At 59.0% G+C, this 121,896-nt stretch overlaps 13 protein-coding genes across 22 annotated transcripts; 8 read left to right on the top strand and 5 right to left on the bottom strand.

Annotated features, from left to right (window-relative positions):
- Positions 1-1,028: 1,028 nt before the first annotated feature.
- LOC117650835 (bromodomain-containing protein DDB_G0270170-like) lies at positions 1,029-61,107 on the top strand. Of its 2 annotated transcripts, none has more exons than XM_034394437.1 (4): positions 1,029-1,306; positions 45,373-45,678; positions 54,969-55,056; positions 58,299-61,107. In XM_034394437.1, the coding sequence occupies exons 1-4, from the start codon at positions 1,219-1,221 to the stop codon at positions 58,468-58,470; spliced, it is 654 nt and encodes a 217-aa protein (XP_034250328.1). In that variant the 5' UTR covers positions 1,029-1,218; the 3' UTR covers positions 58,471-61,107. The 2 variants fall into 2 exon arrangements, with proteins under 2 accessions (XP_034250328.1, XP_034250330.1); XM_034394439.1 differs by lacking the exon at positions 1,029-1,306 and adding an exon at positions 34,103-34,127.
- A 2,243-nt stretch (positions 61,108-63,350) lies between these two features.
- Positions 63,351-64,776, top strand: LOC117650551 (endocuticle structural glycoprotein SgAbd-3-like). Its single transcript, XM_034394060.1, has 3 exons — positions 63,351-63,399; positions 63,523-63,653; positions 64,227-64,776. Exons 1-3 carry the CDS (start codon positions 63,391-63,393, stop codon positions 64,492-64,494), a joined length of 408 nt encoding a protein of 135 aa, XP_034249951.1. The 5' UTR covers positions 63,351-63,390; the 3' UTR covers positions 64,495-64,776.
- Positions 64,777-66,066: 1,290 nt separating this feature from the next.
- Positions 66,067-68,140, bottom strand: LOC117650546 (endocuticle structural glycoprotein SgAbd-3-like). Its single transcript, XM_034394053.1, has 3 exons — positions 68,110-68,140; positions 66,944-67,074; positions 66,067-66,851 (listed from the first exon to the last, which is right to left on the bottom strand). The coding sequence occupies exons 1-3, from the start codon at positions 68,116-68,118 to the stop codon at positions 66,578-66,580; spliced, it is 414 nt and encodes a 137-aa protein (XP_034249944.1). The 5' UTR covers positions 68,119-68,140; the 3' UTR covers positions 66,067-66,577.
- Positions 68,141-68,918: 778 nt separating this feature from the next.
- On the bottom strand, positions 68,919-71,515 carry LOC117650324 (glucose-fructose oxidoreductase domain-containing protein 1). The gene has a single exon (XM_034393675.1). The coding sequence runs from the start codon at positions 71,297-71,299 to the stop codon at positions 70,121-70,123; it is 1,179 nt and encodes a 392-aa protein (XP_034249566.1). The 5' UTR covers positions 71,300-71,515; the 3' UTR covers positions 68,919-70,120.
- A 67-nt stretch (positions 71,516-71,582) lies between these two features.
- Positions 71,583-74,282, top strand: LOC117650328. Of its 3 annotated transcripts, none has more exons than XM_034393687.1 (6): positions 71,583-71,601; positions 72,159-72,438; positions 72,536-72,817; positions 72,899-73,039; positions 73,132-73,244; positions 73,338-74,282. In XM_034393687.1, exons 2-6 carry the CDS (start codon positions 72,178-72,180, stop codon positions 73,351-73,353), a joined length of 813 nt encoding a protein of 270 aa, XP_034249578.1. In that variant the 5' UTR covers positions 71,583-71,601; positions 72,159-72,177; the 3' UTR covers positions 73,354-74,282. The 3 variants fall into 3 exon arrangements, with proteins under 3 accessions (XP_034249578.1, XP_034249576.1, XP_034249577.1); XM_034393685.1 differs by lacking the exon at positions 71,583-71,601 and adding an exon at positions 71,720-71,812; XM_034393686.1 differs by lacking the exon at positions 71,583-71,601 and adding an exon at positions 71,787-71,867.
- LOC117650327 lies at positions 74,115-78,384 on the bottom strand. Of its 2 annotated transcripts, XM_034393684.1 has the most exons (10): positions 78,361-78,384; positions 77,889-77,960; positions 77,664-77,803; positions 77,195-77,579; positions 76,695-77,125; positions 76,541-76,597; positions 75,459-76,444; positions 75,017-75,375; positions 74,755-74,931; positions 74,115-74,561 (listed from the first exon to the last, which is right to left on the bottom strand). In XM_034393684.1, exons 7-10 carry the CDS (start codon positions 75,800-75,802, stop codon positions 74,503-74,505), a joined length of 939 nt encoding a protein of 312 aa, XP_034249575.1. In that variant the 5' UTR covers positions 75,803-76,444; positions 76,541-76,597; positions 76,695-77,125; positions 77,195-77,579; positions 77,664-77,803; positions 77,889-77,960; positions 78,361-78,384; the 3' UTR covers positions 74,115-74,502. The 2 variants fall into 2 exon arrangements, with proteins under 2 accessions (XP_034249575.1, XP_034249574.1); XM_034393683.1 differs by having other exon boundaries at positions 77,195-77,803.
- Positions 78,385-78,450: 66 nt separating this feature from the next.
- Positions 78,451-82,839, top strand: LOC117650309 (serine/arginine repetitive matrix protein 1-like). 2 transcript variants are annotated; one of them, XM_034393636.1, is made up of 3 exons: positions 78,451-78,815; positions 79,221-79,886; positions 80,242-82,839. In XM_034393636.1, exons 2-3 carry the CDS (start codon positions 79,221-79,223, stop codon positions 82,576-82,578), a joined length of 3,003 nt encoding a protein of 1,000 aa, XP_034249527.1. In that variant the 5' UTR covers positions 78,451-78,815; the 3' UTR covers positions 82,579-82,839. The 2 variants fall into 2 exon arrangements, with proteins under 2 accessions (XP_034249527.1, XP_034249526.1); XM_034393635.1 differs by lacking the exon at positions 78,451-78,815 and adding an exon at positions 78,857-78,989.
- Positions 82,840-83,871: 1,032 nt separating this feature from the next.
- LOC117650332 (LIRP) lies at positions 83,872-85,581 on the top strand. The gene is made up of 3 exons (XM_034393693.1): positions 83,872-83,967; positions 84,647-84,830; positions 84,990-85,581. The coding sequence occupies exons 2-3, from the start codon at positions 84,647-84,649 to the stop codon at positions 85,259-85,261; spliced, it is 456 nt and encodes a 151-aa protein (XP_034249584.1). The 5' UTR covers positions 83,872-83,967; the 3' UTR covers positions 85,262-85,581.
- Positions 85,582-86,166: 585 nt separating this feature from the next.
- On the bottom strand, positions 86,167-92,630 carry LOC117650316 (liver carboxylesterase 2-like). Of its 3 annotated transcripts, XM_034393663.1 has the most exons (11): positions 90,253-90,414; positions 89,535-89,625; positions 89,391-89,468; positions 88,978-89,114; positions 88,711-88,812; positions 88,159-88,624; positions 87,581-87,729; positions 87,265-87,481; positions 86,988-87,157; positions 86,631-86,908; positions 86,167-86,550 (listed from the first exon to the last, which is right to left on the bottom strand). In XM_034393663.1, exons 3-11 carry the CDS (start codon positions 89,452-89,454, stop codon positions 86,361-86,363), a joined length of 1,773 nt encoding a protein of 590 aa, XP_034249554.1. In that variant the 5' UTR covers positions 89,455-89,468; positions 89,535-89,625; positions 90,253-90,414; the 3' UTR covers positions 86,167-86,360. The 3 variants fall into 3 exon arrangements, with proteins under 3 accessions (XP_034249554.1, XP_034249551.1, XP_034249553.1); XM_034393660.1 differs by lacking the exons at positions 89,535-89,625; positions 90,253-90,414 and adding an exon at positions 92,473-92,630; XM_034393662.1 differs by lacking the exon at positions 89,535-89,625 and having other exon boundaries at positions 90,253-90,413.
- LOC117650329 (mpv17-like protein) lies at positions 91,448-94,870 on the top strand. Of its 2 annotated transcripts, XM_034393689.1 has the most exons (5): positions 91,448-91,577; positions 93,096-93,225; positions 93,310-93,398; positions 93,489-93,601; positions 93,666-94,870. In XM_034393689.1, the coding sequence occupies exons 1-5, from the start codon at positions 91,510-91,512 to the stop codon at positions 93,902-93,904; spliced, it is 639 nt and encodes a 212-aa protein (XP_034249580.1). In that variant the 5' UTR covers positions 91,448-91,509; the 3' UTR covers positions 93,905-94,870. The 2 variants fall into 2 exon arrangements, with proteins under 2 accessions (XP_034249580.1, XP_034249579.1); XM_034393688.1 differs by lacking the exon at positions 91,448-91,577 and having other exon boundaries at positions 92,994-93,225.
- A 139-nt stretch (positions 94,871-95,009) lies between these two features.
- On the top strand, positions 95,010-100,429 carry LOC117650308. 2 transcript variants are annotated; one of them, XM_034393634.1, is made up of 15 exons: positions 95,010-95,393; positions 95,497-95,694; positions 95,789-96,670; positions 96,776-96,842; positions 96,924-97,543; positions 97,617-97,901; positions 97,993-98,146; positions 98,229-98,285; positions 98,382-98,663; positions 98,796-98,936; positions 99,005-99,137; positions 99,210-99,351; positions 99,432-99,589; positions 99,676-99,853; positions 99,922-100,429. In XM_034393634.1, exons 1-15 carry the CDS (start codon positions 95,262-95,264, stop codon positions 100,036-100,038), a joined length of 3,546 nt encoding a protein of 1,181 aa, XP_034249525.1. In that variant the 5' UTR covers positions 95,010-95,261; the 3' UTR covers positions 100,039-100,429. The 2 variants fall into 2 exon arrangements, with proteins under 2 accessions (XP_034249525.1, XP_034249524.1); XM_034393633.1 differs by having other exon boundaries at positions 98,382-98,936.
- A 540-nt stretch (positions 100,430-100,969) lies between these two features.
- Positions 100,970-104,185, top strand: LOC117651168 (sodium channel protein Nach-like). The gene is made up of 7 exons (XM_034394974.1): positions 100,970-101,367; positions 101,670-101,870; positions 101,999-102,158; positions 102,238-102,465; positions 102,555-102,991; positions 103,868-103,971; positions 104,058-104,185. The coding sequence occupies exons 1-7, from the start codon at positions 101,072-101,074 to the stop codon at positions 104,183-104,185; spliced, it is 1,554 nt and encodes a 517-aa protein (XP_034250865.1). The 5' UTR covers positions 100,970-101,071.
- A 2,387-nt stretch (positions 104,186-106,572) lies between these two features.
- Positions 106,573-109,857, bottom strand: LOC117651167 (nuclear receptor ROR-alpha B-like). Its single transcript, XM_034394973.1, has 4 exons — positions 109,738-109,857; positions 107,698-107,775; positions 107,288-107,607; positions 106,573-106,867 (listed from the first exon to the last, which is right to left on the bottom strand). Exons 1-4 carry the CDS (start codon positions 109,831-109,833, stop codon positions 106,573-106,575), a joined length of 789 nt encoding a protein of 262 aa, XP_034250864.1. The 5' UTR covers positions 109,834-109,857.
- Between the last annotated feature and the right edge of the window lie 12,039 nt (positions 109,858-121,896).

The raw sequence follows: 121,896 nt of genomic DNA, 5'->3' as shown, positions 1-121,896 counted from the left end.
CAGCGCGACGGGCACGGGGCCTGTCAGGGAGCAGAGCAGGCCGACATCCGCAGCCGCATCGGTTACCGGTGTACCGGACTACCGGCCCGCGCTCGACTTGATTGGGTTCTGCTAATCTCTCATGAGCCTGGATGAGCCGTCCGGTCTGTCTTGGCTCTTGTCCCCGCAGAGCGCCGCAGAGATTATGCCCCGCGGCATGCCTGTCCGGCCTCTCCGGCCTCTCAGTGCAGCCGTCGGCAGTGAGGCATCCAGCGGCAACCACCACTGGTTGCCACAATTCGCGCCAGAGCAACCGCAACACCGAAACCATATGGTTGCTATGTAGCAAAATCAACTCAACGCCCAAGTTTTACGCCTCGACACCTCAACGAGCATTTCCTCTCCATTTCCGTCCCGATTTTCCGGCGCAACGATTGGTTGGGCACGTCGTGCACGGCCATAGCAAACCCTCTGATTCCCTAGCCCACGCTGGAAGTGACTGAGAAGTATCCCGAGCGCGGCGAAGGTAGCACTGCGCGGGCAGTGCTCGGTAGCGCTCCGCAGCGCTCGGTCACGGAACAGACAGGGCGAGTGGATGCGAATAAATATTAACGCACAACCGGCGCCACCGCGCACATTGTATGTGCCCTGTTGAGGCAATCAAACAGCGACAAACTTTGGGCTCGGCGCGGCGGCACTGGAAAATAATAGCCCTGCGGTCGGACTCGTGAGGGCGAGTTTGCTGTGACAGCGAATCATGAAAACCGAGCGCGGGGCGCGGGGCGGGGAGTGGCAAAAAATCAGTCCTGAGACTTCAGCCAGCAGTCCGCTTCGCGCTCCAGCGTCTCGTCCCGCGTCCCGCCGCAGACGTCCAGGGCCCCCCGGGCCCTAATCTCTACCCCGCCCCGCCCCGCAACGCCCCGCCACGCCCCGCCCCGCCCGCGCGCACCCCCGGCGAGGGCGCACCCAGGTGGGCCTGGCGTGGTGGAGGGGGCGCCGCGAGAGAGGGGGTGGCGCCGCGCCGACTGAGGCAGACAGTGCCGCGCAGAGCCGCGCCAGAGGGAGACAGCCACAGGCAGCCCGCAGTCGAGCGCCGCCCCACCAAGACTACACCGGCAACCCCCGCGGACTAGACACTCCGAGGCGGCAGCACCGACCGCGGCACTGCGCCGGCATATGTCAGTCCGCTGACTGCGCGAACTACCCGGACACCCCGCGCGCTACCACCGCACCAGCACCATGTTTTGGATCTTCCGCCGCTCCAAGCTGTCGGGCGGCTTCTTCAGCTCGCTCAACGGCAACAGCGGCAGCAAGACCGGCTCGTCAGGTAACTACCACAGCAACAGGCAGCGCCTGCCAGCGCCTGCCAGCGCCAGACCGAGCAACGCATGTTGTGGTGCTGGATGTGCGGTGCATTTGGCGGCGAACGCCTGTCGCCTGCACTTCCGCAGCATGGGCCTGCACACAGTGTGCACACTCTTTGCTGTCTTTCCCGTGAAAGCTTTTGCGGACTCCGACTTCTGACATTCCCGAACTCCGATACATTCGAGTGTCTTTGGGGGTAATTTCCCCTCGAGCCTGACGTCGTGCCTGGCGAGGCTTGGCGCCTCCGATCAATCTTCCCGCTTCTTTGCCCCGCAATGCTCTTGAGACCGCCGCCGCCGGCAGAACAGCCCCATCATGGCCGCACGGCGCTTGCAGCAGCCAATGGTGCTCCGCTAGTTGAGCCAAAAGCTTCGTTTTTTCTTCGTTCTGTTTGTCGGACAGTCGGACACGCGCTGGGGTTCACCATTTCAAAGGGTGTTGCTGATTGGCTGTTATTCGATGAATGTGACGTCACGTTCGCCGAAACTCGGTGAAAGTGTCACGTTTGCTTGAATAGGATGCCACGTTCATTTGGCGGTGAATTGGCCTCAGCGACACGAGGTTGATACTTGAGTCTCGTCCGAAACGAATGCAAAAAGAACATTCAGACGGATGTGGCGCCTCTCACATTCACACGAATATGGCGTCCCGTTCATTGAAAAGCAATGGATGAAAATGGTGTGGCGTCGTGTGGCGCGCACTGATGTTCCAAAGGCTGAGCCATCCAGAACAACCAGGCTTCCATCGCCTTGCCTGCACGAGGCCTGCACCATCCCAGCGGCCCAGTGGGGAAAGGGTGGCATCCGAGCGGCGTTTCGAAGCCCTATCTCTCTCGCACCCGTGCGGACCGCCCGCCCGAGAGACTCCAGTGAGAGACGCGGGCGAGGAAGCACTGTGGCTGCTGGAGGAGAGCCACTCCGTCAGAATGGCGGAAAAATGTTGCCGCGCTGCCGCCATTATGAAGCCATGCTGGCGGCCCGGCGGGCTGGCTGCGTCGCTGCGCCGCTGCGCCTCTGCGGTCTGCAGGGTGGCTGCTGCGGCGCCGCAGATAGTTAATGCCAGCCGCAGGGCGGGCGGGGCCGGCGGGGCTGGCGGGGCTGGCAGTCAATGCCGATTTGATCACCGCGGCCGCACCGAACACGGCCATAATTAGTAGGCCAGTCCGCCCCACTCCACTTGCGCCGCTGTCCGGTCGACCCGGGCCGGGCGACCGTCCCAGGCAGCCTCGGCGTCGTGACGTCATCGCGTCACCATTAGGCCCCTGCGGCAGCATGGCGGCAGGAGCGGAGCAGGAAGAGCGCTGCCGCCGCAGATCCCTCGCTTAAACCCACCGCCGCGTCCGCGCCGCCCGCGCCGTCCGCGTGACAACAAGGCCATTACCGGTGTGGTCGGTCCAGGGTGCAGGGCGAGGCGGGGCGCGGCGGCGCGGCGGGGTGGCGGTCCGGGCGCGCGCCGCTGACAGGCTGACAAATGCAGGCCGCGCGGGCTGTCGCGGGCTGTCGTGGGCTGTCGGCGTACGGGCACCCGCCTCAGCCTCCCCACACGGGGGGCCGCGCGGCACCACGGCTCATGGGGCGCGTTGATTGTTTGGGGCGCCGCCAAAGCGGCTTGTCGGCGCTTGCCCCTTTCGCGTTCGCGCACCGCGCCGCCGTGCCCTGCCGTGAGAGGGCGCCGGCCAAAAAAGGCGGCCACGTCATCGGGCCTAAGTAACAAGCGGCGTGGTTTATCAAACGAAACGAAACGAAACGGGGTGCGCGTGCACCTACACTCTCGCACACACGCACACACTCGCATGAAGGGTGCAGTTGATATGTCAATCCAGCAGCGGTGGGACATGGGACACATTTGATGTTTGACGGCGACGTCGTGGCCGGCCGCCTGCCGTCCGCCGGGTAGGCCAGCCCGCCGAACAGGGCCGCACGACGTGATGCCTATCCGCGGCCCCGCAGGCGCTCGGCCGAGCCAGGAGCAAACCGACGAATCAAGGAGGTGCAGGGTTAACTTAACAGAACCTAGTCGGAATGAGTGGGCAGGTGATTCACTATCGGCCTCGAGGTCGGCAGCCTCCGAGGTCCGAGACTCCGGGGCCGGGGACGGTGGCGTGGCGGTGCGCCCGAGGGGACCGCGCCGTCTGCAACGTGACTCGCCAGCTTGCACGGGGTCAGGGAAGGGTCACGCGGGTCGCCGGGGTCGCACGGCCTGGCCGGAGGAGATCGCGGATTACACGAGAAATAGTACACCGGGGCAGAGCGCCGGGGCAGGGGGCCGGGGCAGGGGGCCGGGCACCGCTCGGGCACAGGCATGTTTAATTACTGTGCCGCAAAGCCGCGCCACTGGAATGCCGCCGCCCACCTGCGGGGGCTGCACGATGCACTGCGGGGCTTGGCGGGGCTTGGCGGGGCCTTGGTGGGGCCTTGGAGGGGTCGAGAGGAACAAACGAGGGATCGCCGACATCCTCTGCTTGCTTTTTCCTCTATTTCTTTTTCTTTGTCTTGCCGTTCTTTTTTGCTTTTTCGCTTTTTCCTCTTATCGACAAAATGTTTGTGAGAGGCCATCCCATTCCATGAGGCAACAAGGTCCCCGCGGGAGACACGGGGCCTACACCCGGACGCACTGGGTGGGCGGGAGCGGCGGGCCGTGACATCGCCTGCATGGCGGGGCGGGGCGTGGCGGGGCGGGGCGGGGCGTTAGGGGAGGCTGGCGACCCCGGCCGTCAGCGTGCCGTCGGCGTGCCCTCGCCGTGTGTAGCGAGGCGCGGCCCCTGCTTTCTCATCTGGCGCCGCCCGCCCCGCCCCGCCCACCCGCTTCTATATATTGGCCGGGCGGCATCAGGCCGTGCTGCCGTACCTGATCTCCCGAGCCTGGAGCCTCGCAGCACGTGGAGGGCATAACGAACGAGGGCCGTTCGGGGGAGGAGCAATCCCATCGGGGAGAAAAGAAGAAGAAAAGAACTCCGTCGAGATGGGAGGTGGTGGTGGTGGCGTTAGGTTAGATGGTGGCACTGCGTTAGCGACACTGCGTCGGCGACGGCTTCTTGCGCTTCGCAAGCCGCAGACTGGCGCACATTCCCTGCCCACTCGAGGTGAAGGCGCGGACGGGCGGCGCGGGCCGAGAGATTTCGGACAGCAGTACATAAAACTTGAGGGAGCCTCTGCGTGCCGCGTGGTCCCAATGGTGCAGGTGGCAGTGCAGAAGGAGATGAAGCGGGCGTGCCCGCCCCACCCCGCCCCGCCCCGCCCCGCCCCGCCCCGCCCCGCCCCGCCCCGCCCCGCCCCCACGCTCACGTCCGTTCCGAGGGCGTTCCGTAGTATGCCGATCGCTGCCTCAGCGAACTTGTTCACCGACGGGTCCAAGTTTTTCGTCGGCACGGTGCGGGGGCGTGGCCCGGCCCGGCGTGGCCCCAGCCAAGGCCCCGGCCCGCTTCAATGCCTGCAGTCCGCGCTGAAAGCCGAAAGGGCTGAATAGCGTCCCCGACACTGTCAAAAAAATTAAGTACAATCGACCAATTGGTTTTGGTCATTCGAACTAAAACTAATTCTTAGTCGAGTCAACTAAAATTTAGTTGAGTGTAGTCGCTGCCCACCCTGCGAGGTCCGTCAACATGCTGCGCTCGGCCAGGCAGCCTCCATCAAGTCGGTGGCGCAGTGGTTAGCGTTGTCGCACGACGTGTCAGGGTATGCGTGTTCGACACCCGCCAGAGGCTCCGATTTTTCGACTCTTTAATTAAGTGTCAGTGCCTCTGGGACGCTGACGTCACATTTAGAAGGAGGTCGTGTGGTCACGTGATTCTCTCCAACCAATAGGAGAGGAGGCAGTTCTTAGTAATCTCAAAAGGATCTCGAGGAGATCGAATCAACTAAAACTAAGAAAATCGTCATCAAGTCTCCAAATGGTGTGACGTCACCGCCGCTTACATCACAAGAGCCGACTAAAGGGAACTGACTAAATATTTTGGTCAAAATTTCGACTAAGTTTTGTTTGATTCGACTAATATTTGGTCGTTTTTATCGTCCACTCATACTCGATTGGCGTGTTCTTAATTCTACTAATTCTTAGTCGCCCTGAAAAACGACTAAATTTCTTAGTACAATCCACTAAATTTTAGTCGATTGAACTTTATTTTTTTGACAGTGGAGTCGACGTGTCAACGTGTCGGCGTGGCGCCGAGTGCCGAGGCAGCACCAGCCCGCCCGGCCCGCCTTGGAGCTCTAATTACGGCCTGCTCAGCTGGACTGCTGATTGAACGAATGTGCGACGAATTCGTTTCGATTCGTTTGCTCGTTCGAACCCAACCTAACCTAACCTAACCTGACCTAACCTAACCTCCTTCGTCCTAGGCTCGTTGCGCTGTCACTCTGGGCAGGGGTCCGTGAAAAAGGACTATCCCGTGACATATTTGTGGATCGAGCAAATCAGATTCAATTCGATAAGACTGATTAAAATGAACATTTTCATGCTGCACACGACAACGGCTTAAATTTAATTCCATAAACTTTTGGCCCACTTATTCAACGACTAATTTGACCACTTTTCGAGCGCACGTGCGCTCGTACGTCCCATGAATCCTGATAGCTTGCCCTTTAATTTTTACTTTATTTGCTGAAAAATGCCTCGAAAATGTCCGAGGCTTCGTGTGGTCGGCCGCGGTGCCTCGACCCATTGTGCGTGGCTGTATCGCGCGTTGCCCGACCGCGCGTGTCCGCTTTTGAATGCTTCGTGTTGCGCTGGCCGTGCCCCCCCCCCCCCCCCCCCCCCCACTTCCCCTCCTCCCGTCCCCAACTCGTTGCGAGGGCCTTTAATTTAACATGAGGAGCTCCCCTCACAGATGCGTGTTGTATGATCACAAACGCGTGAGTGGTAATGGATCTCTTTTTACTGTCATGATGATGTCCTCTGCGGCGCCGCTGCAACGAGCACACGACCAAACCGAAGACTAAAACCGACCCGATCGGGAAAGTCGAAGCGAGATTGTTCACAGAGCCGAACACCGTTCTTCGTCCCTTTGCGGAGCCAGCAAGTGATGTATTGCTTTGCAGCTGAAAAGCCCCCCGGACTGGATGCCTGGATGGCGGGGGTGGGCTGGGGGCGGGCAGGGGGCGGGTCGGGGGCGGGCTGGGGGGTAGCGGTCCCCGAGCGGCAGCCGTCAGTCACCGTGACATTCCTCTTGTTGCTGCCCGACTCCACTAGTCCTACTCAAGCGCCTAGTGAAACAAACCAAATAAAAGAGCCGTGAAATGAGCATTCCGCAACAAATACTAAAAATGATGACTTCCTCATCACTGCCCCTCGCAATTTTTCCTCCATCCCGATGCTCGAAGTTTCCTCTTGGTCAGTTTACTCAAATCTTGCTGGTGCATGTACCGCCTGTATGTAAAACGTAAAACGAGCTCGGGAAAAGTAAGAGTTTAGAAACACTTTTATCTTCCTTTTAAATTCTTTTGGTTTTATTCCTTTAATACATTTCTTGATAAAGCCTTGGGAAAGGGGTTTTAAATGAGGCAGCTCGGGCGGCACACTCTCGAGGCACGGCTGAGGCACGGGGCACGCTTTTGGCAGCCACGCCACGCCTCGCCTCGCCCTGGGAGGGGCTGACTGCGTCAAAGTACTGCCGGTCCAACCGCCACCGTTCCGCCGCGCAATGTGACCGTGCCACCGGGACCACCGGGCCACCGCCGAGCCACCGCGCCACCACGCGGCATGGCGCTCTCTGTGCCAGGCACCAGGCACCCCTACCTGTCTGTCTGTCTGTCTGTCTGTCTGTCTGTCTGTCTGTCTGTCTGTCTGTCTGTCTGTCTGTCTGTCTGTCTGTCTGTCTGTCTGTCTGTCTGTCTTTGTTTCCCGCCCGCCCAAAGCGAGTGCGGCCGTGCAGCACCTTATCGATTTACTTCCGCTTATCGCACGACATGTTTCGATTGGACCCAGGGGAGGGGAGGGGAGAGGGGGGGGGAGAGGAGGAGGTCGCAGGTGATGGAGGGACTCTCATTTTCCCCTCGTCCTCCGCACGTGGATGGCCTAGGAGACGAGTCGGCCGAGTTCCAGCGGATGAGGCGAACCAAATGGTTTCACGGCCTTCCAGCAGGGCAGCAAACCGTTCGCGCGGAGCGCGCTTCTCGCGGTTGCGCAGCTCTCCGCTTGTTTCTTTTTTTTGCAGTCCGGTGTAATGGGAATAGCCGCACCGAGTTCCCCTCATGCTTACCCAGCGTGGCGTGCAGTCCATAATTAAAAAGTTTGAATGCGAGGCCGCGCCTTACCTGCCCCGCCACGCCCCACCGAGCCCTACCCCGCCACATCCAACCGGCACGCCTCCTTTGTGGGCGACAAAAGGTGAGGGTGCAGCGTGTGGAGAGCTATCGGAGCGAGCATCGATGGGGCTCTCCCACCCTCCACGTTGTCCCCCCCCCCGGCCCCGCCATGCCCTGCCCCTGCGCCTCCCACGCCGGCCCCGCGGCCCGGCCGGCAGTCCGCCAGCGCCTCCGGCTATGCAGGGCTATTCGGGTTCCCTTTGGACCCCGGCAGGGCCCTGCTCCCCCGGAATGCTTTGAGCAGCAGACCTGGCCGGCCTGGGCCCTCGGCCTGGGCTCTCGGGCCGCCTCACCTCGCGGCCTCGACTCCTGTCGACGCCACGGCGCTGGAGACGGACACGCGCGCGGCCGCGACCCGAACGCCCCCAAGGCCCAGAGGGACGACCAGCCGCGGCGTGGCAGCGCGCTGGCTAAGCGAACAGACAAAGGAGAAATAATGAGTCGAAATAATGCGATCAACAACCGACTCGGCTCGATCCGGACCCGGGCCCGGGCTGCCGTCGCCCACAATGGGCGCTAGGGCGGGCCCGGGCGGGCCGCCTCCCAGCCCCGCTTTGCCCCGCTTTGCCCCGCTTTGCCCCGCTTTGCCCCGCTTTGCCCCGCTTTGCCCCGCTTTGCCCCGCTTTGCCCCGCTTTGCCCCGCTTTGCCCCGCTTTGCCGCGCGTTGCTGCTCCCAGCGGGGATCGCACAATGAGCGCAGATAAAACAGCAGCGCCGGGACACGCAGCCCAAGGCCCCAAAGGGGGACCAAGGGGGCCAAGGGAAGGGCTGGGGAGCAACAATCGGCCGCTACGTGCTGGGCTCTGGCCGCTCTGGCTCCCGCCCGCTCCCTGGGGGCACCAAGGCGCGGAGCAGGGCGGTGTTGTGGCGCGGACCGGTCTCGTCAACGGCAACCGATCTGATTGGTGGCACGGGCAATTCGCGCTTCCGCCGTGGTGACAGGCAGCCCAAGGCGCCGTGGCCCCGGCAGCGCGATACGGCCCCGGAGATTGGGCTCGGCATAATGAGGGAATTTAAATAGCGGCCTGCTCGCGTTGAAACCCCCGCGGAGCAGAAGTCTTGGCACCAAGGACACGCGCCCCTTTAGCGCAAAGCGGGTGGACACGACGCAGCCCACGGGGCAGCTGGGCCGAGCTGGGGCACTTTCTTCGCAAACGTGGGCTCGGGCTCGGCCCACGGTCTTGGTCAGTGCCTCGCCCACGGCCCCGGGCACGGCGCTGGGCGGGCAGCGTCGTGCACAGCCTCGACACAGCCTCAACACAGCCTCTGACACGGACTTAGGCAAATGAGTGAGGCTCGCGCCCCGCAACCCCCAGGGCCGCCCAGGGCCGCCCGGGGCCGCAGAGGGGCCCCACTAATAAATGAGCGGCCCGTCCATCCACACGTGTGAGGCACGGCCCTGCCGCCCTGCCGAGGCCACACTGGAAAGAAAATAATGATGCCTCCATGGCGCCTGTCCCTCTTGCCATCTGCGGGTTTTGATGAGCGCGTCTTCGTTAGGGGACGCGGTACAGTCAATTCCAGGACAGCCTGACGAGGCTGGCTCAGTTTGGCATTCGAATCGCCGCGCGCCGTGCAGACCGGTGCAGACTCGAAGACATCCTCCTTGATGCAGGAGTGGATGCGCTCCGTGCCGGACCAGGACATACTGTTGCGCCCCGAATTTTCAGGATAATACGTGAAATTTTTATCCGAATCAATCTTTTATCACATGGGCAAAAGGTCAAAGCACGATTTACAATGTACACTGTAAATGTCTTACGGCGAAAGGCTGTACCACCATATTATGGTGGAGATTTTCTCCTGAGGGGCAGGCGGCTCCGGGGGCAGACATTCCCTTTTTCGAGGGCCGGGGATTTCCAGGCACTGATTTTACAGACCGAATGTTGACATAGTTCCGTTGTGGTATTATTTCTCGCCGTGGCCACCCGGTCGGCCGCGGTGGTGTAGACAGTAAAGAAGTTTGCGGACCAAGCGGCCAAGCGCCTTGAGGCAACTCGCTGTTCCTGAACTTGGCAAGCGGACACGCGACGCGACGCCCAGGCCGAGGCCCAGGCCGAAGGGCGCTCGACCCTCGGAACGAGCCGCACCACGAGTTTCAAGCCCGTCATTCAAACGTTTCGTTTCCAACCAGAGCGACTCTTTCCCGTTCTCGCTTCCACTCTTTCACTCGTCGATCCTCTGCGTAATTCGTCTTAACTTTCATGACATTCAACAGGCGTCGTACTCCGAGGGTGATAGGAGGCAGACTCCTTTCACGGCGCCCTTGCGAACCGGCAGCACCCTGAGAAGGGCATTCCCCAATAGTATCGGCAGCGAACTATGGCCGCTCTATTCCCACTTCAACAACCGCAACCGCAGACCGCGGCACTTAAAGGGCGGCAGGGCGCCTCGGCCCCCCCACCCCCTGCCGCCGCTCCGCGCTCCGCAATGCCGCGCTCCTTGAGGTGCAAAGTTTGGCCGCTTTCGCCGCCGAGGAAGCACGGAGAAGTTGCCGGCGGTTCGACTAGAGGGTTGAAAATCGACAGGCAGGGAAGGCAGCGAAGCGCGGCAGCGCGGCGAGGGGATTTCGAATGCGCGGCGCGGCCCTGGCGCGGCCCGGCGCGGCCCTGGCGCGGCCCTGGCGCGGCCCTGGCGCGGCCCTGGCGCGGCCCTGGCGCGGCCCTGGCGCGGCCCTGGCGCGGCCCTGGCGCGGCCCTGGCGCGGCCCTGGCGCGGCCCTGGCGCGGCCCTCGGGCGCGGGCCCTGGCGCGGCCCTGGCGCGGCCCTGGCGCGGCCCTGGCGCGGCCCTGGCGCGGCCCTGGCGCGGCCCTGGCGCGGCCCTGGCGCGGCCCTGGCGCGGCCCTGGCGCGGCCCTGGCGCGGCCCTGGCGCGGCCCTGGCGCGGCCCTGGCGCGGCCCTGGCGCGGCCCTGGCGCGGCCCTGGCGCGGCCCTGGCGCGGCCCTGGCGCGGCCCTGGCGCACGGCGCATCCTGACGCAGCGAGACGCAGCCGGAAGCAGCGTTGCATCAAGTACGAACTGCAGGTGCGGCAATTACCTGGAGTGCGAACGAGACCACTCCGTAAGTTTAGGCGTGCCTCGTTGAACGCCGAGTAGCTATTACGCGCAGGCGGCGCGCGGGAGCGGATCGGGACATCTGAACTTCAAGGACGCTCGTCGTTCGCGAGATAACCGAATATCGAACTGCAAAATTCATAATAATGGGATGAGTGAGTCTCCTGCCGCGACGCAGTCGCCGTCGCGCACGGGCGGGATGGCCCCATGGCCCCGGCAAAGCCGTTCCCGGTCGTGGCAAGCCCAGGCAAGGCCGCGGCGCCCTCGACGCCGTCCTCGGGGAGGCGGCGGCGCCAGAGTTGCGCGCGCGCGAGTTGAAGCACATTTTAGAGGTGAAGGAAATTACCAAGAATTTGCATAACGCCCTTGAGCATTGGCTGCACTCTGGCGGTCCGTTTGTTTAGGCGGCCCGTTGCTATGACAACAGTGCAGCGGTCGTGCCGCCAGCCGCCGCACTCGCAATGCTAAGCAGTGTCGGTCAGGAAGGGGAGGGAAAGAGGGGGGGGGTCACGGCGCGAAGTAGGGCCCTCCTTTGCAACGCACAGACTACAGCCTGTATAATGGATCGCGTTTTGATTGAAATTGCCGAAACACTTTTCGCAGGCGGGAGTGGCGAGAGCGGCGGCGTCGGGGTGGTCGTCCCGGCTGTGTCTTGTTTTCGAAGGACTCTGCTTGAGCCAACAGAGCCAACAGATGGGGGAGCACAGCAACTCATCTCCAGGCGGATATTTACTGGGGGTGCAAACAAACGGCGCGGAGTGACAACATGTTCGTTGGAACCGGGAAAGGGGGAGCAAACTTCGTCCCACTTTTGTCTCAACAACGACTCATTCTCCGTGGAAATGATGAAGAAAGCCAGTAAAGTTCTGATGAGTAGTGTGGGAATACTTCGAAATCGAATCGAACTAAACGAGGGCACATTTTCGACAAGAAGGAAATCTTTTCCGAATCTAACTTTTTTGGACCAAAACAGCAAAAGGGGGTCTTTTTATAGTTATAAAAATATCCAATGTTCCAACAGTTGGTTCAGTTCGAAATTGAAGTCATTAGCTATATAGTCACTTTCCAACCTGCCGTGGTCCTCACTCCGGCCAAAGGCGATGGGAGTAAAGAAAAGTGCCTCTACCTCGACCACACCCTTCTGGATTTCATTCGCTTCCCATCGGTGTGCCTGGATATCCGATGGCATGAGTGGCAATCGAGACACACGAGGAGTAGTCAGCCGTTTTGGAACGAGCATGGTTTTAGGTTTCTCGTCCGTCCATTTCTCCCCCCTTTCACCCCTCCGATGATGATGACGCTGGCAAAACAATAACGGCAAGGCCTCTCTCTCTCTCTCTCTCTCTCTCTCTCTCTCTCTCTCTCCTCTCGACACACGAGGCACGGCAACGGTCCCCTCCGGCTGGAACTCCCCACCCCCCAGCCCAGCGGGTCCCCAGCGCACCCGCGGCATATTGAGTTGACTGCTGCTGCTGCTACTACTGCTTATTTGCAGATGCAGACAGGGGCAAACTTTTTAACAGACGCGTGGCGGTCCCGAGGGCTTGTGGTGGCGAGGAGGGGAGGGGAGGGGAGGGTGGAGGGGCGAGGGGAAAGTTTGGGGCGCACGACTCCCCGACGCGGAGTCCTTGGGCCGGGGGGGGGGGGGGGGGGGCAGGGCGGGGCGGGTCCTGGGAAGTCCCTCAGGCCGCGCCGCGTCCCGCCCGGCCCGTCGGTCGCGCCCCGGCCCGCGGTGGACGGTGAAGGGGGCGCCGGGTGGGTAGGCGGCTGGACGAGGAGCATCATGCGGACCAGATATAAAGCACAAACCATGTCGCCCAGTTGACTCGCTAACACGGCATCAGGGACCACACCGGCGTACTTTGTAGCCAGGCCGAGGCCAGGGCCGTGCAACGCGTTTCGTTTCAAACAGGGGGAGGGCGAGGAGTGAGGAGTAGGGGGGGGGAGTTAGCGGGCGTGCAGTGACTCGCCCGTTATTTTCGCGCGCGCAGAGGTAGTCCCTTTTGTCTCAATTTGTCTCCCGGTGTGTGAGTGTGTGTGTGTGTGTGGGGGGGGGGTATGTGAAAGCGCCCACACCCGTGTAGTCCGGCACTTAAGACGATGATACAGAGCGCTCTTCGGGTGGCGGCGCGAGTGACGCCTCGCCGCCAGCACTGCCACGCTGCCAGCAGCCAGCCAGCCACTCCAGCCGCGGCTGCCCCTACTGCCTCGACTGCCAGGGGCAAGACGAATGGCTGCTTTTTTCCACGGCCGCCTGCCTGTGCCCCCGCCCCGCGGGCCCCGCGGCCCCACGCCGCCCCGCACAGTCGAGAAGGTTGCGGCAACAGCGCCCCCGAGGCTCGTTGGTCGCCAAGCGCGGCCGAGGCCGATCCCCGACGCGTGTCCGCGCGGCCAAGACCCCCGTGTTCATCGTGTTCATCGGCGAGGCGGTGAGGGCAGTGAGGGCGGCGAGCGAAGCCAATGGCCCGCGACGGCCGGCCAGCACGGCCACGTGGGCCAGTCGCCTGCCGCCACGTGGCACCACGGTGGCGAGCCATGGTGGCACGCAGCCAGCCAGCCAGTGCGGCGTACTACCGCCAAGCCAAGACGGCGGTGGAGCGCCGGGGACGCCGATGCCACGGAGGCGCGCTCGGAGGTCGATGCGACACTGGCCGGCCTGGCGGGATGAGTGAAAAGCAGCTTCGTCGCCCTGCCTCTCGCACCCAGCGGAACGCGCAAGGAACGGCAAGGACGGAGGAAGCGCTATTGGTTCGGAATCGCTCGATCCCGGCCAGGCGCCCGATTGCATTCTTCCGGTCAAATTAAAGCGCCGAGCCGAGGCCGCAATCCAGCCAGCCCGGCCCGACAGACCACATGTCTCCGTGGAGACTCGAGCTCGTCTCGAGTGGACAAGCCAACGATACGAGAATGGAGTCAAGTGATTCTTGGGGTGGGGCAGACCTCGTGCCAGGCCTCGGGCAAGGCCAGACTGGTCGCGGAAGCTCCAGGCGAATAACGTTGATCTGCCGTCGGCGGTGCAGGTCATCTCCACTCTAGAGGGTGGTTTCGTAAACTTAAAACAAGTGTATTTTCTCATAGTTTTAAAGTGAGTAGTTCATTTGTTTGAATGATATTGGTTCAGGAAAGCTCCTGTTTGGGTATGTAAGTGTCTTGGTTGCTAGACCGAGGCTAGGAAGGAATACGTTTCAGAATGTTCTGCCATCCTGCCATCCTGATGGTCGGAAATGACTTCCACGTTCGTCCAAAACAAGACGCAAAGAAGTGATTCCTGCTATTGCGCAGCACGTTCGTCGCTCGGCCTCGTTCTGTTGCGCTGCAAAGAGAAAACGACAAACATAACATAAACTGCGGACCGCACCAAACGATGCTGGCGACATTATATAGACATTATATACCAGAGCAGGCGGGGACGTGAAAAAAAAACAGCACCAATAGGCTTCATTTTGGTGCAGGCAGTTTCATGACGCGCACTGCCTCTTTGGCGGCTGGACGCACATCATGGACGGGCAACCGGACGCTTTCCTCTTCAGCCCCCCTCCCCCCCAATCCACTTGCAGTGATCAGACCGCTCCACCCTGCATGATTTACGCGCCGATCCGCCGTCGCTCCTTCCGCCTGCGATTTTTCCGAACTCCCTCGCCACCCCCGCGCTCAATTTTCTGCTCTTTCGATAAAGCCGTCCGCGATCCTCTCGGGGCGGCCTCGCGCTGCCTCGCGCTGCCTCGCGCGCTGCCTCGCGCTGCCTCGCGCGCTGCCTCGCGCTGCCTCGCGCGCTGCCTCGCGCTGCCTCGAGCGCTGCCTCGCGCTGCCTCGCGCGCTGCCTCGCGCTGCCTCGCGCGCTGCCTCGCGCGCCTCGCGCGCTGCCTCGCGCGCTGCCTCGCGCGCTGCCTCGCGCGCTGCCTCGCGCGCTGCCTCGCGCGCTGCCTCGCGCGCTGCCTCGCGCGCTGCCTCGCGCGCTGCCTCGCGCGCTGCCTCGCGCGCTGCCTCGCGCTGCCTGCCTTCGCGCTGCCTCCGCGCTGCCTGCTGCCTCGCGCGCTGCCTCGCGCGCTGCCTCGCGCTGCCTCACGCTGCCTCGCGCGCTGCCTCGAGCTGCCGTGCGTTTGGCGAGCGAATACAGACGGCCGCAATTTTATCGCCCCGCCGCACCTACCTACGGCTGCTGAACTCTTTGCTGAAATTCGATGAATAATTCCCGTTGGCGCGGAAACAAAGGTCCACTTTGAGGTTGGCTGTGCCCCCCCCCTCCCCCCCTCGCCTGGGATACGGGGGGTATCGATGAATGGCGCGCCACGAGAGCGGAAAGGGCAAACGGGGTGGCCAGGCATCGCCAGGCATCGCCAGGCATCGCCAGGCATGCGTGGAATGTCCGACTCGGTGGGACGGCGTGCGCCGCCCCTCGCGCGCTCCGTATTGGACCTCAAATAATATAGACGCAACCACATGCACGCGCACTCACACGAACACACGAGTACAGGTCATGCGGAGTCCACGTCGTCTGCTCTTTCTTGGGAACGGTACGGCGGTCTGGTCAGCACGCGAAGGCGCCCGCCTTACACCTCCGGACACGCCCAGCGCCGCCCCCCTCTTTCTCAACCGTGTCAACATGTTGTGGGGCCGGCAACAGCGTCGTCCTGACTGCTCTTTAGAGCGGCCGGGGCGAGGCGTTTGACGCGGGGACCTGTTGCTGTTGAATCAACGAGTCGTCTTAATTTGTGAGTGCACTCGCGTGCTGGGATCGGCGTGTGCGCCAGCGCGCCAGTGCACCCCACAACAACAAACAGGGAGGTTGTTTTCCCGGCCGCGCCCCCCGGCGTCGTCCTCCACGTCCTCCGCGGGGCCGCGTGCCCGGAGCGTGGCGAGGCCCGTCCCAGATGCTCGCCGACTTGGTGATGGATGTCGTTTCGGACCGCCGATAAACCATGACAAACAAAGCCAAGTAGTCCGTCGCGGCGGAGAGCCTGGCGGCGCCTCGGTGGGGTGCCTGGCGGGGTGCATGGTGAGGATGAATTTCACATGAGGCGGTGCCACTGGGGCCGCTGCTGCCGCTGCCGCCGCTGCCCGGGCCTGCGTCCCAACTACCGTGTCGCTATCCTGCGCCGTGCCTGCATATTCATGTGAGAGCCACATCCTGCGAATAGTCGCGCTGATTGGCTGTCGGTGGCCCAGCCCGCGCTGCCCGCGCAGCGCAGCGAGACAACTTTTGCTCTTCAGTTATTCCCGCGTTCAGCATTTTTATTTCTGTCGTTGCCCAAGCCGCTGCAAAATTGATCAAAACTTTTTGTCATGCCTCACTCTTTTTCTCTTTTCTTTCCTTACTTCAGCGCAATACGGGCCGGGCCGGCGGAACCAATAATAATTCTAATTTCCTGAGGGTTTGGGAATGGCCCGTCGCTGCTCTCGGCAGGAGCGGCTTATTTTTAATGCTAATCTCCCGTGTCCCGTTTAATTAAACGACATTGTTATTCTTTTTCTAGTGGCGGCCAAGTTTGTGGAACTTGGGCGGGAGGAGGTCCTTGTTGGCCGACAGGCCCCGCGGGGGAATGCCAAGGCACGCCGAGCAACGCCGAGGCACGCAGAGAGGCGACCGGACCTTTTTTACCGGGGCGTGTTGGGAGTTGCGAAAAAGTTGACGCGTCCCGGATCTGGGAATTGGCGTCGACAAGGGAAGTTGCGTAAGTGGGTCCGTGCACTGGGCCAGAGCCGGAAGGGCCAGCAGGGCCGGCAGGGCCGGCAGGGCGTGCACAGTCACCCAAAATGGAATAATGCACCATGGCACCAAATCGATTCCTCGTTCGAGGGGCAGTCCATTGGCGGCGTATTCAGGGCCGCACTTGTGTCCCGACAGCCTACTGCCCCACCGCCCACGGCCAGGCTTGTCGATCCGCCTGTCGATCTGTCTCACTCGCACTCGTAGGGCGCCATCGAGAGCACTGTTCAGCCTGCAGACCTCGGCGAGTGGTCTCACTTGTGTGTGACTGCGGCTCCGCCCCGAGACGCGGTGCGCGCCTCGCACTGCGCCGCACTGCGCGCACTCCCAGACTCTCGGCGGTAACGCGCACCCCTCGCTCTCTGTTTCAGGTGAGTGGAGACGCCGCTGCTTCTTGCCGAGTCAAGGCGTCCGGTGAGGCCTGGAGGAGGCCTAGACTGCAGTTCTACCCACCGAGGAGTGCACTCCCATGAAGGCTGCGGTCGGGTTGTCGTTATCCAAGCCCCTATGGAGGCCGGCATTCGACGCCCAACGCGACTTCACGTTTTCAAAGCCAGCTTTTTTCTTTCACTCCCAGCCAAGTTTCTTTTCTTGAGCATCATTTCTATGAGCAATGCAACTTAACAAGCATTTCTTAGCAATAACTCAAAACTTGATTGATATCTTCAATTTGTAATACGAGAAAAAGTTTTATGTATTTATGAAGCAAAATACTAACGTTTGCTCACAGGATTACGTCCTGCAAATGAGTAAAGCTCCGTAACGGGCTGAGAGTGAATTCCCAGCGCCACCCGAAGCCGTTCCGAAAAACATCAACAGAGGCAGGTCAAATTAGCGAGCAAATTGAAGTCAATCACACAAAAAGTTCTGGCCGGAAGAGGGTGAAAAAAGCAAGGCAGGCCTAATGACGCGCTGCTCCGAGATCGGCTTTTTCGCGACTTTGTTGCGGACCAACTAATTATTTTCCGTGCCCTCATCCCTTCCTCCTACTTCCTCCTCCTGCTCCTCCTCCTGCTGCTCCTCGTCTTCCTGCTCTTCCTCCTCCTGCTCCTCCTGCTCCTGCTCCTGCTCCTGCTCCTCCTGCTCCTCCTCCTCCTCCTCCTCCTCCTCCTCCTCCCTCCTCCTCCTCCTCCTCCTCCTCCTCCTCCTCCTGCTCCTCCTTCTCCTCCTCCTCCTCCTCCTCCTCCTCCTCCTCCTCCTCCTCCTCCTCCTCCTCCTCCTCCCTCCTCCTCCTCCTCCTCCTCCTCCTCCTCCTCCTCCTCCTCCTCCTCCTCCTCCTCGTCTTCTCAGTCCTCATCGATTTTCATTTGGCTGGCCGGTGGCTGGGCCGGCCCACTCCGCGGCGCGGCCATTGTTTACCTGTGGGGCGCCGCGCGTGGGGACAGCCAGCCTGCCAGCCCCATCTGACCGGCGAGGCGCGGAAGAGAGAGAGAGAGAGAGAGAGAGAGAGAGAGAGAGAGAGAGAGAGAGAGAGAGAGAGAAGGAGGAGCACTTGACCGCCCTCGGCCCTTCCCAGCCAGCCCGGCCCAGGCCGGCCGGGCACCCCTCTTCTTTCAAAATTATTGTGCAATCGATTGAGTAGGAAAGTGCCGCGGAGGCATAGAGTCTCGAGAATTAAAAATAAATAATCAAGAGGAGAGGGGCGGGGAACTAATCAATCGTGTCACTTCGCAGAGAGTGACGTCGTCGAGTCCCATTGTCAGCCCTCGTACAATCCAGTGGAATGGCCACACAAGGAGTGCCGTCTGAAAATCTAGATTTCGCTCACTTCCCTTTCCATAATTGGTCGCTCAGAAATTATTTTTGTTTTGTTTCAATTTAGAAGTCTTTCTCGTCTATTGCCACCAGCCATCAATAGCAATAGAACGCCTGCGAAAGGACGGATAGGCAACGCGCCGCGCGGCCCTGTCCGGCGGGTCTGCCTACCCCGTGGTTCGCAGGCGGCCGACCCAGGAAGGCAACGCGCCGCGCGGCCCTGTCCGGCGGGTCTGCCTACCGGACCCGGCGGGCTGGGGTGGATGTGCTGTGAGTGTGAGGGGTGGAGGCGTCGGTGCTTCGCGTCCCATTGGCCTTGTATCCGATTTCCTTTGATCCGCGGCGCCTGTCCACGCCGCCCAACTCGCTCTCACGCCTGTACACACGCGCGCCCTCACACACACGCGCACGGACACACACACACACACACACAGACTGTTGATGCCGCCCGCACTCTCACACATACCTACGCACGCACACCCTGGACTGCTATTAATATTCCAGTGGAGTGCTCGGTAAATTGATTAAGCGCGACGCTGAGCGACTCTAAGGTGTGTATGGGGGCTGGGGGCCGGCCGGGCTTGCGGGTCGCCAGTGGGGGGGAGGGAAGGGAGGGGGCGCCGCTCGGCGGGCACGGAGCGAGATTTGAACTCGGTCGAACAGTCTGACTGGTGCGTGGGAGCACGCGGAAATCTCGACTCGCGTGGTCAGTGGCCGTGCGGGTAGCGTTGGCGGGGCCATGGCGGGGCACTGCTCTGTTGATCCTAGTTTCGGGGATTAACGTGACGGTGAGTGGAAAGGGCCGTGCGTTCCACGTACCTCGTTCCGCGTACCTCATTCCGCGGCAAGGGCTGTCGGTCGATCGTTGGCCAACGCCCCCTGCCGCTCGGATTTAGCCCGCTCGCCAGAAGTGGCTTCCTGCCGCCGCAGTCCCCATTGTGTGTGCCAGCCGGCGAGAGGTACTCGACGCTTTTCAGTATTCTCATCCTCTCCCAGGGGTCGGACACGGGTTAACAGTGTGCCTGTCTTTTTGAGCACGGTGTCCGTTGACAGCAGCGCTCTCCGAAGTCCGCCCATTCACTTGATGTGAGTGCCATTGTTGTTGATCCCGAGAAATGTCGCGTTTTGCAGTTTGCTTCCGACAAAGAGGGGCGGGCGCGCGCGTAATGTGCGACTGAGTGGGCGGGGCGGGGCGGGGCCGGGCGGGGCCGGGCGGGGCATGGCTCGCGTGCTCTTCTCCACTGTCAAAAAAATTAAGTACAATCGACCAATTGGTTTTGGTCATTCGAACTAAAACTAATTCTTAGTCGAGTCAACTAAAATTTAGTTGAGTGTAGTCGCTGCCCACCCTGCGAGGTCCGTCAACATGCTGCGCTCGGCCAGGCAGCCTCCATCAAGTCGGTGGCGCAGTGGTTAGCGTTGTCGCACGACGTGTCAGGGTATGCGTGTTCGACACCCGCCAGAGGCTCCGATTTTTCGACTCTTTAATTAAGTGTCAGTGCCTCTGGGACGCTGACGTCACATTTAGAAGGAGGTCGTGTGGTCACGTGATTCTCTCCAACCAATAGGAGAGGAGGCAGTTCTTAGTAATCTCAAAAGGATCTCGAGGAGATCGAATCAACTAAAACTAAGAAAATCGTCATCAAGTCTCCAAATGGTGTGACGTCACCGCCGCTTACATCACAAGAGCCGACTAAAGGGAACTGACTAAATATTTTGGTCAAAATTTCGACTAAGTTTTGTTTGATTCGACTAATATTTGGTCGTTTTTATCGTCCACTCATACTCGATTGGCGTGTTCTTAATTCTACTAATTCTTAGTCGCCCTGAAAAACGACTAAATTTCTTAGTACAATCCACTAAATTTTAGTCGATTGAACTTTATTTTTTTGACAGTGTCTCTTTTTACGCCGAATAATGCAGACGCAAACACAAACAAGCGGAGATAGCGGGAGACACACACAGGCGGTCCCCCGGCATGCCCCCCCCCCCCACCACCAAGACACACTGGTGCCACCTCGCCCACCGATCCTCATTAGCGGCGCTCTGGATGACACGCCCCACCGCGTCACCAGAGAGAGAGAGAGAGAGAGAGAGAGAGAGAGAGAGAGAGAGACACGAGTGTCAGTCAAGGTGTCCCTGACAGGCGAGACATAACTCTGCCTGGCCTAGAGCCCGCGGCACAGAGCACGAAGCACGGCGGCCCCGCTGCAGATGGTTTCCGCACAGAGTTTCTTCGCTCTGTCTCCCTCGCACCTGTGCGCGAAGTGCCATGAGTGAGAGAGAGAGAGAGAGAGAGAGAGAGAGGAGAGAGAGAGAGAGGGCGTCCCAATGGGCAGCAAGGGGCAGCAAGGGGCAGCAAGCGGCGGCAAGCGGCGGCAAGCGGCCCAGCCCGTCGCGGGGCTGAGGACAGGTGCCCCTCGTGGGGGGGGGGGCACTACTGGAGGGATCGTTACAGCGACCGAGGCACGGATCCGAACCGAAGGCCCATTGTCGCTTCTTCGTGTAACTATGACCCTTCGTAAGACAAGGGGTACGAGTACAGTAAGTAGGTTCATGATGCGTCCTTTCCGTTTGGAGGTGGGAGGGCCGCTCGCTGGACGGCTGGGCCTGGCAGCTCTCCGTCTGGAACTACCTTCCTTCCCGACAACCGGGACGGAGGCCGGGCCGCGCGGGGAAAGCACTGCTTCCGAGTGCCGTCGCTCTGCCTGGCCGCGCCCCCGTCTCCTCTCCGCTTCCTGCGAGCCGCGGCTTCTCGGCCCCGGCTCGCCGGTTCGCCCTTCGCTCGACTGGCCGCTTTACTTGCCTGGCTGCCACCGTGGCCGGCCAACCAATCGCTTCAGACCGTCGCTTTCGCCGCTCGCTCGGCCTCTCGCTCGCACTCGCAGTGCGTTCCGCTTGGTGCGAGAGAGGCCGAGCCACGCGGCGACACGCTGTGCGGAATCAGTTTGCCGGCAACGCGGCGACAATGTTGCACCGCCACGTCGCAGCGCGCAGGGCGTGCAGGGCGTGCAGGGCAGGTGGCCGGCCGGCGGGCAGGACGTACGGCCCTGTGGTCGAGTGGGCTTGCCGAAGCCTCGCTCCTAACTTCGTTCAGACAGGACAACAGTCCGGCCGGCCAGTCGGAAGGACTTGGGGGGCGGGGGCAAGGGGAGAGAGGAGAGGGGGCAGCGTTGGGGCAGCGAGACGAGCGGAGGCGGAGAGAGCCCAAGTCCCTCTCGGCAAACTCGGACCGGACCCTCCCTTGCCGCTGGCGGGCTAGGTTTGGCGGTGGATCTCTCTCTAATAATGAAGTGGGCCACGGATGTGATTGAGCGGCCGTGGCCTTCACTGGCACGGCCAACCAGAGCCGGGAAGGGCCAGCAAGGGCAGCTCAGCCGCAGCCAATCAGAGTCACGCCACGAGACGCAGGTCTGCGGCAGCTTGGTGGACTGCTCCTCGCCCCGTGCCACGAACTCTCGCCTGGTCCTATTGTGGCGCGTAGTTCTACGGAATTCTCAAGGGAGCACGCAGTCCCGCGTAGTTCGGCGCAAAGCTATCCCGTAATCTTGTGCAGTTCAAAACCTTTATTGGTGGCACCCTCAGACCCGTCATCAGAATCGCGCTGGCGCACACTGCTGAAAGTTTGAGGCAGTGCCTCTACCTGTCTGTGCCATACACAAAAAGACGTTCTGCGTTGCTATGGAGATGCAGAGAATAATAGGTTTAAGAAGGATGCCCTCTGCTCGTAGGGAGCTTTAGCCGTGAGGAAAGTCACCGTTGGGCCCCGTGCCTCACGCAACGACGGCCCTCGTGGGCCCTTGGACCGTCCCTCGCCCACTCGGTCCTCCAGTCGCCGTTTTGTTGATTCAGGGATGTTTCGCTTCTTTGCTGAGCCCAGGCTTATATCCATTTCTCGTTACGGCTGCTGTCTCCCTCAAGTTTACTTTCCTCCTCCCGGGGCATAACTCTGCCGGAAGCCGTGACGGAACGGGGCCTGCCGCCCGATGGCTTATCCAGGACTGGAAAGTTTCCGGTCCTCCAAAAATGATAATCATCAACAACAACAAAGGCTCAAAAACATGCTGGAATGGTACACTTTTCAAGCAGCTCCGCACAACGAGCCTAAGCAAGCTGGTCTCCGCAAAGAGAGCAGGGCTTGGAGCGAGCGGCGCGTGGCGCGGCGTGTCCAGGAAGTGGCGGTCGTTGGCGGTCTGGTCTGCTGGCGCTGCCCCGCGGACATTTTTCTGGAGGCCCTGCGCATGCTTCTACACTAATAGCGCCTCCCCCCGCCTCCTCCGCATCCGCCGGCGCTTGGAGGGCTTGGCGGTGCTTTTCGGTACAGCCGGTGGCGACCGCAAGGGGCTCGAAAGAAAAAACAACGAAAAAACCCAAAGACCAAAAAACAAATCCCTGCGCGGCGGAGGCGGAGCCTTCCGGGCCGGGCCCTTAGGCGGTGGCGCGGTGGCGCGGTAGGCCGCGGTGGGCACACTCCTGCCTTCCCGCCGCGCTCACAATTTGCGCCTTGAATGACGAACCAAATTACAACGCAGTCCCCGCGAGGCCCCCCCGCCGTGGCACGCCACGGCATGCCACGGCACGCTTGCAGCATGGAGCGTGAATCTCGCTGCGGCATTGAGTCGTCGCTCATCAACACCGCGCACAACAACCTGGCCGAGCGAGAAACATTTCGTTTGTTATCGATTTTGTTTTTTGTCCTTGTCTATCCGCCTCCCCGCGCCCCCTGCTGATTAAATTTTTTTTTCGATGGTCAGTGCACGCGACGTGCAAACCACGTCCCATTGTTTGGTGGGCCCGCCGCGCGGGGTGCAAGACGTGTCCTCGCCGTCCGCGGCCTGTCCCCGCAGCTCTCGCAAACGACCTGTCAGGGGACCGCCGGCCGCGCGCGCCGAGCCTTGACTTTGAGAAGGCCGGGCTGGCCGCGCCGGCCGTGGCCTTGCCGGCTTGAGAGCATGGCCGGGCGTAGCATGCCGCCGGCCTGCGTGCCGCAAGTTATAGATTTTACCCCTGGGGGCGTGACGGCAAGGGCCGTCCGTTGCCACGCCGGCCTCCACCGCGAAAATCGCCCAAAATGTTTTATGAAAGGGCCAAGTGTGCCGCCTTCCTGATTTCACACCGGTCAGGGTGGGGGGCCCGGTAGCGCCGTGTGCTGGGCCGTGTCGCGCGATCCAGCACTTGCCGCCGCGTGGCTCGGTGCTGACCAAGGCCCAGGCCGACGACACCAGCCCTGCGCCCGGGCCGGCACTCGGCAGCGGTTTAGCGACGTGGCCCCCAGAGTTCGGAGGCTCTGTACGTCATATCGAGGGAGAAACAAAAAACCGGATTCTGACAAAAAGTTTTCATTTATATACTTTATTTTTCACTTTTGGGCAGCTGGGGAGTGGGCGAGGATGGTGGGAGTATTATTATGGTGGGAGTGGGGGTATTATCTCCGCAACTTATTATCTCCGCATACGAAATTCCAGTGAATGTCCGACCACACTCCTCCCTCCCCGTTCTTAGGTTTCAGCTCCCGCCGGTCAGTTCAGGTTTAATTACCGCCGCCAACTTACCCAACTTTCCCCGTGTTGGCGAATCCTCGCTATGTCGGGGTGGGGTGGGGCGGCATGCAGAGTGACTGGCCAATCCAGCCGCTCCAGACGCGCAGCGCCGCGCAGCGCCGCACAGCGCGCACTCTCACGGGGCACCTGGCCCAGCCTGGCCGCGACAACAACAACAACAATAAAAAGTTTTACATTGTGTCTGCACCCCGAAGCAAGGCGCAGGGCGCGGTCCGGACGTTCGTTATCGGCAGCGTGCAAAATGAGGGCAGGACGGCGGGGTGCGCAGAGGAGTCTGGAGAGCCCAATTCGCCAGTCATTTCCGTCCCGGCGGGCCGGCGGACCGGCAGGGCACATTGAGGGATTGGCGCTTCCGGCCAAATTATCTCGCAGCGCGCCAGCACGGCCAGCACGCCGTCCATCGGCAGGGGAAGGACGAGCAGCTGCAGTCTGATTACCAACAGCGCTTCGTCGCTCCGGGCGCCACCTCTCGCGCGCCACTGCGCAGCGCACAGTGGGCGCGACAGGGAGAGGAGAGGGAGAGAGAGAGCTAGCTTCGAAACAGATCCGTTCGGAAGCAGACAGCTGGGGCCGCGTGAGGTTCGAGGAGCAGCCTCTCCACCTGGGCCGGCCACCACGGCCGTGATGTCGCATTGTGCCGGAATGGGACCGGCTCCATTTCCGGATGACCTCGCCAACCTCGACGTCCTCACCGTCCTCGCCGTCTCCTCAGGACTCCGAGCGCCTCCGCGTCAAGCGAACTTCCGGAACCGGCCGGGGCGGACGACGGGCGCCATGCCTGCACCGCCAACTTGTCCTCTGGCGAAGAAGATGTTGTGTTGGGTACACCGTAGTCACTCGCCTTGTGAGAAGCTCTCGTGCCAACGCGAAAGAAAGTTGCCCTCCGTCGTGTAAAGGCGGGATCCACGACACTTCACCCAAAAGTCTTCCTCCCATCGCAGAAATGCCCACTTCAATTTAATCCACCAAGGGATCGATCTCTGCGTGTGACGAGCATCGAGTGGGCTCGCGGCGCGGTGGTCTGGCATTAATTGCTCGGCACGCGCTGCGGTCGCCGTTCGTCGCCGCCACGCCATGGAACATGCCATGGAACACGGAACGTCTGCCAAGCTGTCGGCTACAGTTTCGACTGCGGCCTGAGTTTGGGCCGCGGGGCCGGGCGTGGGCGGTCAGCTGGCAAGTGGATGACCGCGCCGTGGCATTTCGAACACACCCCCTGCCAGTATTCGGGTCCGTTTTGGAACACGCCGCGGGGCCGGGGCTCCGACACGGCGTGGTGCAGCGCACTGCGGTCGGCCGGCCCGCCGGGAGCGCTCTCGGTTTAAACATTATAATAACAGGAGCCTGAGTTTTTGCCCCGTTCCAGTGCAAATACCATCCAGCAGGGAGCAAGAAACGACAGCGGGGAAAATAACCGGAAGGGGAGTTGTGCTTTCAGGCTGTCCCTCCCCTCCTCCTCCCTTGCGGTTAGCACTCCTTGGGGACCCTCGGGCGTGTCTACCTCAACCTCTCGGAGCGGTGCGGCGGCGAGGTCTTTGAGGAAGACCTGCCTGCCTGCCGCTGACGCATTGTGTCGTGCTGCGAATTATTCCAGTCGACCCGCCCCCTTCCCCTCCCATCCCCTCCTATCCCCCCCCCCCCGGGCGCTTACCTGCCTCCTTTTTTTTTGCCTTTTTCGCACGCCCTGTCGGTCCGTCGCGGTTTCGCGGCGCGGCACTTTGTGTGATTGGCCAACAGGCTTGCGGTCGCGACACGCGTCAGAAAGGAAAAACGTGCTTCGGCAAGCCAGCGAGCGAAGCGACACGCGCGGCACGCTGTGGGCGCACCATTAGCTTGTCACGGAGACAGACAGTGGGGCGATGTGGGGCACACGCTTGGGTGCACCACCGAGGGCTGGCTCGTGAGTAGCTTTAGCTTTGGTTAGGCAACATTGGAGGCCGCCGTCTGTGCTCCGTTTGCATTCACACAAACACTCAGAGACAAACAGACAAAGACACGCGCGCGCCCTCTACCCTCGAGGAAATGAATTTGCATCGAAAACCGTTGTCGGATAAAAGGCCCCGGGGGTTAGGCTGGCAAGTGGATATAAAGCCGGCAGAGTTTGTCTGCGCGGCGCGCGTTCGCGCGGAGGCCCCGGCCGGCCCGGCGGAATGAATAACTCGCTACTGCCGCGAGTCGCGGCACGGAGTACGGAAGTTTGCTGATGGGCTGGCCGAACGAGAGCGCGCCCCGCCTGGGGCCCCGCCTGGGGCCGCGCCCCACACCGCGCCCCACTGCACCTGCATGCTGGCGCTCAGTCTTGCCAATCCGCACTCAAACAACCTCAACAACCTGACATAATCAAAGTTTTTCGAGTGCAACATGAGAGTACACACTGAATGTGATGAGCATTTTTTTACGAGCACCGTATTTTTGTGCACAGGAAATTTTCGTACAACATTATGGTTTACTTAATTTTATTTTGCTCTGTCTCCACCCGAGACCTTGCCCGCTTGTCTGGTCTGGTTGGCTCTTGCCACCAGCGCTAACTTCGGCGCCTCCGATAACTCACCTCTTCGATGGTGGCGAGGTTTGCATCCCCGCGCCAGTCGCTTCCAACTAACTTTGGCCCTCAGCTAGGCACTGCTAGGCACTCCAGGGCGGGTAACGAAGGCCGCGGCCGCAGTGCCAGTCTTCCTGGCCGCCGCCCGGGCGAGGCGAGGCGAGGCGCCCGAAGTTTGGCCGCCTTTAGAATCACAGCGGCCGCCGGCTGGTTCCCGCATCGATGGAGGCCCCCATTCAGCATGCCGGGCCGCGGAGTCGCGCCATCCCGTCAGGACAGTCGCCCTGTCTCTCTCGCACCTCTCTGGCGGCCGCTAGCGGCACAAGAGTGGGAGAGAGACAGCCACTGTTCGGAATCAGCGCTGGCAAATACGGCGCAGTGTGGACGCAGGGTGCGGGGCTGTTGGTGCTGGGGGCCTGAAAGGGCCTGGAAGGGCCTGGAAGGGTGCGCGGCCCGCGCCGCGGCCCCGCGGCATGCCAAGCTCGGCTACGCGGCGACGCACGCAACAGGCCGAGCCGAGCCGAGCCGAGCTGAGCCGAGCCGAGCCGAGCCCCGGACACACGTAATTTCCGCTTGCTGCTCGTATGGCGCTGCCGGAATGCGCGGGGTGCGCTGGCGGGCCGACCCTTCAGAGTCAAGGGGACACACTACATCGGGGCTAACTTCCAGCCACCGAACTCGGACGCGTTCGGCGTGAAGTAGAAAGAGACCAGCCCGTACCGTTAACGAGCCAAAAAAAAAAAACAGCGTGGGTTAATGTCAAGGAAGAAACAGCTTCGCAAAACAGTTACGCAACGGCAGCTCAATTTCTGGCTCGCGGAAGGAATGAATTGGGTTGAGGTGGCGGAGAGTCGTTGCCTCTCCTGTCCGGCAACGCCCGCAGCGCTCCGCAGCGCCCTCCAACGGAAGGGCCGAGGGAGGGAGCTCGAAGAACAAACAGTGCAGCAGCGGCGTGCGCAGCCTGGCGCAGCCTGGCGCAGCCACCAAGGCGGCAGAGCGCACTCCGCACTCGAGACTCCTTGGCGCGCGGGGTGCTCCTCTCTTTGACACGCTCCTTGACGCTCTCTACGCCGCTGACGTTGGCGGAGTGTTTGCAGTGGAGGCAGACGTTGCAACACGGCGGCCGTACCGCGGCAGTGCCACGCCATTGCGGGACAAACTTGGAGTCAACTTTTTGGAGGGCCCGGCCAGGGGGGGCCCAGCCTACCCCGCACTCCAGAGTTCTTACGGATTACTTCATCCGTATTACAAACAAATTCATCCGTACCTTACAAACATTTTTGCGCAAGCGTAATACGGATAGCCTGATTTGTAACATACGGATGGCTTTGTCCGTAACAGATGTAGCTTTGTAACTACGGATAGTCTTACAGAATCCAAAGTAATTGCATTCATCGACACTCGTTATACAAACAGAATTCATAAATTACTCGTTGCCATACTGAGCGGAAACAGATAAGCAGTATATTATACTTTTTAATGCCAATTATCTTTTTTATGCACTAGCAAGCACTTTTACTTTTATTTGGCACATAATAGAGCTATTGATTGAGTTACTTGCTGATACGATAGACACTCTTGGGTAACGGTGGAGCAGGGCCACAGCAGAAATAGATGTACTTACCGCCCAAATTTGGTGTTGATTATGAAATCACTGCATTTCAATAATCATACTGAGCAACTGTTCAATCTAACCAACCAGTTATTGTGGGCAGTTCCACAAAACATTCTACCATACTCAAGCTATACTGTAAATGTTTTCTTTTGAAGTTGGTGCGCTGGTGAGGTTATACTGTCTGCTGATCTGATACCGTATGCTGGAAGAACCGAGTGACAACAAAAATCACATGCACTGACTTCTTCAGTGTTTGCAAACAATGCCATCCTTGATGGACTTTGGGGGTGAGACACCATCGCTGACACCAATTGTGAAGGCCTTAATTGTGCCTAAAATCGGCAGCACAAACAGCGGAGCGGAGTGTTTTCATTTTTTCTAAACACCGTCCCGCTAAACTTTTCATACGTGAAAGTATGAGAAATCCAACATTCACAGTCACCCCTTTGTTTCTGTGTAGATTAACCTCGTTTAGTTTGGTTTAAAATCAGAAACTACGATGATTTGCAAGTTTCTGGTTCATAAAAGTTATTAATTCACTTATTCTTTGAGAAGTGATGCTTGTGTCTGCGAAAACTGGATGGCTGTCAGTCATGTTAACACACACTTATCTGCTGTGAAGGATTGGAGACGTTGGGGGTGCTTTTATTATCACAGGTAAATTCTCTGCTTCCCCAACAACATACATTTATAAATATAACAATACTTTTGTTTATATTTCAATTCTTTCTTCAATAAAAATGTTAGGTTAGGTTCTTAGAGTGTCATTTAATAACTGTTGGACTACGGCCAAAATGGCACTTAGAAGATTTTAGTTTGGATAATCAATAGGTGAATGATGCAATATACAGGAAAAGTACTATTCTTAGTTTGAAAACTAATGAAACTATATTGCACCTTATTAGTCTTCATATTGAAGTTAAGTTGATGTTGATATGGATTGGTAGGTTCAGATCAGGATTACGGACAAGTTGAGTTGATAATACGGATGGGTTTAGTAGCCGTAATTATGGATCAATAGTTGTGTTTGTATTTACGGATAATTTTGTCCGTACAGAAATTCTCAAAACCTGAAGATGCTTTTTATCCGTAATACAGATGTCAAACTCCGTAATATGGACAAGCCCATCCGTAATTACAATGAATCAATTTTGTCCGTAGCTTACGGTGATGACTTATCCGTAAGAACTCTAGAGTGCGCCTCGCAGGCCTTGCAGTGGCGCCGCGGTCTCTCCTCTAATTAGTCTCCTTTTGGAGGCGGCGCTGCAAACCGGGCCGTTGCGAGCAGCGCCTCTTTTTTCCCGCAACTAATTAGCAAAGCCGAGCGAGTCGTTCGTCTTTCTTCCTCGCCGTTCCGCCGCGGCTTACCTGTAGCGCAGCGCCGCGCCGCACCGCGCGCAGGTGCAGCCCGACCGCAGCGCGCTGTGGAACGCTGCGAACAAGAGGGTCGAACGCCGTTCCAAGACGGTCCAATAGCGGCGGCTCAAAAGGTGGACAGGGACAAAGGCGACCAAACTGGCTTATTCAAAAGCGAGGACGGTCGGAAATTCAGTTTCCAAGTGAAGCGTGCGACGCCAGCGTCGACACCGATCGACACGCCGCGGTCCCTACGGCCGATGAGGCGTCCGGAACGCGCGCCCCGCCGGAATGCCCTTCAATATACCTTGCCGCCCACCCCACCCCGCCACGCCCCGCCGCACCCCACCCCGCCACGCCGCGCCCCGCCGCGCCTTGCCACGCCACGCCCCGTGGGCCTACTCGGCATTTTTCACTGCCCTCCCTGGCACGCACCGAGCACCGGGCCTCTCAGCGCGAACCGTGTCCCGCGTCGGTGCGGTCTGTGGCGGCGGGGCCCACCCGAGCGAGGCAGGCAGGCCGCATGCCGGCGGCGTGCCAGCGGTGAGAAGAGAGAGCTCTTTGATCGCGCCCTCTCCTTTCTAGAAAGGCGAGAAGAACAACAGCGAGCCGAGCGGAGCTGAGCCAGCACAGGGCTAGTCGAGTCGGTGCAGCTGGTGCAGCTCCACGGGGTGGGGCGGGCCACGCTTCACGAGGCCTGAGAGATCGCTGACGTTAAACTGCGGCGGGCAGCCCGGCTGCATCCAGGTTAGCGGCTAGAAGCGGCTCATGACGGCGGAAATGTTTTTTTTGTTGCTGCCTTGACCCATGACCGGCGCTCTGCAAAAAGAAGCAAAAACTGGCGAATCAAAAAGACGAGCGGACGTAATTAATTATTAATTCGCAACAGGATTTCACTTCGTTAGGTTTAGCCCAGCGGACCGGACGAAGGCGGACCGGGAACACGAGCTGCGCGTGGCAGGGCCAGGCAGGGCGGCAGCAGGCGGCAGCGTGGGCGAGGCCGGCGAGGTCGCCATCCTGATGGCGTACGGGGCCAGGGCCGGGCCAGGGTGTGCCACGGTGCGCCGGTATATCCTTGATGGATGACGCGTCGCGCCATGAATCATTGCCGACACCTGATTGGCCAGCTTTTGCCTATCCTTTAGTCATGCAAGGCCGTGTCGGCGAGCTCGTCGGATTGGACCCGGCTGGGCCGAGCGAGAGTGGCCTGCGAGCGCACCTGGATCAGATGTGTTAGCCATTGGCTGACGAGGCCCCCGATGGAAGCACGGGCCTCGGCTTGGCTCGGCCTGGCTCGGCATGGCACCTCGCGCGCCGCTTACACCGAGGAAACTGCGGTCTTGCGGCTGCCTTGCGGCTGCACTGCAAGTTGCAAGGACACGCTGCAGGCCCTTCATTGCTCGGACGGGGGACGGGCCTCGGACCCAACAGCTTGGTGCCCGACTTGGTGGCCGCGTGTCCTTTGATCCGAGCCCCAATTACGGACTCCAGCTCAACACAGAGACAGGCCCAAGCCGGTGTAGGAGGCGAACTGTACCCGTCGGCGCAGAGTACCCCCGGGTGCACAACGCCTAGGGCCATAGTACCCTGGGGTACATGACGACTAGGTTCAATGTACCCAGGGGTACAATGCGGCTAGGCGAAATGTACCCCGGGGTACATATTGCCTAGGCTTATTGTATCCCCCGCCGGCCGGAGAAGGATGCACGTCGCCTGGGCGCAATGCATCCCCCCCGGATACAAAGAACCTAGGCCAGGAGTATCCCCTCGGCCGGCCGGAGGGGGATACAAAAAGCCTAGGCGCAATGCATCCCCCCCCCGGATACAAAAATCGAGAAAAAAAGAAAAAAAAAAGGGGGGCCCTTCTCCCACCCCCGCACACAGGTCGGAGGGCCGCCTGCAATTCGGTGGATCGGGGGAACCGGTGCTTTACAGGCGGCGACCCCAGGGGTTCTCGTCTGTATAGGGGCCGGGCTTGAAGGGGGGGTTTTGACAGTCTCTCTCTGCCTTGAGAGCCTTTGCTTTTCGCGGGGGGTCTGTACCAAATGTACCCCCGCTGTCCGGCGCTCTCTACCAAACATACAGTTTGTTTAAGGGCCAGCTTCAAAGGACTTATCATCTCCTCCCGACGAATCAAGGAGGACCCACCCGCGACCAATTACGGGTGGCTGGATTGACGGATCGAATACTCCGTCGCTCCAGTGCCGAGGCCAACCGCCGAAGCGCAGTTGCTTTTTAGACCCCCCAGCGGAGTGGCCAGGTGAATGTGACTCTGACCACTACGCTATCAAGCTTGTACGTCTGGCGTCGTGTTGGACGACGGGTTTGAGTTGCAGTGGAAGGAAGCCAGTCGAAAAATGTAATGAAATGATGGGAGTCGATCCCGGGACCCTACTGCCGGGACCGACGACTTTTGCCGCTCGCCCACCACGGCCCATGACGAATGGAGCGGCGTGAGGCGGGCTCTTGACGCGACAGGAATGGACCGACCCGGTCAAAATTTCACAAGAAGTTTGGGGAGTCGAACCGCCGACCTCAGCACGGAGAAGCGACGCCTCTACTCCCAGACCACCACAGCACATGCAGTTCGTTGGCTAAGTCACGGTTTTCAACCACACTGGGCGAGGCAGTAAAATTAAATGTTAATGTTTTAGGGAATCAAACCCCCCGACGTGTGGGACTGTTCTACACGGCTCCGCTCTGATGGCCTCAAACCTTTCCCAAAAAAGAAAGGAAATCAAAAAAAAAATTGAGATGCCGGTATTCGAACACCGCACTGTGCAAATGTTACAGTGCGGTGTTCGAATCCCGGCATCTAAAATTTTTTTTTTCGATTTCCTTTCTTTTGTGGAACGGTTTGAGGCCATCAGAGCGGAGCCGTGTAGAACAGTCCCACACGTCGGGGGTTCGATTCCTAAAAACATTAACATTTAATTTTACTGCCTCCCCAGTGTGGTTGAAAACCGTGACTTAGCCAACGAACTGCATGTGCGTGGTGGTCTGGGGAGTAGAGGCGTCGCTTCTCCGTGCTGAGGTCGGCGGTTCGACTCCCAAACTTCTTGTGAAATTTTACCGGGTCGGTCCATTCCTGTCGCGTCAAGAGCCCGCCTCACGCCGCTCCATTCGTCATGGGCCGTGGTGGGCGAGCGGCAAAAGTCGTGCGGTCCCCGGGAGTAGGGTCCCGGGATCGACTCCCATCATTTCATTACATTTTTCGACTGGCTTCCTTCCACTGCAACTCAAACCCGTCGTCCAACACGACGCCAGACGTACAAGCTTGATAGCGTAGTGGTCAGAGTCACATTCACCTGGCCACTCCGCTGGGGTGTCTAAAAAGCAACTGCGCTTCGGCGGGTTGGCCTCGGCACTGGAGCGACGGAGTATTCGATCCGTCAATCCAGCCACCCGTAATTGGTCGCGGGTGGGTCCTCCTTGATTCGTCGGGAGGAGATGATAAGTCCTTTGAAGCTGGCCCTTAAACAAGCTGTATGTTTGGTAGAGAGCGCCGGACAGGGGTGTACATTTGGTACAGACCACCCGCGAAAAGCAAAGGCTCTCAAGGCAGAGAGAGACTGTCAAACCCGCCCTTCAAGCCCGGCCCAAAACAGACGAGAACCCTGGGGTCGCCGCCTTAAAGCACCGGTTCCCCCGATCCACCGAAGTTGCAGGCGGCCCTCCGACCTGTGTGCGGAGGTGGGAGAAGGGCCCCCCTTTTTTCTTCTTTTTTTCTCGATTTTTGTATCCGGGGGGGGGGATGCATTGCGCCTAGGCTTTTTGTATCCCCCCCCGGCCGGGCCCAGGGGATACTCCTCGCCTAGGTTCTTTGATCCGGGGGGGATGCATTGCGCCCAGGCGACGTGCATCCCTTTTCCGGCCGGCGGGGGATACAATAAGCCTAGGCAATATGTACCCCCGGGGGACATTTCGCCTAGCCGCATTGTACCCGGGGTACAATTCACCTGGCACCTAGGCGAATTGTACCCCTGGGTACATTGAACCTAGTCGTCATGTACCCCAGGGTACTTTGGCCCTAGGCGTTGTGTACCCGGGGATACTCTGGGTCGGGGGGGGGGGGGGTACACTTACACGCCGACACCTGTCCTCCATGGCACACCCGTGTCTCAAGGGAAAACGTGAATCAACACACGCGACGAAGGTCGTTCTCCCGCGGTCGTGCGTGCCTCCTTCTGCTGCAGGCCACCCTGCGTGTGGGGCGTGCCTGGAGCGTGCCTAGAGCGTGCCTGGGACGTGTTTGGAGCGTACCTGGAGGCGCACCGACGAGCACAGCAAACACGCACTGCGCGGCTGCGCGGCGCAAAGGAATCAGGGTGGGCGCGAGAGAGGGTGCGTGGGCTTTGCCATTGCGGAAAATAGCGGGAGCTTCACGCCGCGCTCCAGCGGCTCCAGCGAGCCAGGGGAGCCGCCTGCCGGATTATATAAAGTTGCGCGCCAACGCCGACCCTGCCTCGCGCGCCTCCACCTGCACTCTCGCCCAGAAGGGCGGTAGGCCGACCACGCGACCGGAGCGGCAGCGCTCGGCTCGTTAACATTTTTGCACGGACAGAGACGCCCGCCTGAAAAGTTAAACAAAGGCAGTCAGTAGTGTGGCGGTCGAGTAGGCACGGTCCATCTAAATTAACTTGGCGCTCGAACAGCGCGGGCGGGGCGTGGAAAAGGACGAGGAGGGATGGGGAAGGGGCCAGCGATGCTGAAGTGATATGCACGCCGCGCCGCGCCGCGCCTGATGGCCATTCCGCTGATTTATTCCTCCTGCCTTTTTGTTCCACGCTGCAGATTGGACGGCCCACTGCCACTGGCTTGCACTGACTGCCGCTGGAGCCACTGACTGCCGCTGGATGCCACTGACTACCGTTGTCTTCCGATGACTGCCGGTGACTGCCGATGACTGCCGGTGACTGCCGGTGACTGCCGATGACTGCCGATGACTGCCGGTGACTGACACTGAGTGACACTGACTGACTTCGATCGACACTGACAGACCCTGACTGACACTGACGCTGCCGCTGGACTGCCACCACACGGCGTGCTACCACAGTGACAAGGCCCACACGCCCATATGGGCCGATATGAACAGATAGGCTTAATTCTTCCATTTGACGGCACGGGGTGAAACCAAATTATATTTTGAAACCCTATATAGGGTGTCTGGGATATCAGAGGGAAAAGTGAAAGAAAACGAAAAAGAGATGGTAGGCCTTAAAAAAGCAAGTGCATGTGGCGCGAGAGAGGGGCTTCGGGGAACGGCAAACATTTTGACAGGCGCGGATGCTGCCGGTATGTGAGTGGGCTTACCGTTGGTGCGTGGGAATGCGAGAGAAAGACACAGTGAGTGAGTGAGTGAGTGAGTGAGTGAGTGAGTGAGTGAGTGAGTGAGTGAGTGAGTGAGTGAGTGAGTGAGTGAGTGAGTGAGTGAGTGAGTGAGTGAGTGAGTGAGTGAGTGGAACGACCAATTTAATTGCCGCCGCCTTGCAGGCAAAGAAAGCGCTTCGCGGCACCATCCTCTGATTCCGGTCGAAATGGCACGCCTTTACGGGCGAGAGGGCCGCTGTGCCAGGACCGCTCCCAAGTCGATGTGGGCCTGACACGCGAGCCGTGGCACGCGGGGCGGGGCGGGTCGGGGCGGGCCGGGGCGGGCCGGGGCGGGTGGAGCGAGGCCGACGCGCTGGCCGGGCACACACATCAAGCCCAAGTTGGACTGGACGCGCCCGCTCGCCGCCTCGAGGGGCTGAACTTCCAAGTCCATACGCCAGCGCGTTACGATCGTCTGTTAGCCCCCTCCCCCTCCCCTTCCATCCCTTTTCTTTGGGCCCTTCTCCTATTACCACTGCGAGGGCTCGGAGCGCACCGCGGCGCACCGCGACCGCCCCCGCGCGCCAGGCGTGCCCCTTGATCTGAGATCCCGGGCTCGCTGCACCGCCGGCTGGATTCGGTTCCACCTCGGGTTCCACTTGGTTCGGCAACAACGCGCCCCGCTCGGCGCGCTCGGCGCCAGTGCCGCGGTTCACTCCCCTTTGCAATCTTTCAGCGCGTCGGGGTCCGCGAGCGGGGAGGAGGCGCCAGTGGGTGTGTGCCTTGCCTTCTTTTGCATGGCAGACAGTGCGGCGCGCCTCGCCGGGCCTCGCCGGGCGGCAGCGCAGCGCGTCGCGCTTTTGCAGGCGATGAAGGGCGTGTTCCCTGTTCCCGCAGTGCACCCGGCGGCCCCGGCAACAGCTTGGGGTAGAGACGTGAATCGCTGCAGCCCGCAGTCGGCTCCGAGCGCTCCGAGCGCTCCAAGCTTCAAACAGCAGCGGCGGGGCTTCAGGCTTGCCAGTGGAGCTCGCCGCCGCCACCACGCTTGTCTTTGTTGTCTCTCATCCTCAAAGGGGAAGCGGCCCCGCCTTGCCCCGCCTCGGCTTCGGCTTGTTCAGTATCCACGTGCGCGCTGCTAACCAGGACGATTAGAAAGGCATGCTGAAGTCCGACTTCTGTCGGAACCCTGCAAACTGCAGTTTATTGAGACCAGCGACGAAGAAGCAAGGTCCAAAAGATTGCTCTCGAACTGCGTGCGGTAGTGTGGTGCGGCACCGAACGGGCGCCGACATGAGGGCGTCTTTGTACGGATGGTCTGTTGTTGCGCTGTGCTGGTAGCGGGCCCCAAACGGCAGACGGATGAATTGTGGTCCGGCCTCCAGTCAAGTCAAGCATGCCGAGCGCGGAGCGCCCGTCGTCCGCCGGGTAGGCAACCCGCCCGACAGGCCTGCGCGGCGGGACGGCCTATCCTCCCGTTCGCAGGCGCTTGGCGCAGTTCCGCTCCCGCACTCCTCTTATTTTCTGACCCCCGCGCACACTCAGTCTCTCTCTCTCTCTCTCTCTCTCTCTCTCTCTCTCTCTCTCTCTCTCTCTCTCTCTCTCTCTCTCTCTCTCTCTCTCTCTCTCTCTCTCTCTCTCTCTGTGTCTCTCTCTGTGTGTCTCTCTCTCTCTCACACACACACACACTCACACACACACACACACACACACACAGAGGCGCGCGCCAACAAACTTGCATGAACAAGTGGGGCCAGTTGCGGACAGGACGCTGGCTTGTATTAACGAGGTCCCGGGGGCCAGGTTATGACGAAGCAGCCCGCCGGAGTCCACGGCCTCCAGGGCGTCGCCACGGGGAAGGGTCAGCGGGGCGGTTCGGGGGTGGAGCGCCCACTGGCCAGCAGGTATGAGGAGGCAAATAAATACGATTTACCGCTGCTGCCTGGCTGTCTGCCTGGCTGGCCGCCCGGCTGGCCGTCCGCGCTCCTCTCGGGGGAAAATGGAGTTAAGCGCGCAAATGAAGGAAGGCGGGTTTATTTAGAAAGCACAGGGCCTGCATTATAAAGGAGGCAGGCTAGAGGGCCGAGCGCTGACGCGCACCGCCACACGCGCGTCCTGCCGAGGCAAGCGAGTTTCTGTTTCGGAGCTTCCTAGCCACGTCGCGTGCGGGGAACTTGAAACTTGCCGCCCCATCTCGCCATTTCCCGTTTCAGGGCACGTTACTCGTTATCGGCCGCGTCTTCGTGTTGTTATCGTTTGGCCAGTCGACTCGCAGTGTCTCTCGCTTACACTTCGCCGCCGGACTCGTTCAGCAGGCTGATCCCGGGCTTGGTCGCTCTGTCTCTGTCGTGCACGTGGGCGCGTCCAGTAGAAGTGCGAGAGAGAGAGACAGAGCGACGGGACGAGTCTTCGGAGTCGCTCGACGCCCCGGCAGCTGTCTTGCGATGTGAAGGCGAAGGCTCAAGTCGAGACCCGTGGCGCGCTGCCACCGCGCTGCCGCCGCTGCCACTCCTCGCTGGCCTTGGGGTCGGCACGGCACAGGGATCGGCTCAGCCAGTGAGCGCCAAGCCGAAGGCCCGAACCAGATTTCTGTTCGTCTGCCGACCTCGATTATGCCTGACGCGATCACCGCTGCTCGCCAAAACGGCTAAGCGGCAGTTTCGGGCCGCAGGCACAGAGCGGGCGAACCTAGCGCAGAGATTTGTGTTTTCAGCCCCCGGCGTTCTGTCGCTCTGTCACATGAGCGCGGCGTATATGTCTGCGAGGCGCGCGGCGCTATGGCTGTTTTGCGAGCCGCGTATCAGCGGCATGCTAAAGCCGCGTGAAATTAAAACGCCCCGCCGCTAGAGTGCGGCAGGTTGGGGGGGGGGGGGGAGGGGACCCTTGTCACAAAGTTGGCAGGCGCGTGCGGATGGCTTCTTTCCCGGCGGCGCTCTCAGAAGTTAATACCAAGCCGGGTGGGGCGCAGGACGCGCAGGCCGCGTCGGGGTGGGGCACGGCCCACACACACACCACACGTGCACTAGGCCGCATCAAATCGAAATTTTTTTTTGCGAATTGACCTTTTTCTGAAAGATCGTGTTCAGAAACGACCCTCCACCAAATTTGAGCGCGTTCCGACAACGGGAACCCGAGGCGCACAGGGCCTAAAGATTTGCGGTCCGCGGGTTGCCTACCTCTAGCTGCTTCTTCTCGGCGCCGCGGCTCTCTGCTGGTGTACTCAAGGAACGCAGCACAGCGTTGGGGCTGTCCTTTGGGGTCAGTACTACACATTCAATACGTTTTGAGCACCGTCGGATGCGACTCCGCGAGTACACCGCGAAAAAACCGCGAAATCGGTTTACTCTACTTTCTACGCATATGAAGCGTTCGCGGCGGGCCAAATCGCTGGTGGAGCAGCACAACCATATCGGCCAAGGACGCACAAAGTTTGAGCAGAATGCGCCACCTGCATCACTGTCAAAATGAGGGGAATAGTGTTGCGCCGGGAAGGTAGGCCACAGGTTAAGTCACCGATATTTGCGAATCGACCTATTCCCGCATATTTCTAGGAGATCATGCTTAGAAACGACCCTCCTCCGAATTTGAGCGCATTCCGATAACAGCAAAACGGGTTTCACTGAGAGAAAATATGATTGTGCCGCGGGTGGCCTACCTCCAGACCGAGCGCAACACTATTCCCCTCATTTTGACAGTGATGCAGGTGGCGCATTCTGCTCAAACTTTGTGCGTCCTTGGCCGATATGGTTGTGCTGCTCCACCAGCGATTTGGCCCGCCGCGAACGCTTCATATGCGTAGAAAGTAGAGTAAACCGATTTCGCGGTTTTTTCGCGGTGTACTCGCGGAGTCGCATCCGACGGTGCTCAAAACGTATTGAATGTGTAGTACTGACCCCAAAGGACAGCCCCAACGCTGTGTTGCGTTCCTTGAGTACACCAGCAGAGAGCCGCGGCGCCGAGAAGAAGCAGCTAGAGGTAGGCAACCCGCGGACCGCAAATCTTTGGGCCCTGTGCGCCTCGGGTTCTCGTTGTCGGAACGCGCTCAAATTTGGTGGAGGGTCGTTTCTGAACACGATCTTTCAGAAAAAGGTCAATTCGCAAAAATCGGTGATTTTTGATGCAGCCTAACGTGCACGCCCCGCACTGCCCCGGGACTCGCCGCCGCCGTGGCAAAGTATGTCCAGCCGGGGCGTGCCCCGTCGACGTCATCTCTTCGGCGCCCGAAGCTGTTTCGCACGGCCACGTGAGCCGCCCCCCCCCCTTTTCCCCCTCTGATCCGCCACGAAACTCATCAGACTCTCTTGTTGCCGGACGGAAAGACTGTCGGCCACCCTCCTGCGAGCGTCGCCCTGCGTGTTGGGCTGTTTTTAAACTTGCGTCCCGCCGCCGTTGCCAAAAATTGAATCACCAGTCGTGCGGGTGGTGGGGGCGGCGCGGGGCGGCGCGGGGCGGGGCCCAGGACCTCGACCCGCGCGGCCTGCCCGAGGAATTAAAGAATTAGGAAAGGCAGGACGTCTGGAAGAAGAGGGAAGGCCGTCTGCCCCGCGAAAAAACCCTCCACACCCCGGAGCCTTTCGTCAACACGTCACAATCGCAATCCCAAGAAGTCTAAAACGACCAACAACTTAGATCGTGATTGCAGAGCCTCCAGCGAGGCCCCTAGCCACTGAGGGCCTCGCCAGTGGGTCTGCCTCGCTCGCTTCAAGGCCTCCGTCCCGCAAGCCGCAGCCAGCCGCAGCCCGTCCGGGGCGTCCAGACGGGGAGTGCGGAGCGGCGCGGAGTGCGCGCAGCTGGAAAAAGGGAAAAAGGCGCGGCAGGAAATTAAATCCAGGGCGAGCCGGGGCTCGGGGAGTGGTGCGGCTGGGCTGCTGCTGCTGGATGAAAAGCGTGATTGAATGGATCTGCCTCGATACAGTACCTTATTTACTTACTGACGCCACCCCCTCCCCCTTTTTTTCTCTGGGCTCACGGCGTCTTTATTTTCTACTTTCCCAGATAAGGGAAGTCATTCCGCCGCGCGCCAGGTAAGGCTCGTGACTCAGCGCATCACACCCCGTCTCCCTCTCGCCTCGCCTCCCTCCCCGACCCCAAAGCGCCACGTCGTGATATTTATTCTATTTGCCGCCGCCGGCATCGCCGCGCACACACGACGTGCTCGACGTGCTCGACGTGCTCGACGTGCTCGACGTGCTCGACGTGCTCGACGTGCTCGACGTGCTCGACGTGCTCGACGTGCTCGACGTGCTCGACGTACTCGACGTGCTCGACGTGCTCGACGTGCTCGACGTGCTCGACGTGCTCGACCTGTTCGACGTGCTCGACGTGCTCGACGTACTCGACGTACTCGACGTACTCGACGTGGTCGACCTGTTCGACGTGGTCGACCTGTTCGACGTGCTCGACCTGTTCGACGTGCTCGACCTGTTCGACGTGCTCGACCTGTTCGACGTGCTCGACCTGTTCGACGTGCTCGACCTGTTCGACGTGCTCGACCTGTTCGACGTGCTCGACCTGTTCGACGTGCTCGACCTGTTCGACGTGCTCGACCTGTTCGACGTGCTCGACCTGTTCGACGTGCTCGACGTGATTATACAACCGCGTCACCGGCAGAGCAGGCAGGCAGGTTGAGCAGGCAGGAAGGTTGGGCAGGCAGGCCGAGCTGGCAGGGCTGACGAGGGCTGACGGCGCTGCTGACGCTCGTGACGCGCGGGATGAGAAATGTTTATGGATCCGGGAATCCATTGGAATCCATCCACGTTTGCACATTGGCCGGTGAGGCGGCGGGGCGACGGGCGATGTGGGCGAAGGGAGCGTGTGCTAATCGACTTGGTTCGACGCGGCTGGCGCCAGTCGGCGGCGTGTTCCGGTAACGCGTCTCCGACACGACGGCTCTTTCCGCTCCGGCCCGCATCACTGACTGGAGCACCGGCTCGGGCGGACGTGACTCGCCACATTTCGGGCTCTGAATGAAAACACTTGCCGGTCGCTTTTCAGCCGGAGAAACTTGTTGCCACCGGGGGAGTTCCCGGACTGTGTGGAACAAATGCGCCATGCGGGGTATCCGGCCAGACTGCCGCTGTGCGGCGCCAGCAAGCCGCCGTCGCCGAGGTTCGCACTGCGCTTCCGCTGTCGGGCTGTCTGTCGGGCCTCCTCGTCGTCCTCGGCGGCGCTGGTGTCACCCCATCTGCATACACAGCAGTCCGGCGGCCAGGGCCACGCACGCGACGTCGCGACGGCTGCATGAATATTCGACGGCCGTTTGCATACATTGCGAACAAAGTAAAATAAAGATGATTCCCGTTCCTCTATGACTACCTTGATGGCCTCTGGTGCCGACGCAAAAGCCCCCCCCCCCTACCCCTGCTGCCCCCGCCCCACCAAGACCTTCGCCTGTACACTCCGCGCGGAGGGCGCGGCGCTCTCTCTCCCCTCCCCCCCCTCTCTCCCCCCCCCTCTCTCCCTCCTCTCCTCTCTCTCTCTCTCTCCTCCTCTCTCTCTCTCTCTCTCTCTCTCTCTCTCTCTCGCTCTCTCTCGCGGCCCCACTCAGACTCAGGCACACTTCCACGTCACTGCCTCCGCGAACCCACTCGGCCAAACGGCGCGCATCCGGCTGGTATTGAAATTCCGCCAATCCCTTCGGACTCCCTTTGAAGTAGGCTCCCTTTACGTACCGGACGCGATGAGCCCCACGAGGGGTGGTTCCAGGGGCCCCACCCGGGGCAGAGCTGGCAGTGCTGGGCAGTGCCGCGACTGCGGAGGGCGGCACGGCACCGGCACTGCCACCCTAGTGCACTCCTTCTTCTGACAGGACGAGAGTGGCGCGTCCTGTCGATACTCGAGAGTTGCCCTCCCCAGCATGACGTTGTCGGAGCCAGAGCCGGTGAGGCGTCCGCGCGCCAGGCCTCTACAGGGCCGGGGCAGAGCAGTGTCCGTGGAGGCCCTGAACCGAATCCAACATTTTCCACGCTGACGCCGAGGCCATTGGTGTCAGGTTCGATTCCCCTTCGGGGACCTGAAAATATGCACCAGTCTGTTACGGGCGGATTTGGGATATTGCCGGAAGCGGCCGCGTGGTTTTGGCCCGCTGGGGTGTCCCCTTTCTGCTGGTATTTTGATGTTTGTCGGGAAGGTGACTGACGGAGGAAAGCAACGAGGAAAAAGGGACTGGTAACGGCGAAGCCCGGCCATGACCGGCACTGCCGAGCGACAAATGCGCCGTCGCGGCCTTTGATTTGATGGTCTCGGGGGTCTTTGGCGTGCTGCGTTCTTTGTGCTTTGCGCTTCGCGCGGGCACCGAGTCTGGAGGCACAGCGCAGCAGCGCCGCGCAGCAGCAGGCGACGAGGGGCGGCGCCAGCCCGCTGCACTCGATGAAGATTATCGAGTCGCCACGGTGACGCCGCTCGCCGGCCAGACAGGCTTTTTGTGGAACAGAATGCGACAACCATGTCGTTCTTCTAAAAAGACTCGGCTGGTAACCACAAAAAGAAATCGCAAAAGTATCCCCCACCCCTCAGACCAATTTGCTTTAGGATTTTCGTCCCCTGCTACAAAATCCGTATGTTTGTGATTTTTTTTCCAAACTCTCAGCCCTCTATCCTCAGCCCTCTATCCACAGCCCCCCCCCCCCCCCGGCCGATCCTCTTGTCTCCGCGGCAAACACGCCGACGAGGAAAACTGGAGGCGCGGCTCTTCCTTGTCGTCTGTGCCGCCCGCGGAGTACTAAAAGCAGCTCGACCCACTTTAACGTTTGCCTTCCTATCGCGAATTTAAAATAATTGTGGACGCCTCGCCATCTTTGTAAAAATAAATCCGAAGTGGGTAAACATGTACCAGGTGGCCCAGAAACCCCGCGACAATATGATTGCAGGCTACACGCCTGCAGCCGTGCATGCGGGCTTGCCTACGCTCCGGTCTGCGGGCGCCGGGACGCTCTAGGGTGGCCACTCGTCCATGACGCACTGTCCACCGCGGCGCTGTCCTTCGCCGTCGGCCGCGGGGCTGTCCGCCGCGGACAGCGTCGCGGCGCGAAGGACAGCGTCGTGAAGAACAGCGCCGCGGTGGACAGTGCGTCATGGACGTCTTGTCGGACCAGACTTGGAGAAGATCTTTTTCTGTTCATGGCTGCGTGGGTGGCTGGGCGGTGACCCTGCTGACCCGCCCCGCGCTTCCGCACCGCTCGCTCGGCTCACGGCGGATTACGGCGCGGTTCTAGTGCGGACAAAGGGCCGCCGTTCCGGACGTGTGACCGCAGGCTGCCTGCTCGGGCTGCCTGCTCGGGCTGCGTGCTCGGGCTGCCTGCTCGGGCTGCCTGCTCGGGCTGCCTGCTCGGGCTGCGTGCTCGGGCTGCGTGCTCGGGCTGCCTGCTCGGGCTGCCTGCTCGGGCTGCCCGGCCCAGATATCAGCGGGTTTGAAAGGAGCCTCGCGCGGCAGCGGACCTCGGGCAGGAAGGGACGCTGGACTTGCTGGACTTCTTTGCGGGGAGGGCGATCCCTGCGCACCGAAGAGGAAGGGTTGATGGCGGCGTCCATGGTCAAGGGGGTCACCTGCGCCGGAGTGTCGGCGTCGTCGGAGCCGAAGCAAAGGGCGGGGCGAGGCTGGGGTGGGCTGGTCGAGGCCCTGGCGCTGGGGCTGGCACGCTGGCACGCTGGCACCGACCGCACGGACAGTGCGACCCTTGGACCTGTATAACATCCCACCTAGATCGGCCGGACCGAGCCCGGGACCAACAGACCGCGGTTCAAGGCGCTCCGTGTTGTCTGTGACACAATGGGGTTTGAGTTCGAGGCACCACGCCCCGCCCCGCCCCGCCCCACGACGAGGGGGCGGTGTAGCGTGAAGGGAACGCCACCATGTATACTCAAATGCCATCGGCTGCTTTTGGGGCTGGCCGCGTGGCCGCGCCACTTGCCAAATTCAATTTGCTAGTTTGCGCCCCCCCCCCCCTCCTCCCGGTTGGCGTGACAGAAGAGAGCCGAAGTTGGCCGCGCAGGACACCGGGAAGCAGTTCCTTGAGGACGAAGCGGCGGGGTGGGTGGGGTGGGGTGAACTGGAGGCGCCGTAGTCGTGAGCACCGCACCGTCGGAGCGATCCACCCTCCGCTGCTGAGAGAGGAAGCTGGCAAGAATGACAGGAGCTCGTTTGTCGAAACAATTTTTCTTTCAACAACCGACCGCGGTGCTCGTGCGGTCAGTATTATCCGCGTAACGCGAGCAAGAGAGTCGTGCAGCTTGTGGCAGTGCAGCTGCGCACGACAACAGTTGACTTTTTCCCTTCTCTTTGCTGCAAGGCGACTATATCGGTCCGCGCCGCATCTCCCCCGGCAGCTGGAGGCCCCCACGGCTCCAGCCGGGCTCCAGCCGCCCCGCCCCTCGGGGCTCGCGGGGGCTCTCGCAGCCATGAGTGTATATCCCGCTATCGGTTTCCAGCTCAGCAAGGCCCTGGAGGGCTGGAGGGCTGGAGGGCTGGAGGGATAGAGCGCTGGAGGGCCAGGGGGCCGCCTTGGCGACACCAGTACGGAACGAAGGAAACAGTAGAGGCCCGTCGCTCCGTAGGGATTTACGGACAAGAGGCCAGGGCCCGGGCAGCGCCACCTGTGCCTTCATTCCGAACTGTCGCTCTGTCTCTCTCGCACTCATGGCGCGTTCCTGGGGGTCGTCGGGGAGAGACGGAGCCAACAGCGACGGAGGGCGGTTCGGAGTCGGGCTGCTGGTCCTGCAGGGCTGCACGGCTGCAGGGCCTGGAGGAGGCAGGGAGTAACTCACCGGGCAAGGGGGCGCATTAGTCGACGTGAAACGAGATAAGCACTTATTGTCTCAGCGTTAACTGCATCAGGGGGCCGGGGTCCGGGGGGCCGGGGCGGGCCGGGCGGGCCGGGCGGCGGGGCGGGCCGGGGCGGGGTGGCAGTGACGCGGTAATCCGTGCCTTAAGTCCACAACAGCCTTCCGCGTGCTTCCGCACTGCGCCAACCGGCGGGGCGGGGCGGGGCGGGGCGGAGGCAAGGCGGTGAGGCGAGGCGGTCGCAGACAAAGCACGGCGTCGTCCCCCTTTGCCGTGATGCAGCGGGGCGGGGTCGCCAGGGTCGCCCCGCCGGTGTGTCGCCCCGCTGCCTGGTCAGCGGGTTGTCCTTGGCAAGATGCAGCGAGACGTGTGGCGCCCCAACAGAGCATAGCAATATTGTTCTTCGATTCTCTTTGACATGTTTCATTTCGAAACAAAAATAACGTCATTTGGCAGTCGTGTTCAGCTCAGTGGCTTTACCCGAGCACATTGTGAAGCTCATTGGACGGGTCTCCGTCAGCGCCCCCGTCAGCTCTGCCAGCACGCTGAGTGGAGAGTTGAGACAGCCGGCGGTAGTTTTGGGGCTTCGATCATGGCCGCCGAAGCTCGTGCTCTCATTGTTCATTCATGTGCGGACCGGACGCATTAAAAGGCAACGTCCACCGAGAGAGGGGATGAAAGATGCCCTTGAAACTGTCTACTGTCGACTAAATTCAGTCTGAATTTTGGATGGCTATATCGCGCGGGTCCCGTGCTTCTCAAACTCTCATAATCTCGGTTCCTCTCCTCACACGCACGTCAGCCTGAGCGTCAGCCCTTCTCTATCTCGTTCCGAGAGGAAGCCTCTGTTTTCCACAAAGTGCACTTTGCACGCCACCGCCAGCGACGAGATCAGGTGACAGCGGGGAAAGGGTGGCGCTCTGGGTTTGGAAATGCTCTCCCGTCGCTCGAATTGCTGCGCTTTTGCCGCGGCGCCAAAGCTGCTTATTAGAGCCAATCAGCGCCGCCAACAGCGAAACTGGAACTGACGGCCGCGGCCATCTTTGTTGCAGGGAGCACCGCCAGCAGCAACGGCGTCAACAACAACAAGAAGGGCTACAACAAGTTGTCGGCCGAGGAGGCGGACTACCACCAGTGCGTCAACAACAACGACACCAACCACGCCAACAACAACATCAGCAACCACCACCATCACCATCACCACCACCACACCGCCCCCAACAACATCAACAACAATAACAACGAGGACGGCTGGGGCTGCAGTGGCCACCGTCACGATGAGTCCGACTCGGACTCGTCCTGCAGCGATGACTTTGACCTGAATGAGGAGGAGGACTTCAGCGATGATACCGACTTCGGTGAGTCTTCCGTCTCCACTTTAACGTGTAGCCGGGTTGTTGTCGGGGCAACGCGGAGCGAAGGGCTCCAACAGCTGTCAAAACGGATTGGCATTCAACAGCCTAGGGTGGGGACTGCGAAATGGCTCGTGTGTCTCGACATAGTGGGTTGTTGATTTTGTTTGTCCTCTTCCGGATGAGAAATAAGGAGGGGGAGGGGGGAAACCGGGGGAAACACTCGACGCTCGCAGCCGCGCTGGCCACACCGTCGTAACGCGAAACGATGATGCCACTTCATTTCAAGCCAACACTCTCGCGCGAAATTGCAACTCTGTCGTTTGTTTGATCTCGACACCCCACCGTCACCGTGGCAGAGAGAGAGAGAGAGAGAGAGAGCCTCCCCCCTCACACCCCCCGCTTCTCCACCGCCTGCTCGCAGGTCCACTCGCAAACACGCGATTTATTGGGTCTGTTTTTGTTGGCACACACGATATGATGGGAAACCTCAGGCGAGTGAAACTCCGATGTGTGCTAGCGAACCGCAGACGCCGCGGTCCGCCAAAAACAACGTTCCGTGCCGAGCGATTTCACGCGCTATTCCTGTATAACTGAACGCCACCTTCCACTTTTGTAGACTGTCGAACCACTGCGGCCGAGAAGCGACTTCACCAACCCTCTCGAAAGATAAGCGTTCGACTCCCATCCCGTTCCATTTCGTCCCATTTTTTTTTCAGGACAACAGCCTGTCGCAGAACCATATCGACAGCCGTCTTCCAGTGCTCGTCGAAAGTCCCCACCAATCAGGCCTGACCGCCCGAAGCTGTGCCGTCTAGCCTTCGCTGCGCTGAAAGTGCATATTGCAGAGTAAACGCGTCGCTCTTCATTCGCCGTCAACGGCGCGAAAAACGCCATCCCATCCGCCGTCCCAATAATTCAACTGGCGGCGGCGGCGAAGGGCCGCGGGGGGCGGCAGTTAGGCGATAAGTAAACGCCTTTCGCGGGGATCCCAGGACATGGCCGCGCATTTTAATGGGTGCTGCCCCTCGGCCCTCGGCCCTCGGCCCTCGCCAAATGGACCGATCCAACACGGCGCCGCGATGAGAATTTAGGAGGAGGCGGGGGAAGGGAGAGCTGTGACCTTCCCGAGATAAGGTGCCGCACTCTTCGGCTCTCACCTTCCCCCCTCTCTTTCTCTCACTCTCCATCGCCTTCTGCGTCCCGGGCGCCTGCACGACGCCGCGTCGAGACGACGCGGCCGACGCCCCACCCTGGGCGCGCTGGCCGGGCACCCTCGGCCTGGGTCGTTGGGGGTGCGCGGCGTGCGCGGCGGTGCGCGCGGATGCGTTCCATACTCCCGTCGCCCGCAAGTCCCTTGCGACCGCAATCGAGAGCACGGTCTCGAACAAGCAGGCGGCGGCCTATCGCGCGACGGCCACACTGGTGAAACTGTGTCGCTCGCATAATGCTCCGCGAAGCTTCCTCAGTGGGCTTCATTTAAAATGAGCGGGGTGCGGTTTCCATCCACCCAGCTGACCGATTTCGAGAGTCGTTTTCGTTGCTCGGACCCTCTGCGAGAGAGACAGAGCAGCCGAAACGACCCTTGGAATCGGTCTACAGTTGCGGCAGCTCCTCGCCAGCCGCGACAGGGAGGGGAGGACTCCGGCACTCCCTTCACGGGTTAGCTCCGTTTGAATGTGCGGCGTCTCTGATTCCTTGATTGCCAGTGGTCCGTATTTGCGTGGGTACGATCCCAGCCGGGGTCGCGCCAATAGAACACCGCAAACACAACGCATTCCCCGAATTTCGAACGCTTCTCTCTCTTCCGTTTGTTTGAAAAGGTGCGGGTAGGCGGGCTGGGCTCTCGCGGGGGCTTTCGCGGCAGGCGGCAGGTCTCTTGACCCACTTCACCTTCTCCTCCAATCAACACGGTCCTCTGCCAATCATGCGGGCGCCGGCGGGGCCCTGGGGGCGGCCCGGGGCTTGGGAGGGGGGGGGAGCCCTTGTCCAGGCGGTCGGTCCTTAGGTCTTGGGTCGCAAACCCCCAGACGCTGCGCGCCCTGCGGTTGAAGCTCACTGCGCGAGAGGCGAGGCACCTGTCCGTTTCCGGAACAGCGCAGCTTTCTGGATCCTGATCCCTTGGGCGGGACGCTGTGTCCATTCGTTATGCCGCCCGCCACAGTCTCACCGCACTCTCTTCACTGTTCCCCGCCCCTCGCCCAACTGCAGACGGCAGACGCCCACCCCTTCTCGACCACACGACCACACACTCTCAGCAGCAGCCAACCCACCCTGACTTCAACGACCACGGACGGACTTGAAAATGAAGAAGGGAAACCCGACGACTTGTTGCTGACTGCGTTGAGCCACTGCGCGAGTCGGGTCGCCTGGGCCTGCCTCGGTGCGCAGCGCGCAGCACAGCCGGAGACACAAGGGGCGTCTTAGCGCTCAAGGTCGGACGGCAGGCCCGGCCGTGCCCTGTCGTCGAGGGCAGTGGAGGGCAGTGGAGGGCAGTGGAGGGCAGTGGAGGGCAGTGGAGGGCAGTGGAGGGCAGTGGAGGGCAGTGGAGGGCAGTGGAGGGCAGTGGAGGCAGTGGAGGGCAGTGGAGGGCAGTGGAGGGCAGTGGAGGGCAGTGGAGGGCCTGGCCGAGGCGGACAGCGCTCTGCCGGTGAGGGCCGCACCACACCGCCCACCGGCCGCAGTGGTTCCGCATCCGGGGCTTTGCTTTTGTTGACCTCTCGCATCGACTGCCCAGTGCGGTGCGTCATCCCCTGCGTCACCCAGTCAAAGAGACTGCCCACGTGAGGCGGGGCGCGGCGCGTGGCACGGCGCGGGGCGCGGCTCCAGGGGCAGCGCCTCAAACGAAATCTCATGGGGGAAGAGGGAAGGCCGGCCGTGGGAAAAAACTAATCTGGAACGTCCTTTGGAACACCTGTAGCACGCCCCAGCAGTGTGGACGGCTGGCGCGGTTGGCACGGCGGGCGTGGCGCGGCTGGCGCGGTCCTGCAACGCCACCTGTAGAACCCCGCCCTGCCCCCGCCCCGCCCCGCCCTGCCTCCCACCCCCTTCGCGACTCCAGCCAGCGGCAATACGTCGCCGCGCTCGCAATGCAAATGAGTTGCCAAGACGGAGGCTGCACGCTGCTGCTTTACATTTGGTGCTCGCCCCGCCCCGCCCCGCCCCGCCCCGCCCCGCCTCGCCCCGCCCCGCCACACCACGCTAGGTTGACGCCTCGCACTCCGAAATTGGTTTACCCCGCCGTGAAATCAATTGCGGGGCGGCACGACGACGGCGCACTGCTTGACGTGCGGCGCGGTCGGGCATGCCGCCTCAACCAGCCCCAACCTTGGCCGGCGGCGATGGCGCAGAGTGTGGTTGTAAATCCGCAAGTTTGTCATTCCGGGAGAGTGACCCCGAGCGGGGTTCAAGGTCACGGCCCCGCCGTTCCAACGCCGCCCCAGCGCCGCCCCAGCGCCGCCCCGCGTGCTGCTGACTCGTCCCGCTCGTCGCCCCGGCCTCCCACGCCGTAAAGGCACTGATCGAGGACGGCGGCAGCGCATGGCACTGCTGGCTGTGGAGGCGAGCACCAAAGCGCCACAGCAGAGCCACAGCCATGGCGGCGCAAATAAGGTTTGACACTGGCTGCGGTGCTGTCGCTGCCGGTCGCTGCGCCATTGGCGGGATTAAATCAATAGCCCGGCCGCTGTTGACGGCGCCGCAGAGCGGTGCAGAGCGGTGCAGAGCACTGCGCGGCCGCGGCCTAGCCCGCCACAACGAGCCCCATGTTTGCTCTGCAAATGCCACCCTCTCCTAGCCTCTCTCCGGGCCTAGCTCGCCTCGGCTCGGCGCGGCTGGACACGGCTTTGCCGCCCCGACTCGGCAGGGCCCTGCCCGCTCCGGCCGCTCTGCCCGCTCCGGCCGCGCGCATCGTGGGTGTCAGTCGTTACATTTGGGCTGACATGGGCTAAGAGCCCTGAGCGGGTTTAATCTGGTGTAAGCGCCGGGCGGGGCAAGGGGAGAGGGGAGGAGCGGGGGAAGCACGGGAAAGCATGCAGACGTCACGCTTGCTGGTGAATCCCAAAGACACATTTGTACAGCAGCCTGGTGCCTGCTGGCCCCGCTGGCCGTGCTGGGCCGGTGAGGGACAGCGGGGACACGCCGCGGGGCAGCAGGATTAGGGGACAGGGAGGGGGAGAACATCTACGCGTGTGCGGCCAGCACCGGCATTAATCAATGTATGAAAACACGTCAGCAGTGGCTCTGGACGTGGAAAACAAACTGATAAAGGCATTTTTATTCTTTTTGCAAAAGCGCCAAGGTGTCGGAGTGACGTACAGTTGTTGCCCTCATCTACTTGACAACGAAGCTAGCTAGCCCTGTCACGAGAGTGGAATCCTTCCAGATCGTGGGGAAGATTGCCGCCAGAGACAGGATGGGATCCAAAGAGCGGTGCTCGGCGCAGAGACTGGTTTGGGACGCACCGGGAACACCAGCCAGACGCGTCAAGCACGAGGGAGTGCGACAGTCCTCCCGGAAGTTCGGCGAGGGATGCGAACCGCGCCGCCCTGTCTAATATCAGTGTGCGCGCCAAGTTCGAGCAGACGCTGCTCTCAGGTGTGCCGCCACAGTCACGGGCATTTGCGGCACATGCTGCAGACGCTCTCGCCTGGTCATGAAGAGCGCCGCCCAGCCCGATCCGCGCCCTGCGGTACCCTGTGGCGCAGAGACTGATCCCGAAGTCGATTTCGTCGCTCGGTCTCTCTCCCGCTCGTGAGGGCACCCGTGTAAGCAAGAGAGGAGGAGCGACGAAAACGACTTCGGAATCAGTCTGCAAGGCAAGTTTCAAGTGATGCCGCCCGGCCAGCCCGGCCCGGCCGAAGGGAAAAGGGGAGGGGAGGGATTAGTTTGCGCGCGGCTCGGCGCCCTCGGCGCGGTCCGTGGTTTGGGCCGGGCTCGGGCCGTGGCCGTGGCTCGGGCTGGCGGTGGCGTTGCCGGCGGTTTTGCATGGGGGAAGCGGGCGAGGCGGGCGAAGCGGGTGCACATTATGCTTGCGGCCAGGGCCAGGGTGGGCCGGGCGGGCCTGGCGGGCCTGGCGGTCCCAGTAGGGCTGCGTCCTGCCCCGGGCAAAGTAAGCATTTGCCAGTGCGGGGTGCGTTGCCAGCGCAGCCTGCCTGCTGCCATTATGCTCCCTGCGTCGCTGCGGCACCCCGTGAACGTGGAGCGATGCGGAGGGTGCTTGGTCAGCGCGAATTGATGGTGGGCCAGCAAGAGGACGCTTCACACGTCCGCGTCGTGTGCGTCGTGGAGCGCGTCATCCCACGGCCGCTCGGCCGTACTGCGCGCCGTAATGGCTGCCATTTCCCGGCCTCTGTTATTGCCCGATCCAAGCGAGTCCGCGGCTCCGCGAGTCCATGGCGGTGCTGCGGCCAGTGGAGGGCAGGGCGCGCCCGGGCGTCCTTGTCCCTACACATGTCGGGGCGCACCCACACACGCACGCGCGCGCGCACACACACACACACCCACCCACCCACACACACACACACACACACACACACACTCGCACACGAGGGCGCGCAAAAGAGTGACGACATTCGTTCGGGAACTCTCAGCGCCTGTCACAGACAGAGGGGCTGAGCCCCAGAGCCGGGGCCGGGGCCGGGGCCGGGGCCGGGGAAGGCAAGGCAGACACTATCTCCGCCGCAGCAGCCTTGTTGGAGGTTGAGTCGCTCGCCGCCCGGGAGGCCCGCGCGACCGCCTCGTCCCCAATCTGCTTCGGATTTCTTCTCTTGCAGCCCCTTGCAGGTTGTTTCCGAAAACGGTGTTTGGTCTCTCTGTCGCTCTCTCGCATCCCTCAACGAGTGTGAGAGAGACAGGGCGACCGAAGCGCCGTTTCGGACTCAGCCTGCTGGCGCGTTGTTTGCTCGAATCACTCCCCGGCTTCGGCTGCACCTCGAGCCACCTCAAGCCGCGCGGCGCGTCGTGGCCGCCCAGGCCGCCCTACCCTACCCGTGGTTCATCAAAATCGCCGTCAGCGGCGTGCCGGCGTCTCTATAGGGCGTCTCCGCCCCGCCTCGCCCAGCCGCACCTCACGCCGCCCTACCCCGCTCCGCCGCACCTCACGCCGCCCCGCGCGGCTAAGGGCTGTTGCTTTAATGAGCTGCCGTAGTCGACCAAGCCTCTCGACCTTCAGTCCTTTATCCGAGTCGCTTTCGCTCGCTTTCGCTCTTTGCCGGCAGGATCCGCGCGCCGCCGTGTCTTCCATTCATTAAGCTTGGCGCTGCACTATTTGGCCTCGAAGAGGCCGGGGCCGCCCCGCGCCGCACTCGAGATGCCTCTCAATATTAATGCGCGCGCGGGGCGGGGAGGGCTTTCAGCTTTAGCTGTTTCGGCGCGGTGTTTCGTCGTAAACAACGCCACGAAAAGGGGGGGGGGAGGCGGTGGCGTGTAACAGGGTTGTCCCTGTTTGGCACGGTTTGGCACGACCGCGGCCAATGTGCGAGGCATGGTGGCGGGGCTGCGAGGGCTGCGAGGGCGGCAAGGGCGTCGGTGGGGCGGCGGCAGGTGTGCGTGCCGCGCCCCGCGGCGAAGGCGACGACGACGGGGCGAGGCGGAGCAGGGCGGAGCATGGACCAGGGGAATACTTTTGCCTCCCGGGCCGCCGAAGCAGCTTTGAAACGGCCGCGAAAGAAAAGAAAGGGGAATGTTTTTGTGTGCTTTCGGGGTTGTCCGCCCGGTCCGCCCCAGCGCTCCAGAAAGGGCGGCAAACACGGTATAAGTGGACCGCAAAGGTGCGGGGAGGGGTTCGGGGGTTCGGCACGTGGAGGGGGAGGGGGGAGTGGACGCCCCGCGGGGACAGGAGCTGCTCCGCGGACTTCTCCGATACTAGTTGTATTTGATTCCACCCCAAGTTACTTCTCGGCCCCGAAGAAGGGAAGGAGTGGGGTTGCCGCGGGCGAAAAGAATGTCTCGCCCGGTCCAGGGAGTCGCGAGGGGCGCGAGGGATGCCACCCTCAAAACTTCTCACTGACAGAAATCATCATCCGTAGCACAAGCTAAATTCATCCTTAATCATGCATGTTTGCACTGAATCGTCCGTATTACGGAAAAGCTGTGTACCCGTAAGAAGTTTGCTGCCAGAGAGGTCCTGATTGCGCGCCTGTCGAGAGGCGCTGGAAGGCGTCGTTGCTGAGGGAGGCGGCGGTGGCGTGGCAGCGCTGGGAGAGAGGGGCTGCATGGGACCCTCCGAGGGACTGTCGCCGCGCCGTGGTGAAGTAGTGGTCCCGCTAGGTGTGGCGTTGGGTGCCGCGGCCTGCTTTACGACGGCTTCGCTGGCTTCGCACACTGCCCGTCCCCGCGTCCCACGCGTTCCACAAAGGGAAGGTGTGCAAGCTGAGTAAATCTTTACTGCCGGCCAGTGTAGAGAGCGCCGCCGCTGCCGCCAGCAGAGCGTGGCTGGCGTCCCTGGGACGGGCTTCCCTTCAATGCCTGCCTGCCCCGCGCACAAAAACGGGTGCTTCTGATTGGCCGTTAAGGCTTCGCCGGGCTTCACGTTCACGGCCGCGCTGTCCAGCCAAGCAAGGTTGGCAGGCAGGCAGGCAGGCAGGCGGCCAGCCGGGCGGCCAGCCAGGCGACCAGCCAGGCGACCAGGCAGGCGAACAGGCAGGCGGCCGGCCAGGCACTGCGTCGCCGTAAAGATCTCCCCCGGTCGATTATTATTCGGCACCGTTGCACCGCCACCGCTCGCCGCCGCACTAATTTTCCGGCCACCGACTTGTCCTCGGTCCGCGCGCCCTGCGCCCAGCCCCGCGCCTCGCGCCACCCTTTGCGGCCGCGCTCCCCCTCGCCCCCTTCCCTTTTTCCCCGCAGCAATTAATGGCGAAATTCGCGAAGCGGAAACTTTGGCCGCGGCCGAATGGAACGACGGGCCGAATGAAGCGCGCCGCTGGCGCGCCGCCGGGCTGACAGGTTGGGTCCGTGCGGGCGGGTGGAACCGTGGAACTGCGGCAAAAGCAGATTTGGCCTTTTCAAAAGAAGAAATTGTGGCTTGAGTTTTTAAATCAATTCTTCCTGGTAGACTTGAAGAGAAAGAACGTTCAGATTCCAAAAGCCTGATTTTAAAGTTTTCACCAGAAATATGCAGACTGCAGTTCTGGATATCTGCTTATGACCTTTTCACGCCAGGCGTTTCAGAAAAATCAAAAACACAGAGATTTATTTAATTTACTTCAGCCCCCTTTTTTTTTCTTTTTTGCATGCAATATGCGTGCTGGGCTTGGAGCTGGCCGGTTCGTTAGTTGCTGCGCGATATTCCCCGTGATTGTGAGCCTGCTGGCGCCAGTGGCAGCAGTGGCGGCCATGAGAGGCTGCTATTGGCCCACCATGTGTGTCCGAACGCCCGGACGGGCAGCGCCCCACCGCGCCCCGCCCCGCTCCCTTGTGCCTCGCCAGCACGGCCCGCTGCACTCCGATTCCGGCGAACAATAATTGCAGCAGCCATTCGAGCCATTCCAGTCGCTGCGTGGGCCTTATGGTGCGCCTGCCTCCCTCTCCCCCCTCCCTGTCCCTGACCAGTGCACTAATGAAGTGAATGGATTCCGGTCGTTCTGCGACTTCTTTCTCCAGCTGTTCGGTCCAGTGCCTCCTCGGCTTGCTTCCGGCGCCTCCCTGGCGCGCCCTGCGGATGGAGAATGGAGAGGCGGCGTGGTTCAAGACGACGTCCGGGGCCGCCGCGAGGACAGGGGGTGGACGAGGCGCGGTTTTGCTCGCAGAGCTCGCTGAGCTCGCGCCCCGTCTTCCAGCACAAGGCCCACAGACAACGCAACGCGCCTCGCTCCCGGCACGGCATTCCACAGATTTCCCGGAATTGTTGCTCGGCATCTGACTCGGAAGAGAGGACCTCGGTTCCCGTCTCGGCGCTGGAAAATGAAGGGAGAGATGCACTGCGTCGCGCCGCGCCGCCGCGCCGCCGCCCTTCGCGCACAGCCAGCAATATGCCTTCCTTCTTATTGCCCCCAGCCGCCACACCGCCAGCCATCGCCAGCCGCCACCAGCCCACCTCCAGACACCCCATCCCCGCGCCCGCCACGCCCACGTCCTCGTCTCTCAGAATATGAGACTCCTGTGAGGCCCGAAGCCCGGCCTGGAGCCTGGCCTGGAGCCTGGCCTGGAGCCTGGCCTGGAGCCTGGCCTGGAGCCCGGTGGGGCCCAGCTAGGCCGGCCCTGCCGTTTCTCACATTATTTGAAGAGGTGGCCGACGGGGTCGTGGCCGTCCAGCCGTCCAGCGACAGAGCCTCATTGTCGTGCTTGTGTTGCAGACGAGGCCCTGACATGCAACGTGTGTGACCGGTCGTTCGTTACGCCCCGCCAGCTGGCGCACCACCAGCAGAAGAAGCGCCACTTCGGGTGAGTACGAGAGGGACTTTCGGGGAGGGGAGGGAAGGGGGGAGGGGAAGGGGACGGAAAGGGCAGTCAACCACAGTGCCGTGCCGTGTCCGAGGCCGTGTCCAGGACCGTGTCCGAGGACGTGTCCGAAGCCGTGCGCCTGCACAGCCGAACCGAACACAGCGTTCCCCTAGAGCACTGTATGGCTGCTGTTGGTTTCACAGGTGTATACGCGTCACCCCACTCTTTTTACTCGCACAGCTAATAATGGGGGGGGGGCAACAACGCGGCTGTTGGCCTGGAAACTTTGTTTCAGGGAACTAGTTGGCTTAGCGGCGGCGAGGCATAACGAAAAAAGAGTCGTGCAGCACGGTGGGGTAAACAAGGCGCCAGCACACACACGCACATGCACACCCTCGCTTGCCCCTAGCGCCGCGGCGTGCCGTGGCGTGCCGTGGCGTGCCGTGGCGTGCCGTGCCATGCCGTGGGGTGGCGTGCCGTAGCGTGCCTTGCCGGGCCGTGACGCATGCGAAGAGACACGAAACATGTGCAGGCCAGGATATGTGTACGTTGTAACGGCAACTGTTACCGCGGGCGAGACGGGCCGGGGTGGGGACGGGGCGCGACGAGGACGTTGTTGATGTCACGCCGCGCCAACGCGCGCGTCCACAAGCATGCCGTGCTGCTGCCCCAGCCGTGATGCAGCCCTGCGCCAGCCGGCTCGGGCCCTGTCCGACGTGGCCGAGGCCGTGGCATGGAATATGTACTAGTCCGTCCCACTCCATCCTCCACCGCCCGGCCGGCACGTCGCCCGTCGGGCATACATCGCCATCACCACAATCCGCCATGGCACTGCATGGCACGCCGTGCCGCCACGTATCGGAGTTTTGGCTCGCTTCGGGGATTAGCCCGCGTCTGTGGCCCGAGCGCCAAGCGCCAAGCGCGAGGCACTGGATTGGGTTGGGGGTCGTCGGGCATCGGCCAGCATCAGATGAAGCTCCATTCCACGACAATCAGGGCTAAACATCGTCCCCCGCGACAAACTGACAAACGCAGTGGTGGACCCAGAGCTGGCCTTTAAAGGGTAAAAGGGGGGGCACCTTTGTCCACTTTACACTATGGCTGTTTGACCAGTTGTTTACAGGCGGCTATCTAGGTACACTATGCGGGGGCAAAAACCACTTTGCCTCCTCCCTCTGCATCCGTACCGGTACCGGTCTGCCTGACCAGACGACACTTTACCGGCGGACTGTCGAGTGAAAAGCGCGTTGAAATTAATGTTTACAGAAGGTATTGGGGCAAACACCGGGATTGGAGCCCGTTTTCGCTTCAGCTCGCCACCGTGCTCGCCACGTCCAGTTCCGAGTCCGGATCTCTCCGCGGCCCTGTTTCGCGACGCCCCTCGGGACCCACAGTCCGCAGTCCGCCGGGCCTCCGCCGGGCCTCCGCCGGCACGTTCACACCGCCCTGCAACGCCCCCGAGGAAGGCCGCCTCAAGGTCGCCCTCAAGGCCGTGCTGCCGTGCTGCCGTGCTCTCGCGCCCTGTGTCCGACCCTCCGACCCTCCGACCCCCCGACCCTCCGACCAGACCCCTGACTTCCTTCATCTCGTCTTTAGGAGTTCCGCCGGCTTTTATAGAGGCCTGCCAGGCCAGGACCTCCCAGGACCCCCTGCCCCTCTCTCTCTCCCTCCCTCATGCCCCCCCCCCCCCTCTTTTCCCTCCCGGGGCGCCCTTCCTGGGCAATGTAAAACAAAAACCGCGAGATGAAATTGCGCGCCGAGCGGCCCGACCGCGCTGAGTGGGTGGCGGGGGGAGGGGGAGGGGTCCTTTTTGTCATACATAAAACTGGCGGCGGTGTGGCGACGGCCGCGAGTGGGTGCGGCGGCCCGCAAAAAGCGCGAGTCGGGGAGGCCACAGGCCACAGGCACAGGCCACAGGCCAGCGGCTAGGGCAGAGGGCGAACGCCGAGTGCACACTGGCAACACAGGGCGGACTCGGGGTGGACACCCCGCAACCCGGATGCGGGGTGACACGGCAGGCGAGGCGGGGGGGGGATCCGAATCAGACACGGGGGCGGCCACTGTACGTGTCTTCTTGGCGTCTCGCAGAGCGCGGCAAGAGGGAGTAGGGAGCACGGACAAGCCATGGATTGGATATGCTGAGGACGGGCCTCGGCGCCTCGGCCTTCCGGCGCGGCGGGGTGGGTGGGGCGGGCGGGGCTCATGTGCATGCAGGCGGGGTGAAGGGCGCGCCGAAAGGCTGAAGGGAGGCGCAGCAAATGTCAGCGAGCAGGGGCCCAGGCGGCCACACTGTGGCAGGGCCGACGGGGAGAAGATCGAGCGGCGCGCTCGCCAGCCGAACGTCCTTGGTTTCCGGGACGGTTTTCATTTTCGGTGGATTGCTTGCTACTTTGCCCGGATTTCTCGATATCTTCGATACTCGAGTACGATCGTTTCCGCGTGTCCTTGGTGGGGTGAGGCACGCACGCTATCGGTGACAGGCCCGGCCAGGTGGAGGACAGAGGGCTGTGGGCGGAGGCTAGGGCGAATCGCCCCACATAAAACTTGCCGGACGGCCTGGACAACCCATCTTGTGGGGCCGTGCGCCGTGCGGGCGGGGGCGGCCAAGGTCCCAGTCACCCCGACCTCGGCCCGGGTCGACTCGAGTGCAGGTCACCCTCCCATCCGCTTCATGCGAGGAGCCGACCGTCGCGCTTTTGTCAACGCAGCGAGCTGGGCTGCCCCCGTCCCCGTCCCGAGGGGCTGGCGGGGGCGCCAGGGCCGCGGGCGGTGCGGGGCGGTGGGACAGGCATGCACCGGAATTCGCGGGAATTCGGGGGGAATGCGCGTGTTGTGGCGGTCGCTGCGGCATCGCATCGCGGAGGGTGCTTTGATGGAGGGGCCTAACTGCTTGCTGCATGCCATGCTTCGCTTGCTGCGCCGCGGCTTGCAGCAGGCAGGTCCTCGTGCGTGCACCGGAGCGTGGGCCGGGCTGCACGAGGGTCTCGAGGCCCTTTCGCGGGCGCTGCTGCTGCGCCGGCGGGTGCGACGTGCACCCTGCGGAGGAGAGGATGGGGTTCGGCGAGAAAATGCTGATCGGCAATATCGGACAGAGGCGGGCCGGGCCGTGTCGCCGTGTCGTCCCTCGGGACCGTCTGGGCCCCGGGAAAGGGTTGGGACGGCCCTGTCGGAGACGGCCGGCCGCGGCGCGGGTGTCAACAGTGTACTCCCGGATGTTAACAGTTTCACTTCCCTTGTCGCAGGTGCAACGCGTGTGACAGCCTGTTCCCCTCCTTGATGGCCCTGGAGCACCACAAGGAAGAGTTCGAGCACTGGTCCGGCGACGAGCTGAGCGTGGGCCGCGCGTCCTGCGACGAGGACGAGGAAGACAGCCTGGACACGGTGTGCAGCGAGGAGCTGGAGCGGCTGCTGTAGGCGAGACCGTCGCACCACTGACAAGTGCGGCGGCCTTCCGTTGTACAATGCGAAAGCAACGTCAACAATTTATTCGTATTAGAGCGTTTCTGTGAAGTTTATTGTACTATCAATCTTGTGTAAATATGATTACTGTCTAGTTCGACCCTTGTCGCCAGATGGCGCGCCCACGATAATTATTACTGAAGCTGGGCCGGTCCGCGGTGGCGCCAAGCCAAACTTGGCGACAGCCAGCGCCTCGCCCGGCTTCCGGCCCAACTACAATGCTTTCCTCGCCGGCTGGCACTCCCTCCCTCCCCTTCCCTCCACCCTGCACTTCCGTTGCAGTTCCACTGCAGTCCACTGCAGTGGCGCGGCCGGGCCGCGTAAGGCGCCAACAGGCTCGCCAACAGGCTTGCCAACAGGCGAGCATCGAAGGCGGTTTGGGTGCGGCAGGATAGATGGCACGACTGTAAAGACAAAGCGAGACCCGTCGAAGCAGAAATGCCGGTAACGAGGAACCGCCTTGGATGCTGTACATTTCGAGATGCAAAGTTTATTGAATGGTGTTTTTGTTCCCACCGAGACATATTTTTGTACCTCTAGCTGTTTCTTTCTATTTATTTAAAAGGAAAGCGTGGGTAACCATGCGTTTCCCCACCGGGCCCAGGAGGGGCTTCGCCTTAGGCTTCGCTCTCCTGGGCCCGCGGCCGCGGTGGTGGGCTCAAGCGCTCGGGCTGGCTTTGGCCAGAAGACCTGTTCTGAACTGCGCATGTGGGCACGTTTCGAACGGACACACTTGAATTCAGCACAGATGGTGTCTATGAAACTGTCATGTAGAGGAGACAAGCGTGTAGCGTTTGATCCGAAACTTTTTGGAGGACTTTCAGTGTTCGAACATGTCCAGAGGCGTGCCCGCCGACAGGCCCACAGGCCGACAGGCCCACAGGCCCACAGGCAAACTCGCGCCTCCGCCCGGCAGGTAGGCCGCCCAACGCGCGTGGTGGGCCCGCCCAGCCGCTTGCTTCAGAGCATGGCCTCTTCGCTCTGTCCCTCTCGCACCCCTCCGGGCCACCGCATGGGTCCGAGAGAGACAGAGCGAGGCGAAGCTTGCTGGGCACGCTCTGTTCGGAATCCAACTGCAGCCCGCCGCCGCGCCGCAAATCCTTTTGTGTGATCTTCTCCTCTTCCCTCTGTACATAGGCCTACTTCTAGTGTAGGGCCACGACGGCGGGCCTTCCCTCCCTTGCAGATGTTCGCGGGGCGTGCGTCGTGTGTGTCATTTAGTCTCGAGGACTTTGATGCTGTCAGGCAGGCATGCAGGCAGTCGCGTCAACAGTCGCCGTCACTGTTGGGACCAAGTCCTTAGTTTGGAAGGCGACATTGTGCTGTGTGCGGTGCGTGCGTGTGCGTGTGATTGGGTGAGTGAGTGTGAGTGTGATTGAGTGAGTGTGAGTCTTATGTGTGCGTGTGAATCGCAGCTGTGAATGCTATTGTGTGGGATTGTGCACGTGTCACATCTACAGTCTGTAACTTATTAACTTATTACGCGACGGTACACAAAAGTTGTACTCTCGCTCGTTTCCTGTTTGGTGTTTCTATCCTCTAGTGGAAATTTATGAGAAAAATTCTTGTTTTGTTAGAAATTTGCTATAATAATATGGCGATATCAGTCACGTGTTGACAAACTATTATGTATCAGCAGACATACTTTCTGCTGTCGATGTTGATAGTATTCTGTGTAACTGTAGTCATGTAAGTCATTCTTATTTTGGGACCTTCCAGAGACAGGAAACGGACTATCATTGTTCGGAACGATTTGGATGCAACATATCCTTTGTTGTTGGAGAATGTGAATGGCACAATCAACTGTTTTCGTGCTATAGATTTATTTTATTTACTAGGTTGTCATATCATTTACTATTTCCTTGAGGAAAAAAGTTTTCTGTGGATCTTGTTATTTTAATAGATGTGACTTTTCTCTTAATCCGTTACGACGTGAATTCATTGTCATATTACTACACTTGTAGAAAACCTGACTAAAGTAGGGTTTAAAATGAATATGCATTTTATTTATTAAATTCGGCATGCTGCAAAAGAAAACATTTGTCTTACTGTACATAAGCCTCATTTACTTCGTAACGAAAAGCAGTATTCGAGCGTGCCAATGTCATATTGAGATTTTGTAAATAATCTTAAATCCTCTATACCTGTGTTAGTTCTTACGAGATACATACAGTAGCCATTACAGACAAAAGCGAGCTCCGCTTCAAACCGTCAGTGTGATTGTCCCTTTAGCACTGCTTCTCCCGATAGCGCAAAAGTAATAATTATTATTGCCGGTCTCTTCACGGAATCTCAAAATGCTTGTGTACAATGCTTGTGTACAATACTTGTAGAATTATTGTCTGCTGACTAAAGGCAGCACCCATGCTTTTGTTGAATCCATGTCGCATTTCGAAAAGACTCCCAACCTTACAGCTGCTCTGTTCGAGTGACCCGCGCGTCAGATATTGATGGATGGTTCTCGGAAGCGCTGTGTGCGCGCCACCTCACTACTTCTAGGGGAAAGCGGCCCATATTGTGTTTGGCGTGACAGCGGTCCTTCCGATGTATTTTTCTGTACAGATGTAACAATAAAGCTTTTGGTCAAGTAAAGCGTGTCGTTCCTCGGCCTCGGCCGGCAGTGAGAGTGCTCGTCCCTCGACCGTCCCGTCCCACGCAAACGACGCAGACGACGCAGACGACGCAAACCCAGCCCGGCCGCGCTTCCTCCTTTTTGCCTTTGCCTGTCGTTATAATAAGTCCACTGTCGGCGGTGAGGCCGTCTGGCTCGCTGCGCGGACAGCCGAGGCGGCCCGGCCCGCCCAACACTCGGCGCCGCGCTGCCGCGCTGCCGTGCTGACCTTACGACCCCCGGCCCGGGTCTGGCGTGGTCTGGCGTGGTCTGGCGGCCAGGTGGACTGGACCGCTGGGCCGGTGGGCTCCTCTTCGCGCTTCGCGCGGAGGCGAGGCGGTCTTGTCCGGCCGTATTGTTCGCGCGGCAAAAGTTTGGTGTTCCTCCGCTTTGTTTATGGCCGTGCTGGAACGCCGGGCCTGCCATGCCAGGGGGAACGCATTAATGAAGTAACTAAAAAAACTAAAAAGCATCCTCCGCTCCATGACGAAACGGAGTGGGCCCGTATCGTCAGGACGCTCATCCCGCGACCCGCGGCCACGTGCAAGTCCAGGTCGTCGGCCGAGGGCCGCGCCGTGGTCATCGAGGGGGCAAAGAAGAGCGCGGGCGAAGCGAAGCCTTGGCCAAAGCAGGGCTGTCACTACCCCACGCGCGGCGGAGAGTGGAGTGGAGCGTCTTTGGCGCGTGGGGTAGCGCTGGATCAATTCCTGGGCCGGTGGTGGTGTGTTCGCGCTGCGTTCTCCTCTCGGACCCGGCCACGCGAAACGTCGGGAAAACAGCATTTTCCCTCCATTTTCGCAAAATGGGACGTCGCCGCGCCCACTCCCCACTCATTATCCCCTCATCCGCGATCCCATCCCTCGCTCGCGGCGAAAGCAAAGCCCCCGCTAATGCCCCTCGGCCCCCGCACGCGCATCGCGGCCATCGCGGCATCGCGGCGCAGTGCGGCCGGAGGATTGCCGCCTTTTGTTATCGAGACCCTTATTAGCCATTTATCACAGAGGCCCCAAGGACGCGGGGGGCACCCGCGGCGGCATCTCGCGTCCAATCGCAAAACTGGACCGTTAATAATGGAACGTGGAGCCTGGGTCCCCGAATCCCCAATCCACGGACCGCCGCCTTCAGCCTTGGGCTGCAGTGGCTCGCCTCCGCCTTGCCCGGCCTTGCCTTTCGCGCTTCGCGGTCGGGAAGGGCACAACCAGTGGCAAGGCCAGGCAAGGCCTCAAGGCCGCTGCCGGCAAACAATCGGCCGCACCGGGACGGCCGCGACGCTTCTTTCTGCTCTTTTTAGCGTCGGTACTTTCGCCGCCGCCCGTCTTCAAGCGGCTAGGGTCATTCGGCGCTGCAAGACGAGTGTGGGGTCAGCAAGCGTCGAGAGTGACGCCCCCCCCTCCCCCCCGCTACACTGGTGGAAAATGGTTCAGAAAAGAGACGGAAATGCCTGGTCACTTATTTATCAGCAGGGTCCGTTTGGAAGTTCCGTACCTTTCCCATACCCAATTTTCCCCACTATTTCCATTTCAAAGTGCGGAATATTTTAATGAGTCGTTTCAGTGGTGGGGGTTTTGCCGTGCCACTCCATCGGTAATGTACATTTCGGCGTGCTAGGTTTTCTACTCTGCTTGCGCCCCCATTGACAACAATCCAAATGAAGTCACGTTCCGTGCGGTTCTGCCGCAACTTGTGCGTACACTCGGATGTGACCGACAGATAATTAATTTTAATCAGCAACGCGGCGCCTCGCGCGGGACTGCTCTTCGGCGCTCTGCGGCCAGTGGCGCGGGGCATGGCCGGGGGGCTTTGGCTTTGGCCACTGGCGGCACAATGGCACTCGGCCTGACTCGGTCCCCGGTTCCAGTGGCTCTCGTCGAGGACCATCGGGGACCATCGGGGACCAGGGGACCATCGGGGACCATCGGGGCCCTCGCGTGCCGCGGGGGTGCCACTGTCACCCTCCCCAGTGCGAGTGATGGCTGCACCGTTCACCCTGCGCTTCGAAGCGCAGTTCGAGCTTTCGAGCTTCGAGCTTCGCAGGGCAGTGCGGAAGTAACTGCGTCTGGCTGGAAGATGCCCCCCCCCCTCTCCCACCTTCTCCCGGTGCGCGACCCGCGACCGGTGTTCCACACCCTGCCAGGCCCGCCTGGCCCCGGCAAGTCCCAACCCATGCCGCCCGGCTCGGCCGGCCGGCGACGACGCCTATATAAGATGCCGGCAGCCTGGAACGGGCAGTATACACACACGAAGCACACAACACGAAAGCAACCATGAAGCTGGTGAGTCGTCTGGTGAAGTAGTGATGAAAGCCACAGCGAGGTCAATCCGAGGAAGCAGTTTGGCCTGTAAACGAAAGCGAAACAGTGGCCGGGCGAACCCCAAGATTCCGATTCCCTGTGCAGGTCATCGCCGTCGTCTGCGCCTTCCTGGCCGTGGCCCTGGCCCGCCCCCAGCAGCAGCCCCAGTACAAGCCGCCCGTGCCCATCCTGGCCCAGGACTCCCAGTTCAACATCGACGGCTCCCACACCTCCAGGTAAATGACACACGAACCACGCTGGCGGAATGGAAGAGAGAGGACTACTCATTCTTTTAGGAGTGTACGGCGACATAATATGTGCGCAAATCTCGTCTTCCGCGTGGGCAAGCACCAAGTGTGTGTGCGTGCGTCGTGTGTGTTCAATACACAACAGCGTGCATTGTGTTGCAAGCAGTTTTACCCCCCTCCCCCCCTCTCTCTCTCTCTCTCTCTCTCTCTCTCTCTCTCTCTCTCTCTCTCTCCCTCTCTCTCCTCTGTCTCTCTGTCTCTCTCTGCTTGCTATTCAATTCCAATTCGCGACTGACGGAATGGCCTGGGGCAGGGAGAGAGGAGAGAGGGGAGCTGCACAGTCAAGTTACGCAAAGCCCCGCGCTGTATCGTCCCGTACCGTTCGGTTGAACGGCAGTGCAAAGAAAGCACGACGGCAAGGCGGCGAGGCGCCAACTTGGAGCAGAGCAGGCGTCCGCGCAGGCGCGCGGGAGCAGCAGCAGCGCGCCGAAAGTTACTCCGTCGGGAGTACAATTATGAATTCTGAATTAAAAGGGCGTCCATGTTCTTTTGCCACTCCAGCTTCCAGACCGGTGACGGCCAGAGCCGCTCCGAGCAGGGCGTGCAGAAGCAGCTGGGCCCCAACGACCAGGGCGAGGCTATCCAGGGCCAGATCTCGTGGACGGACAACGACGGCGTCGCCCACCAGCTGGCCTACACCGCCGACGAGAACGGCTACCGCCCCAGCGGCGACCTGGTGCCCGCCATCCCCGTAGCCATCCAGCGCGCCCTGGAGTGGAACGCGGCGCACCCCGAGGAGGAGGACCCCCGGGACAGCCAGCGGCAGTGAGGCGCCGCCCGACAACCACCCCGACGACCAGCCCAACACAACTCCCAGCCCGCACAGCCCCCGTTACGACCTCCTCGCGGACTCGCAGGACTTCTCCGAGCTGGCCGTGCCGAGGACGCGGAGACGCGAGAAGGCGTGGTCCTTGACCCGTCCGATAGCACCCTGCCCTTCTTCACGACGCGGCCCGGTCCTTTGTTCCTCTTGAAGGGCCTTGTTAACAATCTGTGATCTGTTCCCTGGTTCCCGCCGCGCTCAGAGCAATAAAAGCACAAACCCCGAGTCCGCCAGAGGCATCCTTTTACTCCTCCCACAACGCCGAGTCCGCGGTGGGCATCGAACCACTCCGCGTCCAAACGGCCCGGCCTTGACGCCACACACCGAAACACGCGCCAAAGCTAAATTTAGAAGATGGTGTCAGCATCTCCAGATTTATTATTTGTGCGATCTGGAGCCTCTACTTTTTTTACCTATTTTTTTAAAGTATTTTTTGTTTAATTATTGTGGGGACGCATATGACGCGGCAGGGCGTATCATCTGCCGCTGCGCTACCAGTTTAGAAGAAGAACCGGTCCGCGCCGCCAGCGCAGCCAGCGAGATGGAAAGTGCTAAGGAGACGAAGGCGAAGGCCAGAGGCGACCAGTCCACAAACAGGGGCGGGGCCGGGGGGGGGGGGGGGATCGGAGCGCGCTGGTCCACCTTCGGCAACAAAACCGGGCCATCTTCTTCTTATGAGTTCACTCGGCGGTGCAGTCACACAAACTGATATGGAGGGAAAAGAAAAAAAAACTTGCTACGAAAAAACAGGACAATTTCTCATCTGCCAAAGACGTTGTTTTAAAAAAATCCGAACGCATTGACACACTTTAAGGAAGTAGATCATGAGACCTCCTCCACCTTATACCAACAAATTATACCGATAAAAATATTGCTCAATAATTGTAAACTAAAGAATCGGAGGTGAATGAGGGCGCGCGCGGAGAGTGTTTTCTTTTTCCAGCCAAAATGTATGGCAATATGATTTCATTGACGTCACCACTCCATTAATTTCGGCACACTATGACAAAACGGGGCAAATCTATAATCAATAGACAGGCGACACACGGCGGCCCCGCCCTGATTTGTCTCCGCTGATGCCAACGCTGCACGCCTGTGTTCGTTCGTGTGGGGCCGCTCAGCGGCAATGTAAGGAAGGTGAGGAAGTTCTTGAGGAAGTCGGCGTGTTGCGACGGTTTCGCCGTCCGCCAGGCGATTGACTGCGCCGCGCCTACCGGCGTGTCTTCCTTGCGGCTCGCGGTGCAGCGCGCTGCAGAGCGCCCAACCAACGAGCCGTATGCTGGCCCGCCAAGCTGCCCTGCGCGACTCGGCTGCCTACGCTGCAGGGGCCTTCCCCTCCCCTCCCCTCCCCGTGCTGTGCTGTGCTGTGCGCCGTCGGCGGGAAACTCCGGAGAGTCCACAAAACTCGGCTGTCTGCCCACGCGGCCAGCGCTAACGAGAAATGAATAATACAGTGTCGTGGTGTGGCAGACCCGGCAGACCATGGAAGGACGGGGCACTCGAATTAGCAATGCTCGCTACGATCTTAAAGTTTAATGTTTCATCACAAAGAGGACATATTCGAAGGATGTGCAGATCGCGTACAAATATTGTACAAGTATGGAAAACACCGACCGCGGGGTCCGTATTTCTGATGATGGCGGATGAAAGGGGTTTGCGAAAGGTGCTCGATGGTATGGTGAAGTGGTGCTCCCGGACGCGCGGGGCGGCGCAGGGCCGCGAGCAGCCAGTCCCCGGCGCTGTCGCGGGCCGCCTGCGCCTCGCCTGCGCCTCGCCTGCGCCGCTGTCGATCGTACGTCATGGAGTGCGTCGTGGAGTAGGGTCGTTGAGAACCGGGATTTGCTTTGCCTTTTGCAACCGGGCCGACCGAGGCGGCCGGGCCGAGGGTGTCGGCAAGGATGTAGACAAGGCGTCGCCCGAGTCACTCTTGGTTCTCCGTCGCGTTGAGTGTGTCAAGGTGTCCTTGGCGCGCGCGCGTCCCTGGTCGTCCCTGGCCGTCCTCGGCCGTCGGGCGCGCTGCTGGCGCTGCTCACGAGGTGTACTTCTGGGACTCGTCCTCCTCGGGGTGCGACAGGTTGTACTCGATGGAGCGCTGGATCTCGGCGGGGATGGGTGGCGACTGGGGCAGGTGGGAGCCCTCGGGGTGGTAGCCGTTCTCGTCGGCGGTGAACCTCAGGTCGAACTGGTTGCCCTCGCGGTCGGAGTACTGCACCTGGCCCTGCACCACCTCGGCGACGTCCTTGCCTCCCAGCTGCCGCAGCTGCCCCACCTCCTGGCGCCGGACGCCGTCCTCCGTCTCGAACCTGCAGACACCAAGCCGTCAGTTAGCCAGGCCGCCATGCCGCCACGCCGCATGGGGTGCAGTGCGGGCCCTGTAGGGGTGTGCTTCCCGTACCTGGAGTGGAAGGAGCCGTCGGCGTTGACCACGGCGTCCTGCGACAAGATGGCGACGGGCCGAGGCGTCTGCTGCTGGGGGCGGGCCGCCACGACGGCCAGCACGGCCAGCACCGCGGCGCTCACGAGCATCTGCGGACAGGCGTCACTTTTAGCGGGGAGTGGGTTGTGGCCCGGCCTGTACCGCGCATGGCTTGCATTCGCACCAGGTGCATCGCCGTGCATCGCCCCCGCCGCGGGGCACGCCGGCAAGCCGCGGGCGAGGACCTCCGTGCTGCTCGGCGCGGCACCGAGTGGCCGCGTCTTACGTCATCCACCTCTTGTCACCCGTGAGGAGGGGCCGAGCGCAGCGCCGAGGTGCCGAGCCCCGCGATGCTAACCTCCGTCAGAGGAATCGACCCTCCAGTGGAGCAAAGCTCCACTGGTATCCTCACAGCCAATCAAATTTGGCAGTGGTGCAGTCCCGCCATTCGAGTCCAACGTCGGCGTTCGCTCTGCATGTTGCAGCCCTGGGGCAGTTAGCGACTGGAGGAAGCCGCTCGGATTGCAAGTTCGATGAACTGGAGCAGCCCGGCTGAGGCACTGCGGCACAACGGGCTGAAGCGAAGTGAACCTGAACGGGCACCACCGGGCACCACCTACCCACCGGCCTTGGACCAGCCCGGCCCCATAGAGCGCTGTTAGGTAACAGGAGCAGCTCGCAGCGGGAATCTTGACCCCAAATCGGGCAGCATACTCCTCTCTGAATTTAATCTGTTCAGAAATTACTGTGTTTCCGAACTTTCCTTAGCCAGGCAGGTGCGTTCGTACACACCCAGACGTGCAACGTGCCAGGCTGCTGTCCTGCTTGCGAAACGTTCCGCCAATAAGCCACTGGACAAGGGGCCTCCCCCCCCCCCCTCCCCGGAGGCGAGTCGCGACCACCGCCATGGGCGTCGTCACGAAGTACGGCTTAGCTCGCACTCCGCGATGTCGTCACTGCCACGAAAACGACAATTGGTTTGCATGCGACAACGGCAACGCAGCTCTCAAAGACAATAAACCGTATTTACGGAAGTGGAGAGCTCCCCTAGAGCTGATGCTAGGGACTTCCCAACAGCTACGAGAGAGGGCCGTTGGACGACCGAGTATAGCGCGCTGCGCGGCTCGGGCTGAGTGCATACTCACCGACTTCATGATGTGGATGTGGAATGACCGCACAGACGTTCGAGCCGGCCCAAGCTGGCGGCGGGGCTCCTTATATACCCCACGACACCCCACCTCCCCCACCGCACGCCCTGCTACAAGCGCCCCTCCCGTCCCACCTGGAACACCCCCTCCACGTCGTCCCATCCGACGCAAGGGCCTCGGCAGTCGCAAGCTGCAACGGCCTCGTCGTGGCCATCGTAGTGGCCATGTGTCCGTCAAGAGGCACGCGAGCCATCCAGTGCAACGGGTGGTTCATCTAGCCGTCCTGTCGCCTAGGCCTGTCCCTGTCTCCCCAAGAGCTGCCCCCGGTTGGTCTTTGCCGATGCATTTAATCTTTGAGGAATATTAAGTGGGTAGACAGGAAAACACAGCTCGTCGAGTTTTTCTTTAATCACCAGAAGCAAATGTTTTCATAAGTTTTAAATTGGAATCATATTGAATTTTATTCTTAGATCTACTATGAAGAAGTTTCACCAGGTCATGTATTCAACCTGAAACAAACAATAATTACAAAGACTAAGATTGAGTCCAAGAATGTTTGTTCTTCTTTTCACTCTAATTGTGCTATTGCTTGAAGATGATACAGGTTTTAATGCAATAGCCTCACCACCATACAACCAGCAGAACTTAGGATGGGGCCCCCAAATTTTCCAGAAAGCAAATCATGCAAGCTAAATGTAAGACCAGCATGAAACATACTATGCATTAGTGGAGCTTTGCTGCAGGTATTTCAAAATTGATTGGGAGAAGGCGGGGAGGGGTCTTTTTAAATTTTCCAAATGCAGAACTACTGGAGACACTATAACAATTTATTACAAAAAAGCGCAGAGTGGTATCACAGATCACAAAGACATTTTTTTTATATATTAAAAATCACAACCAAGAAGATAACAAATATTACTTTGATCTGTTACAATTTATGATGCAACAAAAAGTTTGATATAAAAGAAGGAAAAAGAAGAGTAAAATAAAATCTGATGCAACGTAATCTTAGAAAAACTTTTGCAGTTCTCAAAAAGTAGTAGCTATTGAACAACAAATTTTTGTTTAGGCGTTCACAAAACTCTCACAACAATCTGAGAAAATCAAGGATAAAAAATGAGAGAGGCAAAGTATAGATGGTTTGTGTTACCCATGACTTTCAAAACAAACTTGTAATGCTAGCAAACGTTTCTTTTTCTCTAATTTGATTGTTACTTTTCAAAATTTGCTTCAAATTTGAGAACCTATTTTGTTCAAAATAAAAAAACTTGTTGTTTAACAGTGCTTCTACCCATACAATAAATATGTGGGTACATTTAAACCCAATGTAAGTTTAATAAAACATAAGGAATGACGATCATGTTATCACATATGTTACAACATTGTTACAACCAAAGCAAGCTCCTATCGCAAACACTTAAGTCAAGTCAATTCAAAAAGTTTATGCAAGCCAGAAAATGAGATCTTGTATTGCTCCAAACAGTTTCAAAGGAGTAAAAGTTAAAACTATGAACAACACAAAGTTTTTTTTTGGACTGGTCAAAAAGAATCCAACTGACACACACACATCAAAATGGTTTGACAGTAAGAAGAAGAGTATGAGGAAGAGAAGGAAAAGAGAGGCATCAAAAGACAGTAGTTGGCTCTCTCTTTGAAGGTAGTTTTAAGTGGGAGGTATATTCATAAATAAAATAAATACTGTGAACAATTATAATTAAAACAATAAGTGACTGAACTAGTAACTTTAAGTACAGGAGATTTGTTCCAGTGAGCTACTACTACAAACTCACTTCAGTTCCCTTGAAAAGTAAATGCTGTAATACTAATAACAAAAATACAATATTATTTTGATCTGAGCATTGATCTTAGAAAAGTATAAAACCAGGAACTATCACTGGTACAAAAATAGAAGTGCAGTGTTAATAATTTCTTCGAAATCAATCGGAACAAAAAGCAGAACAGGCAATAAGCTACAATAGAGAGTAGAGAGCAAAGTCTAAGCACAGCTTCACATAGATATAGCACTGCGCCTGACAGCAGCACTCAATAATGGATTTGGATCCGGTTCTTCCGTAATAATATTCACCTTGACCCACTCTCTGTTGGCACTTGATTTCCGCAATGCATCAATGACAGCTTGAACATACAATCCATCTTCAAATGTTGCTGCCTGCGCTACAGGATTCTTAACCCACCCTCGTTTATCTTCAACAGGGAGGAAGGCTTCCCTCAAGGCACAAATCATTTTGAAAAGTCCCTTTATGTAGGGCCTAGGAATCGACTTGGCAGCAGTAGCATTTATGTTTCCACTCCTTTGAAGATCCTCAACATCAACATAAATCACATCTTCTTTCGAGCAGCCGTTCTTCTGTCCATACAAGTCACCTCCCCTGACAACTAAGTTTCCTTGCTGACCACAAACTAAGACTTCTTGGCTGAATGAACCTTGTAAATGGTTGTTCAAAGTGACAGTCACCAAGGTACCACCACTCATCTCCATTTGAAAGCTGCAGAAATCTGGACTGGAGATATGACGGATTCCATTAATGTTAGCAGTGGTCTTTGTGAATGTTCTGACAACACCATGGACTCGGACAGCTTTTTGTTCAGTGAGATATGTGACTAAATCAATGACATGACTTCCAACAAGCGTCAGAATACCTCCACCCATGGTGTCATCACAGTGCCAATCGTAGGTCGAATGCAAAAGGCTTCCCATTTGAACCCGAATGTCACAAACAGTAATTTCACTGTCTTTACCCAGAAAGCCATCACAAATGGATTTTCTCATGTGTACAAAAGCAGGCAAAAACCTCAAACTATGGTTAACAATCGATATAAGTGAAGGATAATACTGACATGCACGCACCATTTTCAAAGCCTCTCCCTGGCAGAGCCCAGCAGGTTTATCACACAAGACATGTTTCCCAATGCCCAATGCCTTCACAGCTATTTGTGAGTGTAAATTTGGGGAGCACATAATGAAAATAAGGTCAACATCTTTTCGCAGAAGCACATCATCTATCTTGTTCGTAAAAAAGGGAATTTCAAGCTCTAAGGCAACTTCCTGGGCGGCAGCTAATGTTCTTCCCCACAAGGCTTCTATCTTGAACCCTTTCTCGCGTAGGAATGGCACCATCACCCTCACAACATTTCCAGTTCCAAACACACCTATTCCAGGCAACATTTTTCAGTCTGGTCACACAAAGCCCAGTAATAATTGCCACAATTATTCAAGCAAACTTGCGCCGTTAAATTTCACTGACATCTTGAACTTCCCTTAAAAACATAAATTATACACGAACACAACTGTTGCACTTAAAATGTGAATCGGTTAAAAGGGTTCTACTAGAAACAGAAAATGAGAGCAAATGGCAAATGGAAAGAAGATTTTTCATACGTTTGTTGTTTTTACACCAACCTAAAAGAGCTGCCACACGCACAACAGTTGAAGCCCCTAACCACAAAACGTTTTTGATTGACAAAAAGGTTCGCCTAAACACGTTAATTTTTGTAAACCAAAAGTCTTTTTTTCATTTTATATTTTGTTGGGGGCTGGACATCTTTCAAGCTTCCAGTTTCAGACCAAGTTTCACTTTGAATCCATTTATTTTGGTTTGCAGCAGTGAGCGGTAATGTTATGCTTTTGCTATTGTTATTGTATGTGTGAAGATTGGCCCGGTACTCGTTTTGTCTTCGGGTAATTTTTGTTCATTTGGTTTATAGTAGTGAGCTCAAGACCGGATACCGCTACTGTAAATTCCTATTCTTAAAACTTCTTGAAACTTTGCCTGCTAACTCCTAGCCATCAAAGAAACTTGTTGCTACAACCTACAACCCTTACCATTCTGTGCTATTGTTTTGAGTTAAAAAATGTGGTTGCAATTTCCTCACTCGTTAACTTCATTCTTTACTCTTATCATCAAGTTTTGTAGTGGTTGACATTATCTGCATCTTGGCCTTGCTTGGAATATCAGTTCATATTTGTTCGTTTACCTGAAGGTAAACTGTCTTCGTAGCTTCATTGTGTGTTCCTTGTTTTGCAGAGTTGTCTTCACCTACAAAATGAAGGATGCCTGTGGAGGAGCATCAGGGGATGATGAGAAAGTTGGTGGAGAAGAGTCAAACAAGCATAATACAGTGACAAACGGTAATAAATCAAATGACTCTGAACAGAATCCTATTTCTGAAGAACATTCAGCAAATGAAACATCTCCAAATAGTAAAGAATCTTGCACTGATAGCAATGCTGAATGTGAGACTATTTCTTCCAAAGAAGAAAAGAATGCTAAGACATTACAAGAAAGTAGAAATTGCCTGCCACCTGTAAGCAAGCATGAATTTCAAAATTGCATCTAATTGTGAACTAAACATTTTACCGTAATATCAAAACTTGGACTTTGTTTTCTTTTTATTCTATCAGCTTGGGAGGCGTTCCAGTAGACTTCAAGGGAAGCAACCAAAACTGACAGAAATTATTACTACAAGTGATGAAGAGGAAAATCTTGAAAGTGAAGAGGACCTTAGTGATAAGGAAATTAAAAGGAAAAAGAAAGGAAGAAATACATTACTCTTACGGCAAAGTAAAGATCAGTCATTGACTCCTGCTAAAAGTTTTGATTCCAAACCTCGTTTAAAAATACCAGCAAAGGAAAGGAAAAGTAAGAAAGACATTGCAGTCAGTAAGCTCCCGAATGAATTCTCAGTAAGTACGCTACACACACAGAGTATAGATTTAAGCCTCATGTTTCTACTTCTACAAATATTTGTGAATGCTTTTTTCCAGTCTGGGTCATTTGTTGTTATCAAATCTGATTTTCACTCCACTACAACCCCTGCTATATGGAAAATAGATGGCAAAGCTCTCCTTCAGAAATATGTCCATTTTGATCAAGATGGACAGATTATGTATAAGAACACCTCAACGGTAAACTCATTAAATTTCCTGTGATGATGCTCATTTGAGTCTTAAATTGCTGTCACCGAAATCATTCAAATTTCAATATCACTTTTCTTCAGTATTCAGGATGGACACTAAGCAATAAGGATCAGTACTATCCTGCTGCTGTTGAGGTCAAATCTCAAAAACGTAATGAAACTATTGTTAAGTTCAAAAGAGAGCTAATAACTGTGTAAGTATGCGGTGAAGTATACAATATTGTTTGATATTGTTTCTTTGACTCTTCTTATCCATATTTATTCATTATTAATTTATTTATTTGCAGAGATGACAGCGATTGACTTTTATAGGGAAAGAATGGTTTGACTGACTGCAATGCCTGATTATTTTGCTTACTAGTATTTGTCCTTAGCAATACCCTTTTAAACATAAGCTTATTTTCCTTTTGGGAGAAAAGGAATGTCATATTCATCCAATGCCTTTATTGACCTTGTACCTTTTCAAGACTGAAGACTGTCTAAGCTACTTAAATATTTACTTTGTAACTATGTTCTAGCAGCTGGGCTCAGAAAAGCTCTCTTTTCTACTTTTGTAAGCAAGCAATCTGGCTTGCTAGGCACTGCGCCTTACAGATCCCATTCCTAATTTATGTGAATCACTGGTCGTGTGGCATTTTAAAGTGATATTTTTCTAGATGTTTGTAAATACCATGTTTTTTTATAAGAAAATAACCTGCATGTGATTTATTCCTTTCTTAATTTTTGAAAATTTCAGTACCTATGTACCTTGGCTTTAATTTTGTGAATTTGGGTCCACAACCTGAAACTTAATTTTCATGACAAACTGCCATTCTTTGTTAATCAAGCTGTATTGCTTACAATTTAGTATGTTCACAATGTATAGTATGCATGCTTCTTTTGGAGTATGTCGGTATCAGCAATTCTCTTGTCTTAGTATTGAATTGATGCTCAAGATAAGAAGGACTCCACTGCTATTGCTGTGATCAATGAATTTAAATAACTGGGACCTATGTAATTTCTCTTTTCTCTTTAGAAATATTTTAATATACGCTTAGTGTCTTTGATGCCAATATTTGATCAAATTGAAGTGTTACACAGTTTATTAGCAGTTATTTCTGTTATAATTGTAATGTTGAAATCTACAACATTTTATCTTATATGTACTAAAATTGATAGTTCACATTTGCTATGATGCATGAGTTACATTTCATACGTGTGTAAGTATATTTGAAATTTAATCGCCCAGCATACATCACTTGCTTTGATACAAGTTGAATATTCGGCTCCTAGTTCCAAAGTCTATCTCTTACAGTAGGGACAGTTGAAGAACATTTTCTTTTATTCAAGCTTGTAATTTTTCCATGAAAGAATTTATAGTGCCATACACACATCAAATAAAAACAATTTTTCAAAAATTAAACTTTTGCAATGCAGTAGAAAGTAATCAAGTCATAGCACACAAAGAGCACATCAATTTCCAATTGGATTAATCCTCTCCAACAGTACCCAGCAGGGGGGAAGGGAAGTCACTGAAAGAAGAAAAACAAGAAACATTAACTTAGAGTGACAACATTTGTTGATGTGTAAAGTTTATGTCTCAACAACTTTCTTTTGCTCAGCTACTTTGCAACAATCGAGAAGGAAAACAATGTGCAACATACTTTCCACAGCAAGTTTTACAAAGGTGGTAAGATTTAAAGGAATTAAAATGTGAATAATGACCTCGAGATGACACAGGAGCTTCAGAGGGGCGAGATGGTCCGCGGGTACAGTCGAGAGTGCCTGGAGAGGACGGCCCGCAGACACGGCCCTCAACGGCACGTGTTCCAGCAGGTGAAGCAGAGGCCACGGCAGGGGGCGGTACCACTGCTGATGCAGAGAGCGGCACACCAGGCACACCTGAAGAGGAGAGCGCACAGGTACAGTACGTACGAAAGCGCACTTTTCAGGAGGCGGAAAGGCCTCGGGCGGAGAGAGAACTCACTGGTGCAGTTGGCAGCCTCGTGGGCCGGGTCCTGGTCCGGGTCCTGGTCCGGGTCCTGGTCCTCTAGATCGACTACCTCTGAGCGCGCCGACGGGCTGCGACTCGGGCGCTCGCTATGTCCACCGGGGGTCGTCCGGGCCATCGCCTTGAGCGGGGACGGCCTTGGCCTGGCTGCCGCTGCTGCCCCGGGTGCCACACTCTTCGCGGGCTCCCGCCCGTCCACCAACACGGTCTCGTCAGACATGACACTGTCGGACCTCTGTCTGTCCAGGCCCTGCGGCAGCTCCATCAAGTCCGCCCGCGCGCTGGGGGCGATAGGCAGGTCGTTTGCGCCGCAGCAGGGGAGGCTGGCGATCATGCTGAAATGGCAACAAAAGCGTGGGTCAAAACATGTGTGCAAATCAATTGATTTCCCAAATAAACGTATAAACCCCATATGAACCTGCTGTTCCTATCGCTCAGGCACCCCGGCTCGTCGGGGGCCTCGTCGCTCAGGGCGCTGCCCACGCGGGCGAGCTGCGACCATGCTGGGCTCGCCTGGCCTACAGCCTCGACGGGGGCCACGGCGCTGGAGCTGGAGCTGGGGGCATCCTCCCTCGCGGGGCCGGCGGGGCCCTGTCGGGCGGTGTTCACGACGCGGCGTCCCCTCTTGAACCCTCGGCCCTTGGTGGACACCAGGATCGGGGATGACGGCGGCGAGGCTTCGTCCTGGTCCTGGTCCTCGTCGATGACGGTCACCGGGTACTTGGCTTGGGGGAGCCCTGGGGAAGCCAGGAAGACATCCATGAGGCTGAACTGGGCCACTGTCCTCCGCGAACCCGCTCTCCAGGACACGATCTCTGGAACAAAACAAGATCAATGATCAATGCGCACCATCCTACATAGGTGAGTCCAACCCAGCAAAAAAGCTACAGTCATGCGAATGGGGCCAAGGCACCCACAGTGATGTGAAAGGCAAATAAGTATTAAGGACAATAGACACGCAAACAATTGAATCAAGTTCATAGTTCATTGCGTTGGCAGTGCATGAAAAAGGATACAGGGCGTCAAGTCCTCACGATGGATCCAGAATGCGCTGTTCTGACGATATCTCACAAAACACTGCTGTAAGCAGAGAAGCACAAATTGATTAGTTTCAAAGCAAAAACACAACAGGTTGGATAGAATGGGATTGCAGGAGGGGGCATGTGTTTTGTGTTGGTGTGGGGAACAAAGGGGATGACCAATCTTCTTCTTTAATAATAATGAGACGACATGCGGGCATGAGGAAACCAGGAAACATGGATTCCGCCCAAACTTCAGTAAAACGATTTATTTTTAAAAAAAGATGAATCAAAGCATCAACCAGTGCAAGTCAAATAAAAATAAAAAAATGTAGAAAGGGGTTTAACGTTTCTTGTCGCCATGTCGCCATAAGTTCTTCCACACCTGCAAAAAGTGGACAGGAGTTATTGTAGATAAAGGCGTTTTACTTGATGACCATTTACGTTCCACTCTGCAAAGTTGTGACTTATATTACTTTACCTCACTGCCTGATCCTAATCTTTTTTAAAACCACCCAGCATGGAGGGAGAGGAGAATCTAAGAAACAGACGTGTCAAAAACACAAACACATCAGAAAAGCAAGACACAACAAGACCAGAAGAATGACACGATTTAGCTGTAGGTCGACGCTCACCTTGGCCGGGCGGAGGGGGAGGCGGTGGTTTCTCACGGGGGCCGAGGGGGTTGCTGTCCATGTGACCCACGTCGTCGGCCTCGTCGTCGGCCTCGTCGTCGGCATCGTCGTCGACATCGTCGGTCGACGGCTCAGAGACTGCTGCCTGCTTCGGGGACGAATCCCCGCGTACACCGCGACCGCCTTCCTCGCCGGGTCTCGCCGTCGCCGTCCCCAAAGGCATCGAAGGCACCGAGGGCTCATGAGGTTGGGCGGGCTGGTCCTGGTCCTCGTTCGCACCCTCGTCCATCAGCAAGGTAGTTTGTGACATGACGCTGTCGAGGCTGGCCCGCCTCTCCAGGCTCTGCCGAAGCACAAATAAATCCTCAAAGGTGGCGGAGGAAATAGAGAGGTCACTGCACGCAAGGCTGGCAGTCATGCTGAGCGGCGAGCTGCAAAGGGACGTGGAAAAATGAGTTTCTAGCACCAACAACACGAGGAACAAAGAGAAAGACACGAACATGCTTGGCCGCAGAGTGCACGCGCGCTTCAGCTCCTCACTGTCAGGGCGCTCGATGGGCGAGGAGTCCCGGACCGGCCGCGGCTGCTCCGCGTGCTCCACCTCGGCGACGCGGGGCCCGCGGGCCGCGCAGCGGCTCTTCGCGGGGCTGGGGCTGCTCACGGAGGAGGCGGAGGCGGGGCTCGGGACCACCTCGTTCTCGCGCCGCCAGGGCCTGGCGCCGCTCGAGCCCAGGATCGGCGAGTACGCTGGCGAGGGCACGTCGGCGCGGCCAGGGTACACCCGCGGGGACCTCGGCAGAGGCCTCGGACGTGGCTCCGGCTCGTCGTCGTCCAGGAACACGACGGGGCACTCCCGCTGAGACACTGCACTCCCGGACGCGAGTCCTGAAAGCAAAAACGAAGACCAATGCAACACGATTCTCCGCGGGCGAGTCCAACCCGACAGAACTAGAAATACGCCATGCTTACAACCCAAGCAGCCGTCAGACCGTCAGAGCAAACCAGCAAGCAAAATCCCAGTGACCTCCACCAAACCGCGCATGCAAAAGGATACAGGATCATAACGATCGTAACGTCCGTAACGCGTTGGTGACGAAGGTGGCAAAGTACTGCAACAGCATAGAAAGGTTACGTTAGAAATGAAAAAGATGCACGTTCCTTGATTGTAGGATCAATAAGTGTCAGTGTACGCACACTTCACAGTGTCGCATCAACAAGTGCCAATCTTGGAGTTAATGATGAAATGGGTTTCGGATGGTGTTCTAACTGCGAACAGGAAATTCACATATCAAAGGGTTGTAAAAATTAGGGTTCATTTATTACAAGCTTGGTACAAATTGACAATGTGTAATTTTTAAATGTTGCGTCTGACAAGAGACTGTAGAAATCATTTATTCCCCATCCAGTATGAGACAAAATTTTTAAAAACCGTGATAGTGACAACCACCCTTAGGAGACACCAACACTCGAAAAATAACCTAACTTTTTCAAAAAAATAACACCTACATTGTTGTGGCTCCGCTACGGTTCAAAAACTGCAAACACTTTCACGGTTTGTGTTGCAGCAAGTCAAGCAACATAACCTCTCGCGTGTGCGGCGCCAAGTCGAATAAAACTTGAGGCGCTGCCTGACACAACAGGGAAACGCGTAGAAAACTAAGCTTACTCTCTGTGCTGCCACACAGGCTCGCCGTGATGGTGATTTCGCAATGAGTATGCTCGGAACTACCTGGGCAAACTTGCCTCTGGGAACACCCACACCGCCGCGACGTTGTAGTCCAAGTCGACAAGAAGGCACCCGTCGATCACTTCCAACCGGTGTTTGCCACTTTCTTCACCACAATATTTATTTCCTTGAAGAGTCACGAATTCCTCCGTATATTAGCTCCACGCCGCCGACGCCGACCGTCAAGGGATTATGTTCGTTGCCGCTGCTGCTGGCTGCTGGCTGGCGCGCGAGTCTCGTCTTGTCAGCGAGCAGCGTCAGCCCCCTCCTCCCTCCCTCCGCCACCCTGCGCCGAAAGGAAACACTGTTTTGTTTTTGTTTGTGTCGCGAGCACGCGCACACTCACACGCGCACGAGGACAGTCATCGCAACGAAGGAGCCACGCTGTTAGAGAGGTTAGAACTAAACTTTAAATGCCTTTCTGCTCGGCAAATGATTCCAGCAGCGAGTATTCCACTGAATTTATCTGCTTGCGTCGTCCGAAATCATATGCAGGGGTGCTCTGTTGTCTGTCTGTTTCAACGGAAAGTGAAGCGTCGTGCAAAGCCGGCACGTTGCGCTTCGGAAAGGTTAGCGCGAACCAATCCGTGTCGCAGAATCGTGTCCTAGGCCGGCGAGTTTGTCACCAATGTAGCCTCGCCGTCTCGCGGTGAAACGCATTTCAATTTGCCTCCGTACCTGGAAGTGCGTTGTCACGCTGTCGGCCGAGTTAGGGCGGCTTGCGGGCGCCAGTGCGACGGCCACGGCTAATGTTTACACTGCCGGTGGGCTGAGTATAAAAGTTTGCTTTCTCGTTTCAGATGGGCGACGCAGTGGCTCGAGGCGTCATGTGGACGTCCTCGGCGGCCTCGGGGAGACACACCTGCCTGGTGTGCCCGTTGACGTTCGCCACGGCCCGCGAGTCCGTCATGCACATGAGGGCCGTGCACCTCCACCCGCAGCCCTTCCGCTGCATGGCGTGCGGGCAGCGCTTCGGCCGCCACCACGAGCTCACGGCGCACATCGCCGGGCACGACCGGGAGGGCCTCGGGGACGACGGCGCCGAGCAGGACGACGCCGTCAAGCAGGAGGGCGTCAAGCAGGACGACGCCGTCAAGCAGGAGGGCGCCAAGCAGGAGGACGCCGTCAAGCAGGAGGGCGTCAAGCAGGACGACGCCGTCAAGCAGGAGGGCGTCAAGCAGGACGACGCCGTCAAGCACGGCAGCGCCAAGCAGGAGGGCCTCAAGCACGTCGGTGCCAAGCACGTCGGCGCCAAGGAGGACGCCGTCAAGCACGGCAGCATCAAGCCCGGCAGCGTCAAGCGGGACGCCGTCAAGCAGGACGCCGTCAAGCAGGACGCCGTCAAGCAGGATGCCGTCAAGCAGGACGCCGTCAAGCAGAATGCCGTCAAGCAGGACGCCGTCAAGCAGGACGCCGTCAAGCAGGACGACATCGCACGTGATGGCGATACCCATGCCGCCGTTCAAGTGAGAGCATTTTTATTTGAAGTCTTACGTATTTATCGGCGTATAAAACGACCTTTTTTTACCTTATTTTGGACCTTCCGCACTCGTCTTATAGGCCGTGTCGTCTTGTATGCCGACAAATACGGGTAGTTTGTTGCTGGGCAGAACCGCGAGAAAGGGCCCTTTCCCATGGCATAACTCTGGGAGGTGAGGGAGGGGGGACGGGGGTGTATTGGGCCCTGCCTTGCTGTGCTCGCGCCTCGCGCCGTGTCAGGTTCGCGGCCGTGCCGTCGTCCCCCCCCCCCCTTATGATGAAACATTGCTTACGTTCGCGTGGCTCGCATTACAGTGCAACATTGTCCGTCTCTTTCCGCAGGGCTCGCAGGGCTTGCCACCACCGCGCCGAGGCCAGGGACGCCCGGGACGCCCTCAACGAGGCGCACCTGCTAGTCGCTGCCGCAGAGGAAGTCCTCCGGATCGTGGGCCCCTCAAGGAGGAGGTCCCAGAACGCGGCACGGTGCCTGCCCGCGCTGGGCGGCGCAGTTCGCGAAGCAGCCGTCGGGACGGAGCCCCACCTCCCCTCAGCCCACCGATTGGCCCACAGGAGAGTCTTCTTCCAAGCGGTGATGATGCAGTAAGACCATCTGAAAATGGTCTCGCCTCTAACATCGCAGGTTCAGGCCCAAGCGAGGATCAGCAGCATGGTCAACTTGGAAAATTCCAAAAGCGCCGAGGAAACACCGGCCGCCGGGGCAGTCGGTCCAAGTCTATGCAGCCGCTCCGGTCTCCGAGCAGTGAGGACACCATCGAGGGCGGTTCGTCGGTTCAGCCTCGGGGTACCGTCCTGGCCAGTCCACCGGCGAAGCCTCAGGATCTCGTCCATACTGCTACTCCAGCTCCCCTCCCGGACCTCGTCCAGCAGACTGTCACTCCAGCGCCCCTTCCGGACCCACCCCAACAGACCAGCACGCCAGCGCCCCTTCCGGACCCGGTCACACTGACTAAGTCTTCGGCGCGCGACAGCAGCCAACAGCAAGGAAGCTCGCGGGGACGCGGCCCAGGTCATGCCCGCGTGGGGAGCAGATCCCGGTCCCGGCAGAAACGTCCATCGGGGAGCAGCGAGGACATCGCCGAGGATGGTCCGTCGGCGCAGCCTCAGAACGACCTCGAGACAAGTCCAACGGCGCAACTGCAGAGCATCTACGAGAATAGACCATCGGTAAAGCCTCTTGACCCCAAACAGCAGGCCAGTTTTTCAGCACTGTTACAGGACCTCTCCCAACCAGCTGGCCCTTTGGTGCACAGTGACGACCAACATCAGAGAGGCACTCGGGGTCGTGGCAGAGGCCGAGGCCGTGGCCGCGGCCGAGCTCTCGGTCGGGGCCGAAGCCATGGACTGGTGGACCGTGGCGAAAGGATGCTGGAGGCCAACACCGTTCAAACCCAGGACACGTCGCCACTGCCGTCCTTGACGCCGCGGAAGAGGCAGGCGGACAATGCCCTCTCGGAGAGCATGGTCAAGCGCCGCGGCCCGCTGCCCCCGCCAAGGCCCCCGCCCTCCACTGGTGTCTCGGCCACCAGCGAGATGGCCGTCGATGTCGTCCAGCAGGCCTTGCCCCTGGCTGATCCAAGTCCTTCCCCTCCGCTTTTGAACTTCGCTGGTCCTACAAGTCTTCCGCCTCCGCTCCAGGACTTCTTAGAGCCGCGAAATCCTTCGCCCCCGCTTCTGGACTTCGCAGGGCTGGTTAGTCGTAGGCCGCCGAGCCCTTCTCCGTCAAGCCCTTCGCTGCCAAGCCCTTCGCCGTCAAGCCCTTCGCCGTCAAGCCCTTCGCCGTCAAGCCCTTCGCCGCCAAGCCCCTCGCCGCCAAGCCCTTCGCCGTCAAGCCCTTCGCCGCCAAGCCCTTCGCCGTCAAGCCCTTCGCCGTCAAGCCCTTCACCGCAGCACCAGGATCCCGACTTTAGTCCTTCGGTGTTCAACGGTGAGCGACCAAGAAGCATTCCAGGTCCACGCCTTGGACGTCCGCGTGGCCGAGGACGGGGCCGCGGGGGCCGCGGACGGGGCCGAGGGCGTGGTCAGGGACCGGGCCGCTCAGTTAGGCCGCCGTCCAGCTCCTCGGATACTTCGCCGCCCCTCTCCGATGCCTTCGCCATGAGCGGGATCGTCGGCGAGCCCGCCACCACCCTGCAAGCGCCCCGCCGTGGCGGAATAGCGAAGCTAGCGAAGCAGGCCGACACTGTCGGCCCACCAAAGGCTGCCGTACTGTCCCCTCTGAAGACGGCAGCTACGTGGGACGAGACGACGGACAACATCCCCTCGAAGCAGGACGGAGAGTCCACGCTGCCGCCGTTCGAGCCAGACGCGAAGCAGCCGAGGAAGACCAGGAGTTCGACGGGCGTGGCCTGCACTGTGGCCCCCGCCCAGGCCAGGAGCAGCGCGCCCAGGGGCCGTGGCGGCCGTGGCGGCGCCGTGGCCAAGACCAGGGTGCCGAGGCGCCTCTCCGTGCCCAACAAGCCGCTCCCTCTACACGCCCTGCTGGAGCTGCTGACGAAGGACGACGCCAAGCCTCGGAATCTGTTTCTGACGCCGAAGCGAAGAAGCAAGAGCGTGGGGCCTCGCCTGGGGCGCAGCACCAAGCGCTTCACCTGCGACGTTTGTGGGAAGGGATACTCCCAGGAGGAGTCTCTTCAGTACCACAAAGCCTACCACAAATAAATGCCTGAGACGATTTTACATTCTCCTACATTCACTTTTGTTTTTAACGTTCCGTTTTCATTTTTAGTGATTGTCGTGTAATCTTGAAAGTATATATTTTGTTTTAAGAGATTGCCACATTATCCTTGAAATGTAAGGGTTTTGCTTGTATTTAATTTTTATGCAAGGTCCTGAGGGAAAAAATGATTCAAAACTGTTGAGAAGAAACACAATTACATCTGTTGTGAATTTAATTTAGGAACTTATCCGCACAGAGGATAAGCAATTACAATGCAGTGATAAAAAGCTCTAGCACTGTTAGTTTTGCAAGTTTCTTTTTATGTGAAAGTTACATATTCATTTTGAGTGCTAAATTTTGTCTTTGTTTGCGAAGTGTGACTTGAGTGCCTTCAGTTTAGTTCTCTTGCCTGATTTGAAATACAAATACCTTAATCATAAGCATAAAAAATGTGTCTTTTTTTTTGTTTTCTTAAACTCGTTTTCTTCAAAATCATAACCAGCTTTTATTCTGGGATGGCACAACAAATTTAGCAGCAAGGTGACTGCGCATCGAGAAGGGCCGAGGCCGAGGGCCTGCGGCGCCAGCACGCCGCACGGGGCCAGGCTGGGCCAGGCACGCCCAGGCACGCCCAGGCACGCCCACAGAGCGTCCTCACTGTTTTCCAGTCACCTTGGTTGGGCCTCAGCCGAGCAGTGGAGTGTGAGGTGCGTCACGTTGGCACGGCTGGGCCGGGTAGGGCGGCCGTGGCATACGATCATATGTGGTCTAGCCCTTAATGGTAATGGTCGCAGCTGCAGCGTGCCGAGTGGGTTGCCTATGCTCGACTTTGCGGGCGTTCTAGGTGGGCCGCAGAAGGAAGTCCCGTTCTGCTGCCGCGCGTTTGACACCGCGACGTTCGGCACTCAGGCCGGAGGCGCGAAAAACAAGTAGCGTTGGGGATGAGTTGCCGGGGGAAAATAGAAATGCGGGCGCGACTTGAGGGTTCTCGTTTGACTTGCGTCACGACAGCCAATCCGAGGCCCTCCATGGATGCGGTGGATGTAACTCGGAGCAACCGTACCCCGGCTGACACCGAATCTCTGATTCGATTACCCTCCGGCGGTATTGCACGTGCTGCTGCTGCGTCAGCACGGCCCTTGCCTTCCTGGTCGCGATGCCGCGCCGTGGCACTTGTTTTCTTCCCCGGCGCGCGTCAGACGCCGCCGCTACCCCCGCCCCTACTACCCTCACCCCAGGCCACCCTGTCGGGGTGCTGGCGCGGTGCGGGTATAAAGCGACCCTCCGGGCCGCGCGGACCACTCTGGGGCTGGTCTCCACCCGAGCCGCCTGCTCCCTCAGCTCCTGCCCCCGGCCTCCGCCACGGACTCACTACCGTCGGTTCCCTCGAGGTAAGTCCAGCGGGGCTTGGTGCGAGGGGTGCCGACAGCGTCGGCCTCTCCCCGCTCCTGGCCGTGCAGTCGCCGTGCAGTCGCCAGGCAGTCGCTCTCCGAAGCCCTGGCCGGGCCCAGGTCGCAGCGCTGGCTGACGCCTCAGGGTAGGCAGCCTGCCAAGCGCCCGGTCTGCGCTCGTCTGCATCCCCGCGTGCTCGCATTCGCTGTTGTTTCTTCCTCGCCGAAACTTTGCCGACTCGACTGGCGACTAGTTCACCGGCTGTGAGAAGCACACATAATAACGTGTGATCAACCTAACCGGTTAGATCGGTTGAGCTGAACGGCGAAGTTTCGTAAACGCTTACCCGCTCAGAACTAACTCGTCTACCCCGGTAGAAACGATGTCAAATCGGTGTCAATTATAATCTGACCAGAAAACGAAGAGCCCGGAGTTCTCGCGGTTTATGGCATCTGCCGACTTAGCTAGCATTGCAGGTAGCCCTCGACCGCGAGAACCCAGGGCTCTTCGATTTCTGGTCAAAGTATAAAAATATTTTCTTCCGGTTGCGACGAATCACGAATTATTTCTGACCGGACCGACGTTTTTCTGAGAGATGCTGGTGCACAATGTCTCACAGATGGAACGCCACCTGTGACCTCTCCTCACAATCCCAGCTGAACCGTTTCCACTCCGCAGATGTGGTGCGTCGAGGGAGTGACATCGGTGCGGCTGGGGCTACTGCTGGTGGCCATGCTCGCCTGCTTGTCGTACGCGGAGCGGCAGCAGTTCTGCGGCAAGGCCCTGCCCCAGATGCTCAGCCTCGTCTGCAACGGCTGCTACAACACGCGCGACAAGAAGTACATCCACTCCGCCATCGACGGTGCGTACCTGGTTGTCCGTCCGTACGAGGGGAGGGGGAGAAAGTCAATCGTCACGATGGCGTCGATTTGGACTGAATTTCGGGTCTGGTCGACGTCAACGTGACACCACAATGAGCCCCCACTGTGAATAAGCCCTCCTTCGTGGTGTGCCCCCGCAGACAGCTACTGGGCGTGGGCCAGCCTGCCCAAGACGGCGGTGGGCCGGCCGGACGGTCGGCAGGACGGCCGGCAGGACGGCGGCGAGGACCTGGAGGACGTGGAGGAGTCCGAGCACCAGCCGCCGTTCCGGGACCGCCTCCGCGCCGCCGACATGATCGGCGACACGTTCCGGCGCTTCACGCGCGGCGTGGCGGACGAGTGCTGCCACAAGCAGTGCAGCATGGCGGAGGTGGTCAACTACTGCTGCGACAAGACGCGCCGCAGCTTCTGAGGCAAGGACGCCTTTCGCTCGGCGGACGCTCTATCGACGGGACAACACCTGGCGTTTACTTCGCCTTTGTAGTCGTATTTACTGTAAAAAAATACTTATACATTCCTGTGGAGTGTCTTTTCTTCTTATTTTGTATTATTTTGGCAAACACTGCGAAACAGTGACGACGGTTCCTAAATGGCTGCTCTTTACTTAATGCCGATTCATCACATTGTTTTAAAATTGGAAACGGGATAATTGACACATTGCGCTCTTGATCATATGAAAGAAATAACTACTGTCCAATCGAACAAAACGAAATACACAGATTGTGAACCGTCGATATTGTGTTTCATGGGGCGTTACCTCCCTACCCCGCGAAACTAGAACATGAGAGCAGAAGCAGCGTCGTAGCCTGACTTTCTTGCGTACGGGCCCGGCGGAAAATACATTAAATTGCCTACTCGTCAGGCGCCTTTTTACGAGTAGCGGTAGAAAGGGTCAGTCCCCCCTCCCCTTCGTAACAAGGAGTGTTATTGTTGGGGACGGCCTGTACCTTACCGCCAGGCACCCCCTCCGCCACACCACCCCATATTCGTGGAAGGGCCCTTTCTCCGCATAGCCTCATCATTCCTCATCACCACCCAGCCCACAAACAAATTTGTACTCCTGCCGAGAAAGGAATCTCCCAATGAATATTAATAAACAGCTGAGACGGGAGAGGGTGTCGCCCGGCGGGCCAGCAGACGCCAGCCCCGACGTCCCCCGTCCGACCGCACTGCGCCGCACTGGCACTTTCTAGGACTTTCCAGGCACAGCCGGTCGGGACTTGGCGGGAAATGTGAATCCCTTCACCCGCGGGCGTTTGGCATGATGACGGGTCGCATTCCGGCCGCGATGCAGGAGGCGCGGAGGAAAAAGATTGGTTTCACCTCCTCTCTAATATATATTATCTTTACTTTCTTTGCTTAAAAACGAAATTTACAACTAAACAACAGAAAACACATTAAAACGTATCACATTTCTCTTCTAGCGACGCCTCTGAAGCTTCAGGGATTGCGAGAAGTTTTGAACTAAATGGGATTCGATTCGACTCTATTCGAAACTAGCCGGTGCCCCTCTAGACGCCTGCCTCCGGCCTTCGCCCTCCTTGTCTCGTCGTGTACAGGCTGTCCCAAAAGCCCATATGGGGAGACAGACTGCCCTGCTTCATCGCCAGGTCCGCCCCTATGTCCAGGTACAGTCCGCTCTGGTTGTTAGCCGGCAGCCACTCCGTGTTGAGAAGCGCACTGTGGCCTCCGTTCGGGGTTCTGTCGAGCAGTAGAATGTGAGTACGATTAATCGCCTACTACCTTGGAAGTGCCGCTCGAGGCGAGGACGCGGTACTGACCCAGTCTTGGCGAAGTTGGTCCAGAGCTTGACCATCCTGCGGCGCACCAGCGTGTCCAGCTCCGACTCGCGGCCGCTCGGCAGCAGGTCCTGCGTGAAGAGGTAGCCCAGCTCGTCGCCGTGGATCACGCCGGGGAGCTTCTTGTCGAGCAGGCGCTGCGAGAAGGACAGCCCGCCGTCGTGGCTGAAGTGGTACACGTAGAGGGCGGGGCTGTCCGCCCGCGAGAAGACGTTGACGGTCCGGTGCACGACCCAGCTCACGAACAGGTCGGAGTAGAACTGCAACAAGCCAAACAAGCGCGTGCGGGAAGCTGTTGGCGCATGGTGCACCGTCGCCGCCATGGTCCCCGAGCCTCACCTGGGCGAGCTGCTCGTCGGACGGCATCACGTTGTCGCCGAAGTACTCGCGCCGCATCCTGGCGGCAACCTCCTGGTGCTCGGGCGAGCCGAACTGCAGGCCCAGGTCAGAGGGTACCAGGTTCTCGGTCTCCTTGTCCAGCTGCAGCACGGAGAAGTCTCGAGGCCTGTCTGCAAAGCGCCGTTGGCGAGTCAATTTACAGTGTCAAAGCAGGCGTGAAAATGGCGTCGGGTTTGGGGGGTTTCCTTTTGCACGCCATGCATGGCATGCCACTCACTCAGCATGAAGCCGGCCTCCAGGCTGTTGATGCCCACGATGTAGGGCACCTTGGCGATGTCGCCGCGCGCCAGCAGCTCGTGGGGCATGCCGGGCAGGAAGGCGGCCGAGGTGGTGGCTTCCGGGGACGGCACGAACGGGTGGACGGCGAGGCCGCGCGAGCGCTCCTCGGCCGTCAGCACGGACTCCGACTTGGCGGCCAGGACGTGGGCTGGCACCTGCGGCAGTGCGTGAGCGGTGTGGGCGCGGTGTTAGTCAGGAGCTGGATTGCCAGCACACCGCTGGCAGCGGCTAGCACATCCCTCATGCCAAAGTACCTGCTGCAGGCGCTTCACCAGCTCCGCGTCGTCGACAGAGTCGATGCCCACCAGCCGGGCCAGGCGGTAGGCGTTCTCCCGGCCCTCGGTGGTGCTGGACCGCGGGTTGAACGCGGACCCGCTTTGCGAGATGGCGCCGTGGAACAGTCCTGCGCAGCGCGACAGCGCCAACGATGTGAGGAATACGATCAATTGTGGTCTAGCCCGTAATGGTAATGGCAATAAAAGGTAGGCAACCCTGCGGAGTGGGGACTGCGGTGTGCTGCGCGATGCCTACCCGGCCGCCGTCAGGCGCTAGAGTGGCCGTTACCCCATGCGTTAATCCACTACATGGCCTCGGCCTCATCACCATCCGACACAATCAATTTCGTGGGACATCGCTTTTAGCCCCCCTTCCGCGACCTCTCAATGAATATTAATAAACGGCAGCCAGACTGAGGGCAGGGCGGGGTGGGCGGGGCGGGGTGGCGCGCCGGGGACGGCGCAGAGTGGCGACGCCCCCGTCTGGCCCTGTGACGGGAACAGCTGATCGTGCGGCCTGGTCGTGCCGGGGTGACCGCGACCGGGGCGGGGCGTACCTCTGGACATGGGAGACAGGAGGTGCATCTGCACGCTGGTGCCTCCCGCGCTCTCGCCGAAGATGGTGACGCGGTTGGGGTTGCCGCCGAACGCCGCGATGTTGTCGCGCACCCATCGCAGCGCCGCGTTCTGGTCCTTGAGGCCGGCGTTGCCCGGGGCGCCGCCGTCCGGGACGCTGAGGAAGCCGAGCGGGCCGAGGCGGTAGTTCATGGTGACGAGCACCACGTCGTCGCCGTCCTCCGTGTCCATGAGGTAGTCCGGGCCGTAGAGGCCGGGGCCGCCGTTACCCAGGTGGAATCCGCCGCCGTGAATCCACACCATGACGGGCCGCGGCGACGCGGGCTGCACCTGGCGCGTGTACACGTTGAGGAACAGGCAGTCCTCGCTCTGGCGGTTGCCGGAGGTCAGCATGGACAGGAAGCTCGGCAGCGCGCGGACGAGCAGCAGCGCCTGCCGCAGCGTGGGCTGCAAGCATTGCAAGCATTGCCGAGCGTGGATTAGAAGTGGGGCGCGGCGGCGTGCGGCCAGGACGATCCGAGACTCGGACTCACCGACAGCGACTCCACGACGCCGCCCTGGCCGGACTGCAAGCACTGCGCCCCGGGATGCAGCGCGCGCAGCACGCCGGTCCATGGCTCGGCTGGCTGGGGGTCCTGCGGGAGCAAGGCACGTCACCACTCAGTACGATGATTACCACTAGGCTGGTTCCCATTTCGCAATTACCAAACAAACCACGCCCTGAGAAAGCGCCGGCTGAGCCTCCTCCGCCACCTCTGCCTCTGCCACCCCGCCGCATCATCCTAGAAGGGCGTACTTACCTTGAAGCGTAGGTCGCCGACGGGCGGCTTGGCGTACGGGATGCCCTGGAAGGACTGATAGGTGACCGAGGTCTTGGACACCGCCGTGCGGCCACACACTTGGCCGAGGCGCGTCGATACGGTGGGGCCGGTGCACTCTGCAACGGACAAGGTCCAGAGGGACGCGCCCAGCTCAGGGCTCCGCAAGATGTTCGGGACGGTCGGGGCAGTGGGGATGTGGGGCGACCGCGCCACCAGTCTGGGGACGGGGTTCCCCGAGGGGTTCCCCCACGACAAGGACCCCGTCGTGCCCAAGACCAGTCGCAGCCCGCGCAGTCCCACGGAGACCTGGTTCGCCAGGATGAACCTCCGGTGGCGGCTGCTGCCTTGACCTTGGCCGCGGCCCCCCTCCCCCTCCCCGCTCCCCCACTCACCGTCGTCCGCGGTCTGCGAGGCGCCGAAGAAGAGCGCCGCGACGACGACCACCGTCGCCCACATCAGGCGAGTCCCCACTGCAACAAACACAATCGTCAACGTTTTTCTGGTGTGTTCTGGGCGCAATGCCGGTGATGCCTAACCTTTGACCGCCTTTGTGTTTCGTCTGCCACCGGGGCTACCGCGAGGGCTACCGGCAGAACGAGCCGCGTGCCTGTCTGCTGTGTCATTATTCTGGAACATAATGGCACAGGCCGTCAAGCAACCGGCAGCGTGACATGAAGTTTGCATGTGTGTGTGTGAGTGTGTGTTGTGAGTTCTGGTTGCTGGGTGGATGGCCCATCCGGGATGGGCCTTCTAAAGAATATCAGAGTATCAGGGAGTAAACTGACATCAAACCAGAGACGCCTCGATTTATATACCACACGAGGGACTGTTTTTTGACCAAACAGGAGAATCACAGTCGGTATTTCACAAGGGGGCTGACTCTCCCGAACCGTGTACGAGGTATTATATATTATAGGTATTATAGAGTATTATATGCATTATTCCGAATATTATATTTAGATAATTGTGTCGTTTTAAGAGGTTTGCCGTGTACCAAAGGTTTCCAAAATACGCAAGTTAGTTGAAAACAAGGATTACGGCCTTGACGGTGGCCTTGACGAAGGCCTCAGGGGCAAGGGGTATTGTCGATACGGCACGTCGCGGGGGTGGGTGGGGGCGCCGAAAGACAACCTTAACGCTCCAAGACTTGGTGAGAGGCGTGGAGCAGATCGTACTTCCTGTGCGACTGCGACTTTCGTAATGAGATTAACCGAACAGCTCGACCCGCTGTGGGTGCGCTGGGTGGTCACTCACTTGTCTGTCCGTGCAGGCCGCGGCAAGAGACGCGAGGCCAAGGCGCCAAGGCGGTGCGAGTGCTACGCGCTACACGCTGCGCACCAGGTGAAGGTGCACCGACGACTAGCCGACGAGCCGACTGGCTGGGCTGGGCGGCCCAGACGTTTTGAGTCGCGGAGCGGAGCGGAACCGAGCGGAGCGTTGCCAAAATGTGGAGGGGCTGCGCCAGGCTCCGCGGACCACGTGCGCGGCGGGCGGGCGGGCCGGTGGCCGTCGAGCGGGCGTGGCGAGTCGCGGGGCAGGTTGACAGTTGTCATGCCGGAGGCTCTCTCAAGTCTGGGCTGCCCCAGCTGCCCCCGGACTCGGCCTTCACCTTCGCTACAACCTTGGCTACAACAATATTGGGCGCGCTATCCGATTCCGCGCCTCGCGCGTCCACACCCAGATTCAAATATAAATCGTTTGGAGAGCACTTTCGGGAATCCCACGGACAAAATGAATTCGTTCCCTAAACTTTCGTTGTTAAAAATCACTCTCTTCTACAATGTGGCCAAGTTTGGGTCGCGTAGATGCGCGTAACGCGTACTCTGGATACCATTTTAGATGTCGTGTCTGTGAGATTACTTTTAACGTGCATCTCTTGGCGGCAGTCCCGAAAACGTACTCGAGGCAAAACAATTACAATTACGCGCAAGGGCGTGGTGCAAGCCTCACTGCTCGTAGCCGCAGCCGTGGTCGGTTCCATCTCCATCACGCGTGAGCGCGCTGCTCCGCTGCAGCACGTCTCTCCAAGCGCGGAGTATCGCCGCCGAGCCCGGCGGGACGGGCAGGACGGGCGGGACGCCGCGCGGCAGAGACTCTCGGCGTTGTGCTGCGGGCACGGGCGCACGGGCACGGGCCGTGCGGCCATGAAGTCCGTGGTAATCTTCTCTGGCCGCCCAGCTGCTGGGAGAGATAAGGCTGCGGAGCGGACTGTCCAGCAAAAGGTGTGCGTGCGTGTGAGCGTTCGTATCAAGGAACATCCTTGGTTCGTATGCGAGAGGGGGGGGCACTGTGCTGCCGACGGACTCGTGGTGCTCGCGCAGTATCTCCGTCTCTTTCTCTCATTGCGCTCATCGCTGTCAAGTTCATGCCCACGGGCCCCGCAGGCCCCCCAGTCTACGCCCCCCCCCCTCCGCCCCGCCACGGGCGAGCATTCAAGACCCGCCTAACCAGCTGGGTCGGCGGAGTGTGGAGCCGCGATGTGTCCGCCCCGCCGTCCGCCCGTACAGTTGCATGTGGACCGGACCGCGGGCCGGTGGTGTGTACTCGTGTACTGCAGCGACAAGCGTCGCCCTGTGCAGGTGCGTGCGGAACGTACTGCGCGTGTCTGTGTATGTCTCCGTGTGTCTGTGTGAGTGAGTGCGCGTGCGTGTCCGTGACTCATCGAGCACGGTCAGGAAAATTCCGCGCGTGACGCCTTGGCGACTGGACGTGGAAGGACGGCCTTCCCTGCGCGGCCGCGGCCTCCACGGCCTGCGCGGCCACTCGCTCAGCGACGCCCGCGACACTCGTCAAAAAAGAGCGCCACTCTCGGCTCCGGTCGTGGAGGCGGCAGCGCGGCAGCGCGGCAGCGCGCGGGTCCAGGCGCCGTGCAGGTAGGCAGCGTGCCGTCACACGCGCTGAGCGGGTTGGCCTACGGGGCCCGTTACCATTGCCATTACGGGCTAGACCACAACGGATCGGCGGCCGGCGGCTGCGGCTGGGTGCCGGTAGAACGGGTTCCATCACGACGGCTACGCTGTGCTAGTGCTGCCTCCTCGGGGAAACCCATCCCGATCGAACCCATTCTGACCGTGGAGCGGGAGCGCGTACACGTGGATCATCGCAGATCGACTCGGCGCCGACGCTTTTTCCTGCCGAAACTCATTTTACTGCGGAGCGTAGGATCCGAGTCAACGACCAGGCCGCCGGACGGGACGCCCCCGGCCCGATAGAAATTTAAATGGTGTGGGCCGCGGTGTCCCGGAAAGGGGAGGGGAGTCCCCTTGGCCTTGGTCCCACTTACGAGGCGACGGGACGCGCGGGGCCGGCGGCGGCTGGTCGGCCCTCGGCCGCGCCGACGAGAAGGAAGGGCTCTACGCCGGTCGCGCTGCACTTGCTGCACTCGCTGCGGTCACAACGACTCGGCAACGTCAGCAACGCGCTCGACTCACCTCGCTTGCCTCGCTCGAGCACCACTGAGTCGAGCATACTCACGGCGCGCGGGCACGTCGTTCTGGAGGCAGTGGCGTAGAGACGTCCCCGACGTCCCTCCGCGGGGCTGGCTGTCCTTGCTGTCCGAGGCGACCGCCACGCCGTCGGCCGACGAGCCTGGCGGCGGCATGGAGTCCATGGATGGTGGTTGAGGTGGCGGTGCGGGGCTGTCCACCGCGGCGCTGCACTCACTGCCGGTCCGCCCTTGCCGGCCGGCTGGGCTGGCTGGGCTGTGAGGTTAGGTAGGCGCCGCTCTGACAGCTGTGTCGGGCGGCCCGGCCGGACTCGACGCGGTCGGCGGTCGACACCCAGAGAGAGAGTGAGAGAGAGACCGGTTCCGCTGCCGCGGACTCCGTGGACTACGCACTCACGCGTGCGCCTCCGCCCCCCTCCGCCAAACTTCCCGCGCCGCGTTCAAACGCTTCCCGCGCCGAGCACGCGCGCACGCACGCGCGCTCCCGAGCGAGGCGCCGATAAAACACGGCGGGCTGGCTGCTTCTTTATCAGGCCATGAGGGCCGATAACGTGGCGCTGTGCGCTGGTGGGACTTTAATTAGCCGACACCTCGGTGCGAGACGCCCTGGCCTGCCCCGCCTTGGCCTGCCTCATTGTCGCACCTGTTGCAGAGACGAGATGGCCCTGCGGCTGGTGAAGCACGCCTTCAGCAAGTACCCGGTGACGGCCAACGCGGTCACCTTCGGCTCCCTGTACGTCACGGCGGAGCTCTCCCAGCAAGTGGTGACGAAAAAAGTTTTGGTAAGTTCGCCAGCGAATGGCGGTGGAGTGGAGCGCGAGCGTGTCGCCCCCTTTTACAGTGTGGCTTCTTGTTCGACCAACCAGGCCCCGACGCCCGAACCCATCGACAAGGCGGCCCTCGGTCGCTATGCCATCTTCGGCTGCGGCGTCGGCTCGCACATTTTGTACTTTTGGTAACGAGTGAAAACAATAAGTGTGACACCCTGCAAATGCAACTTGCGCGATTTGTTTTCTGAACTAACTTTCCCCCGTGGCTGTCCCAGGTACAAATGGCTCGACAAGAAGTACGCCGGCACCGCCACCAAGACGATCGTCAAGAAGGTGCTGCTGGACCAGTTCCTCATGACACCTCAGCTGCTAGTCGCCTTTTACATCAGTAAGGGTCGCCCGCTTCGCGCTTCCGTTGCCCCGACTAGCTCTAACTTTGCCGTTTTCCTCAGCCATGGCCCTGCTGGAGGGCCGCGAGGACCTGTTCGAGGAGATGCGCAACAAGTACGTCAAGACGTTCCAGACGTCGTGCCTCTTCTGGCTGCCGGTGCAGAGCGTCAACTTCCTGTTCGTGCCGTCCGCTGCCAGGGTGGTGTACGTCGGCACCAGCTCGCTGGTCTGGGCCAACATCCTCTGCTGGATCAAGCGCCAGCCGACAGAGCCGAGCCAGGCCAAGCCAGTGCAAGACTGAAACGCAAAGACGCACGCCATCAAGTATTATGAACGTGCCATAGGACACCTGTGGACTTGGACTTCCAGTGTCGGAAATGTGCACACTGCCCGCCGCGCCGATGCACGTGGCTTTCTCGTCGCAGTGCGGCGTTATTTGTTCAATTGCTTCGACTATTATTGGTGTGTGGGGAGTGGGGGAGGGGAGAACCTGGCTGCCGCTGTCTGGAGGGGCGAGCCGCAGGGCCGCAGGGCCTCGATGGGCCAATAGGTTATCGTCCCCGGCCGGCAGGGCGTGGCAGGGCGCGGCAGGGCGCGCTTCCCGCGCTGCACTCGCCGTGGAGAAGTGCCGGGTGATAGTGAGCGCTAGTTCGAAACTCGCGTTCGACGGAGCTGCATGGCCACACGGAGTGAGCTGTGATCGCTACCAGCAACAACGAAGCCGGGGAACGTGCAACAGGTAGCATGCCGGGAGTGGGCTTCCCTCCCCGCCTGAAGCGAGTTTGAATTACATAGTGTCTATATCCATTCTTGAAAACACGTAGATTGTTTTTAGTCAGCTAGACAGACCAAAATCCTGATTCTTCCGAACCCCCTTTAGATGTGTTTTAGATGTTCGTTTTGAGGTCGTGGCATTTTGACCGCAGACAAGCAAATTATTTTTTCTGACTGCCCCTCACTTTTCTTTTCTGGTCTGAACTCCTCCTAAAAAATGTGGGTTTCGTTTTAAAAAGAAGTGGTGGATCTAGGTTTGTTTACACAGCCGAGGCACGTGCTGTGTTATCATCGTCAGTGCAGGTCTGAACTTGCTGGCGCTGTATCGCCCTCCCCAGTTGAGTTGATTACAAAATCAGGACTTCCTCAGAAAACAAATGAAAACTGTCCGGCGATCAGCAATTTTCTGGCTCGTGCCGATTTAGGTTTCCTCATTCTGTGTCTAGCTAAGACTTTATTTCAAACGCTTAATTAAACGCATTATTCATCCTTAGAGCTTCTTGTTTTTGAATGACTTGACCTGACCGCCACTTGTCTTGGCGCCAACGCCAGCGCACTGCTGCCATCTGGCGGAGGAGCTTCGAAGTACACTTTTGCCAACATACACAAGAAGTACCCCTGCGGTTTCAGATTCTCCCGGTATCATTCGTGGAACATTCACGGATTGAAATGGATTGTGCTGCAACGGTCCCATCATCATGATATTTTACTTCTTCTTATTGTTTCCTATTTCCTATACAGTCTTCGCCTGTTTTCGTCTTCCAGCACGCAGGTTGGCCCCCTGAAGTTGTTCCGGTGAACGTGCAGAGTGACGGATTCAACTTTGGAACAGTGCAGTGGTGTTGTGAATAACTCCGTTTGGCCTCTGTGAATCGAAAAATAAGATGAATGAGGCAAGTGGGTACGGGAGCGAATCCACAGAAGATAGTAATGACATGCTGTGGGAAACAATCAAAGTTGATCTCGGCTTGAATAGGGCATGTCAAACTGAACAACTTCAATCTTTGAAGGGATTGGTGAGTACCTATAACCTCTGAGTGTATCTAATGAATGACATTGTCTTTTTAACTCTACAACATTGATTTTTGTGTTTTTTGTTCACCTGGAAAATATATTAAGTCGGTCAAATTATCACCTAGTAAACGAAAAGTACGTAAACATGCAAAGAGGAGCCTAAAGCATAGAAAAAGATTTCATTCCAAGAAGGCGGCTATCAAGACAGCTTTATGTATGATCAGAGCTGTGACTCGAAAAATAAGATTTGGCCGAAAAGTTTCTAATGGCAATAATGGTTATACTTCAGTCATGAATTTCAAGGTAAGTTGTAATTATTCTTAATGTTTTTAACTTACCAGGTATCTGTTACTTGGCACTCGGCACTCATTACTCAAACTCTTTTATTTCAATTCAGGTGCTTGATTATGCTCCCAAAATTGTGGTTGGCAACAAGCCTGTCTCTCCACCTGTCACTGAACATCACTCTTTACCTGTCAATGAAATTTCCGCCACCAATGAAGACTGTGGGAATAATGTTGAGCAGGGGCCCGTTCTGAAGGATGAAGCAACTCAAACCACACTCCTCAGTTTAGAAGAAAAGTCCTCACAAACCAGCATACAAGAAAATTCTAATTCAGACCTGTGTGATGTTGCCAATTCACATATCACCATACAACCCAAATCTTGTGGAAGGGCATTTGTCCCTTCATGTGCTTGTTGCTCTAAGCCAGTGATCAATGTGTTTCCCTGTTCGGGTTTACAACAAGAAAGAGAGTTTCCACAACAAACATGCCGGCAAATGGAGGCCAGTCATGCCAGCAAGCGAGTTCCTGATGGGAGTCTTGGTACTCAATACACTCTAAAGCAGATATGTGAAGAATTACTTTTCCAGTTTTCTACCAGAAGAGAGAATTTTGCTGACAAACAAAGAACTGAGGAGAATAATAATGTGAGGGATTGTTCTGCCGGGACTTCCACTACTCCTTCAAATACTGCTGTTTCAAATCTGAAGGCAGTAGTCCATTCTCTTGAAAACGCGCAAAGTGATCTTCAAAATAATATGGTAGCTCATCAACAGGTGGGGCCAACCATTATCAGAACTGCAAGATCAGAGACTCAGTGTGCACCTCCTGCTGTGCAATCTAAAACAATGTGTTTAAAGCCAGTTCCAGAGGAGAAACGTATGACTCCAAAATCTGCTTCTACTATTTCTAAGTCTGTTCTTTCTTGTGTGACCCCAGACCTACTCCAGCTTGCTGGGGATTGTACTAGATTTCGTACAAGTCCTCCCCCTGAGGTTTGTATTTTTACAAAACTGGCATAGGCGGGAAAATTAAATTATTCATTAATTAAATCATGAATAACTCATGTAGGTATTAAAAATATTTTTCTTTCTGCTCAGGGTCAACGTCAAGATGCACATCTATTCAAGGTTCCTTCTCCACCTAAAAAGATTGAACAACAAAAAGGTTTTATTTTCATTCAATTTCACAACTTTTACTACCATTTAATATTATTTCATACAATTCCAATTCTGTTCTGCTTCGCAGGTCTTGCCGGGAAAATGGATTGCCTTGAATCAATCAATGGTCCAACCATCATTTCGCTTGAGGAAAATTCAAATAAACTTCTTCAAGAAATGCTGGCTGCTGGGCTTGTTACAATAATTCATTCTGAGGACAAAACAGAAAATATTCCCTCCAACATTATTCAGAATGAAAATGATTCTGTTAAAAACTCTTCAGTTCCAACTGACTGCAAAACAGGAAATCAGATAAATAGTTCTCCTAAATCTTCTGTGACTAACTCACTGAATAGTTCAGAGGATTTTGTTCTTGTGATGGATGCAGAAGAAAATGATCAGAACATGATTTGTAATGAAGAAGTTGCAGGTCCTACATCCCCTCAAACAAATGAAAATAATGTGCCTATCATCAATGAAAGCAAAACTGAAGAAACTCAAATGGATGTTAGGCATTGTCAAACCAATGAGCTGAAAGATAATGCCTGTAAAGCTAATGCAATCAGCAGTACAACCTCTGATGATGAATTAGCACATACTAGTGAAAAGGACATCACAAGGAACAATTCTGACTGCCACTTAAACGATTTTGAAACTACAGTCCCTGCAAAAATGAATGAATTGAATAGTCAAGCAACAGAAAAGATGGTAATCTTTGTCAGTTTTGTTTCTGATTGATAACTTTCCAAGCACTACTTACAATAACTTCTTATATTTACAGATAAAGGATTCCGTAGCATTTGAGGAAATGGATGCATCTGAAATGGAGAATATTCTTATGGTATGGCGCCAGCAGGAACAACTTCATAAAGATCCTCATCAGAAATCACCTCCTTCGAGTCAAAACTTTTTGTTCATGACAAAGAAAACCCGTGAACTGCCAGCAGAACTCAAAAATGTTAGAGTTTTTCAACCTCCACCCCTGAGGAAAGGAGAAGTTGGCATTTCAGCCTTACAAATTTTGAATGAGAAAGAAAATGAACCTGCAGTGGTAGATGAGGATGATGTATGTAATGTCTTGTGTAAATTGTTGTTTCATTTTTTGTTTTTTCATTTTCAATCTCAATTTGCTTAGTACCTGTAAATTTACTTCACAGGTTCCTGAAGTTTCACCGACTGTTCTCCCAACTCCTAAGAAACGTAGGCTGTCACTTAAGAAAAATCCTCCCTCTCCATTACCTGTAGTCTTTCATAAAGGTAAACAAGTAACCGAGGATTTAAAGATGATAGAAGATATCCCACCCATAAAAGGTATTGTAATACTTTTGGTAAATGAATGAAATTCCTTACTTGTCAAGTGACTGTGCTATTGGCATGTGATTATTAATTTCAGATACTGGACATTCATCACCACTACCACTTCCTCCAGCACAGGTGGAAGAGAACAATGGTAATAAAGAGGCTGGTATAGAATTTCACTGCTCAAACTGTCTACAATCCGCCTTTACTTTTCATTAAAATTACCTGTTTTTCATATTCTGGACAGATGGTGTGACCAGTGAAATTGATGATGACTCTCCATTAACAACGAGACTACGGAAGAGGAAGGCAATTTCATCAGTTTCAAAGGAAAAGGCTGTGTCTGTCTCGGGCTCCTCAAAGAAACAGGACATTGCAAAAAAACAAACTGATGTTGAAAAATCTTCAACTGATGACAAATGTTCCAAGAAAGGCAAAGCTCAGAACGTTCAGCAACAAACTGGACTTTCCAAGAATGGCAAAATTAAGAAACCTGAAGTGCCAATTGAAATTTCTGCGGAAAACAAAAGTAAGAAAGCGGAGAAGACCAGTGATGCAAAAGCTAAAGGAAATCCACCAAAAGAGAGGAAAAAGACTTTATCCTACAATGAAATAGTTGAATTGGCACAGGGTATGCATGATAAGAAACAAAATTTTGCAGACCAAATTAAAGAGAGATTTGACGCCATGAACAAAAAATGGCTTAAAGATAAATCTACTAAGGAGGTTCCTGAAAAAGATTTGGATTTGGTGTCTCAGCCAACTATGCCTCCCCCATCCGTCCCATCTCAATTGAATCAAGGTTGGTTGCTCGTACAGCTGTGGATCCTGTTAGCCTTATGTTATTGATGTTTCCTTCTTTCTTTACAGAGCAGATTTTTCAGGAAAAAATACGGATGCTAAGAGAAGTTTCTGTGTATGAACTTGGGAAGGCTCATGACTTAGCAATCAGTATTCTGCTCAATCCATGGCGTGGAATTAATGCTCGGAGAGCAACTCGAGAGTAAGCCTTTGTTTTTCCACAAATCCTCAGTTAAAGATGTTGGTCATAACTTTTTTCTCTTGTGTCTTTTAGTTATGAGCCTCCATCACATGACAACAAGTGTGTTTCACGATCTTTGTGGGATTTGAGAAGTGGTGCAAGCCCGGACGATATTGTAAACCGCATTATGTCAATGGGATGGAAAGACGTGGACCTCTTTGCATTGAAATCAATGGTAACCTTCTCTTTATAGGTCTTTTGGATTTAAAAAAAAATCCTTCTCTTCCAATAATTTTTTTAATTTGACCCTTTCAGGTATCCATGTTTGTGTTATCTCTAGTTCGTACTGTGCCTTTCATAATTGAAGCAGCAAAAATTGGTGAGGAAGATGACACCTGCAGTATTGTAAGTGATTTGGATCTAAACTTAAAGAAGAAAGCAACATCTTTGAGAGTTGTTGCTACCAGGCACATGTAAGAAGTGATTTTTTACAGTTTTTGCTTATTTTGTGAATTGTGGCATGGATAACTGTTGTAATGAATAATTTATTTCATTTCAGATTCAAAGGAGAATGTATTGATGGACTTAATGGATTGTTTATAAAACCTTCAGAAAAAGACAAGGATAAAAATAGACTGAGGACGTGGGTCTTTCCCAAATTTAAGGAAGGCCGCAACTTTGTAGTGCTTGGTCCTCTTGCTTACTTAAAAAGAAAAGAAGGGAATAGTAACACAGAGGTAGATATTTCTTGTTATAAGAAGTCATAAATAAAATTTTTAAATCCTAATTTAATTATTCTTTGCAGGCTCTTATTTTGAAAGGCGATGTTGCAATTGTCAAAGCTACTAGACAGATACTTTGTGGAGAGCGGCTACTGGTTAGTTTTGAACGCTTGGAAAAATTTTTGGGTTCAAGAATATAAAGCATACATGGAAGAAAGTATGAAATGTATTTGAGGGCTGTTAGAATGCATTCAACTATGACCTCCTGGAATATTATTATTTCAAGCTCTTCCATTTTATTTGAGCATCTTTTCGAATTGTTGATTCTTGATTTATTGTTGAAAAAGAATACTTTATTTTTCTCATTGTTTGTACATTACACCATCTAGATTGACAATCTGGTTGGTGAAAAGAATGGTTTGTTTTGTTTTGTATTGATGCAAATTATTACTATTGTTAATAATGAAGAAAGTTGTGTTTCTGTTTAATTTTTCTATTCAGTTGAACAATTTATTGAATGTTGATTAATAATTTCACTTTATCATCTGTTAATTTGCAATTTTGTTTGTAATAAATTCTAATCAATCACTATGTCTGATTTCACTATTTTCCTGTTGATTCTCCCAAACAAAACTCTGGGGTTGAAAGAGGGTTCTTTCTGGCCATGCGCACACATGTGGGGTGCTGCACAGTCTCGCTGTCAATCGAAGACCCCGTGGCACGCCGTGGCACGCCGTGGCACGCAGGGGTAATGGAACAGCCGTGTAGCGTTTATCGGATCAGATGATGCCTCCAGTACGGGGGTAGTCAGTCACGGGGGGCGGTCGGTGTGTTCTCCACCCCTCGCGTGCAGCGTCACGCCACGCGGTTAAATGAAGTTCACATTTTGAGTTACATGAAGCCTAGCTGCATCTGGCAGTTGCGTAGAGGGTATGGGCCCCGGCTGGGTAGGCAGTTCATTCATGCATTTTCACAGCCTTCAGGGATTGTTGGAACGAGAAAAAAAAGGGGGGGGGGGGCTTGTCCGCCCCTGAGTGACAAGGTCAGATGGTAGATGGGGCGGTTTGACGGGGCGCACGCGACTGGACGGGACGGCCCCGCCAGGCGATTAGTCTCGCGGTGTGACCGGTTCGTGGCGGAGCGACCCCGGTCACGGCGCGGTCAGCACGCCAGTGCCGCACGGACCCAACCCCTGTCGGCAGCCACAGCCCCGATGATGTAGCCGAGCAAAAGATGTCCTCCAAGATGGTCACTTCCCCTTCCCAGGGAAGGCACACCGCCGCTCGGCACCACGAACACCACGCGCTGGCGGACCGCGGCTCCAGCAAGAGCAAGGACTCGGACTGGGGGCGCGACGGGCGCGACGATCAGGGCTCGGCGCGCACCTTGAGCGCACGGAGCGATGACTCCCTGCTGCCCCAGAAGAGCATGATCTCGCGCGTCGGCCTCTACGTCAGGGAGTTCTTCGAGCAGTCCACCCTGCACGGGCTGCGGTACATGATCCTCGACAAGGGCAACTACTTCGACGTGTGAGTAGCGAGACGATGTAGCGCGGCGCGGAGCGTCTGGAAAGGAGCGGAGCGCCGCGGTGGTAGGCAACCCATCTGACGCGTCCGGCAACCCATCGGACGCGTCCGGCAACCCATCGGACTCGTGCGCGCGGCGGGCGTGCCCATGCTACATCTGGCAGGGGTTCCACGGGGTGGGGTAGGCAACTCATGGGACACTTGGCTCTCGGGCCGGAGGGGCCGGCCTCGCCGGTGGCAGACCGAACGAGACGGATCGTCGTTCCCGCTCTTTGACAGCGTCAATCCGTACTCCGTGTCGTCAGGGCACTGTGGACCGTGGCGCTGGTGGCCTCGGTGACGGGGGCCATCCTGCTCATCGGCGGATCGTGGCGTCGCTTCCAGGACAACCCGACCGTGGTGCAGCTGGAGAAGGACTTCCGCCTCTGGAACACGAGCTTCCCCTCGGCCACCATGTGCTACGACCGGCGCTTAGACGAGCTCAGGGTGCAGGACCAGATAGCGGAGTGAGTCCCGGGGTCACCGGGTTTAAATTCATTTTGTGCGCTATACTTTACGCAATGTCCGACAGCTCACCTATCTGTGAAACTCGCATACCGAGCCTGTCGTTATGCCAGGGAATTCTGCTGGACAGGTTGTGGGGAGCCCGGGACAACGACACAGATGACTACCGGCGCTACTACAAGTTCGTGGAGGCCGTGGCGAACGCCAGCTTCTGGTCCCTGGACGTGTTCAAGGAGTTCAAAGGCGACAAGGAGCTCAACGCGGTGAACATGCTGGACCTGGCCGACAAGGTGAGTGGTGCTGGTGATGACGATGACGGTGTTCACGGCGGCGCACACGTCTCACCAGAACAACTTTCCCGCGCCGCAGGTGAACCTGAAGGTGTTCTTCCGCGCCACCGTGTTCGACACATCGCCCACCATCAACTTCACGGAGACGTTGACGGAGATGGGCATCTGCTACTCGTACAGTGCCGTGACGGCGCGCTACCTGCCCGTGCGCAGGAACACGCCCTTCGAGGACTTTAAGCCACCGCAGTGCAACTTCCTCAACTCGCTTTGCTACGCCCGCGTCGAGGACTTGCAGGGCCCCGTCAAGGTGAGGTCCTCGGTGGCTGGCCGGGCGTGTTTCACTGCAGGAGCCAAGGCAGGAGCCCCTTCATGTTGGCCTGTTCGGCCCTGTTGCAGTACTACGTGCACTCGCCCTACGAGATCCCCGACTCGGCCTCCAAGCCCTTCACCGTGCACTCCCGCCAGGAGCGCGACACCACGGTGCGCTTCCTGGAGACGATCGCGGACGAGCAGTTGCGGACGCTGACGCGCCGCCAGCGCCGCTGCCAGTTCTTCGACGAGGGCGTCAAGCCGTACCCGGTGTACTCGTACAACCTGTGCATGATGTCCTGCCGGCGCAAGCTGTGCCTGCGCTACTGCGGCTGCGCGCCCTACTTCTACGGCGACCGCGGCGACGGCGTCAAGATGTGCGACGTGGACGGCCTGGCGTGCCTGGCGCAGCACGCCGACAAGCTGGTGGCCCTGCGCGAGGAGGACCCCGAGGCGCAGTGCAAGTGCTACCACTCGTGCGAGGAGATCCGGTACACGACGGACCGCAACTTCGAGCGAAGCTGGTGCGTCCGAGTCCGATTCGGGTCGGGACTCTCAGAGGCCGCGACGCGGGCCGCGAGGGCGGGCGCGTCTCCAGAAGGGAGGGACGCCGCCGGCCCGGCCCCATTCGGGATCCGCCGGCCAAATTGAAAACTGAGTCAGACGGCGGGCCGCGAGCCGTGAATCACTCCGAAACCATTAACGAGGCGCCCCCTCCTTCCAGCAGCTTCACTCTTTCTCTATTTTCGGAATCGCCTTTGAATACTTATACTTCCCCTGCCACGCGTGAGTGCGGCCGCCCCGCTTCCCCGCGCGCCGCGCGTCTTGCAAACGCCGAGCGTTTAATCTTTATTGGTTATGGCGTTGCCGACTGCTCAGAACCTGCTGCGGGGTTGCATTTTGTCGCCTCTCGCCGCGGCTAAACGTTTCAGTCCGCAATTTGTGGTTCGCGCGGCGCGTGCTGGCCGTGCTGGCCCGGTGCTGGCCCGCCCGGAAAAACCGCGCCGATTTACGGCGGCCCAATGGCGTGTTGTGAATGGCGGGCCGAGGCAAGGGGAAGGGGGAGGAGTGTGTGTATGTGTGTGTGTGTGTGAGTGTTTATTTACGGTGTAGGATTCAGCACTGTAAATCGCGTCACCACTTCCTCATAGCAGCCCCATAACATTCGGCGAAATGAGTCTCCCTGAAAATTTAAATCGCCTCTCTCTCTCTCTCTCTCTCTCTCTCTCTCTCGCGGCGTCGTGTCCTCGATACTAACTGCTTCTCGCGACTCTGGGACGGGAGTTAGGGGCTGTCCTCACACTCGCACGCAGCCCGCCGCTGTCGGATTCAGACGCCAGCTCCGGACGAAACCCAACCAAGCCTCACCTAACCTGCGCTTCTCCGCGGCTGCCCCGCAGGTCCTACCCCGTCCCGGACAACATCCGCTTCCGCTGGGCCATCGAGCTGTACAGCAAGACCAGGGTCAAGCGCTCCATCATCTTCACCTTCAGCGACCTGCTGGGTAGGGTACCGTCACTCCTCGGACACACTGCACTGTGAGACACACTGTGAGACTTTCGACGCTGACGCTCGGCCTCCTTGTCGCAGTGTCGTTCGGCGGCACCGCGGCGCTCTTCCTGGGCTGCAGCCTCATCACGTTCGTGGAGCTCATCTACTTCTTCACGCTGAGGCTGCTGTGCTCCGTGGCGCAGGCCCGCAAGCGCCGCCTCACGTAGCAGGCCGAGCAGGCCGTCGTCACGGCACTGCCTGGCATTGCCTGACGCAGACGCCCTGGGTGGCTCGGCGCGGCGCCCCGCTGGCCGAGGTGACGGCCCTGACGGCCATGACGCGAGAGGCTGCGAATGCGGGGCGATAACGCGATAAGGGATGGGACTGCCGCCCTGCCGCGGACCCGGCCGGGCACGGCACGTCCAGGCATGGCCCGCGCTGCAGGCTATCGGATGTCAGCGCGACGCCAGCGGCCTGCCGCGCCTCGCCACCCCGCCGCCCCGCGCTTGCGAAGGAATTCGCCTAAATGTTTCCACGTCCATCAAAGTCCGCGCGCGTCGTCCTTGTTGGTGGTCCCCGCCCCGCGGCGCCCTGCCCTGCGCTCCGCAGCTTCACGATGAGCCTGTGTCCGAAACTGGACCGACCGGAACGCAGCGGTGCTCATCGTTTTTCCGACCTTCTTTTGTCCGACCTGTCCAAACTTCACTTGCCCGTGAATCTCGGCTGAAAATTTTGTCCGAACTTCTATTGTCCGACCTCCGTTTTGTCCCACTCACTAACACCGCCACACGGTTAGGCTGCAGCTAGAGGCAACTCGGCGGCGCTCAATGGATCTAAACACCCGCGGCTCACTCTCTATGTCAATCAAGACTGGATGCAGGACAATACAAAGACATTTTACCACCAAATATATTCAGAGTAATAGAAGTAAAATCAACCCGATATAGAAAATTTCAGCGAAAGAGGGCACCCCGGCGAACCGGCCCTCTTCCCTGCGGGAGTGGTGCTCACCAGACAGTTCCCCCATCTCATCACAGGAGCAACCTCAGAGTTAAACCGCAGTGGCCCCGTCATTGGTCACGTCATCTGTGATGTGGAGGAGTCCTCTCATAGTAGGCCAGGCTGCCACCTTTCCCAGTAGTTGGGTTTCGATCCCCGGCCCCCTTCCCACTCAGGGGCCATGCTACTGGTACTCAGGAGTCTGCGTCACCCTGCCCAGCAGCGGAACCACTGGGCTATGAGAGGCACGCCAATAAGCGGCCGATTTTGTATACTTGAACCGCCTTCTTGCGATGCAAGCTTGGTCAAAATATTCATTTTTATACTGCCGTACTGGGCATCGAACCCCGGACTGCGTATTAGGGGACCGACGCCTCTGCGCTCTCGGCCACCACGGCCCATGGGTGACGATGGGCGAAGGGAAGCCTTTGAAGCCGCTGGTCCGAACCGTATAGTCAGACAAAAAGAGAGGGAAGCTGGTATTCGATCACTCGATCCGGGAGTAGGAGTCAGACATCTCAACACCTTCGGCCACCGCGGCTCACCGGGTGAGCTGAGTGGCGCAACGGGTCCAAACCACATCGGGAAAGCCACTTCTAAAATGTAACGAATTGCTGGGAGTCGAACCCTAGCCCCTGCACGTGATCATGATTTTCTCGGGATGCCACAGTGTAGAGGCAGGAGTGGGACCTGCGACGTACTCCACAGAAGTGGCGGCGGCCGAGCGCGTAAGCGCGATGACCCGCATATCTCGTAGGGCTAGGGTTCGACTCCCAGTACATTTTTACATTTTAGAAGCCCACCCAATGCCCACCCAGAGTGCGAGAGGGACAAAGCGACGTATGCAGCGAATGCACAGCCTGTCGAGGACCACGCTGCCGGGCAAACGGGAGCTAGGCGTCGTCGCGTCGCGGCGTCGCGCTCGTCGCGGCCCCCGGCATACACCGCGGTGCGGAGTAAGCGCTGCGCGCCCTCTAGCGGCCCGGCCTGCGTCGTCGTGTCGGAGAAAGTCCCGGAGCCATTAACCTTTGCTCTGCGAATTCGCACAGTCATTTGTGTATCATAGGACCGTGCTCAGTGCCTACCGGGCCGCGGGCCGCGGCGCGGCGTCTCTCGTCCCGTCTCGTGCTGGCCAGGGCGCCTTCCTGCATCGCGTACTGCACACTTTCACACACAAAGGGGCCCGATGGTGGTGCGGTGGTGTAAATAAGCAAGAGGCGTTTTTACCATTTAGTATAAATAAAAATAAAGACAATTTTATTCCTAACAAAATACAACCTACCATTTCAATGAATGTATACTGCGCAATGTACAGGTTTTGAACTTTCAACATGGGTCTACGGGTAGCCTTTCGATCGCTCTCGAGAGTCGCAAAATCAGTGCAGCGTTCAACGCAGCGTAACAGAAGAATACTCCACGCAACTCACTTTTCACATCATTTCACTTGAGGACCCGTCCGCTTATTTCTAGAGAAGCCGTCACTCCGCGAAATGATTCGTGTGTTTCTGACGAACCATTCTCCGCAGTGACGGGGACGATATCACATGGGGTCACGTCGCGGTGGGGCGACAGCCGGCTGCCCCGGGTTGGAGTCTCGGGGCACGGCGTCGCTGTGTCACGAATGTCTGGCGGTGAGGTCGACGGGGGCCGCGGCGGCGCCGAGCGCGGGGCTGGCCGGCCTGAGGGGTGTCCCGAGGGGCGGCCTGGACCCGGGACTGGACGCCGGGCTGCCGTTGGCCGCGCCGTCCGCGTCGCCGTCCTTGCCGCGGTCACTCTCCCGCTCACTGACGCCTGAGTCGCTGCCCTCGTCCCGGTCGCTGGCCTCGTCCGTGTCCTGCCGGCCCGACGCCGCCGCCGTCCTGGACAGGTCCATGGGCTGCTCCTGCTCCAGGGTGTCGTCCACGTCCAGCCTGGGGGAGGCCGTTGCGCGCGGAGGCGGTGACCGCACGGGAGGCGATCGCCGGGGTGGGGGCACTGGCGGTCCCAGAGGCGCGACGACGGTCTTGAGCACGGCGCGGATCCTCGGTGAGGGCGGCGGCGACGTGCTGCCGGGCCGCGCCAGGGGGAGGGGTGACGAGTGCCGCGTCCACTCCGGCCGCGGGGGGTGCGCGGGGTGCGCGGGCGGCAGGGGGAACAGGGGCGTCGTGACGCCGCCGTTGAAGGCCGCGGCCGCCGCGGCCGCTGCAGCGGGAAGGAAGGGCGGGAAGGGCAGCTGCAGGGGGTGGCCGTGGGGCGGCGGGGGCAGCAGCCCTCGCGGCGTGCCCCACAGCATGGCGGGCAGCGGGGCGCCGCCGAAGAGGGCGTCGGTGGCCGCGCCTCGGGGCACCGACGGCGACCCCTTGGGGCTCTTGTCCGGGGGGCTGACCGGCGGTGCGGCGTGCTGCTGCCGCTGCTGCTCCTGTTGCTGCTGGTGCTGCTGCTGTTGGTGTTGCTGGTGCTGATGTTGCTGCTCCTGCAGCAGGCAGTGGATCTTGAACCAGTTGGACCTGCGGCCGTACCGCGAGCCGCTCTTGGACATGCCCACCAGCAGGCACTTGCGCAGCCGGCACGCCTTGCACGACGTGCGGTTCTTCTTGTTGATGACGCACGATCCTTGGTTCTTGCACTCGGTGATGGAGCCCAGGTTGTTGTACGTCCGGCCGAAGAAGGACTGCAGAATAAGAAGCGACGTTAAATTTTGACCTTTTCCTGCACACACATTCACATCCACATCCTCAGGTCCCGTGGCTCCTACGCTTACCTTACACCCCTCACAGGTGAACGCTCCGAAGTGGAACCCAGCCGCTGGCTCTCCGCACACCCGACAAAGCTGGCTCATCTGTGGACAGTGAACAAGCAGCGGTGAGAACTCCGCGAGCGAAGCAAAAGGCGATTCCAGGCCGCTGAGGCGAGCCGCCTGCTGCCGGGCCACGCGGAGCGCAGGGCGACCCGTTGGGTTGCCTGCATCGCAGGCGGCGCGGTCTCCGGGGGGCGGCGACGCGGCGACGCGAACTCGGAACCCAGCTGTCCGCGTCCGCGAATAACTTTCCCCCTGCGGTCGCGGTAATTACATTCTTCCAAATAAAAACAGCTTTCAATTAACGAATTTCATTTATTAATCGGCCACGCACCAGCCCGGGCCGCTGATTATCTCGATACGGCAAACATTGCTTAACAAGGCTTCCATTTCGGAGACGCGGCCCGACCCCGACCCGACCGCCGCACCGGGGCACATAACTCATGCATCGAGCGCCGAGGGGCCGCGGAGCCGCGGAGCCGCGCCGTTTCGGAGACGACGCCGTCGCGTGGTCATGGCGGTCATGGCGTGGCGTCGCGGCCGTCTGGCTGGCCGGAGTGCGGGTGGCGGCGTGGCGGCGGCGGCGCGTCTCCCTCGCACCCATTCATCCCGCGACCACTATCCGCACGCAGCCGCCCAGCCTCGCACGCGGCACGCGGAGAGTGAATTAAATCAGGGAAATTTATGGGCAAGGCGCGAGGCGCGACGGGGCGGGGCGAGGGAGGGGAAGGAGGGGGAGGAATTCGTCGGCACCACTTGGCGACTTGGCACCGAGTCGATCCCGGCCCGGGGCCCGGGCTGGAGATCAGTACCGTGTCATCTTTCTCAATGCGCGCGCACCGGTGCGGACCGGCCCGGCTGCCTGCCTAGATCAACTTGCTATAGCACTTCTGGTGGCGAGCGACGTGAGACCCATGAAAAACTTCTGTGAGCGGGAGAGGAACGGAGAACAATAATTAAAAATCACGGGTGACCGGTGTGCTCCAGCGGGTCGCCGGGATGTCGTCAGAATTAATAATAATAACGGGTGAGGCCGATGAGTGACGACCCAGAGCCGCTAGGGAGGGCCGGGTGAAGCGAGGGGCGGGGTGGGGGGCCGGGCCAGGTCGCGGCGTGGCGAGGCGAGGCGGGGGGCGGGACGTCCTAGCTCATCGCGCTGGGCCCATCCGTTTGCATAAACACGGACTCAGTGAATTAGCATGATTTTGATATCAAGTCGATCGTCGCCAGACACCACGCTACACAACGAGCTTTCCCGCGCGGCGCGACCGCAGGCTGCGTGCGAGAGGTGGCGGCCGTGGCGGCTGGCGCTAGCGGGCGGCGGCAAGGGCGGCGGGAGGGGCGGGCGTCGAGGCGTCGTCTTTGGACGCAGCCCGCGCCGTGTCGTCGACGGACTGCCCGCCCGGCGCCCGCGAGAGTTATGGCCGTGTCGGGCCGTCATCCTGGACGTCCTGCAGCCTGGACGTCGCGGACGTCGTGGACGTCCTGGCCGGGCGCGTGTTCCCGCAAACTGGGACTGGCGGCAAGCTAGCCGTCGCCCGGCCCGGCCCCCCATTCCATTTTTCGCGCCGCGGTGCGGCAGCGGGACACGGGCGCGCACTGCCCGGCCAGGGCCCGGCCTGCCTCGCTGCTGCCGCCCGCTGCGGAGAACAAGCCGCCGGGGTGAGTAATGTGCCGCGGCCATCTACGCGTTGATAATAAAATAGATTTTTCAGTTCAGAGCGGACCTGCCCGCCCTCGCCCTCGCCCTCGCCCTGGCCGGCGTGCGGGCCGCGGTGCCCTGGACATGCCGCCGTGAATATGAGAAATCGCTGCGAGGGACAAGGATGCCCAGGATGCTCCGCTTGGCTCGTAGGCGGGAAGGAAGCGCCCACCAATGCCCCTACACTGCTAGTCCCGTGTCCGCGTGTCCGCCCACGCGCGGACAGCCCACCGCCGCTGGACTTCCCTGCACCGCGAGAGCCTCCGAAACCGAACCGTCGGAAACACGTAGCAGCTACTCACCACGTCCGTGGAGGCCGGACTCCACCAGCCACCCACCAGCTGGCCGTGGGGGCTGTGGCCGTGGGGGCTGTGCGCCCCGTTCGACTCCCCGTCCATGGCGTCACGTCACATGGCCGCGGGGCGTGGTGGGGCTGCGGCGTCGCGGGACCCTCATCCTCACTGCCCCTGCCGCCCCATGCCGCCGCGGGGTGCTCACGGCGTCCTCGCCGGGGTCCTGTGGCGCCGGTGGCGGGCTCCGTTGTCGACGGGCGGAGGTGCACAGAACTCGGAAACACCCGTGACTCGGCACTCGTAGCGCGCGTTCGCGATTTCGCTCCACCGAGAAGGTCGTCTGGTCGCCCTGGTCCGCGCCGTACCGTGGACGCCGCTTCGCTGGCTTCGCTGCCGCCAGAGCAGCCGCTGCCTCGCGGTGCCTCGCGGTGCCGCGCCGCGTCGCCTCGCCGCGCTAGCCGCGCTCAGGCACTAACGCGATACCCCCTTCCTCATAGAGCGGATTATCCCGCAACACTCCTCGCGGCCCCAGCAGCCGGCCGCCACCACGCCCCGCCACGCCCCGCCACGCCCCGCTCCGCACGCGCTCGGCCAATGGGGACGCGGCGTCGCGGCGGGCTCCTCAACGACCTGGCCGCTAGCGCTGCGCGCGTGCCGCGGCCGCGGCGACAACCAGCGCCTCCCACGGCACTCCGCTGCCTCCGTACCCCGTGCCGTCCGAGTGGCCCGGACCCGAACGGCAGCTGCATCGCGGCATCTCGGCCGCGATAACCGCCACCGCGGCCGCGGGCCGCGCTCCACCGTGGCCATCATTGTGTCATTCATGATCATTGTCACCTTCTCCCAGCCAGACTGCCGCCTCGAGGTTGGCTGTCGCGCCCCGATTCGCGGACCGCGGACTGGAGAAGGCCAGGCTCCAGGACTGCAGCCAAACCTTTGAAAGAAGACTCAAGTCTAGCGAGGCGCGGGGAGCCCACACCGCACGCCGCATGCCGGGGTTCAAAGTGCAAAGGTTGAGATCTCGGTTCAACGCAGCCTTGCGGACACCTGCCAGTGCAGGGATGTCCGAGCCAAGTCACTGCCTGCGCCTGCGAGGCAGTGCAAGGCAGTGCAAGTCGGCGCAAGTGCAACGGGCCTGTCTTCGCCGGGCCCGACCGACGGCACCCGACAGGGCCTAAGTTATGCGTGGTTATGCCGTCCGCGACGACGGTGCAGGGGGCAGGCCGTGGGGCAGGCCGTGGGGCAGGCCGTGGGGCAGGGCAGGCCGCGCGCGCAGACTCTCCGTCTTTTCCCAGCAAACTGGCGGCGGCACAATGCTCGAGCCTCTGCACCGCGACACCGCGACTCAAAGTGGGGCCACCGTCACCGCCACCACCATCTCCAGGCCACGGGGACGCCGTCAAAAGGCACTATCGGTCGCGTCTGGGCCACCCTGGCGACCCTGGCAGTGAACTGCGCCCTTGCCCTGCCCGCCCTGCCGGTCCTTCGACGGCTGCCTTTTGGTGGCTCTCTACTACAGTGGAGGAGCTTTTAGTTTTCCGCGCGGATGGCGCGGTGCAGCCAACGCGTCGCTATACACATTGGATGTGGTTAGCTCTGAATGGACTGCCATTGTGGTCTCCAAGTGATCGGCGTCGCCGGGCGTCGCCGGGCGTCGCTGACAGCTTTGATGACCACGCACACACACACACACACACACCTACTCACGCACGTGGCCGGGGCGTCCTCCACCGGGGGCGGGGCCTTGGGCGGAGCAGAGACCTGGCCACCCCGTCCCCTTCCCTCCGTGCTCTGTCCGCAGATGCCCGTTCCCGGTATTATTGGAATGACAATAAATTGCCGAGCTGTCCAAATAGCGCGACGGCGGGGTGCTCGGCCAGGGCCTTCTCGGGACTCCGGATGGCGGAGGCCACCGCGGAGGCCGTCCGTCGGGCAAAAGAAAGCGCGAGAGCGACGGGGGAGAGGAGAGGGGCCCGCTGGTGCATCCAGATCACGCGTGTGCGCCGCGCGATTTATAGTGATTAAAATCTGTCGACGCGTGGTCGGGGCGGTCGGGGCGGACTGGCGGGCCCTGCCTCGCCTTCGCAGTCTTCGCAGTCCTCGGTCTTCACGCCCCGCGCGGCTCGTAAAGCAAAGCGCAGCAAAGCGCGCGCCTGGCCGGCCGCCCCGCCACCGCAACAGCGCGCAACAGCGACGTGCGGCGCGGCCACATTTCAATTGAGACTTCAAGAGGCTCAAATCGTTAATTTGGTGCGCCGCTGATGTACGGCGCGGGCGTGCGCGGCGGGCGGCGGCGGCGCGCGGGGCGCGCGGGGCCGGGCGTCGTCACGCGCGTGCTCGGCTCGGCACGACGGACAATTAGCGCGAGGCTTGTTGGCGACGAGCCGCGCGTCTCCTCTTCGTTGTCGCCTCGGGGTGAGTTGGCGCGTCATACACTTTTATCGTCGCGTGTCCTTGCTCTTGCTCTTGCTCCTTGCCCTCACGCGACGGGCTGGGCAGGGCCGCGCGGCCCGGGCCTCTTCCCCGACCGGGGACCCTGTTCCCGGTTCCTCTGGGTTCCTTTCCCTCTAACGAGCAGGCCTGCTCCACTCTGCCAATACGCACCTTTGTTTGCACACAGCTTTCGCACGCTGGCCAACACCAACAAAGTCGTCCCGGCTGACAAGTGCGCGGCCGCCGGGTGCAGTCGGTTGCCTACCTCGGTGACTCGGCGGCTCGGCTGGTGCGGTAAGTAGCCCCCACGTCGAGCCGTATCGGCCCATCCCGCTTGTCGCCGACGCGCACATCGCTGGGCCAAAGGTCACGGCGTGGTCACGGGCCCGGCGCCGCCGGCACGGTACAGAGTAGCGAACGACACATATTTCACGGGCAGCATGTACCGAGCACGGCCGGGCAGCGCGGCCTGCGTTTTGCGCTAGTTCATGTGCAGCAGAGCCGAGCAGAGCCGAGCAGAGCCGAGCAGAGCCAGCGGAGCCCGCGGCGAGGCGCGACGGGCGGCCGTCCGCGGTGAAGCCCGGGGCACTCGGTGGGGTGGCCGGGAAGGCAAGCCGGGCAAGCGCGTCGCGAACTCTACCTACGAGCAGGCAGAGGCGAAAAACGCGGCGACATGCGTTTGCCCGCTACAAGAAGTACGGCAAGAATGCGTCGTGACGCCGAGACGCATTGCCGGTACTTGAACCCCGCCCTGCCTCCGCCCGCCCTGCCCTGCCCCCCTCGGCCGTGCCTGCTTCTCTGAATGTGTCGCCAAGTGTACACGCGCGTTTAAGGACCTATTGAGCTCCACGAGAAGTTGTAGTCAAATACCTACCACGGCTCCCGCCTGGCTGCGGCGTGGCCGGCGTGGCCGGCGTGGCGCGTCGCTGCCAACGGGTCCAGTACTGATGCTGGAGTGGTACGAGTGAGGGTACATCGCCAGTTCCCAGAAGCCCCGTGCGGCCCGTGGGGCCCGAGGGGCGCCGCTCCAAATCACCGGCCGGCGCCACACGGGCTTGCGGGTCTTGCGGCCACTCGGCGCCGCGCGGCCCAAGTCCCTCGCCATTCACCTCGCTATGTCGCCACACTGCTGCAGGGTCGTGGCACCACGCCGCCGTCCTAAGGCTTCCTCCAAGGCGTCCTCCAGAACGCCCCGTCGCCGCCCAGAGCACGGGGCCAGCGTACAAAGACCCTGCCGTGCCGTGCCACCCTCCCTCGCCGTGGCTACCGTGGCTGCCATGGCTGGCGTCGTGATCTGGTTCGGCGCGCCGTGTCGGCCGTGTCGCGATGGCGCGGGGGCCGGACTGCGGTAGGCTGCGGTAGGCTGCGGGTGGCGGTGGGACGCGCGCTGGCTGGCGGCCAAGAGCGTCGCCGTCCCCGCCATGCGCCACCGCCGCCACGCCCTGGCATTGTTGTCCGGAAGCTGTGTAGCGCCACGGGCACACCCCGATCGCAATTTCAGACACACACTCACACTCACACACACACACAGACACAGCGGCGTGCGAAGCTCGGCCGCGTAAGCGAGCGCATTCCCGCCAAGGGGTATGAAAGACGCGGGAAGCCGGGCGCTGGTGGCGCTGGTGGCGCTGGCCGGGCTGGCATGGGTTCGGGGAAGACCGCCGTCCAGCGCGCTTCCAGCGCTTCCCATTTCAGGCAGCCCACCCGCATGCCGCGATGTGACCTCTGGCAGGCCTGTGGCTCTCACACGGCCCCCCTCCTTTTAGTTTATAGAAAGTGCAACGGAGAGCAAGATGAGTCGTCCCACTTGACTAGGAAACTGTGTTCATACTGTATACTTATCTCGACTGCTGACTTAACGATAGCAAAATTTAGAAATCCTAACTGCAAGACGTTCGAAATATACTACTTACTACTGAAGTTTTTTGGCAATCTGAACCGAGGCAGCCCTGCCTGGCAAAAACAGTCCGGTCGACCGCAGCGATGGCCGTCGATGGCGTCGATGGCGGCGACGCGACACGCGTTGATCCGGCGATTGACGGCGGGCCGGCACCGCCACTCTCCGGGAGCGATTTGAGGAGATAATGCCGAATTTGGGTCGCGTCCGCGCGGCCGCGCCCTGGCCGTCCTGGCTGCCCCGGCCGGGCCGCGCCGCCGCGCCCGGCGCCTCGATAGGAGAGATCGCTTGTCTGACCAACGGGACCGCGAAGCACATTTGGATAAGCTCCAAAAGTAATGGCGACGGCCCATGCCGGACCTCCAGAGTCCGATCGCTGGTTTTTTCCTCCCCTCGCCGAAGTCCTGACTGAGTAGCTCCGATCGAGATCGGCTCGGCTCTGTTTATGACGAGCGCGATGAGAGGAGTCAACCCCAGCCGGCCGTCGTCCTGTCGTCCCGTCCCGTTCCGCGCCGACCCCGCTTTGCGGTTTCCCCCGGCCGCCGAGGTTTGGCGCCAAAACACGCCCCTTTCGCGGCCGGGGTCGGGGCCTCGTAAAGCAGCGAAGCAGCGGCCGCGCGAATGTAATGAGTCGCTTTTATTACTGGCCGTGTCGCTCGTGGCGTGGCGGGGCGTGGCGCGCTCTAGCGGGCGACAGGGCTCTGACGACGTGCCGCGGCATGCCCCGCCCTGCCTGCCTCCAGCGTCCAAGTCTCCGGCCGGAAAAGCGGCAGCTCTAATTTCCTACCAGGGCATCGGAGGAGCGGCTACTCATGAGAAATTAATGTTTCGTTAACAATAAGCGTTTCAAACAATCAAATCGGATTTTAAAATCAAGTTACACGTCTTGCATGCGCACGAACGTTCCTCCTACCGCGCAACATTTCAGGGAACATGCACCCAAAGTTGGAAATCTGCTGACTCCTACTCTCTGACTGCTGACAGGGCCTTGCTCCGGTCCGAGTGGCCGAATAATGGCGGGAACGCGACCGATACCGATTTTCTTGTTTTGCTAGTCGCGACGGCGCGATCTCCGCGTGTTCGGCGCGCTATTTTCGGACGGGGCGCATCAAGCAGGCAATTCACATGCGGCCCGGACGATCAAAAGTGGTCCAGCCTGCGCGAGCGCGTGGACGGTCTGGAGTCCACCGGAGTCCACTGGACCCATCCAATAAACTGGGGTCATCTGCCAGGAAAGTTTTGGCCACGTTTTGTGCGGTCGCGGCCCGTGGTGTGGGCACCGTGGGCACACCGACGAACGTTATCGGCGGACGTCATCTCCTACGTCTCGGCCTTCGGAAATATTCCCTGCGCTGCCCTCAAAAAGGCGACCAGTGTTCTGTCCGAAAAGCCTCCTATAGAGCCCTTGGCACCTCATAAAGAAGCCCGCAGCCCCGATAACGCGCTGGGCTGGGCCTTCGCTGTGCCGCGGTGTGTGCTTGGTGTCCTAGTCCTATCCGGGCTCCAGGTCGTCGGTGGTACGTCGCTGGTCGTGTGGCTGCCGCGCTGAGGCCGGCCGCAGCCCCGGGGGCTGAAAACAAAGGCGACAGGTAACGGCGCGCCTTTCCAAACAGGACGAAACACAATCCTGTGGGCGCCGCGAGACCGTGAGCCCCATGGGGGTCGCTAGGCAGGTCGCCGCTAAAATCTATGGCCATGCCGCGCTAGAGGGAGAGGTCTCATTTGGAACGTCATCCTTGGCATGGCCGTAGACACGGCGCGGCGAGGCGGGGGTCCCAGCGGTCCCAGCCCTGGCGTCCAATCCCAGCCCCGGCTACTTTGTCCTCCGCGGCTTCTAATTCGTATCTCAGCGCACGTTACGGTCGCATCCGCGGCGCCTGCTGGGCACGGCGGGCGCGGCGGGCGGGGCGCGGCGGTCGCCGAGGCGTCCGTTTTCACCGCTAGAGGGTGCCGCGGCGTAAGATCCCCACAGGGGCCAGCGCGACGATCCCGCGGATCTGGCGAGAGGTCTCAGATGTGCCCGCAGCTCCACGAGATATGTCGTGCCCGCGAACGATATTTTTGCCGCCGGTGACAACGCGTTTCGTTGCTTTGTCTACTTTTTGGAAAACGGTACGGCCCTCGATTTATGTGTTCGTCCTGCAGCCGGGACAGTGGCGGGGCAGTGGCGGGACGGGGACGCGTCGGACACGGGCGTGTCTTTTCTGCCACTTCTCGCCAAAAGGAAGCCCTGTCGCGCGTCGTTGTGGTGTCGCCTTGGCCGTCGCGACCTCTCGACTTTCGTTTTGGAATTAATGTTAAGCATTCATATCTCTGGGGGCGCCTGCCTGCCTGCCTGCCTGCCGGTCTGCCTGTCTGCCGGGGTGCGAGGTGTCGCGAGAACACGCTCCAAAACGAAGAACGAAGAATGGCAACGTCCAGCCGCAACAAATCCACTGCAAACGGGCCCGGTTCAAATCAACTGTCGCCGCCGAGCTATGCCGGCGGCGGGAACTGAATTTGGCATCCATCTTGCTGACTCGTTGGAGGCGCGGAGGCGTCTAGCAATGACGGGTGAGCGTCGCGTTCGAAGCCATAAGCAGCGGACGGTCGCGCACGGGGCAGGCCGAGGGGCAGGCCGAGGGGCAGGCCGAGGGGCAGGCCCCTGCCTTGAATTAGTGTAAGAGCCAGGACTAGCGGGGACGACAGGACAGGACTACCCCCCGCCGCCCTGCCCAGGACTGCCAGGACTGCCCAGGACTGCACCGCCTCGACACGGCGACACTTTTCCCCGCGCGCGCCTTTATTTCGGTTAAAGATGAGTCTACTAAATATTTATTTGGTCCATAAAAATATTGTCCTGGAAGCGAGCGGCACGGTCCGGGGACACATTCTCGGCCTGCTCGACCTGCTGCGGGGTCCATTAAGTCCACGGGTCCGTGGGGGGTCCTGGGAGGTCCAGTTCGGGGCGCGGCGCGGCGACGCAGCGCGACAGGGCGACCGCGGCGCTGCGGCGCAGCCGGGGTCAGGCGACGCTCGAATATTTTAGGTTAGGTGATGATGCCCTCGGGAGATTCCTTATGTAAACAAGAGGTGGCGTCGCGTCCTATCCGCCGGACGGCTCGGACGGCCCGGATGGCCCGGACGGCATGGATGAGGGCGCCGCGACGCCGCGACGACGACGCGGGCCTCGCCACTCGCAGGGCGGACGCGCGATGCGCGTGCGGACGAGGTATCAGTCGCACGTTCACGACAACCTGCACTGGCCAGCAGCGCGCTCTCTGTCTCTCTCGCACTCCCAGAGGCGTCCCATATTGCGAGAGAGACAGAGTTACATTGTGCCTCCAGTACTGGCCGAAGCGCCCCGAGGCTTGGGGTGGCTGGCGCCATGCTGGCGCTGGCGGCGTGGGCCGATTCTAGCGGATTCCGCGCGCTGTCCTTCCTCGACAGTGGAGGGGAAGGACCACCGGTGCGGATAGAACGCGTCCGCCTCGACGACGTCATGACGTGGAGGCGCATGAGCGCGAACAGCCGTCAGCCCAGTCAGCCCCGAACAAACACATCACTCTGGCTTTTGAAAAGCGGTATGAGAAATTAATATCCGCGCCGTGATGGGCCGAGTCAGTGACTGCGGGGCGGGGCGGGGAAGGGTGCTGCTCGCCCTGCTCGCGCGCGAGTCCACGAGTTTCGGGATGTGATTGTGGGAATAGCACCCCCCTCCCCCTCTCGCGTCTCTACGGCGCTCCCCGCGGCGAGTAAGAGTGGCTCATTCAGCCGCCCGTCAGCGCGCAGCGCGCTCAGCCATTCAGGTTAGGAAACCATGGCGAGGATTATTACTAAATTTCGGCTCATCGCATCATCATCGTCTTCCTGGTCTTCCTGGGCGGCGCGGTGGATTTCACGGGCAGATCAACAGCGCGAATAAACGCACCGTCCTGCCACCAGAATGGGCCGGTCCTGTGCTGCCAGTCGCGGCCTGCCCAGGCCTGGCCAGGCCGGGCATTTCAGGTCGATCACGCGGCGGCACGTGGTTGTCCGGTTGTCGGGCTGCTGCCTCCAGGACACGTGTTGGAGCCCCGCGGTGCGGCCGCAGTGCACCGCCTGCTTGAGTTGTCAGCCCTGGTTGCGCCCAGAGAGGCGCGATGGCCGGCCATGCCGCGTGCTCTCGCGGGTATTTGTCAGTGCAGCAGCGCTATTTCTCACAGCCCCTAGCCCGGCCCAAGCATCGTCGCTTCATCACCCGCCCTTGTCGCGGGTGACGCCGCCGCCGTGCACCCGACCCTGCCGGTCCAGCCCGTCGACGGCCACCCGAGACACTTGCTCCAATTACCACGATTGCCCTGTTTTCAGGTCGTCGTCGACCCCCTCGCTGTCGTGGCCGTCGTCGTCGGCCCGGTGGCCCCGGACCTCCCACCTCGGTATGACTAGCCGGGCCGGCGCGTGCGGGGCCGCCGTGCCTTTTACTGCCCACACTTCGGGCTGCTCTGGACTGGACTGGAGCGCGTCGTGTGGGTCATCGCGCAGCGCAGCGCCGTGGAGTCGATACGACCACTCGGCCACTCACGACCTCCACGACCTCCACGACACGCCGGGCCGCCCGCCGCCCTTCGCGCGGTCGGAAAGGCAAGTCGTTTTAGCGGGGCCCTGCATTGTGTGCAACGCGTCGGTGTCAGCCTGCCGAGACGCAGGTAGGCAACCCTGCCGCCACCGGCGCGTTGCGTGCACTTTGTTGTCTCCAGGCTGACGCTGCCCTGTCGCCAAGGCGCGCCGCGCGCCCAGAAGAACAGGAAGGCGCTCTTCTTGGCCGGCGAGGTGGCTTCGTGCTCCCAATCGCCGACGTATTTCATGTTGTCAGTCAGGCGGCCGGGCGACGTCGGGCGCTGCGTCGGCCGGGGCCGAGGCCGGGGCACCGCGGGGTGGGCCGGCCGGACCGGTGTTGCTGTTGTTAATGTCAGTGTCGCCGTGTTAATGCCGCCCGTGTTTTCACGCTGATAACCCTGATACAGCGGACCCACAACGGAGAGCCGGCCAGAGCCCGCCGCGGCCCGCCGAGCCAGTCACTGCCATTCAGGCCGCGCCCGGCGACACCCACAAGTCAGGCATTTGCCAAAAATATCGAAAAAAAGAAGAGAACAAAGTTATTCCGTTCCGTCTCATGAGTGAACTTATGCGGGCTCGTAATTCAGGCTGCCTCGCGAGGCGTCTCGGCCACCAAGAGCCCCGGCGCCTCGGCGCGCTTCCTGCGGTCTAGGGTAGGCCGGCCTCGGGGTGCCGGGGTGCCGTCGGCCCGGCCCGGCGTGACTTAGGGAGGATGTGCGACACACGCCCAGCACGGCCAGCACGGCCAGCCTCGCGCGTACGCGCGTGCATCACCGTGTAGCGATCGCCATTATTGCCCCGCCACCATTTTGCATAATGGGGCGAGGGGCCTCGCTGCCTCGCTGCCTCGCTCCAGACTGATGATATAAATTTTAAACAGGAGTGTGACTCCGTGTCCGAGCTTTATGCTTTACAGCTATTAAAGTGCCGTAACTGCCGTGGCGTCCGCCGACATGCCGCGGCGGGAGGGGCGCTGTGCAGTGTGTGCCTGCCAGCCCCGGCTGCCTGCCAGCCCCGCCTGCCTGCCAGTCCCGCCTGCCTGCCAGCCCCGCCTGCCTGCCAGCCCCGCCGCCTGCCCGGCTGGCGCTTCCCTAATTGGCGCTCATCGCGTCGCCGCGTCCAAAAAAGAAAAGCCCCGCGAACACACGGTGAATGGCCGGGCGTTCCCTAACGAGCGCTCATCGCAGTCGCACGGCCAACAACGGAAGCCCGCAACACCGGCTCTCGGCCGGCCGGTTTACGGGCGCACTTTTGCAGTGCCACGGCCGCGGCGGACCCGCAACCCGGCTCCCGCACCCGCGTGCGCGGCCGCACTGCGAGCCCGCCCGGGGATGTGACCCCGCGAACAAAGAACGCAGCGAGGCTCACGTCCCGGCACTCGTCCCGACACCCTTCCCGACATGGTGGCGACCGACATGGTGGCGAATCGGAACGAAGCGGGCAGACGTGACGGCCGGCACTGCACGGCACTGCACGGCACGGCAAGGCACGCACCAAGCCGAGGGTCGCCGAGCGTCACACAAAGTTTCACGCAAAAGAACAACAACAACAAAACGTGTTCACACTTGTCCATCGTCCACAACAAAATTTCAAAACAGTTGTGGTACTTATAAAGTTGAATTCATTCATGTTCTGGTTTCACCTCAGCGTGCAGTGCGCCTAAACCGAAGGGGCAAATCACACGCCCTCACAAGGGACCCAAAGTAGACCCAAATCATAATTTTTAGACTTTCTTGTGTTGGTTTTTCTGCAAGCAACTAGTTTGCGAGAACAAGAACCGTCTCGCTGGGAGGGTCTTCCGCTCTTGCGCAATCCAACGACCTGATCGACGGGGCATGTACAGTGAGGCACTCCAGAACTCTCGCCTCCTATAATTTGTTACAATGAACTCCTCGTGGTCCCGCGCGCATACCAATGAGGGTGATAACTTTCAGTATTTTGAAATCTATTTGGCTGCCTGCGTCGTCGCAGCTGGAAGTCGTTTCCCGAGGTGATGTGGTGTGGCGACGGCGCAGTGTACCCTTCCTGGGTGGGACAGCCAGGTAAGTGAGGGTTCGTATTCCTAAATTTTAAACTGTTTATCCTATTTTCTGCATCTGTTACATCAGTGTTAGGTTTGCCAACCACTTAATAAGCAAAATAGTACGTAAAAATACGATTGGTCAAAATTGGCAGGCAGGGACCAAATTTTCAGTGGGGGGAGTAAGCAATAAATTTGATAGAAAATTTCAAAGAAAAACGCGGCAAAACTTGCTAAATTAAAAAAAGTCTCTAATGCTTGGGATTAGACAGAAAGCCCACTAGAAAAAAGTTGCAAGAAGGATGGAGTTCACTTGCTCATTTTCTTGCGTGAACACGTCCATAAACAGAGACGCGACAGAAAAACTCGCGACGAAGCGGCACGCCTGGCTAGTCGATTGAACGATCCATTTCAGTTCGATTACGATAGTTGACACTGCCGCCTCGGCCGCGTCACGGCCCATTTGTACCGCCAGTCGACGACGACGCCGATGACAAGCCGGCAACTCACGGCAGGGCGCCCTTTCTCTCTCGCACACATCGCGCGTTCCGTTGGGGTGCGAAAGAGACAGCACTGTTGTTCGTAATCAGACTAGCGCGCCTCTTGGCCGGGGCTGGCTCGGTATGACTCATGATCCGCCCCAGTCGGCCCCGGCCGGCGAGGCCCCGGTGTGCCCCATTTATAATAACCCGCCGTGGCAGCGAGGGGCGTCGCGGCGACGCCACAAAGCACAACACCGTGGCAGGGAACAGGGATTTAAACAAATTTCGGCCAGTCGTAAATTTTCCGGGGGAACTCTGGAATGGGTTTGGCCGCGCTGGCGACGGGCCGGGCGGCCGGGCGGCCGGACGGGGTGGCCGCGCTAATGACTCCAGAGTGTTGCGCCCCCACTGTGCGGCCGGCAGCGCGCAGCATACGTCACACGCACGCACACACACGCACTTTCTTTCTCACACCGCATCCAAATTCCACTAGCGCTTGTGTAACCCTCGGTGTAACCCTCATACTGGGATCATCCGATCTCCCCGATCGAGCCGCCATGCCAAGTGGGTTGCCCTGTGCCCCCTTAAAAAGCCCTCCTTAGCTACGCCCCTGGCAACAGCCTCTCCGCCAATGGAGCGATCAGCCCCCCGCGCGAGGCTACGCGAGGCTCCGCGACCTGCCGCTGCTGATCAGGTGCTCGTAGGATATTTTATTAATTTTATGGTCCGGGCGCCACCAGCACGGCACCACGTTCCCG

This window comes from Thrips palmi, unplaced genomic scaffold, assembly GCF_012932325.1.
Source record: "Thrips palmi isolate BJ-2018 unplaced genomic scaffold, TpBJ-2018v1 HiC_scaffold_5, whole genome shotgun sequence".
NCBI lineage: Eukaryota > Metazoa > Arthropoda > Insecta > Thysanoptera > Thripidae > Thrips > Thrips palmi.
The sequence above is the reverse complement of the archived record's forward strand: the minus strand, read 5'-3'. Positions and strand labels throughout refer to the sequence as shown.

Bases quoted from the DNA above. Each gene is read 5' to 3' on its own strand.
- LOC117650835 (XM_034394437.1), top strand. From the start codon at position 1,219: ATGTTTTGGATCTTCCGCCGCTCCAAGCTGTCGGGCGGCTTCTTCAGC. The intron at 45,679-54,968 runs GTGAGTCTTCCG...CTTGTGTTGCAG, and splicing joins CAGCGATGATACCGACTTCG to ACGAGGCCCTGACATGCAAC. The intron at 55,057-58,298 runs GTGAGTACGAGA...CCCTTGTCGCAG, and splicing joins CAGAAGAAGCGCCACTTCGG to GTGCAACGCGTGTGACAGCC.
- LOC117650551 (XM_034394060.1), top strand. The intron at 63,654-64,226 runs GTAAATGACACA...TTGCCACTCCAG, and splicing joins GACGGCTCCCACACCTCCAG to CTTCCAGACCGGTGACGGCC.
- LOC117650546 (XM_034394053.1), bottom strand. The intron at 66,852-66,943 runs GTACGGGAAGCA...TGGTGTCTGCAG, and splicing joins GACGGCTCCTTCCACTCCAG to GTTCGAGACGGAGGACGGCG.
- LOC117650324 (XM_034393675.1), bottom strand. From the start codon at position 71,299: ATGTTGCCTGGAATAGGTGTGTTTGGAACTGGAAATGTTGTGAGGGTG.
- LOC117650328 (XM_034393685.1), top strand. From the start codon at position 71,748: ATGTTATGCTTTTGCTATTGTTATTGTATGTGTGAAGATTGGCCCGGT. The intron at 71,813-72,158 runs GTAATTTTTGTT...CTTGTTTTGCAG, and splicing joins GGTACTCGTTTTGTCTTCGG to AGTTGTCTTCACCTACAAAA. The intron at 72,818-72,898 runs GTAAGTACGCTA...GCTTTTTTCCAG, and splicing joins AGCTCCCGAATGAATTCTCA to TCTGGGTCATTTGTTGTTAT.
- LOC117650327 (XM_034393683.1), bottom strand. From the start codon at position 75,802: ATGGATGTCTTCCTGGCTTCCCCAGGGCTCCCCCAAGCCAAGTACCCG. The intron at 74,932-75,016 runs GTGAGTTCTCTC...TCTCCTCTTCAG, and splicing joins CGAGGCTGCCAACTGCACCA to GTGTGCCTGGTGTGCCGCTC. The intron at 74,562-74,754 runs GTCATTATTCAC...TTCTTCTTTCAG, and splicing joins AGCTCCTGTGTCATCTCGAG to TGACTTCCCTTCCCCCCTGC.
- LOC117650309 (XM_034393636.1), top strand. From the start codon at position 79,221: ATGGGCGACGCAGTGGCTCGAGGCGTCATGTGGACGTCCTCGGCGGCC. The intron at 79,887-80,241 runs GTGAGAGCATTT...CTCTTTCCGCAG, and splicing joins ATACCCATGCCGCCGTTCAA to GGCTCGCAGGGCTTGCCACC.
- LOC117650332 (XM_034393693.1), top strand. From the start codon at position 84,647: ATGTGGTGCGTCGAGGGAGTGACATCGGTGCGGCTGGGGCTACTGCTG. The intron at 84,831-84,989 runs GTGCGTACCTGG...GTGCCCCCGCAG, and splicing joins CATCCACTCCGCCATCGACG to ACAGCTACTGGGCGTGGGCC.
- LOC117650329 (XM_034393689.1), top strand. From the start codon at position 91,510: ATGTGGACCGGACCGCGGGCCGGTGGTGTGTACTCGTGTACTGCAGCG. The intron at 91,578-93,095 runs GTGCGTGCGGAA...CACCTGTTGCAG, and splicing joins ACAAGCGTCGCCCTGTGCAG to AGACGAGATGGCCCTGCGGC. The intron at 93,399-93,488 runs GTAACGAGTGAA...TGGCTGTCCCAG, and splicing joins TCGCACATTTTGTACTTTTG to GTACAAATGGCTCGACAAGA.
- LOC117650316 (XM_034393660.1), bottom strand. From the start codon at position 92,608: ATGGACTCCATGCCGCCGCCAGGCTCGTCGGCCGACGGCGTGGCGGTC. The intron at 88,625-88,710 runs GTGAGTCCGAGT...CAATGCTTGCAG, and splicing joins GCGTCGTGGAGTCGCTGTCG to CCCACGCTGCGGCAGGCGCT. The intron at 87,482-87,580 runs GTACTTTGGCAT...GCACTGCCGCAG, and splicing joins TGGTGAAGCGCCTGCAGCAG to GTGCCAGCCCACGTCCTGGC.
- LOC117650308 (XM_034393633.1), top strand. From the start codon at position 95,262: ATGAATGAGGCAAGTGGGTACGGGAGCGAATCCACAGAAGATAGTAAT. The intron at 95,695-95,788 runs GTAAGTTGTAAT...ATTTCAATTCAG, and splicing joins CTTCAGTCATGAATTTCAAG to GTGCTTGATTATGCTCCCAA. The intron at 96,671-96,775 runs GTTTGTATTTTT...CTTTCTGCTCAG, and splicing joins GTACAAGTCCTCCCCCTGAG to GGTCAACGTCAAGATGCACA.
- LOC117651168 (XM_034394974.1), top strand. From the start codon at position 101,072: ATGTCCTCCAAGATGGTCACTTCCCCTTCCCAGGGAAGGCACACCGCC. The intron at 101,871-101,998 runs GTGAGTCCCGGG...TCTGCTGGACAG, and splicing joins GTGCAGGACCAGATAGCGGA to GTTGTGGGGAGCCCGGGACA. The intron at 102,159-102,237 runs GTGAGTGGTGCT...CCCGCGCCGCAG, and splicing joins TGCTGGACCTGGCCGACAAG to GTGAACCTGAAGGTGTTCTT.
- LOC117651167 (XM_034394973.1), bottom strand. From the start codon at position 109,833: ATGGACGGGGAGTCGAACGGGGCGCACAGCCCCCACGGCCACAGCCCC. The intron at 107,776-109,737 runs GTGAGTAGCTGC...CACTGTCCACAG, and splicing joins GTCCGGCCTCCACGGACGTG to ATGAGCCAGCTTTGTCGGGT. The intron at 106,868-107,287 runs GTCGGTGCCCCG...GGCCTCCCCCAG, and splicing joins AAGAGCCCCAAGGGGTCGCC to GCTGGACGTGGACGACACCC.